Raw genomic sequence first — 144,179 nt, 5'->3', positions numbered from 1 at the left:
ACGTTCGGTTCATTTCGGTTCATGGTCGAACTTCACCTGAAATAGACCGAACGTTCGGTTTATTTCGGTTCGCTATATTTCGCTTGTTACCTTTATGAAAGCGAAGGCGATTTTGGTACAGGTTTGACTTGCATCATTCCTAGGCCTTGTAGAATCTTATTGAAGCTTGCTTCAGGTAAGGCCTTTGTGAATATATCTGCCAGTTGATCAGTCGTTCGTACGAAGTGAATTTCTACGTTACCATCTTCAATGTGATCCTTGATGAAGTGGTACCTCAGTGCTATATGCTTGGTCTTCGAGTGTTGCACTGGGTTGTGAAAAATCCTAATTGCGCTTTCAGAGTCGCAATATAGTGGGATTTTCTTCATGTTTAGTCTGTAATCCCTAAGTTGACTTTGTATCCATACGACTTGAGATGTGCATGATGCTGCAGCAATGTATTCAGCTTCTGCAGTGGATAGCGAAACACAAGTTTGTTTCTTCGATTGCGAACTGACCAATTTACCATCTAGAAATTGACATCCTCCAGTGGTGCTTTTACGATCTAATCCACAGCCACCTAAGTCAGCATCTGAGAATGCTTGAACAAAGAATCCTGAGTTGGCTGGATACCACAAACCGAGAGAGGAGGTTCGCTTCAGATAGCGAAAGATGTTTTTCACGGCTTGTAGATGAGGTTCGCGTGGGTTGGCTTGAAATCGTGGACAGTAACAGACTAAGAACATGTTTTCAGGTCTACTGGCTGTAAGATACATCAGAGACCCAATCATTTGTCGATAGAGCGTCATATCAGCTGCTGGTTTCTCCAATGAGGGTGTAAGCTTAGTTCCAAAGGCCATAGGTACTTTCACTTTGGAGTCTCCCATCATATCAGATTTAGCTAATAGAGTCTTGGTGTATGCCTCCTGATTTATAAAAATGTCTTTGGGTCCCTGTCTAATGTTCAATCCAAGAAAAAAGTTAATTAGACCCATTGAGCTCATCTCAAATTTAGTTTCCATCAACTTCCTGAATTCAGCTGTTAAGCTAGGATTCGTGGAGCCAAAGATGATTTCATCAACATAAATTTGGACTATCATAAGGTGCTTACCTTTTCGCTTACGAAAGAAGGTTGGGTCAACCGAACCTTGTTTGAATTTAGACATTTTTAAGAAATGAGTGAGAGTTTCATACCATGCTCTGGGAGCCTGTTTTAGGCCATATACAACTTTGTCAAGGACATAACAATGATCTAGATATTTCTCATTCACGAAGCCTGGCGGTTACTCAACATATACGGGTTTTTTAAGTTCCCCGTTGAGAAATGCACATTTGACGTCCATCTGATAGACTTCAAAGTTCTTGTGAGGTGCATAAGCAAGAAAAATACGAACAAACTCTAATCTTGCAACTGGAGTGAATGTCTCTTCATAATCGGTTCCCTCTTCCTGACAGTATCCTTTGACCACCAACCTTGCTTTGTTATGAATGACATTCCCCTCCTTATCCATCTTGTTTCTGAATACCCATTTGAGACCGACAACCGAAGCATCCTTTGGAGTTGGAATAAGACGCCATACTTTGTTTCTTTCAAACTCATTTAATTCATCTTGCATGGATTGAACCCAGTCTGGATGATCAAGTGCTGAGTTAACAGTCTTCGGTTCAACTTTGGAAACAAAGGAGTTGAACATGCAAAACTCTACTTTAGAAAAGAGTGCAACCTGTTTCGCTTTGATTTGAGAGCGAGTTAACACTTTTTTTGAAGATTCCCCGATAATTTGACTTTGAGGGTGATCTTTGGTCCATTTGATAAGAGGAGGGTAATTAGGATCATAAGTGGGATCCAATTCGGCATTTATTTCTTCTTCTAACTCAGACATAGCGTCATCATCATTGACGTTGGTGTTCTCCCCCTCGAAGAATGACTCATGTTCAGGACCAGTATTGGTATTCCCTTCTTTAATTGGAATTTCAGTAGAGCTTGTAGAATGAGACGAAGAGTTCTCCCCCTAGAACGATGAACCTTGATCATGATGAGGAGTTGGACCCTCCCCCTGGACATTAGGACGGTCACATGAAGGTCCGCCTGCTTCTGGCCTTTCGGTTTCTTTGGATTGATCATCAGTCATCTTTTGAGCAGCGTCGTCGATAACTTGTTTTAAATTATCAACTTTGTTGTCTTTTTCAGTTGATTCAGAGTCAATCGCTTTTTGAGTCTCATCAAACAGAAGCATGTATTGCTCGAAAAGATTCGAGATAAAGATCGTAACTTGACCATTCTTTGGAAAGATCTCTTGCGTTGCACTTTCCGTTGATTTCATCTTCTTGACATAACTATCGTCAAAGGTGACATAGTATGTTTCTTCAATCTTCTTTGAGCATTTATTGAGAACTCTGTACGCCTTGGAGTTCAAGGAATAGCCTAATAAAATTCCTTCATGAGCCTTAGCATCAAACTTATTTCGATTCTCTCTTGAGTTGAAGATGAAGCACCTTGAACCGAACACATGAAAGAATTTCACATTTGGTTTACGATTGTTCAAAATCTCGTAAGGTGTAATGGAGAATCTCTTGTTCAAATATGATTTGTTTTGAGTATAACATGCAGCTGCGATTGCATCAGCCCAGAAATACAAAGGCAAGGACGCGAAGCATAGCATTTTTCGAGCTGCTTCACACAGAGATCAGTTTCGCCTTTCAACGATACCATTCTGCTGTGGAGTATAAGGGGCTGAGAAATTGTGAGTCGTCCCCTTTTCAGCAAGAAAGTATTCAAAGTCTTTGTTCTTGAATTCTAAGCCATCGTCGCTTCTCACATTACGATCGACCTTCCTTAGTTGTGTCTCTATCTGTTTAATAAAGAGCTTAAGCTTTGGAGTAGCTTCAAACTTTTGTTTTAGGAAGAATACCCATGTAAATATAGAGAAATCGTCCACTATAACCAGAATGTATTTGTTCCCCCCAATGCTTTCAATGGACGATGGACCACACAGGTCAATATGCAGCAGCTCCAATGGTTCTATCACCTTAGTATTGATAATAGAAGGATGACTTTGCCTACTCTGCTTTCCCATTTCACATGCTGCACAAAGATGTTCTTTATCAAATTTTAGAACTGGAAGACCTCGAACATGATCACCCAAAACCAACTTGTTGATATCCTTGAAATTCAGATGAGATAGTCTTCTATGCCATAACCAGCTTTCATCAGAGTGAGCTTTTGTGAGTAAGCAAACTGTTCGTTTACCTCGAATTGGATTGAGGTTCAATGGATACATTTCCCCTTTTCGCTTTGACTTCAGCAGAACGTTGCTAGATTTCTTCTCAACAATCTTTGAGCCTTCATTATCAAACGATACTTTCAATCCAGTGCCAACCACCAGCTGTGATACATTGATAAGATTGTGTTGGAGCCCTTCAACATAAGCCACTTTTCTTATAGAGAACTCACCATTAGTGATCATTCTATAGCCTTTGATAGTACTAAATGAGTTGTTGCCATACTTCACAATACCACCATCCTTGAGAGACCGAAACTCCCTCAGTTCTTCCTTCCTTCCGGTCATGTGACGTGAGCATCCACTATCAATGTACCATTCTTCGTCAAACTGCTCGTCACTAATAACCTGCAAAATATTAAGCAGATTTAGGAACCCAAAGTTTCTTGGGTCCTTGTGAGCCTTTTACTGGACAGGGAATAGTAAGAGAAATATCAACCATGTATGTGTGTTTAACTAAAGTTGTTTCATCTTTTCTTTTAATTGTGAAAACTTTAATTTTGGTTGATTTAGTATGATTGGAATTTGTGGTGTTGACGTCAGCATTCTTTTGACTCTCTTTTGGAAGATTGTTATCTTCAGGAAAGAGTTTTCCTTTTCCCTTTGAATTAATTGAAGGACGAGAATTTGAATGGGAAGTTTTGGATTCAGAAGTGACTTTGGATCCCCTGTCTTTCTGATTGGATTTGTTTGGATGAGGACCGAAACTGCTCTTTCGGTTGCAGTTGGATGGAGAGCCGAGACCGTTCTTTCGATTGACATTACTTCGAGGACCGAAACTTTCCTGTCGGTTCCTTTCGGTCGAGGGATGGAAACCATTCTTTAGGTTCCTTTCAATTGAGGGACCGAACCTCTCCTTTCGGTTCATTTCGATAGAGGGACCGAAACCTTCCTTTCGGTTCCTTTCAGTTGAGGGACCAAACCTTTCCTTTCGGTTCCTTTCGGTAGAGGGACCGAAACCTTCCTTTCGGTTGGTGTTGTGGTGAGGACCGAAACTACTCTTTCGGTTCATTCCCGTCGTGGGACAGAAACTCCCTTTTCAGTTCCTTGATTCCTCTTGCGATTTGTGCTTCCTTTCTATCCATATAAAGTGAGGATTTTGAGATTTCCAAAACAGTTTTCTTTCTGAGAGATTCTTCTTGTATCTCAGATTTCTTTGAGGCTTTCTATCAGCCACCTGTTTTGGATTTCTGTGAATGTTGGCCTTTCTTTTCGAAGTATGAGCACAACATTCACTTTTTGCTGATGATGTTTCACTAGTGGTTTGCATAGGTTCACCCAATGGGGTTTTTGTTCCACTTGTGCTCGGCACATCATATTTTTTAGGTTCATTTAGTGGTTCGGTTATATACCTACCTTTCACTCTCCATGAAGTTTTTTGAGATAGGCCCTTAGTCTCATCAGCGTTGTCTATTGGGGCCGACCAGAAAAACTCATCACATCCGCCAGCATTGTCTTCTTCTACCATAGCTGTTAATTCTGCAGTTTGTTGTAGAGTGACACCTGGAACTGTATAGACTTGATTTGGAGTGGTTTGCACCTTTTGGTACACAACAAATTTAGCTTTGAGAACTTTGGTTTTGTCAGTAGACGAGCGAGCAAACTCAACAGAGCTTTCAGAAATTAATTTTTTGCGTGACTTATGTTCACTTTTGACAAATTCTGAACAGTCCACCAGATCCTCTACAAAGATTTCACTCAGATCATCATCCTCATTAAGTTCAGAAGCATTTTCAACATTAATTTTATTTTCTGAACTTAATTTGGCATTCAAAGAGTCAAATTTCTGTACGGTTTCGGTTCTTAATTTCAGTCTATCATTTTCGTCTAACAGACTTTTGAGCATGTCCTTGTGGTCTTTGGACTTTATGTAGGATTCAATTTTGTCCAGACCTATTTTATATGCTGGAGAAACTTCGTCAGAAGATATAACACTTTCATAGTTGTAGGCTTCAGCATCGATTTCATCCTCCTTTAACTCAAGGAAGGGCAAAATCATGCGATGTATCTTCTTTCCTATTTCATAATCAAGATGCAGCTGAGTGATGTTAAAACAGATTCTTTTAGCAATTAAACAAAACACATTTCGCTGTTTAAGAAGTTTAAGATTGTCTCTTTGCAAATAAATTGAATCATCCTTAGACCTAATTAACTCCTTTTCGTTTTGTTCGATCCACATCCTCCGCTCCTCACTCTTTGATGAAATCCTGATGATTTGATCAGTTAGATTAGAATTTGTGACACGGGTTTGGGTGAGACTACTACTTATGCTCGAGAATTTAGATTTTAAGTTATTTAATTCCTTTTCATAGTTAGTAACAGGTATTTTTAGAGAGACAAGAATATTTTGTACCTTTTTGATCAACTCATCACATTCGTTGATCTGTGCACTGACAGGTTTGGCAGCAAAACATCTGTCCTCTCGCTCCTTCTCGTCTTCTACTCCCCCGTCGGTTGTGTATCCTATCATTTGAGACACACCTTCGGTTACCACAAAGCACCTTCCTGTTACACGTTCTTCTTTTGCCAGCATAACATTCCCATGAGTGGGCTACCTGACTTCATCATCCTCTGAATCTGTGGACCAAACTTCCACACCACCGAATTCATCACAGTTGTCTGTACCCTGCACAATTAAAGCATTCATGGTAGTATTGTTAGCAGCAGACTTTCTTTTCTTGATTTCCTCCAGTCTTCTCAGGAGGCTCGCTTCCTCATCTTCTTCATTTGTCTTTTCTTCTTTCTTTCTCAGCATATAATCTTTTGCAAAATGATTCTCGCCTCCACAGTAATGGCAGTTGAATCCTGAGTCTCCTCCAACTTTCACTTCTTTCTTTGACTCTTCAAACTTTGACCCCATCTTTGGTTCCTCCTTGATCTTTTCGGCCCTGTAACTACCCTGCCAGTTTCGGTTCTTGTTGGCTGGGAATTTCTTCTTAATGAATTTTCTGGGATTGGACACCATCATGGCATATTCTTCACCGGTTAGATCATAATTGGCAAGATCCAATTCCTCTTCTTCTTCAACCAAGCTTTTACCTTTAGAGACGAGAGCTAAAGAACCCAGACTGGAAACCACATTCGTTTCCTTAGACAGTGCACTCTCATGGGATTTCAAAATACCCACTAATTTTGCCAGAGAATATGACTTGAACTGTTCATGAACTTTAACTGTTGATACAACATCCATCCATTCGGGTCTGAGACCATTCATGAAAGTAACTTTTTGCTCGATAACCTTCCTTTCAATCCCATGCTTTATCATCTTACTTAAAAGATGATCGAAGCGATCAAAGGTTTGAACAAGCTTCTCTTCAGGCTTCTGCTTAAAGTCTCCGAATTCAGACAGCAAGAGAGTTTGAATAGAATGTTCCAAATCCTCATCAGTGGAATACAATTCTTTTAATCTGTCCCAGGTCTCTTTAGTCATGGCGCATGAGCTTACCAAACAAAACGTATCTGACTGCAGCGTAAACCTTATCATCCTCAGGGCTTTGATGTTGCATTGAAACTTTTCTTTCTCATCCTGAGGAATATCTTTGATATCGTTAACAAGCTTATTGTACTCTTTCTGCGTTTTGACAATCTTAGAGGTGCTTGAGTGAGCGAATGTGTAGCACCCGGTTCCTGGTACGTAAATCTTATTTGAGTATTTCCCTTCTTTTAGCCTTGGACTCGGCGAGTCATAGGTCCGACTCGCCGAGTGGATGCGGGACCCGGGACATGTTTAAGTTGGCGACTCGGCGAGTCCATATCCTGGACTCGGCGAGTCACAGTTGTTGGATGAAACCCTAAGTTTCAGGGGTTTGCACCCTATTTAAACGACTTAACTACCCCAAGCCAGCCCCCATTCACCCTCAGATCCCTGTATCTCTCTCTAGTCTTGCTTTCTTGTGAGTTTGAAGTGTTTTGTGGTGTATTGAAGTTTCTTTGAAGGAAAAGAAGAGGGAATCAAGAAGAGGAGAAGGAGGCCAAGAATCTCTGTATCATTCCAAGGTTTCCCCTAAGGTATAGCTCGTTTCCCCTCCGTTTTTAAGCTTATAGCTCCATAAAAGTCCTTTTTGAGCCATTTCCAAGATTGTGTATGCTTGAGGGTTAGTAATAAATCGATTGGCCTATGGATCTAGGCAAGATTGAGCTCCAGGAGCTCAGATCTATTAGCTTTATGGCCCCATGTTGCTTGTTCACCCTAGATCTACCCTTTTGAGGCATTTTGAGCCCTAAAATCCATATTGGTGAATATCCACACGTAAAGTTGGAAACTTTACGTGTGATTCGTGTCCTAGAAGTCCAGATCTGTGAATGGCATGGACTGGAATCGAGCAAATCTGTGTATTTAGTGGGTGCATGGCAACGACTCTGCGAGTCGTTCATGTGACTCAGCGAGTCTGTTCGCGATTCTCCGAGTTTGTCCCCTTTTCGTAGTGTCGAGTGAGCAGTGAGTCACGGGGTGTGACTCAGTGAGTCGGAAGCTGAACTCATCTATGGAGGTACTCGGTGAGTCAATGCCCTGACTCGGCGAGTTCAAGGCAATCTCCTTAGATCAAGAACAGACTCGGCGAGTTGTTCATACAACTCGGCGAGTCGCAGCAGCAAGTGTTCTTCGGATGAAGATGAGCTCGACGAGTTGTTCATACAACTCGGCGAGTAGGATGAAGGACTTGAATATCAGTTTAGAAGGAGAACTCGTCGAGTCGTCGCCTAACTCGACGAGTAGAAACGGGATTCAGGACAATTGTTTGGGTAGGGACTCGACGAGTTGGGAAGCCAACTCGGCGAGTCAGGTCAACTGAAAGTTGACTCTGACTTTGACTTAGGGCATGATCAGGGGTAAAATGGCCATTTTACCCAAAGGACAGTTAGCAGTGTTTGATTGAGTATGTTGTGGGAATTGCAGCCGGAGGATTTCCGGAGCAGCAGCAACAGCATTAGACAGTCATTTCCCGATCAGATCAGCAGCTACTTCGAGGTGAGTTACCTACCAGTAGCGGTGGGTCTACGGCCACAATGCCGGCCCACCAGTAGGAGTTGTATGTTAGATGATTGTCTTTGTGATATCATCTAGGTTTGCTACTACCTGATATGTTGTATGCTGGCATGATATGTATATGTGATAGTTGTAGAGTTCGGTTGTTAGGACCGAAGGGTAGGTCGGACACCCCAGATATGTCTGACAGTACGTGATGATATGATTGCATGTTGGCTTGTTATGTTATATGAGATAAAGGTAGTAAGAGGGGACTAGTCCCCGAGGATCGGTTATTAGGACCGATGGGTAGTCAGCACCCCAGAATGGCTTGACATGGGTAGTCAGCACCCCAGAATGGCTTGACACGGGTAGTCAGCACCCCAGAATGGCTTGACACGGGTAGGACGGCGCCCCAGAACGGCCGTACCGGGTAGTCAAGCACCCCAGAATAGCCTGGCAGTATGTATGTTATGTGTTTGTATGGTATGTGGTACGATGGGGGGACTCACTAAGCTTTGTGCTTACGGTTTTCAGTTTTGGTTTCAGGTACCTCCTCAGCTAGGGGAAAGGAGCCGGCGCGGTAGCAGCATGTCACACACATACTCTCCGGTTTCCGCATTTACGAGCTTCACTGGGATTTGTACTCTGATATTTTGGATTGGGTGTATGAATTGGCTTTTAGACATGGTTCACTTTGTGTTATGGTTTGATCAAACAATGTTTTTAGTTATTAATATTTTCTAAAGTAATGTTTTAAAACAAAATTTTTGGTAGTGAAAATTGGGTCGTTACAGAATGGGCCTACAGTAATCGCTTCCCAGATCAGGTATCCGTTATCCTCCGATCCAATCACGTAATCTTCAAAGTGATGCGTCCAAACTTCATAGTATTGTGTATACAAGATTGGTATCCTTGTCGTAGAACTAATGCTGTTGGAGATGTTGATTGGATTGGTTTGTGAATCATCCATGGACATTGTAATGACTTTTGATCGATAACCTGTAAAAGATCAGACTTGTAATATATTGTTAGGGTTAGATCAACAACTAATGAGATACGTCAATATGGAGTGACGACTCAATTAATGTCAATCAATGCGGAATTAAAAACCCTAATAACTTCTTCGACAGAAGAGATGTGTATGAATTACACAGTCTCCTGCTCTGATACCAATTGATAAGAATTAAACTATAGATCGATTAGATCTTTCACAGGTATGATTATGGAAATCAAACAAGTCAAAAATAGTAAGAGAATGAACACATAATGGAATCAAATGTATGCTTATGATTCAAAATAAAGTCACGCCTCAGCAGAGCTCGATGAAGAACTACCGCTGTAGAGGCGAGCTAGGGTTTACAAAACTCAGAGAAAAAAAATAATAAAAAAAGCGATAACATCTAAGACTACATGCATGCAGCTTATATACTAAACCCTAGTACAAAAACATGCACGGTTGGACAGGCCCAATATCGGCAATCAAAACTGGGCTAAGGATCGAGCCCATGACGCAATCTAATAGACCCAACAAAAATTTTAAAAGATGTTTACATTATCATATAATTCAAAACAAACAATGTATATATCAATTTATTATAAGATTTATTATATAAGAACTAACAACAATGTCATTGATGTATTTTAAAAAACATATATTTGTAAAGATTTCAAATATATTGTTGTATTCTGCGCAACGTGTGGGTATTCGGCTAATGTTAAATATAAAACCTACATCGTAATTCCAAATCCACACACAACCTATAAATATATTTCATTGAAATAACATCACATAAAATATATCTATCTAAATTGAATTTATTTTTATTTTCACGGGTAGCGGATATTGAGATGATGCAACTTTAAATAAAATAATATATGATCTATTATTTGATACTCACAAATTCATTACGAAAATAATTTCATACACCCATGTTTGATAATATTTATCATTTATTTAAAATACTTAGAATGTTTTATAATAAATTTGTATAAAGATTATTAATTTAAAGTTACTTACAAGAATATATTTATTTTAATAACATATATTTATCAATATTTTAATTATAACCGCGTAGCGCACAAAATATTTCTTAGTTTTTTATATTAAGGTGACATTGCACCAAATATGACACCATTCCATTTAACCGTATAAATATATTTTTTTCAAATCTTCAAAATAAAAAAAGAATAGAATACAAGCCTTGAATTGGCTGAAATGAGTTTGCACTTAACATCTAGCTATTGAACCTAAAATTGTCGAGTCCGAAGCTCAAACTCGTATAAGATCAACAACATTAGAAATAACATGATTTTGTTGGATCAAAAACTCCGATTTAGCACTATACCAACTTTTTAGGACTAATATCATAAAAGAGATAAGTTTCTAACGTGTAATTGGAAAAAACTCTAACATTTTATTTATTATTGCTATGATCATGATTTTCTCGCTGAATTATCACTCTAGCCCATTTAACGAGTTTTATGGTTAACTTTGTTGTTATTATTATTATTATTATTATTATTATTATTGCAAAATCAGTCCTAAAATTGAGTTTAAAGTTCAAATATTGTCCCTGTAGTTTGCAAAAAATAACACCACATGAGTTTTTACTTTATTTTTTGTTTTTTATACTTTATTTATTTTCGTTATATATATATATATATATATATATATATATATATATATATATATATATATATATATATATACACACACACACTAGCCGTCTACCCGCGCAAAGCGGCGGACGGCGAATAATTTGATCTCTTTAGAGTTAAAACCATTTTGCGTTCACTTCAAGAAATGAATATTAAATGACATCTATTTTTCAAGAGCATTACCATACCATATTAGGGGGGTGTTTGGCTAAGCTTTTTTAAAACAACTTATTAGGTTCCACATCACTATGAGTTAAAAAAGTGTTTGGATTAAAATAACTTATTCCAGTGGGGAACCTCTAATACGTCATTTTTTCATAAGTTACCCTACACTTACTTATTAACTTATAAGCTAATAAACTAATAAGCAATAAGTTTTTTTGCCAAACACCCCCTAAATGGTTATTACTTCCATTTATACATACCCAAACCACTTGTACTGTTTATCGTCCTTTTTTTTTTTTTTCGTTTTCCTTAATTCATTTATTAATTTAATGTCCTACTAAGTAAAATGCTAAAATATATAAATAATAGTTTATAAAAATAAACCTTTAGAATATCAGGTGTTGTGATTCAAAAGTCGATAAATAGGCCTTTGAGAAGGCCAAAATACTCAGGTGTCAACTTGTTCATTGTGATTTTAAACCAAGTTCGGTCACAAATTAAAACATTTTCAACGATGGTATGTAATTCAAGGATTCATATTGATTTAGGTTCTCGAAACCTTAAAATATTGAACAAAATCTATATAGAACCTTATAATAAGGACAATAATCACCGTAATCAGGAAGTCCATGTGATGAAACTTGATATTATAAGGACCAATGATGAAAAAGGTTTCATTTTTAGACCAAACAAGATGAAAAATATACAAACTACCTTAATCATGTCAAATCTTGTATTTAACCGTTCTTTATTGCAAAAGTAAGATGCCAAAATATACAAACTAATGATAATACAATGCTCTAACTGGCCCTCTTGGTTGAGTTCTTTGAACCTGCAAAGCCAACACATTAAAGAAACATAGTAAAAACTTTTTTAGGAACAAACCTGATATAATAAAGCCTTCACCCAATATATTTATAAGATAAAAATACAAAAAGTTAAAAATGATGAAATCAATTACAAGTAAGGATTAAAATAAAAACCTGTTAAGAAAGAGCCATCTGCAGCAGGGATATTTGAATCAACATGTATTTTCTGATGGTTTCAAATTTTGAATTATCCGAAATTCAGGGAAGGAGATAGAATTTGTTGAGAAATATAAGGATTCAAAACACAGGTTAAAATTTAATATTATTTTATTGATGACTACTTGTACTATTAGCTTAATGATTTGAACGTCTTAAAAAAAATATTATTATATTCAATCTATTTTTAGAAATAGTGAGATTTCTTTTATAAGATAGTAAAGATATATATATATATATATATATATATACACACACACACACACACACACACACTTGATTTATCTTTTTTATATGACGGGTTTTGAGGAAAACAAATAATCTTATGTTTGCATGCAACCCTAAAATTGATCTACGTTTTCTCTAATAGAATATATCATGTGAACAATATTATAGAAATCCTAGAACACTAGTATATAATCAAAAATTACATAATTAGAGTTTCAAAACATACCTTCGATTGTTATATAGCAATAACAATCCAAATCCTTAGTGTTGTTGAGACTTTGAGAACAATCGTCATAATTGTCACGCCTTTAATGGGTCACACCCAACACTAGCAATTGAAGAATATTGTGGAGAAGGAGAGAGGAGGAAAAATTTTCGGTTGGTGTTCTTTGGGAAGAAGTGGCCGAAATTTAGGGTTATATCCTTATTTATAGTGCAGATAGGAAACCCTAGATAAGCCCAAGTCCAAGATAATCTTACAACGAGTAATTATCCACTTTCATGATTATCCATTAGAGACTATTATAGAAACCCTAAGGCTCTAGGAAAACCGTCCATAGACTATGGAGGGTTCTAGATTGCGTCTATCAATTATTGACCAACTACAATTTAGTCCCTTCACTTTTAATTAATTATTTTAATCCCAAAATTAATTCTAATTAATTTCTAGTTAAATATTAATTAATTATTACGATTTCTGATTAATATATTATTCTCATAATATATTAATAAATTAATTATTTCAATTTATTAATCAAATTAATAAATCAACCTCTTTCTCCAAAATCATCTTTCCCAGTTGCTAGTTTTCATGGCAACCCAAAAGGATTGTGCTACTGGGAAAGATGATTTGTTGGATTCTCTTCAGACGATTCCCTCTTAACGACAAGATGACCTTCTTCTACTCTATGTATAATTAAATTGTATTTTATGTTGATATGCCTTGATATGTCATGATCTCTTGGTTCCTTCGTTAAGGAAACCGCCCCTTCATTATCACAGAAAATCTCCATTGGCTCCTTGATGGCTGGAACAACTTCAAGGTCTCCGATGAAGTTCTTCAGCCATATAGCCTCATTTGATGCTTCACTTGCTTCTATGTACTCTGATTCACAAGTAGAATTAGCCACTATCTCTTGTTTGGAACTTTTTCAGGTTACCGCTGCTCCATTAAAGGTAAACACCCAATCAGATTGAGAACAAAAGTTATCTCTGTCTGCTTGAAAGTTGGCGTCACTATACCTGATTACTATTAATTTGTCACTACCACCAAGCAAAAGGACCCAGTTCTTAGTTCTTTGCAGATACTTAAGAATATTCTTAACCGCTATCCAATAGGCTCTACCTATATTCCCTTGATAATGACTAACCATGTTTAAAGCGAAAGTCACATTAGGGCAAGTACATGGCATAGCATACATGATAGATCCAACGACGAAAGCATATGGAACTCTACTCATTTATGCTATCTTTACATCGGTACTCGGAATCCGAGTCTTACTTAGTCTAGTATTGCTCTGTATTAGTAATTCTCCTTTCTTGGAATTCTCCATACTAAAATGTTTTAGTACCTTATCCAAATATGTACTTTAACTAAGTCTAGTTAGCCTTTTACTCCTATCTCTCAAAATCTTTATCCCTAGAATATAAGCAGCCTCTCCCAGATCCTTCATTAGTGAAACACTTTCCAAGCCAAGACTTAACTTCTTGTAAAGTTGGAATGTCGTTTCCTATAAGAAGTATGTCATCAACATACAATACCAGGAAGGTCACTATACTCCCACTAGCTTTGACATATACACATTATTCATCCTCACTTCTAGAGACGCCAAACTCTTTGACTTACTCGTCAAAGCAAAGATTCCATCTATGAGAAGCTTGTTTCAATTCATAGATTGACTTCTCAAGCTTACACACTCTATTAGGGTACTTAGCATCCACAAAACCCTCTGGCTGATTCATGTAAACATCTTCAACCAACTTCCCATTAAGGAAAGCGGTTTTGACATCCATATTCCAGATTTCATAGTCATGAAACGCAACTATGGCTAGCATCACCCTAATAGATTTAATCTTAGCTACTTATGAGAAGGTCTCATCATAGTCAACCCATGAGGTTTGAGTAAAGCCCTTCGCAACCAGTCAGGTATTGAAAGTGTGCACCTTTCCATCCATGTCGGTCTTCTTTTTGAAGATCGATTTGCACCCAACTGTCTTACGACCTGGCACATTGTCAACCAAATTCCAAACTTGGTTGCATACATGGAATTGATCTCATTGTCCATTGCCTCTTTCCATTTAGCAGACTCAGAGCCTGCCATTCCTTCATTGTAGTTAGAAGGTTCATCCAAATTTACCAGTACTATCACTGATAAACGTATCACCATCTGTAGTAATATGGAAACCGTAAAATCAGGTGGCATTCTAAGTATACTAGAACGCCTAAGAGGTAATGACTCGCTAATCAGTTCAATTGGAATTTTAGGTTAAGCGCTAGCATTTTTAGAAAGTTCCTTCATCGTTTGACTCTTAAATTTCTTCAAGATCAATAATACTCCCACCGCCCTCTTTGCTTACGAGCTCTCTCTCGCGAAAGACTCCCCTTTGTGCTATGAAGACAACGTTCTCACAAGGTCTGTAGAACAAATATCCAAAAGACTTCTGTAGGTAGCTGATATGTGCATATTTAGTTCATATTAAGTATAGATTTTTATTCATTTATTAGCTAAATTATTGCATTTTATGGACAAAAGGTACTTAAAAGTGTTTGAATTATATTTTCAGTCCAAAAATGAAGCTTGGAAACAGAAGGAAGCAGGAGAAGCGGTTGAGAGATCAAGAATGGAACAAAGAAGAAAACCACCAAAAATAATACCTACTCGGCGAGTAGGGTCGACTACTCGGCGAGTCTGATCGAAGAATCGAGAAGATAATGATTCGGGATCCCAGAGACTTATCACAATACGGGGACTGAGAGATGGACTCGACGAGTCGCCACCTGACTCGACGAGTCGATTCGTATATATAGAGATAACTCTTCAGAATGATAGAGGAGAATTCTGGAACGATTCAGAAGAGTTTAGCTGCGATTGAGAAGGCAGAAAAACCCTAGAAGACGACGAGAGAAGCTAGAATTCAATCCCGAAGAAGAATTGAGGCAAAATTTCATCATTCCACTTATTCTTTTGTTTTATCATTATGGTTAAACAATTTGACTCTGTTTGTTTGCTGTTATTTACTTCAATTATGAGCTAAAACCTTTAGACTTCTGTTTGGGGATACAAAGTTGACAATATGGTTTGATTGATTGGTAGGATTAATTCTAACTTGGTGAATTTTTGTTATTTTAGCTTGCTAAAGAACCTTGTGTGTGAATAATAATTAATTTTCTGTTAATAGGAAGATAATTGATTAGCATGAACATCTATTGATTATTAACCTCATATGCTATGTGATCACTATGCCATATGTCTAGGATTAATGAATATGAAACTAGAATTAATAAGAAAATTGAGTAAATTCATGTGCAAGCGTGTGTGATGACCATCAACAAGAAGTTAATTAAAAGATTAAATTAGTTAACTATTGCAAGTCTAAATTAACCCGAATAATTAATCTAGTAAATCTAATTAAATTAGACAACTGGCCACTGTTTAAGTTAGTTTATTTGCTAAGGATTAGTGTAGTGAATGCGAATCTAATCACTTGAATCGGTAACCAACGAAAGAATTAATCCATTGCACCATTACCTTGAAATCAACCATAGAATCAACTAAGTTGAACTAAACAGAAGTTCCCTTCCATTTATTGAATCTAGTTAGTATTTTGTTTTCTAGTTTCTAAGTAAGTAATAGTTAGTAAGTTTCTAGTCTTTTAAAACTAGATAAAACCCCTACTTATTAATTAACTTAGATAAAATTAGCTTTTAATTTTAATTTGCCATTCCCTGTGATCGATACCTTGCTTATTTAACTATACCACAATTGATAGGTTCACTGCCTTTTGTGTGTTATTTGATAATTAAAAGTAGGTTTAAAACTAAGTGAGTTTGCACACATCAAGTTTTTGGCGCCGTTGCCGGGGAACGGTTCTAAAAATTAACATTAAATTCTAATTTAATCGATCCTTTGTGTGGGATTTATCTCACACAAAGTTATTTAAGAAGCAATTCAGTAAGTAGAATTAGTTTTAATAAAATTCCGTTTTTAGAGTAACTAGAATTTTTTTTTTCTGTTTTTGCCTTGAACTCGCCGAGTGCACTCGTGCCGACTCGGCGAGTACATCGTTGTTTCAGTTCTAATATTTTATTTTATTTTTGTTCCTTTTACGCATTTTTTTGTTTTGTTTACAGTTGTTTCATGACCCGAGGATCTGATACACATCTGGTCCCCCCTCTTGAAGACCCGGAATCCGCACTAAGGAAGAGCAAAGGCAAAGTCGTTGGAGAATCCGCTTCTTCAAAGAACTCGCCACTCAAAAACCTCAAGTCCGTTTTCAGCAAGAAGAGGAGCAGCAATTCCGGAGCATCCAGTGCCTCTTTGACTATTGAAGACCCAATTCAAGAAGATATCGAATACGAGACCGAGGAAGAAGAAGAACCCACATTCGAGCACGACTCCGATTTTGAAGACGATTTGGTCATCACTATGGCTAATATCGATGAAGTCCCCATGGGGGAATGGAAGAAGAGGATGCGCGATGACACCGGCCCGGGACTTGTGCAGCCCGCAATTCCCGCAACCGCCACTTTCGAACTAAAAGGCCATATTCTCGCTCAACTCAAGGAGATTCCTTTTTATGGGAAGGATCACGAAGACGCCTACAAGCACTTGGACGAAGTGAATGATGTGGCCGACTAATTCAATGTACCGAATGTCCCTCGCGAGACCCAGCTTCTTCGCATGCTCCCAGTCACGTTCAAAGGAGCTGCAAAGGATTGGCTAAAGTCACTTCCTCCCGGATCAGTCACCACATGGGCCAAGATGAAAGAGGAGTTCATAGATCACTTTTGTCCACCCTCCAAAATAGCCAAGCTAAAGAAAGCAATTGCCAACTTCGAGCAACAGCCCGGAGAATCTCTATATGAAGCATGGGAAAGGTACAAGAGTTTTCTTAGAAATTGCCCACATCACGACCTTAATAGCCAACAAGAGGTCTCCATTTTCTACGATGGAGTCAATGTCACCACAAGGCAATTACTCGATTCTCAAGGTCCGCTCATGAAGAAGGCACCCCCGGTAATCAAGAAGCTAATTGAAGAATTCTCTAAGCACTCTAGAGAATACCACAATCCAAGAAACGAAGTAAGTCGGGGAGTAGTGAACGTGGCAAATGATAGCATAGCGGCGGTGATAGCTAAGCTTGATAGTCTTGATAGAAGAATGACAAAAATGGATCAAACAATCCATGCTATGAGGGTGGGATGTGAAAATTGTAGAGGGCCCCATCTAACAAAGGATTGTGATTTGGATGAGAATGGAAATAAGAAAGCTCAAGTCTTCTATTCAAGTGGCGATCGATACGATGAAAATTATCGTAAACCTAAGAAGGAATGGCTCCCATACGAAGAGTATAAGAAGGCTAAGGAGGAAAAATACAAGCAGAAGGAGAGGGGACTATATCAAAGAGAAGAACCGGTAGAAAAGAAAGCTAATTTGGAAGAAATGCTCACTAGATTCATAGCCGCGTCCGAAAAGAGACACAATGATCACAAGGCTGCAATACATGAGACCAGAAACATGCTAAGGAATCAGCAGGCATCCATCCTCAACATTGAGAAACAGCTGGGACAGCTTGCACACCAAGTGAACGAAAGAAGACCGGGTCAACTTCCAAGTAATACCGAAACCAATCCAAGAATGGAGAATGTGAGTGCAGTGACCTCCAGCAAGGAAGAAATATTCACAGATACACTGAGAATCTCCAAAAGGAAGACAGAAAGGGCAGAAGAGTCGGCTCCAGCAAAACCCGATCTGACTCGCCGAGTCCCTCTAGTGGACTCGACGAGTCCATGCGTGAATGATAAAACTGTCAGTCCTTTAAAGACATATAATCCTCCTTTGCCATACCCAATTAAAGCCATGCCTGCGGAAAAAGTTGAAGCATATAAAACCTTCATGAAGCATGTTAAAGCCCTACAAGTTAATGTGCCATTTGTGGAAACGATGCTCCAGACACCCAAATACTTCAACTTGCTAAAAGGTCTTTTTGATGCTATGAAAGATTTGGCTGAAGTCGCGGAGATACTATTGGGTGAGCTACCCGAAAAGAAAGGCGATCCGGGGAATATTATAATTTCGTGCCAGTTTGGTAATGAAGTTGTCACCCAAGCATTGACCGACTCGGGTGCAAGCATCAATCTGATGCCTTTCTCTTTCTTTAAAAGGTTGAATTTACCAGAGCCAAGACCGGTAAATATGAAGATCCATTTGGCAGACAAGACAATAATTCATCCACAAGGCGTTTGTGAGGATCTCCTTATTAAAGTTGACAAGTTTATATTTCCGGTAGACTTTGTGGTAGTTGACATGGAAGAAGACCCCAAAATTCCTATCATTTTGGGGAGATCATTTTTAAACACTGCATGTGCCTTAATTGATGTATGTGAGTCTACACTAACATTAAGGGTAGGTGACGAATCCACAATGTTTAGAGTTGTACCAGAAGCCAAGCAAGAAGAGGAAATAAAGGAAGAAATCCCATTTATCCATTTGGAGGATGAGATACTATAGAAAGAGCTTGCACTTTTGCAAAAAGAGGATCCAAGCAAGTTTCTGCTACATTCTGGAGAGGATGGAGATGCTAACAAGGACTTGGAGGAGTTAGAAAAGCTACTGGAAGGAGCCGACTCAGAAAACACCCAAGAAATGATGGAATACGATCAGACTCGCCGAGTCATTTTACTGGACTCGATGAGTCCAGTCGAATTTGATAACAACTTGGGCGATTTAGATCTGTTTGTTGCTAGTCCTCTGTATATTCTGGATTTGGATATTTTTCCTCATTCTTTAGGAGAACAAACAGAAAAAGAAGACATGGATACGGAAGTTCAACACGCCTATATAGCATGTCTTAATGCAATTACACTTGAAGATGGGGTGAGCATAGAAAAAGAAGGGGAGGCAAAAGAAAGGAGTGTGAAAGCTGATCAACCATCCATTACCAAACCTAGAGCACGCACGTTCACAAAATACGAAGTAATTCAGTTTGAAGGAAAAGAAGTGCAAAAGAAGGTGAAAACGAATGGGGTGAAGAAGAAAAAGAGGAGAATGGAAGCCCAAGCAACTGAGAATGATGTTATGAAAAAGAAGAGAGAGGAAGAAAAACGGGCTTACAAAAAGAAGATTCACGCTTACAAAACGAAGTACAAACCACAAAAGACTAGGCGTGCATTCCCAATGCTGGAAGATGACGAGACGTAGACGGGAAGGAGTCCAGCTAACGACTCCTTAAAAAGAAGCGCTTGGCGGGAGGCAACCCGTTGTTTAGAGTTTGCTTTCTTTTACCTTTTTGAGTTTTGTTTGAATTTTTTTCGTTTTTTTTAGAATTTTAATCTTCCAAATCATCAAACATGTCTGCTTGAGAGTGCGTATGGACTAAGTGTGGGGTGAAATAAATTTTCTTTTCTTAATAAATGACAAGAATTTTAAATTTTTTTTGAATTGTTTGCAAGAGACTCGCCGGGTCTGCCCATGACTCGACGAGTACATATAGATTTCAGAAAAAAATGGCATCGCGACCAGACTCGCCGAGTCTGACCCTGACTCGACGAGTCGGTATTATTCACAGAAAAAAAATAATAAAAAGACTTACTTTTACAACTGGTAACTAGGGTTTTAACCCTAAAAGAATCAGTTTTTACACACACTCGCCGTGCGTCTCTCTCTCTCAATTCCCTATCAAGCATTCATCTTCCTCTTCATTGTTCTTCAATTTTTTTTCAAGTTCCATCACAAAAAGGTAACAAATTTCTTCCTCTTTTCTGTTAAAAGCATGATTCTAAGGCTATCTATGATGGAAATTGCATAGAAAAAACCGATTTTGAAAATTATTAAATTTCTAGGGTTTCGATTTTTCATGAATTATGATGTTTTGCATGTTTATTCTTGCCTAAATACCTTATATACATATGTCTAGACAAAACCCTGGAAGAAATTTTGAGATTTCTTGGTCCAATTTAGACCGACCCGCCGACTGACTCGTGCAGTTCTTGCGACTCGCCGAGTCGTACATGGACTCGACGAGTCGAGTCGGGGAACATGTGCATGACGTCTTTTAATTATAATCTATGTTTCTGGGTTTTGTATCTTTGTTTTGTAGAAAGAATGTTCAGCAGGGGGCAAAGTTCTGGGGGACACCAACGGGACTTTCCTTGGTTGAATTTCCCACAAATTGAGTCCGCTTCAACAATGCGGAAGTGGAAGAAGAAGTTAGCCGACATAAGGAAGAAGGAAATATACGTGACCAATAGGATAGATTGGGATTGGTTGCAAAATGTACGCTATGAAGAGGAGTTAGCTCCTTATCTTTTAAAGGAGTTTACCCACGAAGGAGAAACGATGATTTGTGAGGGGTGGAGCCGGGTCTTTCGAATTCAAGAGCCAGGGTATTTGGAGCTATGCCTAGAGTTCTTCTCCACAATATCTTTCACGGGGGGAGTGGATTGTTATCACCCAGCAAGTTTCAGTTTCTGCCTTGGGGTTGAATTTCATCAATGTTCTGTGCTCGACCTTGCCTGTCGATTGGGAATTTATGACCAGCCCTTGGTCTCAATAAATATCTTTCGGGCCTTTTTGGAGCAATCCCACATGGTGTTTCCCGATGGAGTTACGAGCACAGGGTGGTGGAACACGATTGGCAACAAAGTTTATATTCCGAAATCGGCGCAAGAGGGGAACATTCGATCGCCTACACACCGCCTTATTCATCGTCTCATTTCATCCACTATTAACCAAAGGAAGGATGATGACAAGGTTTCTAACCTTGATGTCTTCTATTTATGGAGCATTATCACACCCGACATTTTTTGCAATATTCCAAGGTGTTTGGCTTCATATCTATCGGAGGGTGCGGTCAAGGATCACAAAACTTCTCGAATTAATGGTGGTATGTTTGTCACCCAGCTAGCCAACTCGTTTTGGTTGATGACCCGTGGTGCATGGAACTTTATGACGATGATTCCTACGCCTCCATTCAATCCAATTCTTTTCCGGCGGGCCAGGATTATTGAAGACTATGGTGGTGGTCATTATGCTATCCCACATGATGATCCGGTAGTTGGTCCCGAAGCACCGGGAAGGAGGGTCCGATCGAGGAGGGAGCGGGATGTGGAGGAAGAGCCGCCAGTGATTCCAGTTGATAATGAAGAGGTACCAATAGATTGGTACAATGTGGAGATGAGGTGGCTACAAGATCAAATGGCGCGGGGCATCGATTTTAGCAATCAATCACATATCCGGCTTTTCGATCACTTCAACATACCGCATATCGATGACGGTAACTTTCCTTATATTCCATCGTGGGACGAGGTGATTAGTACAAGAAGGAGTGGTGCGGGAGGAAGTGGAGCAGCACCGAATCATGACGAGGAGGGGGATTAATTTATTTGCGTTTCTATTAGACAATTTTCAATTTCTATTTTTATGTTTTTGTTTTTTATTTGGTTTGTTTGAATGTGTTAAGACTTTTTACTGTTTTGTTTAATGTGTGTTTGCCTTGATTATTTTTCAGATTTGAATTAGGAATGCTTGCATAGGAGAGTTAAAGTTCTAGAGTCAAAAGGGTTATAAGAGTGATAGAGAGTCAAGAAAGGGAAGCATTAGAGTCAAAGTATCGAGTCCGGTCCTTAGGGACATTAGCGAGTAAGTCCAGAAGTGAGGAGAAAGTTTTGAAGATTTATTGGAGGCTGGAACAAATGCAAAATGCCATTTTTTTTCGTCCAACGGGCTACTTGACGAGTGCACTAAACTGACTCGACGAGTCGCCTAGTATTCTCACACATATGAAGATGTTCGCGCTTATACTCGACGAGTCACATATATGACTCGACGAGTCATTCATTTTTAAACAAAGGGGACTGTTGATCTGATGCTGATAAGAGTACCACTTGACCATTTATTCTTTCCATATTGATTCCTGAAGATCTTACACTGTTTTTCTGCGTATTTTGAGCGACCCACATGAGATTTTGACACCCAAGACATGGATGAGATGTTCCCATGTCTAAAGTCAAATGAAGTTGGAGCTAAAATGAAAGTGACCAACCTATCGACTGCTATCCCAGGGGAGTTTGTTCCAATTCCCTTTTTATTCTATTTTTATGTTTTTATCATGCATAATATGCAATGAGGACATTGCATTAATTAAGTGTGGGTTAGGGGGTTGGTTACATATTAGAAAATTTAGAGTCTTAATTTAGATTAATTTTAAAAAAAATTTGCATACCAAAAATATTACTTAGGACTTAATTTAGAAAATTTTGGTAAAAGCAAATTAGGATTCCATGTTAGAATTGTGTTGATAATTGCATGAAAACCCAAATGTTTAGTTGAGCCTAAACACGTTCTAGTGCATTTGTGGCTTCCTTATTCTAGTGAAATCATGGAACAAAAACACGACCTCACTTAGTTTGAAGGATGCAATATGTTTAGCATCGTGTACCAGAAATGTATCCAGGAAAATTATTATCGTTAACCAATAAAGGTTGAGATTGAGCGCCCCTGCTTAAGCATGTAGGGTTTTGAGTGAAAAAAGAGAGGTACATGAAAAAAAAGAGAATTACAAGAAAAGTTGTAAGAATTTTGGAGCAATTAAAGTGAAGATCAAAGATCAAAATTCCAAGAAATCCAAAAAGTTAAAGATACCAAAAATCAATAAAGGTGGTGAATTCAAAGAAATCAAAGATCAAATTATCAAAGGAAGTGAAGAATTCCAAAAGAGCTCCATAGTGGTATCGAAAAGTGTAATTCTAGATTATCTATGCTTGGGTTGCTCAATTAAAAATACCTTGAGGGTAAGAGGTTTTCTGCGGATGGATTCGGAGGGTTGCACAAAATGAGCATAGTTCGGGGTGAGTGGGCGAGTGTTTATGATGATTGTGAGTATTTGGAGTATGGGAGGTCCTTAGGAAAAATTTTAGACACAAATGCATGTGTTGCGGTCTTGGCATAATGACTGGGTTAGATTAGAGTTGTCATATGTGATTCTAATGTTTTAAAATTTAGTTTTGCTTGGGGGCAAGCAAAAGTCAAGTGTGGGGTATTTTGATATGTGCATATTTAGTTCATATTAAGTATAGATTTTTATTCATTTATTAGCTAAATTATTGCATTTTATGGACAAAAGGTACTTAAAAGTGTTTGAATTATATTTTCAGTCCAAAAATGAAGCTCGGAAGCAGAAGGAAGCAGGAGAAGCGGTTGAGAGATCAAGAATGGAACAAAGAAGAAAACCACCAAAAATAATACCTACTCGGCGAGTAGGGTCGACTACTCGGCGAGTCCGATCGAAGAATCGAGAAGATAATGATTCGAGATCCCAGAGACTTATCACAATACGGGGACTGAGAGATGGACTTGACGAGTCGCCACCTGACTCGACGAGTCGATTTGTATATATAGAGATAACTCTTCAGAACGATAGAGGAGAATTCTGGAACGATTCAGAAGAGTTTAGTTGCGATTGAGAAGGCAGAAAACCCTAGAAGACGACGAGAGAAGCTAGAATTCAATCCCGAAGAAGAATTGAGGCAAAATTTCATCATTCCACTTATTCTTTTGTTTTATCATTATGGTTAAACAATTTGACTCTGTTTGTTTGCTGTTATTTACTTCAATTATGAGCTAAAACCTTTAGACTTCTGTTTGGGGATACAAAGTTGACAATATGGTTTGATTGATTGGTAGGTTTAATTCTAACTTGGTGAATTTTTGTTATTTTAGCTTGCTAAAGAACCTTGTGTGTGAATAATAATTAATTTTCTGTTAATAGGAAGATAATTGATTAGCATGAACATCTATTGATTATTAACCTCATATGCTATGTGATCACTATGCCATATGTCTAGGATTAATGAATATGAAACTAGAACTAATAAGAAAATTGAGTAAATTCATGTGCAATCTTGTGTGATGACCATCAACAAGAAGTTAATTAAAAGATTAAATTAGTTAACTATTGCAAGTCTAAATTAACCCGAATAATTAATCTAGTAAATCTAATTAAATTAGACAACTGACCACTGTTTAAGTTAGTTTATTTGCTAATGATTAGTGTAGTGAATGCGAATCTAATCACTTGAATCGGTAACCAACGAAAGAATTAATCCATTGCACCATTACCTTGAAATCAACCATAGAATCAACTAAGTTGAATTAAACAGAAGTTCCCTTCCATTTATTGAATCTAGTTAGTATTTTGTTTTCTAGTTTCTAAGTAAGTAATAGTTAGTAAGTTTCTAGTCTTTTAAAACTAGATAAAATCCCTACTTATTAATAAACTTAGATAAAATTAGCTTTTAATTTTAATTTGCCATTCCCTGTGATCGATACCCTGCTTATTTAACTATACCACAATTGATAGGTTCACTGCCTTTTGTGTGTTATTTGATAATTAAAAGTAGGTTTAAAACTAAGTGAGTTTGCACACATCAGTAGCCGATGAAAATACATCTCTCACTTCGAGGTTCAAGCTTGTCGTGAGTCTCTCATCTAACGAAAGTTTAACAACCTCAAGCCTTGATATATGCTAAAGAGGGAACTTTCCTTGTCTACATCTCGTGAGGTGTTTTGGCAACCTTCTTTATTATGACAAGATTAAGAATATGGGTAGCAGTCTTTAAGGCATACCCCCATAAAGAGATTGAAAGTGAAGCTCGACTCATCATGGAGCGAACCAATTCCAACAAGTTCTAATTATGCCTCTCAGCCACACCATTAAGTTGTGGTGTTCTAGGAGGAGTCAGTTGTGAAACTATTCCACATTCCTTGAGGTAGTCGTGGAACTCGATACTAAGATACTCACCGCCTCTATCGGTTCTAAGCATCTTTATCTTCATGCCTAATTGATTCTCAACTTCTTGTTTAAACTCTTTGAACTTTTCAAAGGTTTTTGACTTGTGGTGGATTAAGTAGATATAGTCATATTTGCTATAATCATCAGTAAAAGTCACATAGAATCAATTTATATCCCTTGTGGTGGATCTAAAGGGACCACACACATTTGTGTGTATAAGATCCAACAATCCTTCACCTCTTTCACCATTACTAAGCACTAAGTTATAAACTCCAACTTGGTAACAAGTGAAGATCTCATATTGCCCATGATCAAGTTCATCCTTCCATGCTCCACATACTCACTTCTTCTTAGCCCCTGCAAATCAGAACAAATGTGAAAACCACATCTTATATAAAGGACCCAAGAATGCAAATATGATGAGTTTTCAAATAAGATAGTGTAAATACCTGTCGAGGTTGGCTTCGACTTGCCATCCTTGATATCCTGCAAGTATTTTGGACAACTTCGTTTCCAATGCCCCTTGTCATTACAGTAAAAGCAAGTGGCCTCCTTTGGATCGGAAACAAGTGGAGCATCGAAACTGGACTTTTCTTTGGGTCCACTACTAGATGACCCATCTGTTGGATTAAGTGTCTAAGCCCATAACTATTTTGGTATGTACTTGAACCGATTATGAGCATAGTCCTTTTGGGTTGCCTTCACTCATGAAACTTGATAGGATGACAAGAGGAGAGAGAGTAGAATTTATTATATGAATAATAAATTGCTACTCGAAAATGGTTTTATTAATATATTACAAGTTTAACGTATTATTTGGAAACCATATTATTTAATTAGTATTGATCAGAAATTAATTTGGTATTAATTTGGTGATCAAAAGAGACTGATTAAATAAAGGGGACTGATATTGCAATTAACTGTTAATTGCTAGTTGGGCTGATGGACTCCATAGAGTGAAGTGGACGGAATTTATGGGGAAGCCCATAAGATTTCGTCCAAGAGATCTAAGGAAGGAATCCATGGGTTGCTTAGGCCTTAAGCAGTAATTAGGGTTTCCTTCAGAAACCCTAGCAGCCCACACAACTATATAAGGAACCCTTTACATTGGATTTTCGGCCCCATGAGTTTTATGAGAAACCCTAGCTGAAATCCTTCCGTCTCCAAGTCATCTTGTTGCATTGAGTGTTTGTGATTCCATTAGAGGTGCAACATTTGAGGCACTAGGCTTTCAGAAGTTAAGATCAAGAAGGATTGCGATTGTTATTGCTACATAACAATCAAGGTAAACTTTCTAACCCTAATCATATATGATTTTCAGATTTGTATGCTAGTCAATTAGGGTATTGCTTTGGTATTCAGTGTTGTATGTTTACTTAGAAAAACCTAGATCAAAGCAATTAGGGTTGCATGAACACCATAGGAATGATGTTATGCTCATAACCCAACAATGGTATCAGATCCTAGGTCATTTTTCTAGTGAATAGATGCAAAAGTGAACCACCAAAGATCTTGAAAATCGAATTTTTTTGGTTTCTGACTGGCAGACTCGCCGAGTCCATGTATGGACTCGACGAGTTCCATAGTGGACTCGACGAGTCCAAGGGTTTGGTGTCGGGAATTTCGATTTTCTAGCCAGATTTTGTTGAGGATAATAGCCAAAACTTGTTTCTCATGCCAAAATCCGATTTTTTAAGTTTGGAATGGCTATCCTCATCAAAATTGATGGATTTGGTTAAATATGGATAATATACGATTATTATTAGTCAAATATTTGACCTAGTAAGATTGAAAAGTTTCAATTTACACCATTTAGTTTTATAGTTTAAATTTGAACTTAAAAGTTTTAGTTTTTGAAATTTAAATAGTTAAACCCTAATGTTTTGAAAGGTTTCAAAACTTGTCCTCAAGTTTTGGAATCTAAAATTTAATTAAAAGGTATTAATTTTAAATATTTAATTCTAAGACCCTAGTATTTTGAAAAGTTCAAATTACACCCTTATGGTTTTATTAAATTAATTAAGTGTTTAATTATAGGAGATAATTAATAAATCCATAATAATATGGTTTAAGTTAATTAAATTAAAAGTTTAATTTACCAATAGATTAAACCACATAGTATTTTAAAAGTGTAAAATACACTCTTATATTATATAGAATTAAAAATTTAATATTATATATGTATAAGTAAAGAGCCAGTCTTACCATTAGTAGGCCTCATTCAAGAAGCTGGTATATAAGGGGTGTTCAAGGAAATTGCCTATAAAATGGTGATTGAATGGGTATCCACTCTTACCCACCACACTCTTAACTAGTGGAGGGTCGTTAGCCGAACGGGTAGGATAGGACACAAGCTTCCATTATAAGTATAATGAAATACAAAGTAACTAAACACTTTTACAAATACCCAAATCTTAGTTACTTTAGGAAAAATGTGGAGTTGGTGCTAATCCATGAAATTGCACATTTCACCTTATTGGTCGTTAGTGGAGTGTGTGTGGTTAACCGACACACTAATATGGGACCAATGAAGGATAGCAATGGGTAGCTCGTAGATTGTCATAGATCAATGGAGCGTGTGTGGTTAACCATGCTCATAATCGGGTCAAGTACATACCAAAATAGTTATGGGCTTAGACACCTAATCCAACACCGTCATGGGACTTTCCCTTCTAGTTCAGCTTGGGAGGACCTTTACTCTTTTTCCCTTGAACAATGGATAGAATAGGGGCATCAACAGAATGGAGGCAACACCTTTTCCCTTCATTCCCGCTTCATCTGTTTGCAGGAGGTTGTGCAATTATGATAAAGTAGTTTCATTGTTGTTCAAATGATAGGTCAATATGAACTGATAATAACAACTTGGCAGAGAGTTCAACACTATGTCGATTGCCAACTCTTCATCAAAATTCACATTCAGTTTGATGAGCCTATCCACATATCGTTGCATTCTTGAAACATGGTTGCTTACAGACTCACCATCCCTCATCTTGCACGCCATAAGGGGTTTTACCTACTCGTACTTTTCTTGATGAGATCACTTATGGTACTTTTCCATAAGGTCCTTGTTCATCTCGTACGGCCAATAATCCTCATAGTGTCTATTCAATTCTAAGGTCATTGTAGCCACCATGATGCAAGCAACTTTTGTTGCATCATTGTAGTGTTTCTCGTAGGCAGCTACTTCTTCAGGAGTGACCTTCGTTTCATCGATCTAATCGAGTGGTTTCTCGAGGACATACTCTTTATCCTCAAAACGAAGTGCCATTTTGATATTGTGCATACAGTCATTGTAGTTGGTGCCATCCAATTGCACCTTTGCACAAATGTTCAATAGAGATAAGTTGTTGTTGTTGTTAGAAGTGGAACTCGAAGCATCGATAGGAGAAGACATTTTAAAGAGTATAAAGTTTTTGTTAAATAATAATAATCCTCAATATAACACCCAAATGAAATATCAAGGCTAGGATCCAACTAAATAATTAACAACTTAGAAAAGGGATGTCGTAATCTAATTGCAAATTATGTAAAGGTAGGTAAATGACAATTTACCAATTTCATCATCAAAAACGAATTTTGAACGAATTAAGTTTTGAATGAAATTCCTAGATCTGTTGAGAATCGTTGAACTTTTTAATGTCATGTTTAATCTCAATTATGATCTTCCATTTGTGACTGGGATACTGAGGATCACAAACAAGATGTGAATAACCATGCAAATTAACTTGATACTCTCGATGCCATTTACCATTTCATTTTAATGTGCCGGTTAGCCATACACGCTCCATTAATCAGTGATAATTTACGAGACATCCATTGATACTCTTTATTAGTCCCAATTAGTGTCCCGGTTAACCACACACACTCCACTAATGACCAATAAAGTGCAATGTGCAATTTCATGGGTTAGCATACAAATTTACATTTTTCCTAAAGTAACTAAGATTGAGAATTTTACAAAAATGTATTTAGTTACTTTATAGATCATTATACTTATTAATGAGGACTAAGTGTCATATCAAACTCGTTCGGATAATAACCCTCCACCAATAAAGGGAGCGGTGGGTAAGAGTGGATACCTAATGACGGTCATTTTATAGGCCGCTTCCTTTAACTCCCCTTATAGATCGGCTTCGTGAATGAGACATATAAGCGATTCGACTGACTTGTCTTATATATATATATATATATATATATATATATATATATATTAGAGTTTTAATGTTACGTATAATATAAGGGTGTATTTTTAAAAACTTTCAAAAATATTAGGTTATATTTTAAAAGTTCAAAAATAATTTTCACTTAATTAAATTAAAAATAAAACCAATCATGAATTCAAGATAAGGATATCAAAATACATTTTAAATCATTCAGTTTTATCCAATTTAAACAATATTTAGCTAATTATCCTAATCAATCCATGAAACAATTGAAAAAAATAAATTTTTTAGGATCTGACAACTCAACATGCCGTGGCGAGCAATCACCACGCCGTGTTGGGTTGATTTCGTAGGCCAACACGTCGTGTAACGCCCCGATTCTCAGGTATTGTTTAAATATAATTTATTGGGTTAAGCTCTACTCGACGAGTTCGTTGACCTACTCGTCGAGTAGCAGCGGGGTGGGATCGCGTGTTAAGTGACCCACTCGACGAGTCCATATTGGGACTCGGCGAGTAAGAGCTGGCAGATGAAACCCTAAATCCTGGGGTTGCACCTCTATTTAAAGGAGCCTCAGCCTACTTTGGCCTCTTTGCAGTCTTTGAGAACCCCTTAAAACCCTAATATGCGTGTGTGTGCCCATTGTGTGTTTGAAGCTTGAAAAGAGGATCTTTGGAGGGGGGAAGGCTTGGAGGAGAAGGTGATTGGAGCAAGTAGAGTGTGGGCATCAACACCTATCTCAGTTATCATCTTCTAGAGGTAACTAAATTGCCTTTTCCTTGTGGATCTCTTCTATTGGTTGAGTTTTAGGGTTTTCGAGGGAATATTAAGTTGGAAATAGGAGCTATGGGCTAGATCTGAGGTTGGAACTTCAGATTTGGACCCTCCTTGGATTCTAGAAGCATAAAATTCAGTTTTGTTCATGATTGAGGTCCCTCTTGAGCATGAAGCCCCATTAAGAGCTTAGTTTTGGCATTTAGAACCTTTGTAGCTATGCATGCACGTAAAGTTTGCAACTTTACATGAAAATCATGTCCTAGAAGCATGGATCTGTGATTTGGAGCCACTGCATGGCTCAAAATAGGTCTGTATGGAAAAAGGACTGAATGGACTCGGCGAGTCGCAAGGTTGACTTGGCGAGTCACATGAAGATGGTCGTGAACTCGACGAGTTGGATGAACAACTCGGCGAGTCCGATGAAGATTACCATAAGACTCGATGAATTGAAGAACAACTCGGCGAGTTGGATGAGTTTTCCCTAGGTTATGTATACGTGTGTATCCGTCGAGTTGCAAGGAGGGAACTCGACGGGTGGCCTTAAAGTTTGGACAAGAGTCAAAGGAACTCGACGAGTCACCATAATGACTCGGCGAGTTGGAATGTGCTTCAAGGAACTCAGCGAGTAGCCGAGGGTACTCGACGAGTTAGGGGTCATCATGGACTATTGACCTTGACTGAGGACTTTGAATTTGACCAGGGATTGACTAGTGGGTTATGGAGTACCTTATAAGGTTAAGGACTCATGAGTATTTTGTACTATGATCATAGGTGGTGGAGCCTGTGTCAAGTGATCCGAGAGTTGGAGTTTATCTTCCGAGTCGACATCTGCAAGGTGAGTTATCCTCACTATATCGATAGGGTCTACGACACCAAGGCCGGCCCTTTTTGTTGTTATTGTTATGGTATGCTACGTGTAGTTATGATCTGTTATATCGGAGTTAGGGTAGACAATATGTTATGCTCTTATGATCCGTTAGGATTGGTATGTTAGTGACCTGCTAGGTCAGTACTCTAGTTACGAGAGAATTCTATGATTGATGATCAGTGAGATAGATATGTTTGATGTTTGTGTATGCCATTATGTGACATCCCCAAAATCACGGCCAGAAAAGACCGGTTTGTTTATGCTTTGTTTAAAAATCAGAGTTACATTTTAAATGAAAGTGTTGCGGAATTTGTCCCAAAACAAATATATGATAAAGATTTATCAAAAGCATTTCCATAGAAATGTATTTCATTAAAAGACTCGGGATGTCATGTTCGTACAGATCAAAAGCATAAACAGTACAATATAAGCCTTACTACAATATTTCATATCTATAGGCCTATATCCGTAATCCCTCGTCCAAAACATCACACCTATGCTCATGCGCCACTACCTGTAATACATAAAACTGAGTGGGTCACGCTTGGGAGCCTGGTGAGCACATAGGGTTTTCAACCCACAATAAATAAGTTTATTAATTTCATCAATCAACAATAACCCGATTACCCATTCCCGTTATCCTCACTTTACGTCCCTAAACACCTATCATAAGGGACCTAGCCTAAGGATCATCATCGGGACGGACACTACTGCTAAGGGGATTCCTCAGCAATAAATGTCCTAAAGGCAACCATGTGGGGGATGGAGTACACCGGTGAACACATCGTTCACAAACACCTACAGGTTGCGAGCCTGCTAGTGTTCCACTGGACTGTCTAGAAGAGTCCGTGGTCGTCATCCATACTCCGCTAGATGACAGAAACAACAACATCAACATCGAGGCCTCTCATCATTTTATCACACATCACCTATTACATCTACCCATGTTTTACCCCAACATTTTCGTAGATATAAAATACATATACAATTTAAATCATTGAAAACATGTATAACAATGTTCATCTGGCATAGATAGCAAGTATTCAGATAATATGCACACATAGCACGTAGTTTATATAAAATACTTCATATCTATGTGTAAGTTGAAAGTAACTATGCACTCACCTGAAAGGTGGTGACTCAGCACTCGGACGGCGCTTCGATACTCTCAAAACGATATTCCTTCGATAAAACCTAGTATCGATACCACTAGGGTTTAGTTTAACGATAACCGCGACAAATTAATTAGTCCGAGTATTATTAAGCGTTAATAATACTCATAATAATAGCCCAAGTACTTATTATAAGTTCCTAATAACGTTACTATATTAAAACATAAGCTAAACTAAAGTTAGGGTAGGTATAGCTCACTTACAGCGGGTTTTCTCGAAAACCGGGCTTCGCTGCAGCAGCGTTCCCGAGCCGAAAGGCTCTTTTCTCGGAACTCCGGGAGCCTTGGGGCTTCCTTCGGGTGCTAGGGGGTTTACCTAGGCTTTAGGGGGCTTAAGGAGGCTTAGAGAGAGAGTGTAGAGAGAGAAAGAATGTTGGAGAGGTGTGAAGAGAAGTGAATGCCCGGCACCTCTATTTATAGGGGTGCTGACTCCGTTTTCGTCCATCTTTTTGCCGTTGAGTTCCTATTAATGAGATCTTCAACTCTCATTTAGGTCGCATAAGCCAAAAACCGCTCGAACTAAAATTCGAGTTTCGGGCCGTGCACTGCTAAGCCGAATCTTAGAAAAATCATAACTTCCTCATACGAAGTCAGATTTGGGCGTTTTTTTTATCGACGCTCTTAGTTTAACATATTCTACAACTTTGTTTAGATTGCTAAGGCTAAATCTTGCTCTATCATAAATTCACTATTTACGCTTCCCGGTGCCGTGCCGGTTTTACCGTAAAACTTCGACGGGTCATAACTTCTTCGTTATAACTCGGATTTCGGCATTCTTTATATGTACGGAAACCTTGAGACATATTCTACAACTTTATGTAGAGATATCGGGATTATCTTATACTTTAATTTTGACGCTTATTTTTATTATTTATTAATTATACATTTATAATTAAATTATAAGCACATAAATACACATAATACTCAAATATTTCATCTTTATTACTTCAAAAAGAGTTACAAGAGTTGACCTAGACTATTACATTGACAAAAATGCTTAGCCCTGAAACCCGGGCGTTACACATTATATGATAGTTATGCGCACATGGTTATTTGCTTGTTGGTTGGCTTGAGGTGGTTCTGCTTTGTGTTGAAGGCCAACATACTCTATGAGCGGTCCAGGGAGACTACAGGCCCACATGGCGGACCAGTCATGCCGAAGGCTCGAGATAGATTCAGATAGACTGTAGGCCCAATAGGGTGGTCCAGTCAGGTCGATGGCCCAGTATGCATGTTGATTGATTGATTGTTACTGATATGGCATTGTCAGTGTGGTATTGGTATTTTGGGGATAGCTCACTAAGCCCTAGGGCTTATAGTTTCAGTTTATTGTTTCAGGTACTTCAGGAGATCATGGCAAGGTGAAGGCGTGACCGTACCGCTCCTCATCCTTATGTTATGATTTTGGGACACTCTGATGGATATTGATTTGAAAACTTTTTTTTTGTAAACGATGCTATTTGATTTTATTTACGATAGAAAAAGTTTAAATCTGGTGTAAACTTTATCGATGTTACAAGTTGGTATCAGAGCCTTGGTTTGAGTGAATTAGAGGAACACTCGTGTGAATCCAATCTCAAATCAAGGAGATTTTTGGAAAGTAAGTTTTAAAAATGGTTTTCAAAATAAAGGATGGAGGATGCAGAGGGTACGATCAGCCGGAGCCTGTAAGTAAACCCCAAAATACCATACAGTTATTTGATATTCTAATATGTTAGAACAACATGCTAGTGATAGGCTAGGGATCTTCAGGAATCACATGATAGATTTGCCTGATTATATGATACCTATTAGCCTAGGGTTTCTTGTATATAGAATTGACATCATAATTGTAGTTGTTTAGTGTATGCATCACGGCTGTGTATAGTCAAGATCTTATAGCCTAAAAATGCCTGATTCGACCTTAGGGTAGGATTGGATATTCGAAAGTCTATCGGGACCAACGTTATGTGCGACTAGCATACACTAGCACTGCAGGGGCTGATGGAAGTTACATGGAGGTGTGAGTTATGCAGAGCTGTGGGAATCAGTTGTGAGATAGGCGATGTCCCCTAGTAGTAAGGGTTGAGCGCACGTTATGTTGAGTATAGTATTAGGGCGTTGTGGTGATACTTGAGACAAATATGGGTAGGTGTGGAAGGTAGTATGGGCTCGTACTACTAGAAGCACAGGACCCATACGCGTAGCATGAAAGTCACAACCCCTAGGATTTATGGATTTTGGTCTCCCGATATTATGTTGTTTATCTGATGTTTTAAGTGTACCTTTCAGTATATGTGACAAGACGTTTTGCTGCTGGGTCCGGATTAGGATCGGGATCTGGATCAGGGTCAGGGTCGGGAGACGGAGGGTCAGAGGTGCCGGTAGCACCTGAGCCCGTGGTTCAGATAGGGACTGAGGAGTTGGATGCAAGGATCCGGGAGATTCTGCACGATGAGGCCGTTGCGGCTTTCCGAGCGCAGCTACCAGAGATGCTTGGGTCGAGCAAGACCGTGATGGTTGAGTATTTTGATGAGCGATATGCAGCTCTGGCAGAGACAACAGCCGCTGCAGCTACTTCGGCTGTAACTGCGGTAGGGGTTGCATGAGGAGCCAACAGGGCTTTCCAGTATCGGGACTTCGATAATACGAAGCCCCCGACATTTGATGGTACACAGGATGGGATCAGAGCTATGCGGTGGATGTCTGACGTGGAGGGCTGTTTCTTCACGTGCTCATGTCCTGCTGACCAAGATGTTACCAAGATGTTCACTAAGAGGTATATGTTTTGCCTGGAGTTTGTGTCAGAGAAGTCTCAGATGACTCGTTATCTGAGTATGCTCAAGACAGATGTATGGCAGTTTGTGGCTACTCAACGTTGTGATACCCTCCTGGATCTACAGGAAGCCACGAGGCGGCGTGAGTTGGAGTTAGAGCTGCAGCTGAAGGAGTAGCGTCAGGCACCGGAACAGTCTCAGCCGACACCTAAGCGGTCTAAGACCGCTGATACATGGTCTGGGGGTCAGCATAGCCGCACTTGTGGAAAGTGTGGCAGGGTTCATTCAGGAGTTTGTAGAGCAGGTGGTGGGTGCCACAAATGTGGCAAGGAGGGTCACTATGCCAGGGACTGCCGTCAGCCCGCCCCTCCCGCAGATATCAGGATTTGTTACCATTGTCATCAGGCTGGTCACGTGAATACCATCTGTCCGCCGCTCGCCGCCAAGTCGGCGCAGGGTCCCACGCCAACTACTGTGAGGATTGGAGATGGTAGGCCAGTCAAGGTTGAGTCTCCGAAGGCTCATGGTCGCGCCTTCTAGCTCACGGCTAAGGAGGCCAAGGCAACACCGGATGTGGTTGCTGGTACGTTTCGATTCTCTGTCTCAATTATTGTAATTGTGTTATGCTTATGGGTTGTATCTGTGATTAGGTACGTTTCTAGTAAATTCCTTGCCTGCTTTGGTTTTATTTGACTCAGGGGCGAGTCGGTCGTTCGTACCTCAGACTTTCAGTAGAGGGTTTAGTGTGCCGATAGATGATCTGGAGTGTCCGTTGCGAGTTTCTATCGCCAACGAATACGGGGTTTTCTGCTTCTTCGGTCTATCGGGGATGCGAGTTGGAGATTTCTGGGGTGTTCTTCTCGATAGATTTGATTCCTATCCCCATGGGGGATATATGCGTGATTGTAGGGATTGATTGGCTTAGCCGTTTTGGCGCCATGATCGACTGTGAGGGGCAACAGGTGGTGGTTCGAACCCCAAGTGGGGGAGAACTGGTAGTATATGGTGAGGGCACCAGGTCGGGATCAGGGTTTTGTTCGGCAGCCAGGGATCGACAGTATATTCAGCACGGGTGTATATAGAGGCTCGTTTAGGCTCATTTAGGCTCGCGGGCCCACTAGTTGAAGCTCGGCTCGAGCTCATTTCATAAACGAGCCTCATATTTGGGCTCGAGCTCAGATCGGGCTCGTTTAATTCGATCTCGAGTCGAGCTTTTAACGATTCGATCCCGAGTAGCTCGGCTCACTTACACCCCTATTTAGGATTGATCTAATGCCAGGTGTGGCCCCTATCGCCAAGGCGTCGTACTGTTTGGCACCGCCTGAGATGCAGGAGCTATCATCTCAGTTGCAGGAGTTGCTGGGTAAGCAGTTTATTCGTCCGAGTAGTTCACCCTGGGGAGCACCGATCCTTTTCGTCATGAAGAAGGACGGTTCGTACAAGATGTGCATTGACTATAGGGAGCTGAACAAGTTAACGGTGAAGAACCGTTATCCGCTCCCGAGGATAGACGATCTTTTCGATTAGCTACAGGGTGCATCTTGGTTTTCCAAGATTGATTTGAGATCAAGATACCACCAGGTCAGGGTGAGGGAGGAAGACGTGGAGAAGACCGCGTTTCGGACTCGTTATGGTCATTACGAGTTCGTGGTGATGCCGTTTGGGCTCACCAACACGCCAGCAGTGTTCATGGATCTGATGAACCGAGTCTGCAGACCGATGCTTGATCGCTCGGTCATTGTGTTCATAGATGATATCTTGGTATATTCCAAGACCCGAGAGCAGCATGAGGAGCATCTCAGGGAGCTGTTGGAGGTTCTGCGGCGAGAACGACTGTATGCCAAGTTCTCAAAGTGTGAGTTTTGGTTGCGGGAGGTCCAGTTCCTCAGACATCTCGTTAACCAGGAGGGGATTTTGGTCGACCCGGCCAAGGTGGAAGCGGTTATGCAGTGGGAGACTTCGAGATCTCCCTCAAACATCAGGAGTTTCTTGGGTTTAGCAGGGTATTATCAGAGATTCATTCATGATTTCTCCAAGATTGTTGTACCCCTCACTCGTCTAACGAGGAAGAGGGTGGATTTTCGGTAGGGCCCTAAGCAGCAGAGGGCGTTTGAGACCCTCCGGCAGTGTTTATGCAAAGCGCCGGTGTTTATGCATGAGACGAGATACCCTACGCACGATCTTGAGTTGGGAGCAGTAGTTTTCGCTCTCAAGATTTGGAGGCATTATCTATACGGATTCTGATGTACTATATATACGGATAACAAGAGTTTGAGGCACATCATGGATCAGCCGAACCTGAATATGAGGCAGTGCAGGTGGCTGGACGTGGTCAAGGACTATGATTGTGAGATCCTTTACCATCCTGGTAAAGCGAATGTGGTTGCGGATGCTTTGAGCCGCAAGTCAGTTGGGTCCTCTACCCCAGCCAGGTGTATGAGGATAGCGGTGGATTCCCCGCTGGTGGGCTTGGTCGGGGATGCCCAGATTGAGGGTATGAGACCAGAGAACTGGAAGTTGGAAAGGATTAAGGGCAAAAGCGCCCGGTTTGTTCAAGATAACCGCAGATTGTTGACCCGTTACGGTCGGGTTTGGGTTCCGATGTCCGGAGGGGTCGGACAGACAGTGATGGAGGAGGCTCATAAGTCTCGTTTTTCTATTCACCCGAGAGCCACCAAGATGTACCGTGATTTGAGTTCGAGTTATTGGTGGCCTGGTATGAAGCGAGATATCGCTTGGTTTGTTGAGAGGTGTTTGACCTGTAGGATGGTCAAGGCTGAGCATCAGAGGCCGCATGACAAGTTGCAACCTCTGGAGATTCCCATGTGGAAATGGGAACGGATCGCAATGGATTTCATCACGAAGTTGCCGAAGACGGCAAAGGGGTTCGATGCTATATGGGTCATCGTGGATCGATTGACCAAGAGTGCCCATTTCGTAGCCATACGGGAGAGTTCATCGGCAGAGAAGTTGGCTGACCTGTACGTCAGAGAGATTGTCTCTCGCCATGGGGTTCCAGTTTCTATCGTTTCCGATTAAGATGTCAGGTTTACTTCCCGTTTTTGGCAGAAATTCCATGAGGAACTGGGTACGTGGTTGTATTTTAGCACGTCATTCCATCCACAGACTGATGGGCAGAGTAAGCAGACCATTCAGACCCTCGAGGATATGTTGAGGGCGTGCGTCATTGATGGGTGTAACGTCCCAAAATTCAAGACTAAAAATTTCTTTTAATAAAACATTACTTAAAGCAAAATCATCCATCCAAAACATAATCAGAGTATTAATTTCCAAAACACATGTTTGTTATCAGAGTAAAACATTCCCAGGCTGTCTAATCTATGGTGTGTGCCATGCGATCACCCCGATCTCTTCCCTCCGCTACCGGAAGTACATGAAACCAAAATTGAAAACCGTAAGAACGAAGCTTAATGAGTTACCCACCCTACCACATACCATGCATAACCACATACTGCACATATTGGGCCACGCCTGCTATCCTGGGCCTTGCCCCCTGCCTCAGGCCTCGCCCGCTACAACGACCCCGCCTAGCTTCGAGCCCCGCTCGGATACAGATCTGTTTCACTTAGGCCTCGCATGTCACTGGGCCTCGCCCGCTAACATATAATAGCACATAAAAATATCACAACACATAAGCTAAACATCTGCTAACGGATCCTGTCCTAAGGCCTCGCCTATCCTGGGCCTCGCCCTTGTCCTGCTACTGATGAGTCATGGAACCCCGTCCATGCTCCTGCTAATAGTGAGATACGGGCCCATTCCACACTCACTCCTTCCCTAACTTGGGCCTCGCCCCTGTTCTGCTGCTAATGAGATGTGGAACACCATCCACACTCTGCTATTGGTGAGGTACGTGTCCTCACCCACACTCACCTCCCTACCAGGCACATACATGTATCACACAGACAACAAGTATAAACTATCATATAAACCATTCCTTGGGCACCCGCCTGCTATCATTAGACCTCGTCCTGAATACCATACTAGCATACTGTGCCTAGGGCTAACCCCCGGGTCTTCTACTCATAACTACATGGGCTGACATTGTGGCCTTAGACCCATTCACACAAAGGGAAACTCACCTGCAGTTGCTAAACTTGCTGATAACCCCTCTAGCTGCTGCCCGGCAACTCTCTGAACTCCTGCTCCACTGGCTCCCCGAGCTACCAATATCAATGCAACACTTAGCCTAACTGTCCCCCGAAAGCCAACTAAGTCAACTCTGGTCAATGTAAAAGTCTTGGTCAAATTCAACCTTCCAGGTCAACCCTACTCACCGAGTCTTCTGACTCGCCGAGTTCATATGCTCAGAGTCCTTCCATTCGTGACTCGACTCACCGAGTCAGTCCATGACTCGCCAAGTCTACCGATTTCAGAGTCCTGACCTGTCCAACTCACCGAGTCTCCACTTGACTCACTGATTCGAGTCTCAAATTGAAGGGTTAGGGGTTTCGTGACTTGACTCGTCGAGTCCAAGAACAGACTCGCCGAGTCCAAGGCAATCTTCAACAGACTCGCCGAGTTGTTCTTCCAACTCTCTGAGTTCCTGCCTAACTTCAACCTGTAAGTCCCTAATTTGCCTGTGTATCAATCAGATCTGTTTGATGGTGCGGAATCCCAATAAAATGGATGATGTCAGATAAAATAGAAGAGAAGGAGAAGAAGAATAATATGAATCTTGTATCTATTGATATGAATTATAGTTCCAGATACAAAAGATTCACACAAAATGCTCTCTGACCGTAAACTCTCTTCTCTCTGGCCATAAACTCCTTAGAGTTTATCAATCTCTACTCCTCACCCTAACACCTCTATTTATACTTGGAATATGGGCCAGCAACAAATGGGCCATAAATGAGTTTACGGCCGTAAGGTGTTTACGGCCGTAAACTCAGCCGTAAACTAGGCCATAAATTCATAAATATTACACAAAAATATAATTGCCTAGAAAAGCAAAGTATAAACCATATTTTGACCTAACAATCTCCCCCTTGGTTTATAGCTTTCTTTTCTTAATGACCCAACAAGCTCCCCCTAAAAAGTAGCTGGCTCTTCTTGTTAATCTTCAATGAGAGCTTGGCTTCGGCTTTAACCTTCGATTTCTTCACAGCATCAGGATGAACATATGAATCTTCAATAATTGACTTCATCTTGAGCGTTTGGGTTTTTCTTCAGAATTTGACATTGACTGCACGTTTGGTGAGGAGGCTTGACGTACTGATTCTTGAAAGATAGTGCTTTCAGCTTGAGAATCTTCAGAGAGAACATCAGAGAGAACAAATCTTCTGGATCACTTCAGCAGGTACAACAATAGCATCAGACTGATTGAGGAGGCTTCAATGCAATCTGTCACATAATCTTCAGTTGCAGCTTCACCTTGTTTCTGGGGTTGAAGGATTGAATGTTGAAAGAATAATCTTCATTTCTTGCTCCTTCGAATGCGAATTCTTCGATGCTCACAGACGAGGCTTTGGCTCAGAAATCTTCAACACAAACTCCATGAGTCTTATCTATACCTGAAATCACTATTCAAGACAAAAAGAAAACTAAAATAAAACTTAGCACACAGATTAAAATAGAAACAAAAATATTTTTGAATTTTTGATTTTTCTGAACAAGAAATAAAACAGAAATAACACTATTTTTGGATTTTTAATTTTTTTTTATTGTTTTTAATTTTTAATTCTCCCCTAATATTTAAATTAGAAGAAACTATGACAAATTTAATAAAAATAAAAATGATATCTAACTTTAAGAGTGATTTGGGATCAAAGTTTTTAGACAACCTTTATCCACTTGTCGGTACCTTCCATATTCACATCTTTGTCTGGTCGATCGTCGGTATTGTTGTCCACTTAAACACGGAAAATTGGGACAAATTTAGGATATACTATTTGTTACAAGACAAGGTGAACTTAAAGACCTAAAATTTATATCTGATCCTAATTTCTTAGATATATCTTAAGGTCCATTCAGCTGACGACGACCAGGGATATTGTTGTCCACCTAAATTGAGCAGCGAGATCTATAGACAATCTGTATGTGTTCAATTTTAAGTGTACTAAAACGTGTTTCCCGCTTCCTGATATGCCCCAGCCATCAAGAACTTCCAGAGTACTCCTTACACCGGGTGAGCAGACAACCATTTAGAGAGAGAAGAGATACAGAATTCTATTGCTAACTACTTTAGATGGGTTGAGAATAAGAAGGTTGCATATGCTGTGTACCAGGTCGAATTAGAAGTCGCGCAAAGGAGACAACATATGGCTAACAGATGAGAAGTATTTCACACATATATTTCACACACATATATATCCTGCAGAGAAATAGAGTTGCATATGTTGTGTACCAGGTCGGATTAGAAGTCACGCAAAGGAGACAACATATGACTAACAGACGGAAAGAAAGAAAATGATATTCTACAGACCTAATTTATCGGAATTTACCAGTCGCCCCATCCAACCGGAATTAAGGACAGAATCCGCACATCGAGGAAAAGTTAAACCACGGTTCCAAGTATGGGTTCAATTAATGTGACGAGTAGATTCCCATATATATCTCCCTGCTCAACCTATCCAAGCGTCGTATTGTCAGGCTGAATGGATCTAACCAGGTCAAGATTTGTCAAGTCTATAAATTTCCTAAGTTCAACTCTGCCTAGTCATGTCCATTTAAAATTTTTCGTGCCTACCGACGCATCAAGTCAGAGCATAGACCCTTCAACTTCGGGTACGTTACGCAGAATCAGGTTGCATGTTATCACATTTTCATATCACTTCCCAAAACATCTCCCTCAAGCACAGACTCATAACCAATATATTTTTTATTTTCTGATTTTCTGATGTTTTTGGATTTTTGAAAATTTTCTAATTTTTGTTTTGTTTTTATATTTCTCCCCCTAAATTTGTGCATAGGAGAGAAACGAAAGTAAATGCGCAAATTTAAACTAACCTAAAACAAAAATTAGACTTTAAAGAGAATCAACTTAAGAAAAACTCAGGAGAATAGAGAAGAAAACGCAAACCGTAATTCACTGATTGAATCTGCATTCAGAAGGTCTGAGAACAGCATGCGTAATCTCAGAACAAATCCGAAAATTCTTCATATCATTAACCACTAACCCCATGTGATCCCTTCTTTTCTTCCTTTCCTGCAACGGACACATACTCTCAAATAATGTTCTGAGTGTTGTACAGTTGAGAGATGTCCCCAATCATATGCCAGGAGCAGCCACTACCAACAAACCGAAGTCTGATGATATGCCTCCATAGCTGCTCCGACACAGAGCGGGATTATTTGGTCTTTGGAACCCAATCCATTTTGAAACTGGGTCGGCCTTTGTCATCCTTGCACGGTACTCTCTCCCATGACATGTCCTGCTTATCACAAACAGAAGACATAGAAATATTAGAATCGTTAGTTGATTTGGGAGATTGAGCCTTCAGAACCCATTTCTTTTTCGATCCAATGGGTGCCTCGGCACTTGATTTGGAACTTGAAGCCGACTGCTGAGATGACTTTGACCTAACCGGTCTTTGTTTCACTGGAGCATCTCTTGGATTGGGCTTCTTGGCCGACATTTCCTTCTTTCCCTTGGGATTCAGATTATTTGCCTTGTGGGTTTGATTCTTGGCCTTGTGCGCGTTCCAGTCACCATTGTCTGAACGTGACCTGGAAGGGTTTCTTTTGAAGTATTTCCCACTTTGCACGTTTTTCCATCCTTGTGCATAGTAGGGAACGTATGCACGATTAGGACAATTTCTGGCAATGTGTCCAGGTGTTCCACAGTGAAAACAAGTCTTTTTCTTCACTGTGAAATTGTTTCTTCCTGCCCCTGGTGGCGTATCCTTGCCTTGTCTCTTGTTGTTCCCACATGCACACTTGCCACAAGAACTCTGTTGCGTTGGAATTGGTGGCCTGTATTTACCAACGCCAGGTTGATCAGAAGCAGTTGAGTTCGAAGCAACAGATTCAGAGTTCAAGGAGATGTTGGATTGTTCAATGGTTTTCTCCTTGTTCTCATCTTCTGTTACTTTTCTTGCACAAGAAGTAGCAACATTAGTATCTTCAATATTAATAACTCCTCCTGACACAAATCCAGCTCGTTTTCCATATTGAAGATGTGCCTCCCTGTCAATTTCTTTCTTTGTCATGGGGATAGATGTGTAGTTATGATTGAAAGGAGGAGGAACACTATCATACCCTAGACCCTTGTTTTGATTCCTTTTAAACTGCATGCTTTGGTCTATCATATTTGCAACCACCTCACTTGAGAAATCATATTTTCTAACATCAAGTTTGGCAGTTTCAAACTTTCCTTTCAAAGATTCAACTTCAGCCACTAGCTTAGCATTTTGTTTAACTACATAATCATAATTTTCACATTTGTTACTGTAGTCTTCCTGAAGTTTCCTAAAGTCCTTGGTTTTTGCTTCTAACTCAGCCTTCAGGGGTTTCTGTCCTTTCCTGAGTTGATATCCTTCATATCTTTGGTCCCCAACTTCTCTTTTAAATATATCAATTTGTTCCCGAAGAAATTTAATCGTATCTTCACATGATTGAGAACATGAAACTTCACATGAATGAGAACATGACACTTCATTGAACGGAAGGTTTACAGAACTCTTTAAAGCGTCAAGCTCTTCAATCACTTCAGCAATACTAAGACGATTGAGCTCTTTTGTCTTCTTGATGACAACTACATTCATATCCCACGATTTTAGAAGTGAATTTAGCAGCTTTTTGTTTATCTCGGACTTAGTCAAGAAGCCCGGCTATATTCATCTCAGTAGTGAGTGTAGTGAATCGCTGCAACTGAGCTTCGAGGGTTTCTCCAGGGATATAATCGAAAATGTTGAAATTTTGTCTTAACATATCCTGACGACTCTCTTTCATGTTTTCAAGTCCCTCGTAGACCTTAAAATCAATTAAAAAAACACAACTAGAAGCTAAAATAAAACTTAAAAGTCAAAAAAAAAAATCAAACTCAAAAGTCAAACATGAAAAAGTCAACCTTGAAAAAGTCAAACAAAAAAAATCAAACTTGAAAGTCAAACCGAAAAGTTAAATTTGAAAATTTTAAAATTAAACGAGAAAGTCAAAGTTTTTAATGTCAAAGGTCAAATTTTCAAAGTCAAAGTCAAAATTTTAAGTTAAAAGTCAAGATAAAAGTCAAAATTTTAAAACTAAAATTTTTGGGTTGAAAAAGGATTTTAAAAATAAATTTTTTGAATTTTTGGGCTGATTTTGTCAAATTGCGAAAATGGGAACCGAGAAAGACAGGTTTTGAACTAAATTTCGAAGGGAAGTAACGTGAGGTAAGTCAGCTCAGTTGGTAAGTCGCTTGGTTCCTCAACTAGAGGTCCCGGGTTCGAAATCCGGCACCCTCAAATCCGTTTCCCCTTTTTTCTAGTGTATGCGAAGCGAAGTTGCTGCAGCGAGTACTAGCACGCGATGCGAGCCGATGCGATGCGAAGCGGGGACCTGTTGCGAGATGCGAGACCGTAAACGCTGCTAAGCCATATACTCTGAGCCGAGGCCGCAAACTCCGAGCCGAAAACCTCGGCCGTGAACTCCTCGGAAACCCTAGCTGCTGGCCGCCACCCCCTCGTAGTTTACGACTAAAAACACCGTTTTTTATCCTTTTTTGCTCTAAAACTCGATCAAAAACCCGTTTTTATGAAAAACGCGAAGAACAAACCCCCCTTATTTTTGCGAGATCTATCCAAAAACGTAAAAATATTTCGAAAATAAGAACAAATAATGCCCCAAATCTGACAAAATTGACTGATACAACTTGGCTCTGATACCAATTGTAAGTCCCTAATTTGCCTGTGTATCAATCAGTGCCGTTTGATGGTGCGGAATCCCTATAAAACGGATGATGTCAGATAAAATAGAAGAGAAGGAGAAGAAGAATAATATGAATCTTGTATCTATGGATATGAATTATAGTTCCAGATACAAAAGATTCACACAAAATGCTCTCTGACCGTAAACTCTCTTCTCTCTGGCCGTAAACTCCTTAGGGTTTATCAATCTCTACTCCTCACCCTAACACCTTTATTTATACTTGGAATATGGGCCAGAAACAAATGGGCCGTAAATGAGTTTACGGCCGTAAGGTGTTTACGGCCGTAAACTCAGCCGTAAACTAGGCCATAAATTCATAAATATTACACAAAAATATAATTGCCCAGAAAAGCAAAGTATAAACCATATTTTGACCTAACACAACCAACTCGCCGAGTCCACCCATGTGACTCGCCGAGTCGCTCCAGATCTTAATCCATACAGTGGCTTTTCGAGCCATGCAAGGGCTCCAAATCATAGATCCATACTTCCAAAGCTCAATCCTCACGTAAAGTAGCAAACTTTACGTATAACTAAGGAGATATAGGCTCACAACACACTAGGGCTAGGTTTTAGGACAAGAGGGCTTCACCAACTACTCAATACCAGATGCTTTATGACATATTGGACCATCCCAACCCTAGATCTGAAGTTGCAACAACATATCTAAGCCCCAAGCCCGAATTGGGTCTCACACAACCATAAAACCCCCAAATCTCATAACTAAAAAATAGATCTAGATGCAAATGAGGGAAGATAGAAGCTTATTACCTCCAAGATGAACACCAACTGCAGTAGATCTCGGATCTACACCTCTCCTTTGAAGCAACCTTCTTGATCTTCAAGTTCCTTTCCAAAGTTTCCTTCCTCCAAAGCTATTTCTCTCAAATGATGGAAGCTCACACGAAATCTAGGGTTTTCAGGTTCTCTATGATGATATGGAGGCTGAGGGAGGGACATAACACCCTTTATATAGGATACAACTCCCGGGATTAGGGTTTTCCTCGTTTAGACCAGACTCGCCGAGTCCCCTTAGCCGACTCGCAGAGTCGGTCACTTACTCCTTGACCCGGATCCCGCTCGGACTCGTCGAGTTCCTCATTGGACTCGACGAGTTGACCCTTTGACTTAGGGTTTTCTTTCCTTCTTGGCATTCCTGATTTTGGGTGTTACAACTCTCCCCCACTTAAACTAAACTTCGTCCTCGAAGTTTGCTATGGCCAACCGCCCTGCGATCTGCTTTCAATACTCTACTTAGTAATCCCACACCAGCTGCCTACCTTCGCTGGCCTTTCACCCGATCATTCCGACTAACATTAATCCTTGTGGATAATAATCTCGGGTCAACCCTGAACCTGAACATTCTGGAACACAACTTCTCAACCGTCAATCCTTCTGGTACTCTCCGTGTACTGCAACTAAACTCGTAGGTGTTCACCCCCTCTTTCCTTGTGCGATTTCCTTGCCTTCCCAAGGCGATGTTCCATAACCAACTATTTCCTTTGTCACTATGAAGATCATATCCTTCACCAAATCTATTACTCCCGCTACCTCCAGTACAGGTCATTATCGCCAGTATCCACTGGGCATTTCTTTCTACTATAATTTGGGTGCCGAGCACCCCACGATCAACTAACTGAATTCCACCATAGACTGCTTACCAGCACTGCTACTTACTGAAAATTTCTGCTATTCCTTATCTGCCTTCCAGATGAACTGAGACCACCTTGGTCCCTACCAATCTATCGATATTGGATTACCGGCTCCCACCGGTCGCTAGCCCCAACACAACTCCTAGTCACTCCCAGCGACTTTCGAAGAAACTTCGACCACCTATAACTGCTCAATCTATTCTGCCATTCAGGCACTACAATCCTGGGATCCTCGATCCCCTATCTTGACACTAAGGTCCCTACCAGGTCCCACCTGTGCTGCTAAAACTCATGGGCCTCGCCCACGGGTCTCACCCGCCTCTATCCTTCTAGTCCCACTTGTCTAACCACTCTCGCTCGGGCCTCGCCCACAGGTCTCACCCAACCATACTACTGAGCAACCCTGCTCTCAGGTCTCACCTATACTGCTACTCTCATACGGGCCTCGCCCAACTCCGCCAATGAAGCTACTATGGAATGCTATGGCTGCCCCGTAGTCTTACAACACTTTCTACCACTAACCGCTAGTGAATGCTACGGTTTCCCCGTAGTCTTACAGCACTTTCTACCACTGACCGCTAGTGAATGCTACGGCTGCCCCGTAGTCTTACAACACTTTCTACCACTGACCGCTAGTGAATGCTACGGTTGCCCTGTAGTCTTACAACACTTTCTACCACTGACCGCTAGTGAATGCTACGACTGCCCCGTAGTCTTACAACACTTTCTACCACTGACCGCTAGTGAATGCTACGGCTGCCCCGTAGTCTTACAACACTTTCCACCACTGACCGCCAGTGAATGCTACGGCTGCCCCGTAGTCTTACAACACTTTCCACCACTGACCGCCAGTGAATGCTACGGCTGCCCTGTAGTCTTACAACACTTTCTACCACTGACCGCTAATACGAAAGCACCCCATGCTATCAGTTCTCAAGATCCTCCTTCCGACTCACTCAAGTCCTACAGGCAATCCTCCAACCTGAATTCCTAACCATGTACTAACCATCACCAATACACACACTAACTGATGGGGGGTTTCTCAAACTCCCAACCTTGAACTCCTCAATCCGTCAAACGTTGTACTACTTTTTTTTTCCTTTCTCAGATATCGCGTACTCATTCTGGATCTGCATGCTCTTACTCTTGTATACTCGGAGGATTCTCCCCCACTTCGATCCTGCTTACACCTCGCTGCTCAATGCTCGAAAAGAAATCCCAATCCTTGCTACCATTCCATAATCAATCTGATGAGGAACCCCAAGCTTACCATAGCTAGGGATCTAACCAGACCATTTCTAAAACTATACGACTCCGAACTAGCGAGACATACCAAGTCCCTCCCAGGCATGATACAGTTACTGCATCCTAAGTAACCTTCTCCAATAGAGCCCATCCCTTAACTACCATTCAAATATCCAAGGTATGCAGATGGCATATAACTCGATCACAATCAAGCCGCACAAAAATCAAATACTCACACCGATAATGAAGCAGAACCATAACAATATAATCATGCACAAGTAAAAGAACTGAAAACAGAAGTCGCATACCTGCAACGTCTGATGCTACTCGTGTCTCCAAGGTAGTCATCTGAAAAGCCCTGCCTCCTACCGCAGGCGCCTCTGCACGGCCCTGACAGCCGTCCGTGATCCTCAAAGTTGCAGGGGCAGATGCCATCACCCGTCCTGCCGGAAGCAAACTGGGGCACTGGGCCTTCTTGTGGCCCTGCTGACTGCAGTGAAAACATATTAGGTCGGATCCCCGAGTGGTGGTAATAGTACAATCCCTGCTAAAATGACCAGTCTGACCGCACTTGAAGCAGCCAGACTCACCACCGCTACCACTCCTGCACGCGCCCCCGTGCGCCCTGCCACACTTCCCGCACCGACTGCGGTCCTGATAATCCCTCGATCTCGAATCCGATCCCCTGGGACTTTTGCCCGAGCCCGTGGCTGCCTGAACCTCATCCGACTTCCTCTTCCGGATCTGCTCCAAATCAATCTCTCTCTCTAGCTCGCGCGATCATATCCTCCAACGTTTTGCAGATGGACCTGCTCACAACCTGCCTGATGTCATCCCTCAACATCTCATGATATCGGGCCTTCTTCATCTCCTCATCTGCGACATATTGCGGTACAAGAAGAGCCCTCTCCCTAAACTTGGCGGTGATCTCCGCACAGTCTCAGTGGTCTGCGTCAAATCCTGAAACTCCCGTGCCAACTACTGCACCTCAATAATTGGTGAAAACTCCGCCCTGAACCTGGCCGATAAATCGCTCCATGTCATCGCGTCCAACGCGACATCATTCCCCAAAGCATGACCGATATCCTCCCACTAATCCCTCGCTCTGTCCTTCAGAAGACAGGAAGCGAGTCTGACCTTGTCCGCCTCAGGACACCGGCTCGTACGGAATGCGTTGGCAACATCAGCCAACCATCTGCTGCTAGCGATGGGGTCCCTAGCCCCATGATAATATGGTGCCCCGCAAGCCCTGAACTCTCGAAATGTCAAGGTACGCGCTCCTATCAAAGCCATCATCTCGGTACGGAAGGCTCACAGCCTCTCATCCAAAATCTACAATATACCCTCCTTGACCGTGCCAAAGATCACAGGAGTTTGATCTAGAATACTGCGTGTAACCTCCACTGATATCAACTCCCTCATTCGCTCCTCAAGCTGCTCGGCTCCTGAACCCGAGCCTGATCCCTCTCCGGCGCCTGATCCGCCCACTGGTCTCTCTCGCAACGTCACCATGCTAAAAATATAATACATCCACTATCAGAATACTTATCACTGCTGCGAGACCAAACACACGCACTACCAGGTTCCTAGTCTTGTCTCAGCCTTTCCCGAATCGAGTACGGATCCTCTGCTTTCAGTAGTACGGGCCCATACTACCTTCCACATCTATCCGTACTTTCCTCAGGAATTGCTTCGACTCCACCAGGTCCCTTTTCCACTACTACTGTTCCCAACACTATCTCATCCTAGGCTTACCCTAGGGAACCTCCGACTCAAATCAAACCAGTCCTCAGCTGCTGAAGGCTTCCTTGTGATGCCAATTAGCCATCACCTGAATACCATCACATGTGACGAGGCTCAGATAATCCTTCGAGTAAAAGACTCATCCCTACAACGGTTGGAATCAAACAAGAGTTGCGTAATAGGGCCAAATCCAGTACTCTGAGATTATTCAACCCTGATCACATGTGACGTGACGTATTCACCTAATGGCTAACTCCCATCACTCAGAATCCCATAATGCACAAAGCAAGCAACATTCAGACAAGGGAAAATCTAACCATAACATACTCAAGCAATCATATCCATGTAGCAAGAATCTGTACTAGCATGCAACACAAACTCATAAACTCAGGCATAACCTAAACAGGCTATCCAACTACGTACTGTCTAATCAGCACTATCATGCAGCTCAAAGCACATATAATAGGCACATAAGGCATCCTCCCTAGATCCTTAGTCCTAATTTAGCATGCTGTTCTACTGACTGATAATCATAACATAAACTTGTATGGGTAATTTGGGGTACTTACTTGAGCTCGGCTGATTGCATGCACCACACCCTTTTTCTCCTTTCAAAATTCTTTTCTTTCTGAGTTCTTTTGCTTTTCTAAAACTGTTTTCTTTCTCAAACTCTTTTTACAAAACTGACTTTTCAATTTGAAAACTTCCATACCAATTCCTCAGTTTGAGTTCAGACACACCCGAGAGTACGTTCGAATCCCTCAAACCAAGGCTCTGATACCAACTTGTAACGTCCCAAAATTCAAGACTAAAAATTTCTTTTAATAAAACATTACTTAAAGCAAAATCATTCATCCAAAACATAATCAAAGTATTAATTTCCAAAACACATGTTTGTTATCAGAGTAAAACATTCCCAGGCTGTCTAATCTATGGTGTGTGCCATGCGATCACCCCGAGAGCTTCCCTCCGCTACCGGAAGTACCTGAAACCAAAACTGAAAACTGTAAGCATGAAGCTTAGTGAGTTCCCCACCCTAACACATACCATGCATAACCACATACTGCACATACTGGGCCACGCCCGCTATAATGGCCCCGCTGCTCCAGGCCCCGCTTGGCTTCGAGCCCCGCTCGGATACAAATCTGTTTCACTTAGGCCTCGCCTGTCACTGGGCCTCGCCCACTAACATATAATAGCACATAAACATATCACAACACATAAGCTAAACATCTGCTAACGGATCCTGTCCTAAGGCCTCGCCTATCCTGGGCCTCGCCCTTGTCCTGCTACTGATGAGTCATGGAACCCCGTCCATGCTCCTGCTAATAGTGAGATACGGGCCCATTCCACACTCACTCCTTCCCTAACTTGGGCCTCGCCCCTGTTCTGCTGCTAATGAGATGTGGAACACCATCCACACTCTGCTATTGGTGAGGTACGTGTCCTCACCCACACTCACCTCCCTACCAGGCACATACATGTATCACACAGACAACAAGTATAAACTATCATATAAACCATTCCTTGGTCACCCGCCTGCTATCATTAGACCTCGTCCTGAATACCATACTAGCATACTGTGCCTAGGGCTAACCCCCGGGTCTTCTACTCATAACTACATGGGCTGACATCGTGGCCTTAGACCCATTCACACAAAGGGAAACTCACCTGCAGTTGCTAAACTTGCTGATAACCCCTCTAGCTGCTGCCCGGCAACTCTCTGAACTCCTGCTCCACTGGCTCCCCGAGCTACCAATATCAATGCAACACTTAGCCTAACTGTCCCCCGAAAGCCAACTAATTCAACTCTGGTCAATGTCAAAGTCCTGGTCAAAGTCAACCTTCCAGGTCAACCCTACTCGCCGAGTCTGCCTTCTGACTCGTCGAGTTCATATGCTCAGAGTCCTTCCATTCGCGACTCGACTCGCCAAGTCACTCCATGACTCGCCGAGTCTACCGATTTCCGAGTCCTGTCCTGTCCAACTCACCGAGTCTCCACTCGACTCACTGATTCGAGTCTCAACTCGAAGGGTTCGGGGTTTCGCGACTTGACTCGCCGAGTCCAAGAACAGACTCGCCAAGTCCAAGGCAATCTTCAATAGACTCGCTGAGTTGTTCTTCCAACTCGCCGAGTTCTTGCCCAACTTCAACCAACTCGCCGAGTCCACCCATGTGACTCGCCGAGTCGCTCCAGATCTTAATCCATACAGTGGCTTTTCGAACCATGCAGGGGCTCCAAATCATAGATCCATACTGCCAAAGCTCAATCCTCACGTAAAGTAGCAAACTTTACGTATAACTAAGGAGATCTAGGCTCAAAACACACTAGGGCTAGGTTTTAGGACAAGAGGGCTTCACCAACTACTCAATATCAGATGCTTTATGACATATTGGACCATCCCAACCCTAGATCTGAAGTTGCAACAACATATCTAAGCCCCAAGCCCGAATTGGGTCTCACACAACCATAAAACCCCCAAATCTCATAACAAAAAAATAGATCTAGATGCAAAGGAGGGAAGATAGTAGCTTATTACCTCCAAGATGAACACCAACTGAAGTAGATCTCGGATCTACACCTCTCCTTTGAAGCAACCTTCTTGATCTTCAAGTTCCTTTCCAAAGTTTCCTTCCTCCAAAGCTATTTCTCTCAAATGATGGAAGCTCACACGAAATCTAGGGTTTACAGGTTCTCTAGGATGATATGGAGGCTGCGGGAGGGACATAACACCCTTTATATAGGATACAACTCTCGGGATTAGGGTTTTCTTCATTCAGACCAGACTCGCCGAGTCCCCTTAGCTGACTCGCCGAGTCGGTCACTTACTCCTTGACCCGGATCCCGCTCGGACTCGCCGAGTTCCTCACTTGACTCGACGAGTTGACCCTTTGACTTAGGGTTTTCTTTCCTTCTAGGCCTTCCTGATTTTAGGTGTTACAGTGGGAGTTGGGATTCCCACCTACCGCTTGCAGAGTTTGTCTACAACAACTATCATTCCAGTATTGGCACCCCGCCTTTTGAGCTGTTGTATGGGCGGAAGTGTAGGACCCCAGTCTGCTGGGGCGAGGTTGGGCACAGGGTTATGGGTCGAACAGAGGTAGTTCTGCAAACTACCAAGAAGATACAGCAGATTGGACAGCGACTGCAGACCACTTAGAGTCGGCATAAAAGTTATGCCGATCGACGCCGATCTGAGCTGGAATTTTAGGTGGGCGACATGGTTCTCCTGAAGGTCTCACCCTGGAAGGATGTGATCCGCATTAGGAAGAGGGGAAAATTGGGTTCCCGTTATATTGGGCCGTTCAGGATTGTTGCCAGGGTTGGCAGGGTGGCTTATAGGCTAGAGCTTCCGGAGGAGCTCAGCCGGATCCACAGCACATTTCATGTTTCGCAATTGCGAAAAATGCATTATGGACCAGGAGGCAGTGGTATCGTTGGATGACATTCAGGTCGATGAGCACCTGAACTATGTGGAGAGGCCTGTGGCGATTTTGGAAAGGAAGAAGAAGATTCTACGGAACAAGGAAATACCTTTAGTAAAGGTACAGTGGGAACATCGGAGGGGATCCTAGTGGACATGGGAGCTGGAGGCGGAGATGCGCGATCATTACCCAACATTGTTTATCCCAACGAACTTCGGGCGCGAAGTCTAGTTCAAGTGAGGGAGCGTTGTAATGCCCCAATTCTCAGGTATTGTTTAAATATGATTTATTGGGTTAAGCTCTACTCGACGAGTTGGTTGACCTACTCGTCGAGTAGCAGTGGGGTGGGATCGCGTGTTAAGTGACCTACTCGACGAGTCCATATTGGGACTCGGCGAGTAAGAGCTGGCAGATGAAACCCTAAATCCTAGGGTTGCACCTCTATTTAAAGGAGCCTCAGCCTACTTTGGCCTCTTTGCAGTCTTTGAGAACCCCTTAAAACCCTAATACGCGTGTGTGTGTGCCCATTGTGTGTTTGAAGCTTGAAAAGAGGATCTTTGGAGGGGGGAGGCTTGGAGGAGAAGGAGATTGGAGCAAGTAGAGTGTGAGCATCAACACCTATCTCAGTTATCATCTTCTAGAGGTAACTAAATCGCCTTTTCCTTGTGGATCTCTTCTATTGGTTGAGTTTTAGGGTTTTTGAGGGAATATTAAGTTGGAAAGAGGAGCTATGGGCTAGATCTGAGGTTGGAACTTCAGATCTAGACCCTCCTTGGATTCTAGAAGCATAAAATTCAGTTTTGTTCATGATTGAGGTCCCTCTTGAGCATGAAGCCCCATTAAGAGCTTAGTTTTGGCATTTAGAACCTTTGTATCTATGCATGCACGTAAAGTTTTCAACTTTACGTGAAAATCATGTCCTAGAAGCATGGATCTGTGATTTGGAGCCGCTGCATGGCTCCAAATAGGTCTGTATGGAAAAAGGACTGAATGGACTCGGCGAGTCGCAAGGTTGACTCGGCGAGTCACATGAATATGGTCGTGAACTCGACGAGTTTGATGAACAACTCGGCAAGTCCGATGAAGATTACCATAAGACTCGGCGAATTGAAGAACAACTCGGCGAGTCAGATGAGTTTTCCCTAGGTTATGTATACGTGTGTATTCATCGAGTTGCAAGGAGGGAACTCGACAGGTGGCCTTAAAGTTTGGACAAGAATCAAAGGAACTCGACGAGTCACCCCGATGCCTCGGCGAGTTGGAATGTGCTTCAAGGAACTCAGCGAGTAGCCGAGGGTACTCGACGAGTTAGGGGTCAACATGGACTGTTGACCTTGACTGAGGACTTTGACTTAGACCAGGGGTTGACTAGTGGGTTATGGAGTACGTTATAAGGTTAAGGACTCATGAGTATTTTGTACTATGATCATAGGTGGTGGAGCCTGTGTCAAGTGATCCGAGAGTTGGAGTTTATCTTCCGAGTCGACATCTGCAAGGTGAGTTATCCTCACTATATCGATAGGGTCTACGGCACCAAGGCCGGCCCTTTTTGTTGTTATTGTTATGGTATGCTACGTGTGGTTATGATCTGTTAGATCGGAGTCAGGGTAAACAGTATGTTATGCTCTTATGATCCGTCAGGATTGGTATGTTAGTGACCTGCTAGGTCGGTACTCTAGTTACGAGAGAATTCTATGATTTTCCTAATGTTATGCGCACATGGTTATTTGCTTGTTAGTTGGGTTGAGATGGTCCTGCTTTGTGCTGAAGGCCAACATACCCTATGAGCGGTCCAGGGAGACTGCAGGCCCACGTGGCGGACCAGTCATGCCGAAGGCTCAGGATAGATTCAGATAGACTGTAGGCCCAATAGGGCGGTCCAGTCAGGCCGATGGCCCAGTATGCATGTTGATTGATTGATTGTTACTAATATGGCATTGTCAGTATGGTATTGGTATTTTGGGGATAACTCACTAAGCCCTCGGGCTTACAGTTTCAGTTTATTGTTTCAGGTACTTCAGGAGATCATGGCAAGGCGAAGGCGTGACCGTACCGCTCCCCATCCTTATGTTATGATTTTGGGACACTCTGATGGATATTGATTTGAGAACTTTTTTTGTAAACGATGCTATTTGATTTTATTTACGATCGAAAAAGTTTAAATTTGGTGTAAAATTTATGGATGTTACACGCCGTGATGGAAGAACTCCACGATGTGTTTGATAAACAGAATGATGATTATGTTTTCTCCTCCTTGTTTAAGTTCACATTAATATCAATTCAATAGAAAACTAAACTAGTCTCTGATATCACTGATGCATTTTGAGCATAACAAACAATCCTATGTGTGCATGCAACCCTAACATTGATCTACGTTTTCTCTAATTGAACATATCATGTGAACAATAATGTATAACCCTAGAACACTAGTATATAATAAAAATTTACATAATTAGGGTTACAAAACATACATTCAATTGTTATATAGCAATAACAATCCAAATCCTTAGTGTTGTTGTGACTTTGAGAACAAGCATCACAATTGTCACGCATCTAATGACTCACACCCAACACTAGCAATCGAAGAAGTTTGTGGAGAAGAAGAGAGGAGGCAAATTTTCGGTTGGAGTTCACTAGGAAGAAGTGGCCGAAAATATTAGGGTTATATCCTTATTTATAGTGCAGATAGGAAACCCTAGATAAGCCCAAGTCCAAGATAATCTTAAACCGGGTAATTATCCACTTTCCTGATTATCCATTAGAGACTATTCTAGAAACCCTAAGGCTTTAGGAAAATCGTCCATAGCCCATGGAGGGTTCTAGATTGCCTATTGCTCAACTATTGAACAATTACAATTCAGTCCCTACACTTTTAATTAATTCTTTTAATCCCAAAATTAATTCTAATTAAATATTAATTAAATATTAGTATTTCTAATTAATATCTTATTCTCATAATATATTAATAAATCACTTATTTCAATTTATTAATCAAATTAATAAATCAACCTCTTTCTCCAAAATCATCCTTCGCAGTTGCTAGTCTTAAGGGCAACCCCAAAAGTCTGTTTTATTATTAAATCAAGTATATACCAATTATACTTATGGGTTGAGACACCTAACTTAACATTATATACTTTTTTTGTTATATATATATATATATATATATATATATATATATATATGCTTAGGTTATTGTATTCTAACTAATTATTGTATGGATGTAGAAATGATTGTGGACCAATCATTTTAGTTATTTTAAGAAATACATTTATCCCTATTATTAACTTAAAAAACTAGAAAAATACCATTTAATTAATAAAAGGGTAAAAAGGTACATTTCCATTACTTTCAAATTAGGAAACACAAATTTTAAAAAGGAAATTTTCAGATTTTAAGAGATTTTTTATTATCTTAATTTTGAATTATGATTTTTTTAATTAATTCAATTTTAATTCTGTCAGAATGTAATTGTGTTAGAATGATGTTCTATGATATTGTTTTGTTAGACTGTTTTCTATTAGAGTATTAATAAAGAATAATAAAATTCTTGAACCTGAAATTGAATGATAACAACATTCTAATATATTCATATACATCCGAACTTAAATACAATTTCATAAATATTCTTACATACTGATATATTTTAATATAATTGTACATATTCTAATAGAATGTCCTCACAATGAATAAAATTCTTAAGAATAACATTCTAAAATATAAAATTATTGAACAAATATACTTAATATTCTTCAATGGTCCAAATAATCACACTTAATCTTCTTCGGTGTAACTTGTTATTGAACTCAATTTCAAGTCTTTCTATTATTGATCAATCATTGATACCTTCTTCAAGCCATTCTGAAAGAATAGTTCATTTCCAAATGAAAAAGAAACCACTAAAGTCCTTTGTACAGATCTGAATACTTATGAATTGCACCAAAACTAATAACTAAGAATTGTAGATAATGCACAAATTACAGAGGAAATATCGAGATTCAATTACGATAGAATCGGAATTGGAGATTCTATTCCGACATAAATGAAAATCAAGATTCAATTATGGCAGAATTACCATCACCGTTATTATATATGAATGTAAAATGGAAATTTAGAACATGCATTTGAATAAAAAAATCAGCATGTGGATTGAGATTTACCACCTTCTCGGGGTTCAATGAGTTACATATAGGTGAGTAACTCATGACTTTGTCCATTTCTTCTTTCTTTTGACTAGTGGTGTTGATAAATAAGAAAACACAAAAAAAAAATCATGTTGGGCAAAAATTAATTCGATGTTTGCTACAAATGTTCACTGGAAGTGCTCTTTTAAGAAATAGCATACGTAATCATCATTTTCAAATTAAAAATGTATTTAATTCCATAATCCAATGAACGGATTAAAGCACCAATTGTCTATATTACCTTCAAGGGCACTTCATGCCCTTGAGTATAACAATGTTTGAGAATAACTTTCATGAAATCAGATTTTATCAGAATGACTGCTGCGAGAAAAACAAGCTAAAGTCCCCATGACCAACAAAAATAATAAGAGACATTCTATGATAAAAAAAAAAAAAGAATAATGATGTATTTCGTGAAAAACATCTATTATATTAAAATAAAAAATTATCAAATACATTCTTAAAAAGATAGCATAAATCATGTCATTCTACAACACCTTATAAATAACTATTGTTCTAAAATATTAGCATAAATCATAAGTTTCAGCACATTATGTAAGATTGATGTTTAACTATATTTGTTAAAAAAAATGTATCAAAATTATTGTTTAACGATGCTACTGCCAAAGTTAAAAAAATAGAAACATCAAACTTAAAAGTTGGAAACTAATGATTGTGGTAGGCCACGAGGAATGCTTCCAAATAACACAAACCAACATTTTAATAATCAATAAAAATAAAAAACATGATGAAAATGTTTCTAAAAAAATTGCAATAATAATTATTTTTCCATTTTCCAGGCCTCAACAAAAGTAATTGTTCATGAAGTAATGTCAAGGACAAAAGCAATATTAAGCTTTGATGTCCCTCATCATAAATCCGGGAAGGTTAATATTTTTTGTTTTGAAATTTTTTAGTGATATAAATATATAATTATATATTTCTACAAAATAAACTAACATAATTTGTTTCTACTTGTACCCTCAGCTTGATGTGTAGTACCTTAATCTACTAGTTACCATTGATTTCAATATCGACCTGAACCCTTCTCCGGTTCTAAATCTGGCGGCGACAATGACGGTAAAGTTGGATTCGACACCGTCTCTGCTTCTTTCACCAAGTACACCGTCAGAATCAGCTTCAACAAACCCGACCTTTCTGATCGACAATTGTGGTAGGGCTACAGAGGTGAGTGGTGGAGGACCGACAATGAAGGGTCAAATGATGTTAGTGGCCGGTGATGGAGATGATGGTGGCGATGGTTGGCAGCCAAGAGGACGCTCTTTGGATTGAATTAGAGGCGAAGAATCGAGATTGGAGCAAATAGGGTTTTTAAATTGGACACACATATGATTTAAGGAAAGTAAATCCAACATTTTAGGGTAATTAAATATTTATTAATTATCAAAATTATTTAATGGTTAAAATTACCATTTAACACTTTGTGACATCCCCAAAATCACGGCTAGAAAAGACCGATTTGTTTATGCTTTGTTTTTTAAAATCAGAGTAATCGTTTAAAGAAAACTGTTGCGGAATTTGTTTCCAAAAACAAAAATATGATAACCATTTATCCAAACATTTCTCAAAGAGAATGTATTTTCATTAAATAATAAAACCTTGGGATGTCATGTTCGATACAGACCAAAAGCATAAACAATATAAAATAGACCTTACAATAGTTATTTATAACTACTGATCTATAATCCAAAATCTCTCGTCAAGTCCGTCAACTTATACCCTTGTGCCATTACCTGTAATGAAAAGAAAACTGAGTGGGTCAGGCTTGGGAGCCTGGTGAACATATAGGGTTTTCAACCCACAATAATATAATTATTATATTTAATCAGCAAACAATCAACCCAATTACCCATCCCCATTATCTTCTTAAGGTTTTACCCTAAGAACCAACTATCCTTCATTCCTTTATTCCTAAGGAATTGACACAAAATCCATTGCTGCCAAAGTTTATTTATCAAGTACTAAATCCATAGTTATCAGGTGCTAACTCCATAGTCACCAAGGTTCACTTAACAAGCGCTAACTCCATAGTCGCCAAGGCTTACTCAGTAAGCGCTAACTCCATAGTCGCCAAGGTTTACTCAACAAGCGCTAACTCCATAGTCGCCAAGGTTCATCAAATAGGCACGAGGTCACATCGTCGCCAAGGTTTATACAATAGGCGCTAACTCCATAGTCACCAACTATCCCATCTACCCAAGTTCTACCCAACATTTTCGTAGATATAAATACTTACACAGTTTAAATCATTTAACACTTGTATAAAACATCAACTCCACGCCCATCTCAAATAGACAAATAATGCATAAACACATAGCATGTATTTCATAGCAAATACTTCATATTTATGTGTTAGAAGAAAGTAACTACACCCTCACACATATAAACAACAATATACTTAATACACTCAAACCATACTTGTATTATTATCGTGTTTATGAAAAGGTAGTATACACTCACTTGATCAGAAGATGATCAGACAGCACTACGGCTTGCAGAAGTAGTATATCTCCGCAGATCTGGAAGATCTTCACAAAAATTGAACTTCTCGCGGGCAGAGCTTCGGCTCGGGAATCACGCTCTTCGGGATTCTCGGGGCTTCGGATCTTGCTTCGGGACTCGGGATTGATACCGGGGCTTCGGGACACTTCGGGCACGCAAAACGATGCAAAACGGTAGAGAGAAGAGAGAAAAAGAGCAAATAAGCCGTCTGCCCTCGCATCCTATTTATAGGAGGCTGGAGCCTCGGAGTACGCGGGGCGTACTCATCCGAAATCGTCATGGCGTTCGTCATCCGAAGAACTCGAGTGCGAAGGTCGTCATGCTTCGCTGTACGCGAGGCGTACAGCAGTACACTGGGCGTACTTCGGATGAGTCCGATGACTCGTCTTCGGATAATACCGGGAGTTAATAATTAAATTTAATTATTAATTATTTAATAAACTTTGAAAATTCATATCTTCTTCATACGAACTCCGTTTTCGACGTTCTTTATATCCACGCGTAGGTGAGACTACGCTCTACGACTTCCGTTTAGACTCCGTCGGCTAATTTTGACTTTTATTTTTATTATTTATTTTTAATAGACCGGGACAGAAATTTTCGTTATAAATTCATAACTTCTTCGTTTGACGTCCGTTCTTGCCTAACTTTTCGTCGTTTCGCTAATAACAACGAGATCTTCGATTATCGTTTAGATCGCTAAGGCTAAATATCACTCTAACGTAAATTCACTTTTTACGTCATTCAGCGTTGTGTTGGTTCTGTCGCGAAACTTCAACAAGTCATAACTTCTTCGTTATAACTCGGATTTTGGCGTTCTTTATATGCACGGAAACCTTGTAACATATACTACCACTTAGTTAGGATTATTCATCCTAAATAATATTCTATCAAAAAGTCATTTTTGACGCTTATTGTGTCTGAATTGACTAGCCCTAATCTACGGGCGTTACAATTATCTCCCCCTTAGGATGATTACGTCCCGGAATCATCAACGAAATAGGATTCGTATACTGACTCCATAAGTTATCTCTCCATCCTAAGTAATAACCTTGATGCTCAATCCTGCATCTGCTCTTCGTACTACGTTGGACTTTCGATCGACATCTTTAACTTACAAAATAAATCCTTATTGTGGACTCCTTCTTCTTCTAAGGATAAATACATTCATTTATCTATTGTAACTAATCGATGGGTCGTGTCCCGATGACCTCTCATCGTGGTCGGACTCAATTTAATATGACCACTAGGGTCGGAATAACCATCATCCTACTAGCCATTACCGAAACAAGGGTAATGACAAACTTGAATAAAACGAAATCAATTAGTAGCTTCTTGGTAACCTTGTGACTTTCCCTGATCCAAGCGTGAGTCCTGTGCTTCCGGTAGTATAGATCTCTACTACCATTCACACCTACTCATACTCATCCCAAGCATTGTCTCGTAGTTAACCAAGTCACCATACATAAATCATATAATCATTCAACACATCAGATAACAAAACCAGGGTTTATATTAATTCTTGAAACTATTACACAAAAGTTCAAGTTCACCCTATACTATGCCTCTAACAGGCTATGCTTCCCGATACAGACTTTATATATTAATATGAAGTCTTCATCTTTTAATCCTCCCATCCTTTTCTGCTTCGTTGAGGAACATGTTGAATGCCCTTGGCTGTGGAGGTGTGTTTTTCTTTGGGCATTCTTTAGAAATATGCCCTTCTTCGTTACATCTATAGCACACCTTCTTGATGGGTGCGCACTTGTTGGCGTAGTGCCCTGTCTTCCCACATTTGTAGCAAGTCATATCCTCGCTACATTTCCCGAAGTGTTTCTTCTTACACTTCTCACACCACTTAGCTTCATCTCTTCCCCCAGATTTCGAGAATTTACTTTCTTTGTCGATTATTGAAGATCCTTCACGCTTCCTTTTCTCTCCAACTTCAGCTTTTTCCAGACCCTTTTCTTTTATTTGGGTCTCAACATTCTTGGCTGCCCAGATGGCGGCTTTCAGAGTGGTTGCTTGCTTGAATATCGGACCAAAGTCCGCTGGTAATCCATTGGCAAACTTGTTGACCTTGGAAAGTTCAGTTGGAATTAGGTATGGAATAAGCTTCATCTTCTCCGTAAAGCTCGTAGCGTATTCAGTGACGCTCAATTTTCCTTTCTTCAGATTCTGGAACTCATTGTTGATTTCCAGAAGATCTTGCTCAGAGCAGTATTGCATTTTCAGTTGCACCACGAACTCTTCCCAAGACATCTTGCTAGCTTCCTCCTTGGGCATCGAACCAACCAGTAACTTCCACCAGCTCAGTACTCCAGATTTTAACAGAGGGATTGCAAGAGCGGTCTTCTATCTGTTGCTACACTTGCAACTTTCAAACATTGTCTCCATCTCGGAGATCTAGTCCATGACTTGCACCGGTGTCGGGCTCCCAGAAAGACATGGTGGTTTGGATGCCATGAAATCCTTGTACTTGCATCCACGTCCATCATTGCCTCCATCATGATTGTTTCGACGAACTATTGGTGGGTTGGCTTGACCAATGGTCCCACTATAGTTTCCTCCTTCAGACTGCCCTCCATTTACTTCGGGCTCTTCAACTTGAATTGACAATTCTTTGCGATTCTGCCTTATCAGACGTCTGGTTTCTTCCATCTGATTATTCAACATTGCCTGGATCATCACTTGAACTCCGGCCATTGTCATTGGTTCAGGCGCTGCTGCTACAACAGGTATTTGCTCAATCACTGGTATTTGATTCCTGTTGTCATCAGCATTTCCAACTCCACTCCTCGTTCTCACCATTTTTGATCTATACACCGAATGAGGTGAAATCAGATCCTTATTCACGATAGATATTCAAATCATCCTTATCACTCCGAAACGTTTACATGCTAGTTCTAATATCGTAGACACACACTTAGAATCCTAAACACATAAGGTTTCCAGATCTGGTCAGCAACAGACCATAGATCCAAACAAACAATTTCATATATGGCAAACATATAGCATTTAGCACATAAAAGCATTGGAGGCATCTTTCCTAAAATATACTAGTGCTCGTGCCTAAAATATGGTAGACACTCATCTCACAATTATCGCTTAGCATTCTAAGTTTAAGTCTAGAAATCCTACAAATTCCTAGTTCGCTTAAACTAATGCTCTGATACCAACTGTGACATCCCCAAAATCACGGCTAGAAAAGACCGATTTGTTTATGCTTTGTTTTTTAAAATCAGAGTAATCGTTTAAAGAAAACTGTTGCGGAATTTGTTCCCAAAAACAAAAATATGATAACCATTTATCCAAACATTTCTCAAAGAGAATGTATTTTCATTAAATAATAAAACCTTGGGATGTCATGTTCGATACAGACCAAAAGCATAAACAATATAAAATAGACCTTACAATAGTTATTTATAACTACTGATCTATAATCCAAAATCTCTCGTCAAGTCCGCCAACTTATACCCTTGTGCCATTACCTGTAATGAAAAGAAAACTGAGTGGGTCAGGCTTGGGAGCCTGGTGAGCATATAGGGTTTTCAACCCACAATAATATAATTATTATATTTAATCAGCAAACAATCAACCCAATTACCCATCCCCATTATCTTCTTAAGGTTTTACCCTAAGAACCAACTATCCTTCATTCCTTTATTCCTAAGGAATTGGCACAAAATCCATTGTTGCCAAAGTTTATTTATCAAGTACTAAATCCATAGTTATCAGGTGCTAACTCCATAGTCACCAAGGTTCACTTAACAAGCGCTAACTCCATAGTCGCCAAGGCTTACTCAACAAGCGCTAACTCCATAGTCCCCAAGGTTTACTCAACAAGCGCTAACTCCATAGTCGCCAAGGTTCATCAAATAGGCACGAGGTCACATCGTCGCCAAGGTTTATACAATAGGCGCTAACTCCATAGTCACCAACTATCCCATCTACCCAAGTTCTACCCAACATTTTCGTAGATATAAATACTTACACAGTTTAAATCATTTAACACTTGTATAAAACATCAACTCCACGCCCATCTCAAATAGACAAATAATGCATAAACACATAGCATGTATTTCATAGCAAATACTTCATATTTATGTGTTAGAAGAAAGTAACTACACCCTCACACATATAAACAACAATATAATTAATACACTCAAACCATACTTGTATTATTATCGTGTTTATGAAAAGGTAGTATACACTCACTTGATCAGAAGATGATCAGACAGCACTACGGCTTGCAGAAGTAGTATATCTCCGCAGATCTAGAAGATCTTCACAAAAATTGAACTTCTCGCGGGCAGAGCTTCGGCTCGGGAATCACGCTCTTCGGGATTCTCGGGGCTTCGGATCTTGCTTCGGGACTCGGGATTGATACCGGGGCTTCGGGACACTTCGGGCACGCAAAACGATGCAAAACGGTAGAGAGAAGAGAGAAAAAGAGCAAATAAGCCGTCTGCCCTCGCAGCCTATTTATAGGAGGCTGGAGCCTCGGAGTACGCGGGGTGTACTCGTCCGAAATCGTCATGGCGTTCGTCATCCGAAGAACTCGAGTGCGAAGGTCGTCATGCTTCGCTGTACGCGGGGCGTACTTCGGATGAGTCCGATGACTCGTCTTCGGATAATATCGGGAGTTAATAATTAAATTTAATTATTAATTATTTAATAAACTTTGAAAATTCATATCTTCTTCATACGAACTCCGTTTTCGACGTTATTTATATCCACGCGTAGGTGAGACTACGCTCTACGACTTTCGTTTAGACTCCGTCGGCTAATTTTGACTTTTATTTTTATTATTTATTTTTAATAGACCGGGACAGAAATTTTCGTTATAAATTCATAACTTCTTCGTTTGACGTCCGTTCTTGCCTAACTTTTCGTCGTTTCGCTACTAACAACGAGATCTTCGATTCTCGTTTAGATCGCTAAGGCTAAATATCACTCTAACGTAAATTCACTTTTTACGTCATTCAGCGTTGTGTCGGTTCTGTCGCGAAACTTCAACAAGTCATAACTTCTTCGTTATAACTCGGATTTTGGCGTTCTTTATATGCACGAAAACCTTGTAACATATACTACCACTTAGTTAGGATTATTCATCCTAAATAATCTTCTATCAAAAAGTCATTTTTGACGCTTATTGTCTCTAAATTGACTAGCCCTGATCTACGGGCGTTACAATTGGAAAGTGGGTTAGATCTGATCCCACATCGGCTGGGAAGGAGAACTAAGCATTCCTTATAAGGGGTGTGGATACCTTCCCTATCACAACGCGTTTTAAAGCCATGAGGGCAGCAGATCCCATAAGAACTCTGCAGTTAAGCGTGCTCGGGCGGGAGTAGTACTAGGATGGGTGACCCCCTGGGAAGTCCTCGTGCCGAGTGGCCCAAAGCGGACAATATTGTGATATGTGCCAGAGGGGGACGTTACACACTTATTTAGGTTTTTAAAATGATTGGCTCACAATCATTCCTACATCCACACAAGAAATACTTAGAATCTCTCTCTCTCTCTCTCTCTCTATATATATATATATATATATATATATATATATATATATATATATATATATATCCCTATACTAATAAAAGAGTAGTGTTTTTGTCATATGTCACAATATTAGACCTCTTAATTAATGTGTTGCCACTTGTCAAACTATTAGTTCTCCATTTTAAATTTATTAGACATCCTCATTAATGTGATGCTATTTGTCAATGTATTTATTCTCTATTTTAAATTTTAAATTTTATATTATTGTTTCATTAATTCACAAATAAAAAATATCTAATATATATTAAAAATCAATTTTACATATTTATTTGAATCAACGATTATAATTTCATATAACTAATAAAAATATCTTTTAAATTAATAATTTATTTAAAATAAGTGATTAATAATTTTGAGTTTCTACTATAAAAATTTGATTAATTTTATAACCGTGATTCCCACGGGTTATAAACTAGTACATATATATATATATATATATATATATATATATATATATATATATATATGTGTGTGTGTGTGTGTAGACACACACACTTTATTTATTTTCGTTTTTTATTTACTGTAATATATTCATATATTTTACACATTTTGTATTTTTTTTTTGTATTTGTTTTCGTATTATATTTAAATTTTTCTTTTCGTATTTTTAACTTTTTCTTGATTATTTTCAAAAAAAAAATACAAAATGTATTAGTTTATTAGAGTATATTACATTTTTGGTAATTTATAGTTTTTGTAGTTTTTCATTTTTATTCAAGTAAATAAAAAATTGTATTTATAATTGTAATTTCGGTCCAACTATTTTTTATTTTTTTAATTCTTTAATGCTCTTTATTTATGTTACGAAAAAAATTAAAATTAAAAAAGAACAAACAACTTGTTTATTGATGATTAGTGTTTCAGTGTGTGATATAACTTGCAAATTAAATCATATTTGTATACGTGATATTAGTAGTTTAACTTCAAAATAATATTTTTCAATTTGATTATAGACTAAAAGAAAGAAAAAAAAGTAATAATAGTGGGTCTCTATAAAAAAAACTTATTATAATATTTTAAATCGAATTCATGTTCATTTATTTGAATCAAAATAAATAAATAAATTTAGAAAAACCATAAAGAACTAAAGTTCAAAAAAACAAAAAATAAAAGGTAAAAAAAATTAAAAAAAAATCAAATTGTTGAAAAATAAAGTTAAAAAATGAAAATAAATAAAGTATATATCTAAAAAACTGAAAATAAAAAAAGTATATATATATATAAAAAACGAAAATAAATAAAGTATATAAAAAATGAAAAATAAAATTAAAAATCCATATGATTATTTTTTTGCAAACTATAGGAATCAAATTTGAAATTTAAACTTAATTTTAGGATTGATTTTATAAAAAAAATAACAAAATTAACTATAAAACTCCTTAAATGAGCTAAAATGATAATTCTACAAGAAAATTATAGCTATAACTAGGCGAATGCCCGCGCGTTGCGCAGAAACATCTATATAACTGAAATCTTTACAAATATATGTTTTTTTAAATACAACAATAATGTTGTTGTTAAATTTGATATAATAATTCGTATACTAAGTTGATATAGTATATTGATAAGTTTGAATTATATGATAATATATACATCTATTAAAACTGCATAATCTCAATCTTTTGAATGACCTCTACCTGCAAGTTACACATGAGTAAAATTAAATATAATATATGGTTTAATATTATTTATAGTTGTTGTTATTGTTAATTCATTTTTATAATTTATTTGCTTAACGTTTTAATTTCTATCAGTGTAATTTTTTAAAACATCAAACATTTTTTTTTATTTCAAAGGTAACAATATAATCATTTATATACAATTATTTTTAACTATTGTTATTGTAAGTTATTTTAAGCTACTTATTTCAAAACTTTTAACGATTATAAAGATATCTTTAGGAAATATAATAGTGAATTGATATTACAATTTAGCTTTTTGCATTTAGCACTACAATTTTGTTGGATTAGTTTTTAAGTCCATAACTATTTTGGTATGTACTTGACCCGATGGTGCATGGTCCTTTTGGGTTGCCTTCACCAAAGCAACTTGATAGGATGAATTATGGAGAAAGAGGATTAATTATGATTTATTAATATATTATGAGAATGATATATTAAAGGAGAAATCATATTGTTTAATTAATATTAGTCAATAATTAATTAGGAATTAATTTTGTGGCTAAAAGACATTAATTGAACTTAAGGGACTAGAACTGTCAATTGTATGATAAGTTGAATATTGAGCTAATGGACTCCATATTAGAGGGGTGGACGAATTCTATGGGGAAACCCATTAGAAATCGTCCTAGGCCTTTAAGGAAGGAGTCCATGGGTTGCTTAGGGCTTAAGCATCCAAATTAGGGTTTCCTTGTTAGATAACCCTAATAGCCTCACTATTTAAAGATCCATAGAGCACCAAAAACGTGAGGGACTTGTTCCTTAGGGTTTCCACACGTTTTGGGCAGCCTCCTCTCTCCTTATTCTTCATCCTCTTGCTCTTGGTGTTTGTGAACCATTAGAGGAGTGACATTTGTGACTCTAAGCTTGCTAAAGTCATTACATGGAGGATTTGAGATTGTTATTGCTACATAACAATCAAGGTAAGATCTAAACCCCATTCATAAGTTAATTTGATTAATTGTATGCTAGATCTAGGGTTTAAAGTCTTGGATGAATTGCATGTACAATAGAGAAACCTAGATCCAAGCATTAGGGTTTGTATGAGCACATAGGATGTTCTTATGGCTAAAACCCATCAGTGGTATCAGAGCCTAGATTGGTTTCTATTGTATTGATGCCTTGGTTATTTGTTCAAGCTTCAAAAATCGATTTTGTGGTCCCCTGTCTGATGAACTCGGCGAGTAGCTCCAACTCGGCGAGTCCATAGAGGAACTCGGCGAGTTCGAGCGTCAGAAGGAGGCAGTTTCGGGATTTCTTGATGTTTTGCTTGAGGATACTTGCCTTAATTGTTTTAGATCTTTAATATTCGAATTTTATCCTATATTTGAGAATATCATTGATTAAACAAAAGATAATTACCAATTGATTAGATAATAACTTCCTTATATGATTAAAGATTGATTATTTGTATTAATTTGGTAACTTATCTTGCAAGAAATTGAAATTAGGTCAAATATAGATAATGACAAAATTAATTGTTTAATTTCTATTATTTGTTATTTGATCCTTGTGTTGTGAAAAAGTTTCATTTGTGCCCATGTAAGTTTTATAGTTTAAATTTGAACTTAAAAGTTTTGTTTTGAAATTTAAATAGTTAAAACCCTAATGTTTTGAAATGTTTCAAAAACGTGCCCTCAAATTTTGGAATTTAAAAGTTGATTAAAAGTTTAATTTAGAAATGTTAAATTCTAAAACCCTAGTATTGTTTTGAAAAGTTCATATCACACCCTTATGGTTTTATTAATTAATTAAAGTGTATAATTAAGAAAGATTTAATAAATCCATAAAAGTTTTGGTTTACAATTTAATTAAATTAAAAGTATAATTATTAAATTTGACCACCTAGTATTTTAAAAGTGTAAAATACACCATATACTATATATAACATTAAAACTCTAACATTGTATATATGTATGAGTAAAAGTCAGTCTTACCATTAGTAGGCCTCATTCACGAAGCTGGTCTATAAGGGGTGTTTAAGGAAATTGCCTATAAAATGGCGATTGAATAGGTATCCACTCTTACCCACCGCACTCTTGACTAGTGGAGGGTCGTTAGCCGAACGGGTAGGATAGGACAGAAACCTTCCATTATAAGTATGATGAAGTACAAAAGTAACTAAATGCTTTTACAAAATTCTCAATCTTAGTTACTTTAGGCAAAAGTTAATTGATGCAATTCCATGAAATTACACTTTGTGCCCTTGCGAAGACGTTAGTGGAGCGTGTGTGGTTAACCGGCACACTAAATGGTTCTAAGCAAAGGTAGAAAAGGGTGACTCAATGTTTGTCATAGTTCGGTGGATCGTGTGTGGTTAACCGGCACATCGAATAGGTGACTGTAACATGTGGTGGCACCATGTAAGTTTGCATGGTTATTCACACCCGCTTTGTGATCCTCAGTATCCCAGTCACAAACTAGAGGGGCATATCGAGATTTAAACATGCCATTGAAAAGTTCAATAAATCTCAAAAGATCTAGGAGTTTTCAAAGCATTTAAAACTTAATCAATTTTTCGTTTTTCGTGGTGGAAAATTAGTGAATCGTCATTCACTTACCTTCAAATATTCTGCAATTAGATTATGGCATCCCTTTTCTACGTTGTAGCGTATTGTGTTGGGTCCTAGCCTTAATATCTCATTTTGGTGACTTATTAAGGACTCAATTAATCAACTAACTTAAATTTGTTTTCTCCCATTTTGTAGATGTCAAAGTATGACAACTATGGTATTCCCAAATCTCGTGGAACAAGCTTTCCACATGAAGATGATATTCCACGATTTGATCGAGGAACAAGAGATCATGCTTCATTTCCTCCACCTCCTCCAATTATTCTCTCTAACCCACAAGTTCGAAGGCTTGAAAAGTTCAAGCTCACTCAAGCCCTTTTGGCAAGTAAACATGAAGAAGGAAAGTCAGTGTGTGCACACGTCCTAGAGATGAAGTCACACATTGATAGGTTAAGAATGTTGGGATCCGTTGTCTGTGAGGAGCTAGTTGTTGACTGGGTTCTTCAGTCACTTCCTGACTCATATAGTGAGTTCGTAAGAGAGTACTATATGATGAACCACGACGTAACCCTCATTGATCTCACCTATATGCTTATTGCTGCTGAATCAGCAATGGTTTGGTGCAAAGGAAAAGCAAAGTTGATTGGTGAATCTACCTTCCAGACCTCTATGGATATAGGCAATGGCAACGAAAGGCATGTCATGATCGAAAAGTTTGATCATAAGAGAAAGGCAATGTCTGAAGTAGTTTCATGTGTTGTTCCAAAAGAGTCAATTTGCTTTTATTGCCAAGAGAAGGGGCATTGGAGACGAAGTTGCCCTATTTACCTAAGAGATCTAAGAGATGGGAGAGTCAAAACGTATGTCTCTGCTTCAGGTAAAATCCATTAACCAACTCTTTTAAGTTCCTATTCTAGATTCTTAATACATGATGTGATAAGATTACATTTCGATGTCTTGTAGAATCAAAGAGAAAGAGAGGAAGCTTAAGGGAAAAAGTGAGCGGAATCTAATCGTGAAGAAATGGATTTTGATCGCATTGCTTGAAGATTGGATTCTTGAGCTACTACTTAGAGTTAGAAAAGATTGCTAAGAAATATGTATTAACATAGTTTTTCAATGAATTGCATTGCAAGGATAAATTTTTCCGCAATAAAATAAATTTTATTCATTTATCCTTGCAATGGCTTGTATGAAAAATTATGTTTGAAAGTTTCTATTATTAGCAATAATGGATTAGATTCTTAATTATGCTATTTGTGGAAATGTCAAGAATTTACCAAATAAGGAAAGTTTATCATCGCTCAAGTTTCAATTGGATAGAAACTTGGAATCATACAACAATTATTGCATGATGAATGAGAAGTTTCATATTTGGAAATTAGACTAATTCGTTGACAAAGTATCAAGTGAAAGACTAGGAGATCGAGTACATAAAGTTGTATGTTGATCAAGTCCACCATAAAAGTAACAAAGATATTCGTCATGATTTACTAAAGGTTTAGTAAATATGATTATACTTATAAGATTAAGTGTAATTCTGAATTGATTGAAAGAGTTTAAATCAATAGCAGAACGAATAAGAAGAATCAAGTAGGCAGAAAGATAAAAGTTTCTCTATTCTAAGAAGAAGGGAGAGTAGCTTTTATTATGTTTTATGATAGGTATTAATGATTAAGAACCATATATCAATTGACCCTCTAAGTGTGTCTTAGTACAATTGTATGTCTGAGAAGAAGAATCAAGAATTGAAGAAATGGTTAAATCAAGAAGTCAATCATACTTCGTTCCAAAACAAGTCTTAAAGTTAAGATTGTGACATTGAGTGACAAGTATTAGGAAGGTTTATAACATCATCAAATGTGGAAAGTTGTGATGTCTTGGATAAGACAAAGACCAACTAGGACCAATTTTATGAAGTGTTTCGTCTTGATAAAAGCTACACTAACTCTTGAATATTTGTTTGTCAAGAAATGTTTATTGACAAGAGAATCTTATATGTCAAGGAGTCAGTGGGAGTCTTAATGGTCTTGAAAGGTTTCAAGAACAAATCAAAATAAACCTTATCGATCATCACTAGCACACGACTTGAGGTTTACGACCTATCGTGTTGACACTATCTTGTTTCTGTGTCGTTCCAATTGAGTTAATTATGCATATGAGTTCTATGAGTTCTCATTTGAATGCATAAAAGGCAAGGACCTTGATTAATGAAAAGTACATTAATAGGAAATGGTGAGCTGCTTAACTACTTGGAAGACATGGTGAGCACCCGTGTTACCATAAGGCAAGAAGTCAAGATTAAGAAAGTTCAGTCCATATGAGTTTGGATTTGTCGTAAACATTGGTTTTGACAAATTCGCATGGATAGGAACACATACACCACTAAAATCTAAGTGTCATAAGATTTCCTCCTTTATGAAAATTACTATGAGGAAATGCTTTCACTAAGAGAGATTTTAAGAAGATAATGATTGTGAAAATTGCATTCTTGAATTCAATTATGGTTACGGTATCCCTTTCCATGATTCGAATTGTGAGATTTGGCAATTAATCTGAATTGTTTAGACACACATATGAGCTATCTAAAGGCAAAGGTGTATAAGTTTAAGAAGCTTAGATATAGGATTATCATGTCAAAGCTAGTGGGAGCATAAATGTTATGTTTATATAATAATAATCATCATGATAGTGGGAGCATAAATGTTGTGCTTGTATGATTATTAAGGCAAGTATTGCAAGTTAGCAATATTAATTATAGAAAACAAGAGTTACACTTTGCAAAGTCGTAAGCGTTAAATAGTTGTTTTTCTATAATTAAGGGAGAGAATATTATGCTTCATTTCAAATCTAAAGGCTTAGGTTGTGGAATGTTAATAAATATAGTCAAGGATACATAGTGTGTTCTCAAATTTCGATTATGATTATGGCATAGTTCGAATTGTGAGAACGTGACACATAAAATTTTATGGCAGACGATTGATAAAGTATCAGATCTTTATGTAAGACATTATGCATCGTGTCCTATACGCTTCAGGTAAAGGATCGATTGCAAATGCTATAATATTTGATCATTCTAAAATTTTCCAAATGTCTAGCGCATTTAGAGGGAAAAAGGACAAGAATAGGTTCTGACTAAGATAATTAAACAACTATCAAAGGACGATCCAAAGCTCGCTGAGGATTGGACGCTTGTGAGTAGTTGGAAGTATGATATTGAATGGACCATATCGACATTATTATGAATAGATAAGATTCTATTAAGAATAAGTTGTCATATGACAAATATGGAAATGTTTCCATATTGGGAGTTTGATATTGAGAGTCTATGTCTAGATTAGAAAATTTTATACAAAAGGATTGTAACACCGAAAATTTAAATTAATTTTTTTAAAATTTATAAAAAACATTTCTCATTAATTTTCATAAAAACCTCAGATTTGAATCTCAATTCACATTACACAAAATCCCAAGATCAATGTAAATATATCAAAGTCCCCTGCGTGTGTACAGATCAAGCCGGCGCCTTCCCACGGTCATCGCTAGTACTTGAAACAACAACACTAACACTGTAAGCACGAAGCTTAGTGAGTTCCCCAAAATACCACATAAACACATATTAGCCACTCGAGGCTATCACTCTATGGGTCCGTGCACCCAACTCTGTGAACCCTCAGGTTCTAACTCTAGGAACCTTCCGGTTCCAACTCTGTAATCATGCACAGCATAAATCACATAGAAATAATGCAGTACAACACATAACATACACATAACATACATACACTAACACATAACTCTGATTACCTACTCAAGGTAAAGTATAGTGAGAAGACTCACCTCGCGGATCTCGATGACTCACAAATCCTGAATCCCTCGTGCCCGATCCTCCGAGCTATAATCCTCCTATAACATCATATGTCTCTAATTAACACTTTTTATCTCTAAGGTTGACTATCCCTAAGAAGTCAACACAGGTCAACTCTGGTCAACGGTCAACTTTGACCGGACTCGGCGAGTGCACGAGGGCAACTCGGCGAGTCTAGACGTTTTCACCAACTCTCTAGGATTCCCTTCTTACACGTCGAGTACTCCCCCTGACTCGACGAGTTCCACCTGGAAGAATCGCGGGGCCACCCCGACTCAACTCGCCGAGTCTCAAGAACGACTCGGCGAGTCCCAGCTCGACTCAGACCACTTGACAACCCTCTCTAACTCGCCCTGACTCACTGGGTCAATCCATGACTCGACTGGACCACTCATTGGTCGGTCCAAGGCAATCTTCAAGCTACTCGCCGAGTCTGCTCATCGGACTCGGCGAGTCCATGCCATGCAATCATTCAAACTTGCTTCTAAGGTCAGATCTATTCCAACAATTCATAGATCTGGCCTTCCTAGAATGATTCACCACGTAAAGCTCCAGACTTTGTGCATAAACAACCTCTATATGACCATATATGAAGAATCATCAACAAATCTCACTACTCAAGGTCATAACCTCCATTATTCTATATAAAGCTTGATGAATGAGGCTCTCTGGACCTCTATGGATCCAGATCCGAAGTCTCATCACTAGCAAGGGGCTATTTGGCCGTCCAATCAACTCAACAAGGTCACAAGAAACCCTAAAATCAAATATACTTCACAAAACAGGAGATGAGCCGAAATCATACCTTTAGATTGAAGGGCTAAGCTTCAAATCCACCGAATAGCAGTCCCCTTTGCCTCCTCTTGGCTAGAGCCTCCCTCTTCTTTGCTAAACAACACACAAATGTCAAGAAATGCTTCCTTTCTCTCTCAAATCGCTAAAGCACTCAAGGATTTCTCTCTATAGACTGTTGGGTGCAAATGACGGCCATAAGGCCCTTTAAATAGGTCCCAAACCCAAGAAATTAGGGTTTCATTAAACAACGTGGACTCGCCGAGTCCATATCCTGGACTCGCCGAGTCCAGACGAATCCCGCGTCCAGAATCGCGACCCTACTCGGCGAGTCTGAGCTCCAACTCGCCGAGTCCCCTCTCAAAACACCAAAAATACAAAACAATAAAATACCTGGAAATCCGGGCTGTTACAACTCTGTTCAAAGGAATGTACTTTGAGTGAGAGACATCATGTCTATGGAATTGTATTGTAACAATCTCAAATAGAGAACTTTGTAATTTCATTGGCAATAGTCATTGTGACTTTTGTGCTATGACGTTATGAAAGGATCATTGCATAAAATGTTAGAATCTACCATATTCTATAAGTGGCAAGAATTTGAGATTCTTTCACTTGTGAAAGGGTTGGGAGTTGTGAAATGAGTATGATTGGAAATGTGTTCATTTGATATATTTCACAAAGTAAGAACCGTAGGTAAACATTGTGTGCATGCTAAGAGCATGGGACAAGTGTAGTAATAATTAAAGTAAGAAGTTGATTACTCGAAACAACAAATAATGAGTAATCGATATGGTGATAAATAAAAGGTGTTTTATTTATACTCAAAGGTTTGAGGCCATATGGAATTAGTATTATTCTTGTGTTTCACTTTGCATGTTTTGACTTCCTGAATAATTTAATTGGTTCAGAACAGTCAAATTATTCGAACGGGCCACAGTCGTTCATATGATGGAAATAGATATGAATGAAGATTGTCGTGAATTGGTGTGTGGATTGTCTAAAGAGCATTAGACATAAGCAAATGTTTGTTGCAACGTTCATGAGTGCTTATGAATATGATTTGAGCATTGGATTAAACCCACGCTCACTTGGATCACTTCGTGGATTTTATCACGAGTGATTGGTGAGACGATAACATCTTATATTCTTGAAACCGAGATGTGTAAGTTGTATCTTGCGAGTCGGTTGCACATTGATAATATGTAAACGCACCAGTAACTTGGTGTTATAAAACATATTGTTGTGTGTGATTCGGTAAGTGAGTGCAAGCGAGCATTGAGTCAAAGTTTATCCGTTCCTTTTATCCTAAATAGGATAAAAGCGATATCTTTGGGCCCCTCGATGATTTAGTGATGGCACCTAAGTGCTTGGCCAAGCCAGGACTAATTTGATGTGATCAGTTGTAGTCTGTTGTTAGTCGTCATAAATCGGAAGTCGGGAAATAGTATAGAGAGAATGATTAAGTTCATGTCTCATATCTATACGATATCTAGAATGGAGGAATATATGATCCCTTATCTAAAGGACACGCGTATCTGATAAGATCAGAGTTGACAACGGCTTTGGAAAGCTACGATTGCAGATCAGGATCTGAAGTCATACGCAGAATAATTATTAGACTTATCCAAGTGGGAGACTGTTGGATTAGTGTCTAAGTCCATAACTATTTTGGTATGTACTTGACCCGATGGTGCATGGTCCTTTTGGGTTACTTTCACCAAAGCAACTTGATAGGATGAATTATGGAGAGAGAGAGGATTAATTATGATTTATTAATATATTATGAGAAATATATATTAAAGGAGAAATCATATTGTTTAATTAATATTAGTCAATAATTAATTAGGAATTAATTTTGTGGCTAAAAGACATTAATTAAACTTAAGGGACTAGAACTGTCAATTGTATGATAAGTTGAATATTGAGCTAATGGACTCCATATTAGAGGGGTGGACGAATTCTATGGGGAAACCCATTAGAAATTGTCCTAGGCCTTTAAGGAAGGAGTCCATGGGTTGCTTAGGGCTTAAGCATCCAAATTAGGGTTTCCTTGTTAGATAACCCTAATAGCCTCACTATTTAAAGATCCCTAGAGCACCAAAAACGTGAGGGACTTGTTCCTTAGGGTTTCCACACGTTTTGGGCAGCCTCCTCTCTCCTTATTCTTCATCCTCTTGCTCTTGGTGTTTGTGAACCATTAGAGGAGTGACATTTGTGACTCTAAGCTTTCTAAAGTCATTACAAGGAGGATTTGAGATTGTTATTGCTACATAACAATCAAGGTAAGATCTAAACCTCATTCATAAGTTAATTTGATTAATTGTATGCTAGATCTAGGGTTTAAAGTCTTGGATGAATTGCATGTACAATAGAGAAACCTAGATCAAAACATTAGGGTTTGTATGAGCACATATGATGTTCTTATGGCTAAAACCCATCAAATTTATCACTTTTCAGTATTCACAAAATATTCTTTGGGTTTTTTTAAGTGGAACTGAAGTTTATATTGAAGTTGATCCTGTAATATTATATTAAAATTAACAATTTAAGTATTTTTGTCCATACAGTTCAAAAGTTGTAGTTTTAAACTGATAATGGTTTACATACAACAACATATTAAATCTAATAAATTAAGTATAATATGTGAAAAAGTTAAAGACATAACTTTATAAGTAGAAGTAAAAATATTATTTTAATATTGAAATTTAGTTTATTTTTTTATTACACTTTAGGTTTGATACTTATTTATCCTTATTAACCAATTTATAATAATTATTAGAAAGACACTATAATTTATCACTTTTAACTATTTACAAAATATTCATTGGGTTGTTTAAGTTAAACTAAATTTTATATTTAAGTTGCATCTGTAAGTATATTTATATTAATAATTTAAGTATTTTATACTAATTGATCAAAAGTTGTAGCTTTAAAATGATAATGGTTTACATACAACATATTAGACCTAATAAATTAAGTATAATATGTTAAAAGTTAAACACAAACTTTATAAGTAGAAGAAAATATATATTTTTTAATATTGAAATTTAGTTTATATATGATTAGAATTTAGGTTTGATATTTATTAACTTTATTAACCAACTTATAATAATTATTAGAAAGAAATTGAAAAGTCATTGGAGTTTCAAATGAATATGGTGAAAGGAAAAAATACATGAGAGTTTCAAATGAATGTGGTTCAAGAAAAAATGCAAGCTTTATAAGTATATAATGATAATGATAATGATATAATGATAATGATAATGATAATGATAATGATCCCTATGTTAATAAATAAATAAGTTTATTCTTATATTGACAAGTGTCACAATATTAAAATTTCCACTCTAATTACATTAAATTAATAATTGATTATTCATTTCAAATTTCACACTCTAATTACATTAAATTAATAACACTAGAATAAAAAATAAAATAAAATTAAGATATATTATAAAGTGATATTATTTCTTGTATTTATTTAAATCAACGGTAATAACTTTATATAATTAAAAATATATATCTTAATTAATAATTTATTTAAAATATTTTATTTGAAATAATTGATTAACAATTTTAAGTTTTTACTAATTAATTTTATAATCGTGGTTCTCACGAGTTATAAACTAATAATGATAATAAAACATTAACTCTTTTTTCCAATTACAAGACTTTCATTTTTTACAACAAAATTATAAATTTCTCTGGACTAAGTTACTAAGATCCGCATGGTAAATGACGATGTTACTCTTTGGATTCTTTTTTTGGGAAAAGAGGGCAACGCCTCCAGTAAATGCATTAAAAAGAAAAAATAGAACAAATATAGTACAAGCTAGAATGGATAAACCCACTAGCATAGAGTTAGTCCAGTTATTGGACCCCAAACCGCTTCATTAGCAAGAAAATTACATAGAAAAATACTTATACTCATAAAGCCCAGAAGCCATAAGACTAGATAGTCGAAAATACACCACGACCCGTAAACGAAATTAAGTATCGTGGTCATTCTCATTGATTGGCGGCCAATTTCTAGGCCTTGGGATTTTCCATCTTTTGTACACATCTTCCATAGGGGCAGACCATTTGAGGGGAACTCCACATAACCGAGTTTTCAAAGAGTTGAGAACTTCAGTCACAAGTTTAGCTTGGGAACTGTGGTTCCATTGTGATGGCGAGAGTTCTTTTCTTTCCAAATGAAATAGATCGTGGCAGCCAGAGCAAGTTTCTCAATGTCTCTTTGTATGTGATTACTTTAAAGGCGAGGTATTTGATACTCGATTATTTGTTTCAACCTGAGATCCGACAATTGGATATTATACATATCACACACTTTAGTCCAAACCTCGTGCAAATAATGACACTCAAAGAATAAATGGGTCGTCGAGTCGGGCACCATCTTGCAAAACAAACACTTGAGGTTCGCCGAGTTTTGCCATATATGCATTCGATTCTGAGTCATCAACCTATCATGAATGGCTAGCCAAAGAATGAAAGCATGGCTTGATATATTGAGCTTAAACCAAACCACTTTATACCAAGAAACAACCGGGCTCGCTATCCTAATATCCTTCCCCACTTGAGTAGGAGAGAACTCAACCCTCCTTCCTTCCAAGTCCCGTCAATAAACCCCATCATCTTTGTTAATTTGAAGACTAGGGAGACCCGGAAGTTGGATATTAGGAAACCGAAACTCCCCATCCTCAAGACCACCCCGAGCTATGATTACTGCAAAAATATGCACGGTGAGGTCGTTGGACAGCCCATATATATTCCTCTCACCTTCGGTTATGATATTAATCAATGGGCCACCTGCATGCCAATTGTCATACCATAAATTTTTTCTAGTTCCATCCCCGGGTATTCTCCATAAATGCTAGTTCCATCCCCGGGTATTCTCCATAAATGTTTCCATATTTTGCCAATTGTCAAATATACCCTTTTGGATTCTAGTTCATTCGTTAGCCGCTATTTTTCTTTTTTGACTGTATTTCCGGTTAGGAAGCTGCTAGTCTGCTACTACGTGCTGCATAGCTATGGCGTCCACAACCACCACCGATCCCGAACACCAGCACCATACGTTCTCATCCATCGGCAAGGTCTCTTACATGAAATTATTTTCGTAAACTTGTTTTTGATCCACATGTAAGGTTTTCTTTTTCTATATGACGGTGGAATTTGTGAGAGATTTTATACTTTTATAGGCGGGGAAGTCATCCGGTGAAATTGAGGGCCTTGATGTGCGTCTACTCAACGGTCAACGTCACTCGGAGAGGTACTCGGTAGCTGCTGCTGTTCTTCCGTAAGTTTCTTCTGTACAAACCGCCCAATTTGATGTTGTTCGTATTTTGATCCATGTATCTATATGACGTTTTCGATTTTGAAGTTTATGCTGCTGTTACAGATGCTATTGTGATTTTGAACTTTTCCTGTGGTATAAGTTTAGTGATTCGACAGAACAAGGGTCTATATTTTGTAGGCCATGGCTAATTAATTGTTTAGGTCATGATGTTGTTTTCAACCGAATAACAAGATCTCCAGATTGTGTTGACTTCATTACATTTTTTAATTGATGTTAAGATTTGAGAAAACACTCAGGATCCCAGGAATTTCTCCCCGAAAACAACTATACACAATTGCAAAATTTTAGGCGCTAGTTACTATTCCTAGGTTCTAAAGAACACATCCAACATCCACATTTAAGGCAGATGTGTTAAATTCCGATTAATTGCTACATCTGTAGCATGCTGGATAAATTTTGACAGATATAATGAACTTTGTAACAAACAATACCAATAGGTGAACATGGGTGTTAAATTGTTGCACTGTTGTATTGATTCTGAATCTGAACATACAGATTCAATATTGAAAGAATATTAATTCTCCTCTTTTTGTTATGTGTAGAGGAAAAGTATCATGGTTATAATTTTTTGTAACTAACACATGGAGGGTGTGCTGTACTGCCTTTATGTCTTGCAGTTGGACAACTAATGTGTCATTTATTTGAGTGACTATTTTTCTGTGATAGAAAATTCCAGAGTTATCTACATCATCAATCTTTCATTTTCATTATAGTAGTGATAAATTTCTCATAGTGATGAATGACTCAATAATCTCAGATTTTTTTTCCCTGCTCTTGGAGGCCTGTTATATGGCTTTGACATCGGTGCCACCTCTTCTGCTACAATCAACATCAAGGTATCTTTTTAGTTTTTAGTGAATATTTATAAAAGTGATTTCATTTCCTACCTCTATCATCTATCTCTTCTGTTTCTTCATTGTCTCATTGTGTATTGTATTTGTAAAATGCTGCAGTCACCTACATCCAGTGGTGTCTCATGGTATGACTTGTCCTCTGTGCAAATTGGTCTCATTGTAAGTTTATAAATTCCTTACTCCTTAATGCCATGCATTTTTCTTTCACATTACAGACAACTAACCTTTCTTCTTGCTTTGGGCCATCACAGACCAGTGGTTCACTGTATGGAGCTTTGCTTGGTTCCATATTGGCTTTTAATGTTGCTGACTTTCTAGGTTAGCAATGATTCTAATTTGAAGACGTGAAGTTTCAAATTCATAAGCATTACCATTACTTGTCTTGATAATAAGTACTGAGTTTGTATTTATTTAAGGAAGGAGGAGGGAGCTGATGGTGTCAGCTGCATCATATATTATTGGTGCTCTGATAACAACACTCGCACCTAATTTTGTAATTATGGTGATTGGGCGTATTGTATATGGTATAGGCATTGGATTGGTAAGATACATTTATACTTTTTATGAGGATTCCTTGTATGTTAACATGAAGCAAAATGGTGTAGAATGTATATAATTCCAGCTGTTTTCCTATATAGGCAATGCATGCTGCTCCAATGTACATTGCTGAGACAGCTGTAAGTCAAATAAGAGGTCGATTAATATCCCTGAAAGAATTTTTCATTGTGACAGGAATGGTTGTAAGTAGTTCATCTTTCTCTGGGATCTTTCATAATAAAATATCACTTTTGTTTATCATTCCATTCCATCAAACCATATATGTTCATCTTATTGCAGTTAGGTTATGTGGTTGGAAGCCTGTTGGTTGATGTGAAAAGTGGTTGGCGATATATGTATGCAACTGCTACTCCTTTTGGAGTAGTTATGATTATTGGAATGTGGTGGCTACCTGCTTCACCAAGATGGATTCTCCTACGTGCAATACAAGGAAAAGGAGATATGCGGGACCTACGTGAATACGCGATATATTGCTTACGTAGGCTTAGAGGTGAAGAAGCCATGGATGACTCAGCATCTGAAGAAGTTGAAGAGATTCTTGTTGAATTATCTTATATCAGTGAGGAAAATGAAGCTACATTTGGGGAGATGTTTCAGGGGAAATGCTTGAAAGCCCTGATTATTGGTGCAGGTTTAGTCTTGTTCCAGCAGGTAAGTTTACATTGAAGGGCATTGGCTTCTTTTTTCAAAGCTTAGATGTGTGACATGTGTCACTCTTGTATGACAGATTACAGGTCAACCTAGCGTATTGTACTATGCTGCATCGATTTTCCAGGTATATAAATTGTTGAATTTGGTGTTATAAAAGAAGATAGAATTTGGAAACCTTTGATTTTTTATCCTTTCAAATTTTAAAAAATGTTTTTTTTTTCCTGAATTGTTATGATTGTATAGACTGCAGGGTTTGCTGCTGCTTCGGATGCAACAAGGGCTTCCATTCTACTTGGTTTGTTAAAGGTGGACTCTCTCTCAAGTAAATAGTACATATTTGAAATTTCAAAGATATTTCATCGGTATTTGGTTTGTGGAATGGAATTTGTCACACTTTTGGTTGGCAGGAATCCCATAATAAAACTTAAATAACTTTAAATTTCTGCGTATAATAAATTTTAAATTTTTTATTTACTTCAATATACATATAATAATAAGGGTATTTCTGTGTTTTATCTTAAAAAAAGGAAGGATGGAATTGGATTCCTTCCATCCACCCCTAGGAAATGGAATCTGAAGGAAGTATAATTTGTCACTTGTTTGGTTGGCAGCAAATAGATGAAATTCATAATAAGAATTAAATTATTTTAAATTTTCCCTCGTACTTGTTTTGTTTTCTTTGTTTTTTATCTTTATTTACTTTTATATATAATAAGGGCGTTTTGGTGTCTTTAAGGGGAAAAAAAATAGAAAGAAGAATGTCATTCAATTCCTTCCATGATTCCATCCTCCCCTACGAAATGGAATCTCAATGAATTGTAATTTGTGACGTGTTTAGTTGGCAGGAAATGGAATGGAATTCATAAATAATCATTTTTTTTAGTTTTATCCACTTCAATGTATATAAACAGAGTATTTTGTTGTTTTAATAAAAAAAAGGAAGAAGAGAATTGAATTATGAATGGTGAGAGTATCAAACATGAAGGAATCCGACGGAATTCATTTCCACCCATTTGGCAACCAAACACACAATGGAATGGAATCTCGAATTCCAATTCCGCCATAAGATTCTTAACTGATAATTTCTTCTCCTTACCTTTTGCAGTTAATCATGACTGGTGTGGCTGTTATGGTTGTTGACAAACTAGGAAGGAGACCCTTGCTTCTTGGCGGAGTTTCTGGCATTGTAATTTCTCATTATAATTTTACACATTAAGATTTTATTTCAAATTACACAAGTTGTAATTAAAATTAATTAATTAATTATATATATATATATATATATATATATATATATATATATATATATATATATATATATATCATGTTATGTTATGTTATGTTGCAGGTAGTCTCATTATTTCTGTTGGGATCATTCTACACTTACCTTGGTAACATACCCACAGTGGCTGTTGTTGCATTGCTTCTATATGTTGGATGTTATCAGGTATATAAATAAATAAATTAGTATCTGTTTAATGTTCACTGCATTTCTATATAAATTTATAAAAATATTAATTTGCAGATATCTTTTGGTCCCATTGGTTGGTTAATGATATCCGAGATCTTCCCGTTACGCCTACGTGGACGTGGATTAAGTATAGCAGTCCTCGTGAATTTTGGCGCCAATGCAATTGTCACATTTGCATTTTCTCCATTAGAGGTAAAAAAAAGTTTTTTTTTTTTTTTTAAATGATTATATTTTTCCTATTTTTTAATGTGTTTGTTATAACTATTTTTTAGACGTTGCTTGGGGCTGGAATACTGTTCTTCATATTTGGAGGGATAGCAGTGTTGTCTCTGGTTTTCATTTTCTTCATTGTACCAGAAACAAAAGGGCTGACTTTGGAGGAGATTGAGGCTAAACTGCTATAATATTGTGAATTTCCGGTTGGTATAAAGTGTGCATAACTTTGTATCATAATAAGAATAAGATCATAAGATGTAACTTCTGAGACTTGCATTTCGACAATCTTTCTCATGTATCGATCTTTGTTGTGGTCTTAACATGTATCACAGTAACACGGCTGGTGTATTCAATATTCCTTGGAGTAAAATTTATCGCTCGTAATAATTAAAATCTCATAATCATATTTAATTATAGAGTAAACTGTAAAAATTGTCTATGTGGTATGTTGTATTTTGTTTTTATTTGGGTCCCAAAAAGAATCTTATTATAAAAAAAAAAGTTCTTATGACATTGTTTCATTGCAAAAGATGTCCTTACAAATGTTTATAAGTAAAAAAAAAAAAAAAAAAAAAAAAAAACTAAAGGTCAAGGACAACTATTTTGGTTGTTTCGGATCAACTTCAACACTGACACTAAAAATTACATTATATTTATGTAAAGTTTACACTAAACCTCTCTTTGACATACTAAAACCTTTCTAAACTCTAAAAATTACATTATATTTATGTAAAGTTTACCCTAAAACTCTCTTTGAAATACTAAAACCTTTCTAAGCTCGGAATACATATTACAATTTTACACTAAAAATGTATTTTAATATTATAAACTCTAATACATTAAATTAACTAGTTCTAAAAAATAGAAAACTAGTTAAAAATGTATTATTTTAAACATAAATGTTTTTGTATTATATAATAATGTTTCGTCGAATATAGAGATTGATATTCGGTTTTATTATTTTTGTGTTAAGTTTAATGGTTGGACGGAATAAAACATCATTTTTGTTTATCCATTTGGAGTTGGTCTCTAAAACCTTTTCTTGTCTACTCTAATAAGAGCATTCATTTTGCCACATCTCATTTTATGGTTATTTTAAATAACTTTTTTTTCCATGTCATTTTATGATTTTTTTTATTTTATTAAATTAAATTCTATATAATATTTAAATGTAATATTTATAATAAATGTATATAAATTTCATTAATACAACTTTTTCTTCTAATTTTAAAATCCTATATTAAAGCCCAATTATTTTCTTTGTTTATTTATTTAAATTATCTGTTTAAATTTAAAAGAATAATAATTTCAAAATTTTAATAATTTTATCACTTTTCTTATAAACTCAAACTCTTAAATGTTTAAACCTTGATATATATATATTTTTTAATAAATATGTGTAATAAACGAGTCTCACAACTAATTAGACTAAAATAAATGAGTGAATGATAATTAGGCATAAAGAGATGACCAAATCAACAAATATCAACTCCACTAGGTTCTAACTAGCTTTAAGAAATAGTGTTTTACTAGTAAGTAGGGAAAAGAAGAGAGAGATAGAGAGAGAGAGAGAGAGAGAGAGAGAAATGAGAGAGATTGTGAGCAAATGTAGTCTCACTCACCGATGGTCACAAAGTTATAAGGCAAGGGTTTAAGTTGGAAATCCTTCCCACTCCGGATAGCCATACTAGCCTTATGGGAATATAGCATTGACTAGACTCATCTCGAGATTTTACTACTTTGACACTTTTATACCAAGGGGTTGGCTAAAAAGACACCCCAAATTGCAATATGGACACCCTAATTAATTTTTTTTAATATTTTTATTGGCTGAAATTGTATTGTTTTCCGGAAAAGCTGATTATAGGCAGTTAGGTTGTGTTTGGCGCGCCACAGCTAGCTTATTTTTCGAGCTTTTTTATGTTGTCGTGTTTGGTAAGCCAAAAGTAGTTGATAAGCTAGCTTTTTGAAAAACTACTTAGACTAGCTTTTTAGGAGCTTTTTTAAAATTTTCCAAATACACCCCTTAATTAATTATAGAAACATATATTCTTACATGTCATTTTATGTAATTTTATATATTTCATTTTGTTTTTCAGCTAGTTTTATCAAACGTTATTTTTTATCAACTAGCTTTTCAGTTATCAGCTAGCTTTTTTATTTAACAGCTAGCTTTTCAGCCATAAGCTAGTTTTTCAGCTAACGGCTAGCTTTTCAGCTAGTCCGCCAAACATAGCCTTAATTATTGGTTGACTTTTTAAAAAGTTGTCAATAGGGTCCAAGGGATGTGTTATTAGCAACACCTTATACCAAATCTTGGTGTTTGGCAATTAGTGTCACTTCAATAACATTGAGGGTCTATGGGAGAGCCTTCATAAGATTAAGGGCGAATTGACAGCTATCTATAAGTCCAAAAGTTTGCAAATACTTAAAAAAAAAAAAAGAAGTGTGGGCAGAGAAAGACCACAAGCAAAACCGAAGAAGGAAGATATGGCATTCGCCGTGAATTTGGCCCCGTTGCCCCTCCGATCACCGGAGATCACCATTGGTAGCAGTGGCTTCTCAAATTCCCTCATATCTTTCAACAGAAAGAGACCAACGTTGTCCTTTGCCGTCAGCAATTCTACCGAAGAACCACCAACAACCACGCCTGAAATCGAGCTCGAGTTCTTGGGGGTAACTCAAATTCATTGGCATTTATTTTACTTTTTAATTCATCAATCATATTTTTGTGCTGCAATTTATGAATAAATTAGTTTTTATGATGTCGTTGGTGATGAAATGAAGCCAAAGCCTGGTGACGATGGGAAGTATCCGGTGGACAGAGCGGCGGCAGCGAGCGGAGAGAAGCTCCTAAGAACAATAATGGCGGATAACAAAATCGAACTCTACGGCACGTATGTATGTTACTTTACACCATACCAATTCGCATCCTCACACACAAAACACACAGAGAAACTTGCATTTATGACTTGTGCCATGATAATCGAGCATTCGAGTTTGAATTTGTTTTTGGAAAGGGAAAGGTAATGAACTGCGGTGGTGGCGGAAGCTGTGGCACTTGCATCGTGGAGGTAAATCTTGTACCAAATTTCAATAATCGGTTTTCCTTTGTTTCTTCTTATAATAATACATTTACAGGTTGTAGAAGGAAAGGAGCTTTTAAATGAGAGAACAAATACAGAACTCAAATACTTGAAAAAGGTTTCGTTTCTCAATTCTCCATGTTTATTAGCATCGATGACGAACCTGCTGCATACCTGAATAAATGTGTTGGTAATTTATTTATGCAGAAACCGGAATCATGGAGGTTAGCTTGCCAGACCATAGTCGGAAACAAAGAAAACTCCGGCAAGGTATGCATTGAGAAATTATTTTCATCTTATTGGACATGGAAGCTGGAGATCTTGTAACTAGGGTTTCTGTAACATTTGCAGGTGCGGATCCAGAGGTTGCCTCAATGGAAGAAATAATATCAACAAGAATCCTTAGACTTGATCGTTTTACAAGTCTCATAAACTTGGTGTTGCGTTTGCAATATATTCTCCATAAACAACATTTACATAAATACTTATGTGGTGCGATATTGTTGTAGACATTTCTTGAGCAAATCATTTTGTTTTGGAGGATTTATTGTGTCGAGATTTTAATTGACACTTCCCCCACGAATGCACTTAGAGTTTGCATTGTGCTTTCTAATACAACTCATTTTAACCAAGTTGAAATATCTCGGGATACAAAAGCGGAAAGCGTCATATGAAGGTTCGGCGATATTGAAGAATCGTTTTCTGCTATGGTATCATGAGAAACAAACACTCATATCGGATGAATTTGTTTTAAAAACACCATGTTAAACACAAGCCTAAACAACAATTTTCTATTTCGTTCTTTCGTGCAATTTTCGTGTTATATTTTCATTACAATCTTAAAACAAAATTCGTTTGTACGACGCCAACAATTGAAAGAAAAAAAATCTTTATGTTTTGTCTTACGGTTCTTACAAACAGGACATTTTTTTTCCTTTACAATTTAAGATCTGTTTTCAAAAATCATTTTCTAAAATAGTTTCTGATTTTTTGTTTGGTATCAATAAAAAATAAAACGTTTATTGTTTCTACTTCTGTATTCAAAAACAATTTTCTAAAATAGATTTATGAATAATTTTTTTGGAAAAGACATTCCTCAACAATTTGGTTCTCAATAATCTTGTTTGGTTTTTACTAAACCGTTTAATATTTGGATTCTACAAAACTGTTGGTTTCTCTTTGTAGTATGATTATTGAAAGTTCTCAAGTCTCAACCAAAGCCTACTGGTACTCTTAGTTCCCAAGGAGTTCCAATCATGACCATGTCGGTCAATCATCCAAAGAAGCCGAAAAAGTTTTTCGGGCTGCACTTTAAAAAGTGGCAGTAGAAGATGTTTTTCTACCTAACTACCTTAAATATCTCCAAGGATACCCGAACTAGAAGTGGATGTTTAGGCTTTGAGTGTTATTGAGGCGTGTATAAGAACATAATCCATTCTCCTTCGGGCATCCTTGGAACCTCTCCAATCAAGAATCTTGCAAGATTCAAGGTAGTTAGGTAGAAGAACATCTTCTGTTGCCACCTTTTAAAGTGCAGCCTGAGAAAATTTTATGACTTCTCCGCATGATTGAATGACATGGTTATCGTTGGAGTACCTTGGGAATTAGGAGTACCAGTAGGTTTTGGTTGAGTGCTTTCAACAGTCATGCTATAAAGAGAAACCTACAATTTAGTAGAACCCAAATATTAAACAGTTTACTAAAAACCAAACAAGATTATTGAGAACTAAACTGTTGAGGGCTGTCTTTTCTAAAAAATGATTCTAAAATCTGTTTTAGAAAATGATTTTTAAAAACAAAAGCAAAAAACAATAAACGTTTTGTTAATTGATACCAAACAGAAAATCAGAAATCATCTTAGTAAACAATTTCTAAAACAAAATCTAAAACCGTGAAGGGAAACAAATTGTATTCATTTTAGTAAGAACCATAATCATAAAACAGAAAGGAATTTCTTTTCTTTTTCAATTGTCTATTTCATACAAACAAATATTTAAGATTGTTAGGAAAATATAACACGAAAATTACACGAAAGAACAAAATAGAAAATTGTTGTTGAGGCCTTCAACACAATGTCTCAAAATTTTGATTTACACCTAATTATATCATTATTTTTGATTTTTCACAAGAACATGGTAAACACAATTTAATTTCAAGCTTTATGTATTGCAAATATCATTTAAGCAATGTTCTGATACAGTGTTGTAAAACTCGCCGAGTTGGCCGATTACTCCTCCGAGTACTCGCTACTCCCCCCTTGCCGATGCGAGTTACATAATCCTGAATACTCCCTGATCGGCCCCTTACGAGCTGAGTAGTGTTGTGAAATTCGGTTAACTCGGTGATTAATATGTATAATATACTTAATGATTTATTATTTAACACACACACATGTGATTATTACTACATATATATCTTAAATTTTCAGTAATTATTCACGAAGTGAGACCATTATGTGTTTTTCATTTTTTGTGTATTCACATGTATCCAATTTTGTTATATATTTCAATCAACTTATGATTTTATCTTATGATTTTGACATATATAATTTCCCTAAAAATATTTCTACACAAATTTCCAAATCCGAGTACTCCTCGAGTACTCGCTACTCGGTAGTCGGCCGAACGGGTACCGAGTAACGAGTTCTACAACCTTGCTCTGATACCACTCATAAGTTTTCTATATACTTCATAGATTATGGCATGGCATCATAAACAAATAACTTTAATTGAAGGCAAACAATCACCTAAAAGAGTAAATTGCATGAATGGTCCCTATGGTTTGGGGTAATTTACGCGCTTGGTCCTTAACTTATTTTTTAACTTGGAAGGTCCATAATGTTTGTTTTTGTTACATACTTGGTCCTACTGTTTGTTTTTGTTACAGGCTTGGTCTCTGTCTTACCTAAAAAGATTATTATTTAAGTAGGGAAAATACTGGGGTATGTAACGTAAGATGATGAGGGTAGGGTTGGGATGTATTTATTTAAATAAATTAAAAAATCAAGGGTAAAATAGTCTTTTTAGGTAATACATGGACCAAGCGCGTAACAAAAACAAACAGTAATGGCCTTCCGAGTTAAAAAAATAAGTTAGGGACCAAATATGTAAATTATCCTAAACCATAGGGACCATTCGTGTAATTTACTCCAACTAAAACCTACAAGGATCTTAACCTAAATAATATGAACAACTAAAAGAGGGATACAAATTTCTAACCTTTAGCAAAACCAATTTGCTTGAAGAAGCTTTGATATTGATCGAATTCCAACAAGCCAAGGAAGATAGCAACCAAAGTAGATTGCATTTATTGGTTCATACCCAACAATACCAAATTATTGAATGTAACAAATTAACCCTTAGAACAACATATATTGACTAAGTATTAATCGAGAGATAAGAGAAACTCTAAAATAGTAGAGTCGGACAAATTCTAGGAGTGCAGATGGGGTATTTATAGTTTTTTGTTGCTTGAAAGGAAAGCAGATTAGAATAATTAAATAATCCAATATAATCCAAAATTCAATTCCTTTCCATATCCATAGCATTGGAAGAAAATTCAAGGGCTTATCCCTTAGGAATTTCGTCCGCCTCCATTTGGATTGTTGAGGGCACCCCCAAAAGGACCCTACTATTAATGGATAATCTTACCAGTTAGTTATAACATTAGACACTATTCCAACACCAATCTAGTTGTATTAACTTGAATTTTAATTCGTTTATGAACAACAAACTGTTAGGATTAGTGTTTGACAAAAACTAGGGTTATGTGATAGAATCGTAAACTTAAATGTGTAATAAAACATTTGTGAACAATTTATGCTAATAATTGACTTTCATGACCATTGAAGTTAATTCCTATATCAAATCTCTCATAATACGAACGTAATTATAATTGTTTAGATAGTTAATTGCATGACCATTGTATTAATTGACTTTATAATTATATAATTTAGTTAATCAGATCAAGATAACAAATGTTAATTAATATTCATTGCACTCAATTGGAATCCACCATATCTGAAGGCGAAATCAAAATCTATGTGAAAACATCTTTATCTTTTATGTCTCCAAATCTATTCTCTAGCTTTGTTAGTTTAGTTGAATTGAATAAAAAATCCTCATTTATATTCTTGTTTATAATTTAATTAGCATTTGAATTTATCTGGATTTTATTTCCATTCTCCATGTGATCGACACTTGGTCTTACCAAAACTGTATTCCTACATGGTCAGGTTCACTTCCTGTAATGTGTATTAGTTTAGTTGCGATAGATTAGAATTTTATTAATTTTAAAACCTTATATATATATATATATATATATATATATATATATATATATATATATATACACACACACACACACATACATACACAAACACACTCATTGACAACAAATGTGTCAACTCATTAGGTCGATGGGAATATCCAAAACACAATATGTGTGTTATCAACTTAAAAAAAGAGGAATGAAAACAAAGACCCGAGCATGCCAAAAGAAGAGTAATATTAGGTCGTGGTGGGAAAAAAAGACGGTGTAATGAAAGAAACTCTAAAGCAAATGAAGTCGTTTGAAAATGAGGTAAATATCACTCATCTCCTTTGCACTTCTAGATTAATAATCAGAGAGAGAGACAGAGAGAGACAGAGAGAGACAGAGAGGTCGTGGTCACCTTTTATAAGGTTGAGGTAAACATCAATTCACTTGATGATAATAAACAAGTTTACTTTGTATGAAAATTTCCTTAAGGAACTTTTCATATTGAAGAAGTTAAAATATAATGAGACCTTAAATGTGGGCGGAAATACTTCGACAGTTTTACAAAAAGATTTCCCCAAAGTTCAAGGATCTAGGTGTTTTTACAGTCAGGGTCGGCCCAAAGGCCGGGCGAGATGGGCCACTGCCCAGGGCATCAACATGGAGCGGACATAATATTTAGTCCACCTGTTATAGGTATAGCATTAACAAGTATAGAATAGTTTGAGCCCAAATATTAATACATATCATGTGGGATTGGACATTGGCGCACAAAAAATGTTCGTGAGAAGTGGTAAAGGCGGCCAAATCAAATCTCAGCGTCCAAGAGCAGAAGACGAGGATACGATAGTGTTCAGATTTCACGCAATCTGATTTCTTGAATATCTCAATTTCATTACAACGATTATTAAAATCCATTTATTCTTCATTGATTTCAATAGTAAATCAAAATCCTTAAAAAGTTCAAGATAATATCAATATACCAAGAGCCGAGGTAATCTATTGGTATTGTTGAATTTTGACCTAATATTTATATTTATGGGGTGTTTGGCTTAGCTTTTCATAGCCAAAAGTCCTTTTTGAAAAGAAAAAAAAGCAAAAGATGTTTGGTAAACTAGTTTTAAAAAGCTATTTTTTGAGTTTTTATACAAGGAAAATCAATTTTTTGGAGATGTTAGGAAATCCTGACTTTTTGTAACTTTTCCAAAAATGACTTTTGGGCTTTAAGAAGCTAAGCCAAACACCCCCTTAGGATTGATTAATTTATTGATAATTATGGTTTCTGGGAGTACATGTTTGATATGACTCAGTTGTTGCAAAAAATACTAACGGGGGTGTTATATGGCACCTACAAGAAAGATGGATGCTCGTTTTTGAGGCATGGCTCGTGTTTCTATTTTATTCTTTTCCCTTTACTTCTTCTATTTCTATATTGATCTATAAGTTTTGTTTTGCTTTTACATCTCCTATTCTGTTTTATAGAGGCGCAAACAATTTTGGGCTGAAATTGATATTAAATTTAGGTGTTTGTCTTTGTATCATCTTACATTCATACTTTTTGGTAAAAACGGCTAGACCTGTGTGGTTTTTATTGTATGATTTAAGCACCAAATGATGCATTCCAAGTGTTTGATATAATTACTAAGAAGGATCGTGTGGTGAGAGTTGATGATTCTTATATGATTTCTAATGGATGATTTTGTGGTGACATTAGGATAATCTTTATTTACTCTAAGGGTCTGCTAGATCTAGAACTTTCAGCTGGGTAAACTATCAATGTTGCACAAGAATTTACAAGTTCAAGATTATCTGTCTGACTTTCATTGCCATTCCATGGCACAATTTGATAGGTTAGCCAATTCAAAATATTATTAGTGGTTTATATTGCATGGTATGGGTTCTTTAAAACAATGTTTCTTATCAACCTATGTTCTTCTTTCCAGGTTAAAATTTAATGTCGGAAACCAAGAACAAAACTTAGTTGCTCATTTGTGATATTTTCATGTTTTATTTAACATTGGGAGTTTTCAATACATATAAAAGAGTTGAAGGACAAAAAGCATAAGCCTGGGATGAAAGTTATGATGATGCATTACGTGGATCAAATGGGTCAGCTGCCTTGTGCTAAAATCAGCAAGTGAATATATCCAATGAATATTCATTGGTCTTTTGATACACTAGGAAGAAAATAATTGAATTCTCTCACTTGTCCCCGGAAATGTTGAAATTTATAAAACGTTGAATTCGAATTAATTGAATTCCATCCCTTTGACATCTAAATACACCATAGCATGGAATCTCATATTTCAATCCCAATAGATTCTATCGGAATCAGGGATTACCTATTGTCTTAGGAGATTTTTGTTTGTATTATATATATATATATATATATATATATATATATATATATATGTATGTATATCTGTGTGTGTGGGGGGGGGGGGGGTTGGTCTATGGTATGATAAAAGCATAGGGGCATTATTTTCCTATCTCGCCTTAGGTATCGAAAACCTATGGACCGGCCCTGTTTACAGCTCCTTAAAAATTAGGGAATCTTAATGTCCATAGATCCATTATAGACCTCAATTCCTATATCAATGTCCCACCATATTTCATTTTTAAAACACCCAATATCGGACCATTGAAGAGAACTTGTGTAATCATCTAGTTGGATGATTGTTGCATAGTACACCCAATATCCCAATATATGTACTAGACGACGTGTTGGTTCAAGTGAATGGATAAGTATTTCCAACCGATTTCTATGTGTTAGTTATTGGAAATGATGATGCCCCGAATTCAAGTTTGAATCGTTTAGGGAGATTTTTCTTGAAAACTAGAAAAACAAAAATTGATGTCTATAATTTACACTCTCTATGGATTTTATGAAGAATTAATTAATTTTGACATGTATGATGTTATAAGTTACCTGAGCGATGTTTCCTCTTAAAATTTTTTTCTATATGGTTAGCCTCTAACCAATAATGTTTTGAACTATCTAACCCCATTTGCTAGCCTTAGGGTTAAACAAGAATCTTGATAATGATGCAACAAGAAAATTTACTAAAAAGTTCAAGTTGGAAGAAGAGTTGGCCTCCCTATACATTTTTATGTGATCCAACATCCGGAATAACATGATCATTTAAATTAAAAAAAAATAATAATAAATAAATAAAATAAAAAATAACATTAGGCGATGTCTTTATAAAGGGCATCATCATCGAAGCTTGAATGGGCATTTGCCAAGACTTCAATTGTCATGGCTCCTGTTTATGCTTTCAATCTTAACTTTATAATCTAATTTTACAAATTAAAAAAGAAATTTACATTACATTGAAAAAATTGAACGACATGCATGTCGTACAAAATAATTACCATATAACCCAAAATATCACAAACATATATCCAATATTAGATATCTCAAAAAACAAGAACAAAGTGATGTGCTGATACAGTGAAATACACGTCACTTATTATGATCATTTTAGAAAATAAATCTTATAAAACTCTATTTTATTTCTTCGTAGACAAGTAAACACGTGATTTCAATTTATATCTATATTTATATGGGTGAGAAAAGTTTCATGGACCTCTAGAAGATAGCCTAGCTGTTAGATATTTAAAGTGGAATGTCCATATATACCTCTTTTAATAAATCCGTTATTTGTTAGGAATTTATCCACCATACTGAGTCAATTATACCAGTCGATTATCATAAGAATATTATTTTTAAAAGATGTTAGTTTAATCATCACGAATAACAAGTGTAGGCTACAAGTTTATAACGAGGTTCTTTAATATGAAACTAATAACAATTACATGGGAAAACGGTGATATTAATTCCTCACGAATATGTTGTTTTTTTGGTGATACGCAAAGTTTCGTATACACAACCAGAGTTAGGTTCAAATATTTTCACTATCTATTGAGTGCATGTATGACTGATTCTGGACCAATCATTTTAGTTATTTTAAGAAAGTAATTAATGTAGATTAAATGTTGAAGATGTAATTAATATTCATTATATCTTCAACATGTAATATACATTAATTACTTTCTTAAAATAACTAAAATGATTGGTACAGAACAAGTCAAACATGCACACAATAGATAGTGAAAACAAAATAACCTAACCCTACACAACCATTCGAAAATTTGAAAAATCAAAGGAAGAATTTTAGACATCTAAAAATCATCCATGCTAGCCACTTGTCGACAACTTCAAGTAGCCATGATTTGAGTTTTGTGAATCAGACTACATTCACCATTTTTCGGTCACTTGGTTATCAGTACTTGAAGTGACGGTTTTTACCGAAATAGATACTTGAAGTAACGCCCAAATAGCTATTCTTTTAATGGATTTTGTTTACGTACAAAAATTTAGTCATGTTAGGGCTTGTTTTATTCGCTTCTTCTCTCTAGCTATTTCTTTGAAGACAAATGACTTTGTTTTTTCATTTTGGTCATTTGTAAGTAATTTGTAACCTCTATTTGATTGTTGATTAATAATACAACTTGTATGTGTCTTGAAAGTTTATTTATTAATTTAAATATGATGTTAGATCCAAAACCTAGATTAAAATGTCTAATAAACTTTCAAAAAAAGTTCAAATATTACTTTTAAAATAGTTAAAAAGGTTTAATGTTTAAAATATAAAATCTTAATAAAAAAAAATTCTTTTCAGAAATAATTGAAAATTATAATATAAGTGGGTTTAAAATTAATTAATTAATTAATTAATTAATAATAATAGTTAAAAATAATATATATATATATATATATATATATATATATATATATATATATGTTTAGGTTCTATAGAAAATAAAAAACCCTACAAAAAACACTAAAAATCATAAAAATTCATAAAAAAAATACTTAGAGATTACAAAACTTTTTTTTGAAATTTTTTACAAAAAAATCGCATGTTTTAAATAAATTCGATGATTTTTTTTTTTTGATTTTTTCAGCGAATTTATTAAAAAACCTGCGATTTTTTTATAAAAAAATTCAATTTTTTTTTTGTAATCTCTAAGTATTTTTTTTTTATGTATTTTTATGATTTTTAGGGTTTTTTTGTTTTACAAATAACCCTATATATATATATATATATATATATATATATATATATATATATATATATATATATATATATATATAGAGAGAGAGAGAGAGAGAGAGAAAAAATTAAATAGCATCCTACTTTTTGTTGCTACTATCCTCCTATTTATTTTAGATGGCGACAAGTGTTATTAAATTTAATTTAAACTTGATTTAGAATTTAAATTTATATATTTGTCATCATCTTAAATAGGTGAGAATAAAAGTAGGAACAAAATATAGAAGGATATATTTAATTTCTCATATATATATATATATATATATATATATATATATATATATATATATATATACTAGTTTATAACCCGTGGGAACCACGGTTACTAAACTAATTAAACTTTTATAGTAAAATTCAAAGTTATTAATAAATTATTTTAAATAAATTATTAATTAAGAGATTTTTTTAGTTATATAAAATTATAATAATTGATTTAAATAAATATGTGAAATTATATCACTTTATAATTTGTATTGATTGTATTCTAATTTTTATTTTTAATGCTATTAATTTAATGTAGATAGAGTGAGAAATTTAAAATTTAAAATAAATAATCAATAGTTTGACAATTGACAAATATTAATTAGGAGGCATAATAGGTAACACATGACAAAAGAAAATATATGCATTAATTAAGAGGTTTAATAACATGACACATGTCAAAAGGAGAATAAAAAACTATTCTTTTATTAGAATAACGATATATATATATATATATATATATATATATATATATATATATATATATATATATATATATATATATATATATAGGTTCAGGTTCATTTGAGACCATTCTAATTTTGTGAGACCGTGAGACCAAATCTAAAAATAATTTTAAAATCCAAAATAAATGGAAAAATCCAAAAATTCTTTTTTTAAATGTTATTTTCGGAACTTGAATTAACTAAAAAAAATATAAAAAAATATAAAAAAATAAAATAAAATATAAAAAAATAAAATAAAATAAAATAAAAATCCGTTTTTTTTTTGAAAAATACGTGAAATATTCTAAATAGAATATTTCACTGACATATTCTAAAAAATAATTTTAAAATGCAAAATAAATGGAAAAATCTAAAAATTATTTTTTTAAATATTATTTTCGGAACTTGAATTAACTAAAAAAAATAAAAAAAAAATTAAAAAAAATAAAAAAAAAATTCTATTTTTTTTGAAAAATACGTGAAATATTCTAAATAGAATATTACACTGTACATATTCTAAAAATAATTTTAAAATGCAAAATAAATGGAAAAATCAAAAAATTCTTTTTTTAAATATTATTTTCGGAACATGAATTAACTAAAAAAAAATAAAAATAAAATAAAAATAAATAAATAAATGCGTCTCACGGTCTCACAAAATATAAGTGGTCTCAAATGAACCTAACCCTATATATATATATATATATATATATATATATATATATATATATATATATATATATATATATATATATATATATATATATTACGAAACGATGGTTGATATTTTAATTAATGACCTAACTAAGTAATTATAAACTAAATAATAGTAATAACTTTAAAAATCATATAACAATATATAATTTATTTCTTCCATCAATTCTAACCATATATAATTTACTTCTTCCCTCTTGGGCACCAAAAGTGAACACGAATACTGTGTTTGTGATTTTTTCTTTGTTCTTGGCTAGACAATTAGAGAGAGAAGTAATCCGTAGAGGCTTTAGCCCTTTTCGTTGATATATAATAATTTAATATTGATTAACTTTTAAATAACTATCCTCCTTAATAAATAAAGGGTTTTTTTTGCCACATGTTATTTTTTCATGAGTTTTTGACACTTATCATTTTGTGATATTTTGAAATAAATATTATTCATCTGTCAATTTTTGGTTTGTTTCAATTTTTAAAATTAAAATCATATATTTATATATGTAAAGTATTAAATAATATATATATATATATATATATATATATATATATATATATATTAAATTGTAATAATACATATTTTCTTTTTTTGATTTAAAATTGTACATTAAAAAATAATTTATTTTTACATTTTAATGTTTAATCTTTTTTTAAATCAACTTGTGTATTACACGGGTCTCACACCTAGTTAGCTAATATACGGTAAGTACACGAAATATCATTGTGGAATTTCATTAGACACTTTGTTGGGTGTTTGGGATTGCTTTTAAAACAACTTTTATTATTTAACTTTTTTAAAAAGTTAAAAAATAGCTAAAAAGATGTTTGGATAATAAAAAAGATCTTTTAAAATAACTTTTTGTGTAGGAGAAAAAATTAGTGTTTTAAAAGTCACAAAATTCTATCTTTTTGTGACTTTTGTGACTTTTGTGACTTTTTAACATGAAAATATGACTTTTACCCTTAAAGCAAATACAAACATATTTTAAAGACTATCTTTTGGAAAAAGTCACTAGTCAAAAAGTCTTTTTACAAAAATGACTTTTAACATCAAAAAGTAATCTCCGACACCCCCTTAGTTGATGGTTCCGTAAGGTTGCACTTGAAAATAAAAAACCAAATATGTGTAATTTAAGTTGTATAGTTGTAAAAGCTCTTAGCAACGAATCACGACTTTATCGAACAATTGCTCAATGTTAATCTACTTTTTTTTTATAGTTAACAAATAGTCCACTTGGGCGTCGCTTGTTAGTTTCAACATCGGGAGTCAAGAAGGAAAGGAAGGGAGATGGTTTTGAAGAAACTTTGATGCTCCCAGCTTCACTGACTACCCAAACCTCAACTCTATGAACTTTTGAAGAAACTTGATCAAGTTTAATGGCAGTTTGAAACCATCTGGCTTTCTATTCAGGTCATTGAGCTGTCTCACAATCAGATTTCATAAGGGAAACCACATGTTTTACAGTAGATAATAGTAATTGTGGTTGGAAACCTCACTCGGAACTAAATGTGTTTAATAGCTGTTTGAAACCTCACTCGGCGTAAGGTGGTCGATGAGATACCATCCTTTTCTATTCATTTGATGCTTGCTTGTTAGAAGCTCCAATAGAAGTACATCGAAGTTGTAGTCTTGTAGATTTTCTAAGGAGATAAATAGGGATGAGAGCATCCACAATGTATTGAACTCTATAGAATTTAATGGATTACCACATCATTTTTCTACATTCCATACAACTCCATTAATTTATTCCTATAATGCATTAAACTCTAAAGAATTCAATAGAAAGTTCCAAAAGCTAATTTATAGTATGTATTTAAGATTAAATTTCTTTTCCCATTGAAGAGTCAATGGTCATTGAACTCTAAATCCATTGAATGTCAATATGACATCTTAGTATCTTACTATGGTAGAGTTTCATTAATTGAATGACAACTATACTTGTTACATCATTCAACAATCCAATTGAACTCAGCATTGTGGATGCTCTGAAGATGACAAATGAAGGTTATGGGCGGTTTAAAGAGGGGAAAGGTTTAATTGGGGGTGGGGGTCGATTTTATGTTTTAATCAAAATTAAAATTAGTTAAAAGTATAGTATATAAAATAAAATCTAAAATTAATTAAAAGGGTAAAAATCCATCTCCAATGGCTTAAACTCACGAAGAATTGTATGGATTGCCATGTAGGAAAGAGAATATACATATTCAATTTAATTCTTAAAAAATTTATAAATTTGCATTATAATTCTATTGCACGGCTCAATGGCCATTTAACTCCACACACTTTCTTCACTATATTATGTTCACATTTAATCTATCAAACCATCATACAACTCTTACTGTGGATGACCTAACCATGCAATAAACTGAAACCACGACATTGTTCAAGTTAAAGACTGATCTTTTGAATTTTTATAAAGTACAAGTACTATTTATGTATTTTTTTCATATATAAATATGTAAGTAAATGGCAATTATATGCATGTAATTCTTTCTCGTACTCCTACCTTGTTTCTTTCACGTTCAACGTCGAGACGTCCACAGAGTAAATCATGAAAGAACTCCTTGGCATACTTCGTGTTTTCGAAGACGGCCGATACGAGAGAATTGAAGTTCACACTATTGTTCCCGCCGGCATCGATCCTTCCACCGGCGTGAATTCTAAAGACGCCGTGTATTCACGGGAAACCAACAAATCCGCTAGACTTTACCTTCCAAAAACCGCAACCCCAAACCATAAACTCCCGCTTTTAATCTTCTATCACGGCGGAGGATTCGTTGATGAATCTCCTTTCGACACGACTTACAATGACTTCCTGAACCTCGTCGTCGCAGATTCCAACGTCATCGCGGTCTCCGTCGACTACAGACTCGCGCCAGAGTTTCCTGTCCCGATCGCCCACGAAGACTCCTGGGAAGCGATCAAGTGGGTGGCGCAGCATGCTAATGGGAAGGGCCCGGAGCCATGGTTGAACGAATACGCAGATCTTCAAAACATCTTCCTCGCCGGCGACAGTGCTGGAGGTAACCTAACCCACAACATGGCGGTTCGTGTCGGGTTGGATACCCCTGCCGGTTTACGGTTCCGGGGTGCTATCTTGCTCCACCCGTATTTCTGGGGCACAGAACGGGTAGGTACCGAAGCCGACTGGATGTCACCCGGATTAATTGACAGTGTGAATGAATTATTGGCTCTGGCTTACCCAGGAAGATCCGGGATGGATGACCCGCTGATCAACCCAGCTATGGATCCAAGAATAGCGGGTATTCTTTGCTCCAAGATACTGCTTTGTGTCAGTGGAAATGATTTTATGAGGGATAGAACTAGAAACTATAAAACGCTGATTGAAAATTGTGGGTGGAAAGGAAATGTAGAAGTGGTGGAGGACAACGAGGAGAGCCATGTTTTTTTCTTGAAGAAGCCTACCTCTAAAAATGCTGTTACTTTGCGCAATAGAATCTCTGCATTTATCAACAGCGCTTGAAGAAGTATATATGTCAGGGTGATCTTAAAAATAAAATAAAATAAAATAAAGAAACTGATCACACATGCAAATACACACGTATGTATGATTGTATGCTGTATGATGCAGTTCTTAGCAATACCCTCTCTTTAACTATAAACAGTACACGTTCCTTAATTTATTAAATAAACTAGTATTTTCTTATTCATATCTATCAAATAAAAAAATTGTGTTTTATTACTTTTGTTATTTTTAATTTAATGTATTGTTGTTGTTGTTATATTATTTTTGACATTATTTTGCTATTATTATTACTTAACTTATTATTATCAATGTCAATTATTATTAACTATATTATTATATTTTTTTTGAACGGCGAACAACCCCTCTAATCTACTTCTAATTCTATAGTTTTATCTTGTTGACACTCACTAAATCCTATTTGAGAAGAGACACCTTTCATATAACTTTTTGTCCTCTTGATTGTTGAACATTCACTCAATCCTATTTGAGAAGAGCCACATTTCATATAACTCTTGATACTGTTAAACTAACGGTAACCAGGGGCGGACGCAAGATTTCACAGTAGGGTTTGTATGAGAAAGTCAGAGGTTGCACGGTAGTAGAAAAAATAAAAATTTCGAAAATTTTCCACTGCAGCCGGAAAAGTCAGCGGCTGCCGGTACCACCATGGACCCTCCTAGGTCCGCCCCTGCGGGTCATTTGGTTGTTAACTATATTATTATTATTATTATTATTATTATTATTATTATTTCCTTATAATCTTGTTTCAATTAATTGAAGTCTGGATTCCATTAATACTTTATTTCAAAATATAAATTATAGAAAGAGGAGTAACATTTATTAAGTTGTAAAGTCCAAAATTCTCATTTCATGTTTTCATTTTTGTAAGCATTTTCGTTTGTTTTAATCAATGTTAAGTAGAACTAGTTTTATTAATTAGGGTTATTAATTTGTCGGAGGTTTTCAACAAAAACAGTCTTCTTTGTCTTATGTTAGTGCTGTCGACCATTCTATATCCTCCTTATCTAATTCGCATGGGAATAGTAGTTTTATAGGGTGGTTGGTATGCATGAGCCATGAGGAATGGAGAGAACGAGGTTGACCAGTGATGGCTCGGGATGAGCTCGATGTGAAAGAAATATGGTCTCTAAGGACGTGATGGATTTATAAATGAGGGAGGGAGAGTACTCTCCACCCTAAAGAAACCAAATACACAAACTAACCAAAATTTCGTAATTTTATAAAGAAACCAAAATGAGAAATAGAAACTAACTGCACAAACAAAATAGTAGGAGGTAAAATATTTAATTTTATTTAAAGGGATATTCACAAAATATAATTTTTTCTAATTCCGATACACAATTTAGCTAAGAATTCATCAAATGATCTTCAACTTTGCATATGAAATTCGAGATGTATTCATAAACGCTTGGAATGAAATGACCTTAATTATCAAACATGCTTAATCCTTCTTGAAAAATGTAAAGGCGGTTAAAGAGGGAAAAAAGAAATGGACAAAGGAAAATAAAGAGATTGAGCTTGAAGAAGTCAATGAATTGAAGAAAAATGTGGAACACTTAGATCTTATGGTTGGATCACTTTCTTATCCACTCCCGAACATGAAAATTGCAAATCTTGGAAGAAATGGACAATAATGGAGCCTAACCAAAACTTAGACTCGAGGCAAAAAAGCCAAGCTAATGTGGGAGGTGGAAGACGAGAATGGGTAAAAAAATGATCCATTTTCCATGGCATTATAAATGGAAATGAAAAAATAATCAAATTAATGGGTTGTTTACAAATAGTGTGTGGAATACAGAGTTTCATCATTGATATTTTTGCTATGAATTTTAAAAACGATGTTTCATGCAGGCCAACATTAATCATCAACCACTTCAAAAAAATAATAATAAAAAAAACGGTGAAGTAGATTGTAATCTTTAAAAAAAAATGAAGTTTACTCATGTCGAAATAAAACAAGCAATTTGGAGTTGTATGAACAAAAAAGCACTATATTCTGATGGGTTTACTTCTAAGTTCATCAAAGAATTTTGAGACATTATTTTTACAATGACCATTAAAATTTCAATTCCACGAGTAGCATTTCGAGGGGATGCAACTTATCTTTTGTTTCACTTATACGTAAAATCCGTCTCCCCTTCTCATTTACGCATTTTAGACACATTAGTTTAATGAGGTACTTCACTAATGGTAAAAGTAATTTCTTTACATCCAACTAAAAAAAATATATTTTACGATGATATCATAATGATTATATGAGAAGACAAAAATATTAATATTTATTCGTGGTCTAGGTGGCAACGAACACCACAACCATAAACACCATCCCGGGTGTTTGTTGTGGCTCGTAGTGGTCATTGTCGATTGTAGTATACATAACGATTCACCATAGCCAATCACAATTGTTTTGATGTTTGACCAAACATTTAAGTAATTAACTGCTACTTTTTGTAATTTTGTTTTTAAATAATTTTTTACCTATATAAATACCATTACATAACACCATATTTTTTATACATATTTTCTTTTCTTTTATTCACATTCACATATTTGTATTGTTTTAAAATTTTAAAATCATAACTCCTAAACGGCTGAATTTGTTAGAATAGGAAGAAGAAAAGTTAACACAAATATGGATGTCGGTGTCAAAGAAGGAGATAGCCAAATCTCTATTTTTTTCCTGGAAAAGTTTGAAGTGTTTACTATGATTTAATGGATTGTGCAGGTCGAAATCCCGATGAAAATGTTTGAAATGGCGCGATTTGAAGGTAAATGTTGTGAATTCAATGGAATTTACAACATTGTAAACAATCTACACAAAACGATATTGATGTTGTTAACGTGGTCATGGATCAATATGAAAACACGACATACAAACTTTTTCCACATCTTAATATTTGGCTATAGTTGAAAGAATCCTCAAAATAGAAAGACTAGTCTAAAACATAAGCTAGGATTAGAAGTAGTTTATTATGTTTGATTTTTTTTTTTTTATGTTTTCTTGTATTTTATTTAAAATTGTGTGTTTTTTTAATTAATCTAATTTTTTTTGTTTTGTTAAATGAAAAATAGTTTAAAAAAGTTCTATGTTTTTATTGTATTTTTTGTTTATTTTTAATTAAAAAAATGATGTAGAATGATAATTTAGTGGTAGGTATCCAATGAGTTTAGTAGGTGGATGTGGTGAACAGGTGACTCTCATCATAATAATGGTTAGAGCATCCACAATGATAAGTTCAATGAGAGAGTTGAATGAAGTGATAAATCTATTTATTATTTAATGCATTAAACGTTACTATAATGAGATCTCACGTTGATATTCAATGAATTTTGAGTTCAATGATTATTGAACTCTTAAATGGAAAAAAAAAAGTTTTTAATTTTTAAATATACACAATAAAGTAGCCTTTGTAATTTTCTATTAAACTTTTTATAGTTTAATACATTATAAAAAAACTGAATAGTTGTATAAAATGTAAAAAAATGATGTGACAACTCATTAAACTCTATGAAGTTTAATATATTGTGAATGTCCTTTATTGTAGTATATCTGATGGCCTAACAAGTAATATAAATATTACACACAAAATTTTCAATATAAACTTTCCTTTTAAAATATACCATCAAATAAACGAGAATTCATTCATGATATTTTTGGTTATAACTTTTGGAAAAAATATATTGTGATAACACGTGACCACTTAATACTATCACTTTAATAAAAAAAATCTTAAACAATATATATATATATATATATATATATATATATATATATATATATATATACTAGCCGTTTACCCGCGCAAAGCGGCGGGCGACAAATAGTTTGTTTCGACAATTAATTTCTTTTCGATGAAGATTGATTATTTTCAATTCAATCATTAGTTTGTTTTAGGAAACATGTCATATTAAAAATAAAAAAAATTAATGAAATGACCAAATTATAGGGTGTTGAGAATTTATTTGGATGAAAAAAGATCTGGTCAAAATCTTGGAAGAGAAGATTTATAGGAGTTTGATTAAATTTTAATATTATTTTATTAGTGATTAGTTGTACAATTAGCTTAATGATTTGGACGTCTTAAAAAAATATTATTATTTTATTCAATCTATTTTTAGAACTAGTGGGATTTGTTTTATAAGATAGTATATATATATATATATATATATATATATATATATATATATATATATATATATATGGTTTAAGAAACATATCTTTTTTGAACGTCAAACATTTGCCAAAATATTTTATAAGATTCGCAATTTTAGTCCCTCGTTAATTGGAGTTGGTTTCTTAATGACAGTTTAGTTTTATCATTGATCTGCTCCTACCTCCCCTGCTTCCAATTAAATGTACCTACATGTTCCATCGCCTTAAATAAAGAAAGATTTCTTCCTGCTTATTCTTTTATTCTCCCACCAAATTAATGGACTGTCACCGCATCTTCTTCGCCTATCCGTCTTCCTCTTCTACTCTGCATCTCCTTCCCCATTACACAACATTCCCGTCTAAAATTATGTCATTGTCATCGTCTTCAGCTTCGTCCATCGCTATAGTCGCCACCGTTGGAGAAGAAGACCGACATATGATCTAACCAACAAGCCCCAAAAGCACAGTTCACACTTCAGGTCTTCAATTTTGATTCGTGTGTTTGGTAGTGGGAATGATTTCCATCAGCACCCCCGACCAGGTGAGTTTTTCTTTAATTTTTTTATGTTCAGCTCTCGATTATCACTTTAAACCTCAACACAATTTTGGGATGCATTTGTTAACTCATCTAAAGCACAGTTCCTAGAGCAGGCTCGAATAAAAAATGGAAACTCTACCACGTACTTCCTTACCTTTTCTTTACCTTTAATAAACTTTCTTTTCTATCACTTACTTTTTTTTGCATCCAAAAACCGAATTATGATGATTTGTGTTGCGCAACCTGACCATTTAACATGTGCTAACTGCAGATATAGTAACATCAATTTTTTATCAACGATGTTGAGTTACACTGTCACAACTAGCATTTTTGGGCTAGGAAATTCTGTCTATGTATGTTCAACTCTTGATGTATCTTGTAACTTTAAGATTGAAGTTATACATGTTATTCATTTCAAAAACAACTATTCAAATCAAAACTCACTCGTGAATCCCTAAACCTAGTTCAATGCACTATGTTCACTCTACTTTGGGTTGTAACCCTAATTTCCTAGTTCAAACATCTTTTTGGGCTAGGAATAATTTATTGGGCCCAATGGGCCAATAAACCCACAACTTTATTATTTTGGGTTAAGATACCTCATTTGGGCCCTAATTGGACCCGCATTCACTAAGTAATTGATTTTTGGGCCACAAAACTCTTCATGGGCCTTAATGGGCTGTAAACTTTTTCTTGAACCTCAATGGGCTGAAAACCCATATCCTTGCCCTTTTTGGGCTGTAAACACATATGTGGGTCCATATGGATCAAAAATCCCTAATGGGCCAATGCAAGAACAAGCCCAAGATCCATATTCTCTCATTTCCTTTTCATTCTTGGCTATATACATATGTATGTAAAAAAATAAAAAATTGTTTGAATTAAAAACCTTGACACCTCATTATTATTCATTGGAAATCAATGCAAATGACCTCACATGTTTCTAAGATTAAGCACTCTAATCCCTCATGTAATAACCAACTAATTCTCTCTCTCTCTCTCTCTCTCTCTCTCTCTCTCTTTTCTCTTCTTATCCTCGGCCGAAGCCACCTCCCCACCATCATTCTTCATTTCAAACTCAAGATTCTCTCATCCTTTCCTCTCTAGCACAAGAAATTCCTCCCTCCATTCTTCTAAATTGCCGTGTGTGCTTGTGTGTGTGTTCAAGAACACTTCATCAAAGGTCATCATTCTTGGTAACCTACTTTTTAATCAAGGTGTTCAACTTTATTTTATGTGAAGTCCTTCACTCATAAGCACTCCATTTTGTGATCCATGCTTCTTAGAACTCCATAAGTTCGAAGATCTTCTCAAAGGAGCTTGTTAGGCCGAAATCTCCTTCAATCTTCTCACCAAAACCGATCCATCAACCAAAGTGAGTTCATACCCCCTTGTTTTTAGTTTTTACTATGTTTTAGGGGAGGATACAAGTTGCTTTGTGTTAGATCTATGTATTTATGCATGTATATGTGTGTTTTCATGTTATATGTTGTGAATATGTTATGAAAACATGCTAGATCTTCACTAAACTCGAAATATCTACTAAACTTGGTGATGTTAGTAAACTAAACCATCTTATGTGACTTACTATGAAGTGGAAACGTGTAACGCCGTGAATTTCAAAACAATTTTTCACATAATTTAAAAACATATTCATTTAATTTTCATAAAACATCAGTATTTGAAACTCCAATCAATGTCATACAATAAATCCCAAGATCACATATCATAAAAATCTCATGTGTGTGTACTGATCAAGCCGGCGCCTTTCCATGGTCATCACTAGTACCTGAAACAATAAACACCAACACTGTAAGCACAAAGCTTAGTGAGTTCCCCAAAATACCACACATAACACATATTAGCCACTCGAGGCTATAACTCTGTGGGTCCGTAGACCCTACTCTGTGAACCCACTGGTTCTAACTCTGGGAACCTTCCGGTTCCAACTCTATAAACATGCACAACATAAATCACATAGAAATAATGCAGTACAACACATAACATACATATAGCATACAAATACTCTATCACATAACTCTGATTACCTACTCAAGGTAAAGTATAGTGAGAAGACTCACATCGTATATCTCGATAACTCGCGAATCCCGGAAATCACTCGTGCTCGATCCTCCGAGCTATAATCCTCCTATAACATCATATATCTCTAATTAACACTTTTACCACTAAGGTTGACTACCCCTATCAAGTCAACACTGGTCAACTCTGGTCAACGGTCAACTTTGACCGGACTCGGCGAGTGCACTAGAGCAACTCAGCGAGTCTATACGTGTTCACTGACTCCCTAGGATCCTCTCCTGACACGTCGAGTACACCCATAACTCGACGAGTTCCACCTGGCATGAATCGCGGGGCCATCATGACTCAACTCGCTGAGTCTCAAGAACAACTCGGCGAGTTCCAGCTCGACTCAGTCCATCTGTCAACCCTCTCCAGCTCTCCCTGACTCACTGAGTCAACCCTTAACTCGGCAAGACCACTCGCTGAGTGGTTAAGGACAATCTTCATGCTACTCGCCGAGTCTGTTCTTCGGAATCGGCGAGTCCATGCCATGCATCAACTCAATCCCGCTCCTAAGGTCAGATCCGCTCCAACAACTCATAGATCTAGCCCTCCCAAGCACATTCATTACGTAAAGTCACAATCTTGGCTACCATGCAACGCCTACAAGGCTTCTTTTGGTGAAATGACATCTAAAATGGCAACCTAAGCCCCCAACTCAAAAGGAAAGGCATAAAGCAGAGCATTTGGGACTCTCTGGACCTACTAACGTCCAGATCTAGGTACCATTTCCCCATGGGACCTCTCACACTCCAAATACAAGGCAAACAAGGCATGAAGAAACCCTAGATTTGACCATATCAAGAAAAACACGAGAATAAGCTCTGAATGTTACCTCAAATAGCTTCCTCTGCTGAAATGGAAGTAGATCCAAGCTCCCCAACTCTCCTAGCTTGGCCTTCCTCTTCCTTTCTTGCAAATACACACAAAAATGGTGAATAATGGCCTCTTATCTCACTCACAAGGACTCTCAGCTGCTCTGGTGCTCTCAAGGTCGAAGGTAGCCGCAATGAAGGGGTATAAGGTCCTTTAAATAGGGCTCAAGTCCGGGAAATTAGGGTTTCATTAAACAGCGTGGACTCGCCGAGTCCGGACGCAAACCCGCGTCCAAATCCGCGATCATACTCGGCGAGTCTAGGCTCCAACTCGCCGAGTCTCCTCACAGTCTACCAAAAATATAAAAATGAACAATACCTGGGAATCCGGGCTGTTACAATTCTCCCCCACTAGAACTAGACTTCGCCCTCAAAGTCTCGCTCTGCAAATAACTCTGGATGCTACTCACGCATCTCACGCTCCGGTTCCCAAGTCATCTCGGACCCCTTCCGATGCTGCCACTGAACCAAAACCAGGGGTACCTCCTTGTTCCTCAGAACCTTGATTTTCTGATCTCTGATTGCCACTGGTCTCTTAGCATAATTCAGGCTCGCATCCACCTGAATATCCTCTAATGGAACCATTGCCGACTCATCGGCTATACACTTCCTCAGCTGCGACACATGAAAAGTGTCGTGAATTTGCCCCAACTCTGCTGGCAAATCCAAACGACAGGCTACCCGGCCTACCCTCGCGATCACTCGGAATGGACCAATATATCTGGGCCCCAACTTGCCCTTCTTCCTGAATCAAATCACTCCTTTCCAAGGAGAGACCTTCAGGAGTACAAGGTCGCCGACCTGAAACTCAAGCTCGGACCGGCGTCTGTCTGCATAACTCTTCTGATGACTCTGAGCGGTCAACAACCTCTGTCTAACCTGCTGGATCTGCTCTGTCGTCTGAAGCACGATCTCTGTACTGCCCATCACCCGTTGTCCAACCTCTGCCCAGCAAATGGGGGTCCGACACCTCCTCCCATACAACAGCTCAAAGGGTGGCATACCAATGCTCGAATGATGGTTGTTGTTGTAGGAAAACTCTGCCAAAGGCAAGTACGCATCCCAACTACCCCCGAAATCCAACACACATGCCTGGAGCATGTCCTCAAGCGTCTGAATCGTCCGCTCACTCTGACCGTCTCTCTGGGGATGATATGCGGTACTAAAATGCAGTCTAGTACCCAACTCCTCATGAAACTTCTTCCAGAATCTGGAAGTGAAACTCACATCACGGTCGGAAACAATCGAGATCGGCACCCCATGCCGAGATACCACTTCCCTCACATACACCTCTGCCAATTTCTCTGATGAAGAACTCTCGCTGATAGCAAGGAAGTGAGCGCTCTTCGTCAACCTATCCACAATCACCCAAATTGCATCAACTCCTCTGGCAGTCCTTGGCAATTTGGTGATGAAATCCATGGTGATCTGTTCCCACTTCCATTCGGGAACCTCCAATGGCTGCAACTTACCATGTGGCCTCTGGTGCTCGGCCTTAACCCTACGGCAGGTCAAGCACCTCTCTACAAACCACGCAACATCCCTCTTCATACAGGGCCACCAATACTCCTTTCTCAGATCCAAATACATCTTAGTGGCCCCAGGATGGATCAAAAATTTCGACCGATGAGCCTCTTCCATCAAAACGGTACGCGTTCCTCCCACAAACGGCACCCAGATACGCCCCTGAAATGTCATAAGCCCCCGACCATCGGTAACGAACTCTGAAACCAAACCAACAACCCGCTCTTTCTTCTGCATCACAAGTTGCACAGCCTCGGCCTGTGCCCCACGAATGGCGTCCAACACTGGAGCGATCACGGTCAATCTGAAACATACATCCCGCAGCGGGGTGCTTTCCGCCCTGCGGCTCAGTGCATCGGCTACAACATTAGCCTTGCCTGGGTGGTACAGGATCTCACAATCATAATCCTTGACCACATCCAACCACCTTCTCTGTCGCAAATTTAGGTTGGGCTGATCCATCAAATATTTCAAACTCTTAGGGTCCGTGTGTATCGTACACCGAACCCCATACAGATAGTGATGCCAAATCTTGAGGGCGAACACCACTGCCCCCAACTCTAGATCATGGGTGGGATATATCATCTCATGAGGCTTCAGCTGCCTCGATGCATATGCTATCACATGCCCTCTCTGCATCAGCACTGCCCCCAATCCCAAAATCGATGCATCACAGTATACCACAAAGTCCTCCATCCCTTCCGGGAGGGCTAACACCGGTGCTTCGCATAACCTTTGGTGAAGTGTCTCAAAGGAGGTCTGCTGCTCGGGGCCCTATGAAAAAGCAACTCCCTTTCGGGTCAACCTGGTGAGTGGCACTGCGATTTTAGAGAAATCCTTGATAAATCTCCGATAATACCCTTCCAACCCTAGGAAACTCCTGATCTCGGAGGGTGACCTCGGCACCTCCCAACTCATCACCGCCTCAACTTTGGCCGGGTCGACCAATATCCCTTCCTGGTTAACGAGATGTCCTAAGAACTGGACCTCCCGCAACCAGAAATCACACTTGGAGAACTTGGCATAAAGCCTCTCCGATCTCAGAACTCCGAGAACCTCTCTCAAATGCTCCTCATGCTGATCTCTAGATCTCGAATATACCAAAATGTCGTTGATAAATACAATCACCGACCGATCCAACATCGACCTACACACTCGGTTCATGAGATCCATGAACACTGTCGGGGCATTGGTGAGCCCGAAAGGCATCACCACAAACTCATAATGCCCATAACGCATCCTGAACGCTGTCTTCTGGACGTCCTCATCCCGCACTCTCACCTGATGATATCCAGACTTCAAATCGATCTTGGAGAACCAAGATGCTCCCTGCAACTGATCGAATAAATCGCCGATCCTCGGCAACGGGTAACGGTTCTTGACCGTCAGCTTGTTCAACTCCCGGTAATCAATGCACATCCGGTGTGAACCATCCTTCTTCTTGACGAACAGGATAGGCGCTCCCCACGGCGAGCTGCTCGGCCGAATAAACCCCTTCCCCAGCAGCTCCTGAAGCTGCGAGGATAACTCTTGCATCTCTGGAGGTGCAAGGCGATAAGGCACCTTAGCGATAGGCGCGGCCCCCGGAACCAAATCGATACTGAACTCCACTTGCCTCACAGGAGGCACACCCGGCAACTCCTCGGGAAATACATCCGGGAACTCACGCACTACCAGAACCTCCTCAACTGACCTCGGTCTCTCGGAATCCACCCGTGTATCCATCACATACGCCACAAAACCCTTACAGCCCTGCTGTAGACACTGCCTCGCCCCAGCGGCCGAACAAAACGCTGATCCCGAACGTGTACCCTCGTCGTACACTGCAAGAACTCCCCCACTAGGGTCTCGTATGGTCACCAGCTGTCGCTCGCAGTCGATAACCGCACCGAATCTGCTCAACCAGTCCATGCCCACAATGACACAGACATCACCCATCGCAATGGGGACCAGATCAATCGGGAACTCAACATCGAAAATCTCGACTACGCACCCTCGGAGAACCTCCGTGGCATATATCACCCTCTCGTCAGCTATGGAAACTCTCAGAGGCCGACTCAACGCCTCACGACTAACACTGATATGCTGACTAAAAGCCAAGGATACAAAAGACCGACTTGCACCCGAGTCAAATAACACCAAGGCAGGTACAGAATTCACAAGAAAAGTACCTACGCATAATATAATATAAGCATAATATTTCAACATCAAAATAAATACACGAAAGAATACATACCAGCCACTACATCAGGCGCTGCACGGACCTCCTCCGCGGTCAGCTGAAAAGCTCTCCCTCGTGCTCTCGGCGCCTCGGCCTTCACTGGCCGACTCTCGGTAGCTCTGATGGCGGCAGGGGCAGATCCCTGAGGTGCTCCCTGAGATGACCCTCACAATTGCGGACACTCTGCCTTCCGGTGTCCGGTCTGGTTGCAGTGAAAGCACACCGCAAACCCCTTGGGGCAGTCCTTGGCCATGTGCCCCTCCTTGCCACACTTGTAGCAAGATCCCGCTCTACAGACTCCATCGTGACCCTTGCCACACTTCCCACAAGTGCGGCCCTTCTGGTTCCCTGGTTTAGGATCAGCGGGCTTGGCCCGCTTGGCTGCCGGCTACGACTGTGTCGGTCGCCGATCCCTCCCCTGAGACTCCGCCTCCTCCCTGGCCTGAGTCTCTAGCTCAATCTCCCTCTTCCGGGCATTTGCCTGAAGCTCGGCAAATGTCCGGTACAAGGAGTTCGCCACGAACTCCCGAATGTCTCGCCTCAAGATACTCAAATATCGTCTTATACGTGCCTGCTCCGTGGACACGTGCTCAGGGCATAACATCGCCCTCTCATGGAACATCCTGGTAATCACCGTAACAGACTCAGTACCCTGCTTGAGGGTCAAAAACTCCTGGGCCAAACGCTCCCTCTCCACCTGGGGAACGTACTCATCTCGGAACATGGCAGTGAACCTCTCCCAGGTCACTGCCTCAAGCTCAGCAGGCGTAAAGTGCGCCGTCACAAACTTCCACCAGTCCTTCGCTCCCAAGTGAAGCTGGTTCAGCGCGAACCGAACCTTCAAATGCTCAGGAGTTGAGCAAGTGAAGAAACACCCCTCTATATCAGAAATCTATCTCATAGCCGCCACCGGGTCCTGGGTCCCATCAAACTCTGGTGGTTTTATGTTGCTGAACTCTCGGAACAGCAACGCATCACCACCTTGCGGCCTCGCGACAGCAATATTTGTGGTAGCCGCTGCAACAACAGCCTCAGAAAGAGCGGCATAACGCTCGTCGAAGGTCTCAATCAACGTGGTGTTAATAGACCCGAACATCTCCGGTATCTCTGCCCTGATGGCCGCAGCCACCTCCTCATGGATGATCCAGCGGATCTCCTCATCACTGGTCTCACTGCTCTCAGGCATCAGACGTGTCCTCACCATGATCTACCTCTGAAATACAACATATGATAAATTAGAATCCATTCGACCATACTCACACTTGAAAACTCTTCCCTCCTTGATCCTTGGTATTCCAAAGATTCCTACTTGGGCTGTACATCGCTCTGGTGCTTCCAGTAGTACGGGCCCATTACTATTGTCCGCACCGTATCAGAATACACCCCAAGTCCTCCTCTTCAGATCCCAATTCCAAGTAATCTATCATGCACAATCCACTCTTTAACAAATCTCTCATAAGCCCCTCGCTGCTACCTACTCACTCTCAAGCATCTCATAGCAACTCACCTCTCCCTAGGCTAAGGCATCACAAATCATGCCACTCTAGTCCTAATAGGAGTACCTAGCCTACTCTAGCAAGAGAATACATCATATCAATATCAATGTCACATAACATGAGGGTATTTTGGGAAATCACCGTTCGGGCGCGGACTGATCGTACACACAACTCTGCTCTGTGTTTTTTCAAAAATCTTTTACTCTTTTTGAAAATACTTCTCAAATCCTCAGTTTGAGTTCAAATACGCCCGAAGGTGTACTTGAATCCCTCAAACCAAGGCTCTGATACCAACTTGTAACGCCGTGAATTTCAAAACAATTTTTCGCATAATTTAAAAACATATTCATTTAATTTTCATAAAACATCAGTATTTGAAACTCCAACCAATGTCATACAATAAATCCCAAGATCACATATCATAAAATCCCATGTGTGTGTACTGATCAAGCCGGCGCCTTCCCACGGTCATCACTAGTACCTGAAACAATAAACACCAACACTGTAAGCACAAAGCTTAGTGAGTTCCCCAAAATACCACACATAACACATATTATCCACTCGAGGCTATAACTCTGTGGATCCGTATACCCTACTCTGTGAACCCACTGGTTCTAACTCTGGGAACCTTCCGGTTCCAACTCTATAAACATGCACAACATAAATCACATAGAAATAATGCAGTACAACACATAACATACATATAGCATACAAATACTCTATCACATAACTCTGATTACCTACTCAAGGTAAAGTATAGTGAGAAGACTCACCTCGTATATCTCGATAACTCGCGAATCCCGGAAATCACTCGTGCTCGATCCTCCGAGCTATAATCCTCCTATAACATCATATATCTCTAATTAACACTTTTACCACTAAGGTTGACTACCCCTATCAAGTCAACACTGGTCAACTCTGGTCAACGGTCAACGGTCAACTTTGACCGGACTCGGCGAGTGCACTAGAGCAACTCGGCGAGTCTATACGTGTTCACTGACTCCCTAGGATCCTCTCCTGACACGTCGAGTACACCCATAACTCGACGAGTTCCACCTGGCATGAATCGCGGGGCCTCCACGACTCAACTCGCCGAGTCTCAAGAACAACTCGACGAGTTCCAGCTCGACTCAGTCCATCTGTCAACCCTCTCCAGCTCTCCCTGACTCACTGAGTCAACCCTTAACTCGGCAAGACCACTCGCTGAGTGGTTAAGGACAATCTTCATGCTACTCGTCGAGTCTGTTCTTCGGAATCGGCGAGTCCATGCCAGGCATCAACTCAATCACGCTCCTAAGGTCAGATCCGCTCCAACAACTCATAGATCTATCCCTCCCAAGCACATTCATTATGTAAAGTCACAATCTTGGCTACCATGCAACGCCTACAAGGCTTCTTTTGGTGAAATGACATCTAAAATGGCAACCTAAGCCCCCAACTCAAAAGGAAAGGCATAAAGCAGAGCATTTGGGACTCTCTGGACCTACTAACGTACAGATCTAGGTACCATTTCCCCATGGGACCTCTCACACTCCAAATACAAGGCAAACAAGGCATGAAGAAACCCTAGATTTGACCATATCAAGAAAAACACGAGAATAAGCTCTGAATGTTACCTCAAATAGCTTCCTCTGCTGAAATGGAAGTAGATCCAAGCTCCCCCACTCTCCTAGCTTGGCCTTCCTCTTCCTTTCTTGCAAATACACACAAAAATGGTGAATATGATGGGTTTTGGTCATAAGACATCCTATGTGCTCATACAAACCCTAATGCTTGGATCTAGGTTTCTCTATTGTACATGCTTTGAATCCAAGACTATAAACCCTAATTCTAGCATATGGAAATCGATATTAACATATGAATGGGTTTAAAATATTACCTTGATTGTTATGTAGCAATAACAATCCCAATTCCTCCTTGAATTGACTTTGGAAGGCTTAGAGTCACAAGTGTCACTCCTCTAATGGCTTACAAACACCAAGGGCAAATGGAGAAGGTATAAAGAGAGAGGAGAGAGGTAGGAATTCGTCCTTAGATGCTCTAGGGATCAAGTGCACGAAATCCTAAGGCCTTGGGGGTCTTTATATAGGGTTGGGATTAGGGTTTCAGTCCTTATCCTTATCTAGTTACTTGCCCATCAAGCAACCATAGGATAAACCTTGAAAACCCCTATCTCTTGGACCTTGGACGATTTTAAGGATATCCTTATCCTTGAATTCGTCCATCCTTTAACAAGGATAACCATTGCCCTATTTTGTAACTATCACATAATTACAATTCAACCCCTCTAGTTTAATTAATTACATTTGATCACAAAATTAATTCTTAATTAATTATTGACCAATATTAATTAAACAAATATGATTTCTCCTTTAATATATTATTCTTATAACATATTAATAAATCATAATAACCTTTCTCTCTCTTTATTTATTTCTCCAATCAAGTTGCTTTGGTGAAGGCAACCCAAAAGGACCATGCACCATCGGGTCAAGTACATACCAAAATAGTTATGGACTTAGACACTAATCCAACAGTCTCCCACTTGGATAAGTCTAAAAACTATTATGCGTATGACTTCAGATCCTGATCTGCAATCGCAGCTTTCCAAAGTCGCTGTCAACTCTGATCATATCAAATACGCGTGTCCTTAGATAAGGGATCATATATTCCTCCATTCTAGATATCGTATGAGATATGATTTCAAATCATTCTCTTTGTACTATATCTTGATTCCCGATTTATGACGACTGACTAATTGAACAAATCAAATTAGCCCTAGCCCGGCCGAGCATTTACGTTTGTCGCCACTAAATCATCAAGGGGCCCAAAAGATATCGCTTTTATCCTACCTTGGATAAAAGGAACGGATAAACTTTGATACAATGCTTGCTTGCACTCACTAACCAAATCACACACAACAATATGTTTTATAACACCAAGTTACTAGTGCGTTTACATATTATCAATGTGCAACCGATTCGCAAGATACAACTCACATATCTCGGTTTCAAGAATATAAGATGTTATCGTCTCACCAATCACTCGTGATACAATCCATGGAGTGATCCAAGTGAGCGTGGGTTTAATCCAATGCTCAAATCATATTCGTAAGCACTCATGAACGTTGCAACAAACATTTGCTTATGTCTAATACTTTTCTAGACAATCCACACACCAATTCACGACAGTCTTCATTCATATCTACTTCCAACATATGAACGACTGTGGCCCGTTCGAATAAGTTAACTGTTCTTAACCAATTTAAATTATTCAGGAAGTCAAAACATGCAAATGTGAAACACAAGAATAATGCTAATCCCATATGGCCTCAACCCTTTGAGCATAAATTAAACACCTTTTATTTATCACCATATTGATTACTCATTATTTGTTGTTTCGGGTAATCAACTTCTTACTTGAATTATTACACTTATCCCATGCTCCTAGCATGCACACAATGTTTACCTATGGTTCTTACCTTTTGAAATAGATCACATTGAGCACATTTCCAATCATTCTCATTTCACAACTCCAAATCCCTTTTCCATAAGTGAAAGAATATTAAATTCTTGCTACTTATAGAATATGCTAGATTCTAACATTCTATGCAAATATCCTTTCGTAATGTCACTGCACCAAAGTTACAAAGACTATTGCCAATGATATTACAAAGTCCTCTATCGGAGATTGTTACAAGACAATTCCTTAGATATTATGTTTCTCACTCAAAGTACATTCCTTCGAACATCCTTTTGCATAAAGGTTTCTAATCTAGTCATATATTTTTCAATATTCAATTCCCAATATGGACACGCTTCCATATTTTCCATATGACAACTCATTCTTAATAGAATCTTATCTATTCGTAATGATGTCGATATGGTCCCTCCAATATGGAAACATTTCCATATTTTCCAATACTATACTTCCAACTACTCACAAGCAACCAATCCTCGTCGAACTTTGGATTGTCCTTTGATAGTTGTTTAATTATTTTAGTCAAAACCAATTCTAGTCCCTTTTCCCTCTAAATGCGCTCTACATTTGGAAAATTTTAGAATGGTCTAACATTAAAGCATTTGCAATCGATCCTATACCCGAAGCGTATGGGACACGACGCATAATGTTTTATTTGCCATGTTCTCAAAATTCGAATTGTGAAGAGGAATGTCGTAATCATAATCGAAATTTTAAGAACACACTATGTACCCTTGACTAAATTTATTAACATTTCTCAACCTAAACCTTTAGATTTGAAATGAAGCATAATATTCTCTCCCTTAATTATAGCAAAACAACTTTATAACCCTTATTTCTTTGCAAGGTATAACTCTTGTTTTCTATAATTAATATTGCCAACTTGCAATACGTGCCTTAATAATCATATGATCATAACATTTATGCTCCCATTATCATGATGATTATTATAAAACATAACACTTATGCTCCCACTAGCTTCGTGTGACAATAGTCAAATTCGGGTCAAGTCTAAGTCGGACAAGGTCAACGAGTCAAACCGGTCAACTCAATTAAACCTTGTATAATAGGGTTGTGGTATGTAATTTCTGCATAACTCACTATCTTAATGAGAAAACATCACTTGGAAAGTTCGTGTGTTTAAATTTCTTTAACCTTAGTGCTAAACAATGAACAAGAACAATAAAAAAAATGTTGCATACTCATAGGGAGTGTGTAAGATCCTAAAACATGGCATAACGGGGTCTAAGGACCTTGCATTGCGAAGCCGGACACTCACATTCATCACACACGAAAACGCTCTCAATCGTTTTCACTCTATCTCTTCTTATCAAAAATCTCTCCCAAATCTCTCTAAGTATGTGAAATCTCTCCCAAATCCCTCTTTGTATGAGAAATCTCTCCAAGAATGTCAAATCTCTCCCAAATCTCTCTAAGTATGTGAAATCTCTCCCAAATCTCTCTCTGAATGAGAAGTCTCTCCAAGAATGTCAAATCTCTCCCAAATCTCTCTAAGTATGTGAAATCTCTCCCAAATCCCTCTTTGTATGAGAAATCTCTCCAAGAATGTCAAATCTCTCCCAAATCTCTCTAAGTATGTGAAATCTCTCCCAAATCTCTCTCTGAATGAGAAATCTCTCCAAGAATGTCAAATCTCTCCCAAAACTCTCTAAGAATGTGAAATCTCTTCCAAATATCTCTTTGTATGCGAAATCTCCCCAAGTATGTCAAATCTCTCCCAAATCTCTCTGAGTATGTGGAATCTCTCTCAAATCTCTCTCGAAATCTCTCCCAACTTTCTATAATCACTCGGGGCATCCCGACCCTCGAAGTTGGCGAAAACAGCCCAAAAACGGAAGTCTACGCGAAAAACGGACCTTAGGAACCGAAACCCCTCTTAGGAACCGAACCCTCCTGATGAAGAAGGCTGCTGATCCGAACCGAAGGTACTGTTCACTAACCGAACTGAAGATACTGTTCACTACTGTTCACTACAGTCCGTTCGGTTCTGCCATTCTCGCCTCTTATCTCCGAACCGAAGCTTCCCTGCTGACCCTTCGGACCGAGCCTTCGGACCAAGCCTTCTGACCGAACCCTCGCCTTCGCCCTTCGCCTCTCGCGCCTTTCGTTCCGACTCAGCATCAGCATGGACCAAGCCTCGGCCTAGGGACCGAACCTCGGCCTAGGACCGAGAGGTCTCGCTGGGAAGCACTTTTCTCCCGGTTTTCAACCAAATTTGCGTTTTAGGTCCATTTTTAATTGTTTTAGCGCGGGGTTTTCACCCAAAACTTTATTTTAAATTATAAGATCCCTAAATTAATGATTTAATCATATTTTAAGGATAAAACCTTATCCAAAAGAGAGTAGGTAAAGTACAAAGGTAGAGTGTTGACTTTACCTTATTTTATGACACAAGCAACCCCATACCCACTCCATGATTAACCCACACCCCTCTCCACCATACCTTGTCACTCCCTTGTACTTTTTACCCCTCTCACAAGCCATCCCCATGTTCTAGGGCTGGCCACTCAACCTCTCTCCTCATTTTTCTTCAATCACTCTCATTCCACCAAAGATTCAACTCCAACTTTTTCTCTCCAACTTTTCTCTCTAATTCAAGATCTCAAGGCTGATCATCAAGTGTTCTTCCACTCTTGGTAAGTGTAATCCATCCTCCTTGTGATTTTTACACTTCATTCTACTCAAATCATTGATAGCTTATACAAACTCCATAACTATGATGCTAGATTCTCAAAAATCTTCAAGGCATCTCCAAGTGTTCTTGAGTTAAACACCTCCATTCTTCAACAATCATCTACTGAAAACACTTAAGGTGAGTTCATACCCCCATATTTTCATGTTTTCTCAAGTTTTTAGGGGGGGAATACAAGTTAAAACACCAAGAACATAACTACACTTTTCTAACAGCCTTCATCAGAAAAGTTCAACTCCATTCACGGACTGTTTGGACCACTTAAACATTTTAGTTTTCAAAACTGTTTTAGGTGTAAGTAGTTCCAGTTCTTAGCTTTAAAATGACTACTTGCACATCTCCATTCGATTTTTCTACAATTTATGGTGATTTTTACAAAACTGCCTATCAATTCAAACACCAATCCGGACCAGTCTGTGATTATGGACTTTTTCACACAAGTTGGAGGTCATTAAAAATCATGATAAAAATTATGAGTAAACTAGACACATTTTGGGAACTCTCAGAATTTACGGATTTAGTTTTCAGCTTTGTATGATTTTTCTATGAATTTTCAAAAACAGTGTAGAAAGGTTGAAAATTTGTTAACAGCTTATAACTTTCATAACACTTTGTATTATGTCGAGCAAAGTGTATAACGATAAGTTCCAAATATTGATTGTGTTTCCATGTTAGTTTATCATCATAAACTGAAATATAGTCATTCATAATAAGATTATTCGTTTGTTTAGAGCACGTATATTAAGCTATAATGAGCATAGTTTATGGATTCATAGCATTAAAGCATTCATAAAAGAATTCTTATACATTACAAACGTTTTGGATAAACTATAATAGGTATAGTTTATGTATCATTTACTTCTCAAACTTATTTACCAAAGGTTTTCCGTTTAGTTCACGTAAATCTGTTAATGAATAAATTTGTGAGTCATTCCCTTCGGGTTACTTCCAAAGTAACAAATTCAAAAAGTCCTGTAAATTGTAACCAGAGTCTCTTGTAGGGAGAACGTGATAGTTGTGTATAGATCTATATTGGGTTTGACAAACCCACACCAGAGCTGCTTGCAACAGCTAGACCGACAGGTCTGTGGTGACAAGTGTCATTTAACGGCGACGCCTGAAGAACGTCGCATTACGAGGCCGTCTATGTCAAGTATGGTTATAATAGCTCACATGTGGTATTAACAATCATAAGATTTACGGGTTCTAACTTTAAATTAACGAGTTATGTCTATTTAGCTCACTGAAATTACCTTAAGTATGGAAAAATACTTATACGCCTTCATATCAAAAAGGGTTTTATGTCGATTTAAAATCACTTTTTACATCAATAATTACATACTTTATTGTATACTTTCGGTCCTGGTATTTAGGACTACATAACTTTGTAAGAAAATATCGGATTTTCTGGAACAACTATACAAATACATGTCAAGCTTTTCATAATTATATACAAAAACTTATGAACTCACCAACCATTGTGTTGACACTTTTCAAACTACTTGTATTCTCAGGAAATCGCTAAACAGGTAACAAAGTACTTTTGAGGATGGGACGTTGAGGCGTCAAACTTATCATATTTTGTCAACATATTGTAATTGATTTTGAAACATGTAATTCATACAATGATGTAACTTTTTAATTATATATATGTTGGTTGTGTTTACTTTCATCACTATTGCCATTGTTGTTATGATACTACACATGAAGTCCTCCACCCCCGGACGTTTCCGCCATCCTTGGTTTGGGGGTGTGACACTTCGACATGTATTCATAAACATCTTAACTTTCAGAAAAACAATACTTATTGAATTTCTTAAGTTCATGTTTCTAATACTTAGTGCTTTGATAATCTTTTATCAAGGCTTCTTGAACTTATACACCTTTGCCTTCGATAGTTCATATGTGTGTCTAAACAATTAAGACTAATTGCCAAACCTCACAATTCAAATTATGGAAAGGGATACCGTAACCATAATCGAATTCGAGAATGCAATTTTACAATCACTATCTTCTTAAAATCTTTCTTAGTGAAAGCATTTCCTCACAATCATTTTCATGAAGGAGGAAATCTTATGACACTTAGATTTAAACGGTGTATGTGTTCCTATCCATGTGAATTTGTTAAAACCAAAGTTTACTACAAATTCAAACTCATATGGACCGAACTTTCTTAATCATGATTTCTTGCCTTATGGTAGCACAGCTGCCTACCATGTCTTCCAAGTAGTTAAGCAGATCACCTTTTCTTATCAATGTACTTTCCATTGATCAAGGTCCTTGCCTTTTATGCATTCAAATGAGAACTCATAGGACTCACATGCATAATTAACTCGATTGGATTGGCACAGAAACAAAATAATGTCATCACGATAGGTTGTAAACCTCAACTCGTGTGCTAGTGATGATCGATAAGGGTTATTTGATTTGTTCTTGAAACCTTTCAAGACCATTAAGACTCCCACTGACTCCTTGACATATAAGATTCTCTTGTCAATAACCATTTCTTGACAAACAAATATTCAAGAGTTAGTGTAGCTTTTATCAAAACACTTCATAAATTGATCCTAGTTGGTCTTTGTCTTATCCAAGACATCACAACTTTCCACATTTGATGAATGTTATAAACCTTTAATACTTTTCACTCATTGTCACAATCTTAACTTTGAGGTTTGTTATTGGAATAAAGTATGATTGACTTCTTGATTTAACCATTTCTTCAATTCTTGATTCCTCTTCTTAAACATACAATTGTACTAAGACTCACTTAGAGGATCAATTGAGATATGGTTCTTAATCATTAAGACTTATCATAAAGCATAAAAGCTACTCTCCCTTCTTCTTAGAATGGAGAAACTTTTATCTTTCTGCCTACTTGATTCTTCTTATTCGTTTGCTATTGATTTAAACCTTTTTAATCAATTCCGAATTACACTTAATCTTATAAGTATAATCATATTTACTAAACCTTTAGTAAATCATGACGAATATCTTGTTACTCTTATGGTGGACTTTGATCAACACACACCTTTGTGTACTCGATCTCCTAGTCCTTCACTTGACACTTTGTCAATGAATTAGTCTAATTTCCAAACACGAAATTTCTCATTCATCGTGCCTCCACGTTGCATGATTCCAAGTTTCTGTCCAATTGAAACTTGGGCGATGAGAAACCCTCCCTATTTGGTAAATTCTCGACTTTTCCATAAACACCATAAATAAGAATCATATCCATTTGTTGTAGAAATATGCAAACACCAATTTTCATAACGATTTCATTGCAAGGAAATAAACAAATAAATAAATAAGTCAAACAAAAATTTATTTTATTTATAAAAGCAGCGGAAAACATTTGTCCTTACAATGCAAAATCCATTGAAAACTATGTATTTCAAAAGAAGAAATTTCTAACAATTCTATCATAACTCTCTATGCTCAAAATCTAATCTTCAAGTCCATGCGATCAAGATCCATTCCTTGAGATTAGATTCATCTTGCTCTTTCACCAAGCTTCCTTTCTTTTCACCGATCCTTTAAAACATTCAAATGCAATCTTATCACATTATCTATTAAGAATCAATGAATGGGAAGTTAATGGAGTTAGATAGTGGATCTTACCTGAAGCGCAACCATACTTTTTGACTCTCCCATCTTCTGGACTCTTCAGGCTCTTTGGGCAGACTTGTATCCAACGCCCTTTCTTTTGGCAGCAAACGCAGGTCGGCTCTCCTAGAACGTCCTCGGAAGCATGGTTGGTTGACTTTCCCAACAAATACGCTCCATTACTTCGCCAAATCATTTCTGATTCAGCAGCAATGATCATGTAAGTTAGGTCAATGAGGTTGTCATCATGATCCATCATATAATACTTTCTTTTGAACTCATTATATGATTCAGGAAGTGACTGCAAAACCCAATTCACAGCCAACTCATCTGGGAATGACGCACCCAACATTTTCAACCTATCAATGTGTGATTTCATTCCTAGAACGTGGGCACACATGGGTTTACCATCTTCATGTTTCATTTCCAATATGGCTTTAGTGATATTGAACCTTTCAATTCTTCGATCTTGTGGGTTAGGGAGAACAATAGGAGGAGGAGGAGGAAGTGAAGCATGATTTCTCGTTCCTCGATTGAATCGTGGAATATCATCTTCATGTGGAATGCTTGTTCCACGGGATTTGGGAAGACCATATATAGTTGTCGAACTTTGACATCTACAAAACGGGAGAAAAACAAATTCAAGTTAGTTGATTGATTGAGTCCTTAGTAAATCACCCAAATGAGATACTAAGGCTAGGACCCAACACAATATTCTACAACTCGGGAGAGGGATGCCGTAACCCTAATTGAAGAATATTTGAAGGTAAGTGAATGACGATTCACTAACTTCCACCACGAAAAACGAAAAAGAAATTTAAGTTTTAAATCTATGAAAACTCCTAGATCCTTTGAGATTCATTGAACTTTCAATGGCATGTTTAAATCTCGATATGCCCCTCTTGTTTGTGACTGGGATGCCGACGATCACAAAGCGGGTGTGAATAACCATGCAAACTACATGGTGCCCTCTCATGTTACAGTCACCTATTCGATGTGTCGGTGAACCACACACGCTCCACCGAACTATGACAAACATTGAGTCACCCTTTGCTACCTTTGCTTAGAACTATTTAGTGTGCCGGTAAACCATACACGCTCCACTAACGTCATCGCAAGGGCACAAAGTGTAATTTCATGGAATTGCATCAATTCACTTTTGCCTAAGTAACTATGATTGGGAATTTTATGAAAACATTTAGTTACTTTTATACTTCATTATACTTATAATAGAAGGTTTTTTCCTATCCTACCCGTTCGGCTAACGACCCTCCACTGGTCAAGAGTGCGGTGGGTAAGAGTGGATACCCATTCAATCGCCATTTTATAGGCAATTTCCTTAAACACCCCTTATAGACCAACTTCGTGAATGAGGCCTACTAACGGTAAGACTGACTTTTACTCATACATATATATATATAATGTTAGACTTTTAATGTTATATATAGTATAGGGTGTATTTTATAACTTTTAAAATACTATGTGGTTAATTTTAACAATTACACTTTTAATTCAATTAAATGGTTAACCTAAACTTTTATGCTTTTATTAAATCTCTTTTAATTATATACCTTAATTAATTAATAAAACCATAAGGGAGTGATTTGAACCTTTTCAAAACTATACTAGGGTTTTAGAATTTAACATTCCTAATTAAACTTTTAATGAACTTTTAAATTCCAAAACTTGAGGGCAAGTTTTAAAACATTTCAACACATTAGGGTTTAGAATTTAAATATACATCAAAATTAAACTATTAATTAAAATTTAAATTCCAAAACTTGAGGGCAAGTTTTGAAACCTTTTTCAAAACATTAGGGTTTCAACTATTTAAATTTCAAAACAACAAAACTTTTGGATTCAAATTTAAACTATAAAACCTAAGGGGAAAATATGAAACTTTTCATAACAACAAGGATCAAATAACAAATAATCTAAATTAACAATTAATTACATAATTATCCATATTTGATTTATTTAATGATTTCTTGCAAAACAATTTATCAATTTAATTTAAACAATTATCACATAAGGAAACAATTATCTTATTAATTGATAAATATCTTCAATTAGATCAAAAATATAGTCAAATATATCATATAATCGGATTAATATTGATCTAACATGATTAGGTAACCATCCATAAGCAAAAACAGCAAGAAATCCCGAATATACCTCTGTCTGACGCACCGACTCGCCGAGTCACCCTTTGGAACTCGCTGAGTAGGGGCAACTCGCCGAGTCCATCAAGCATAACACCAAAAATCAAAATTTTCAAACATATCAAGCATCAATACAATAGAAACCAGCCAAGGCTCTGATACCACTGATGGGTTTTGGTCATAAGACATCCTATGTGCTCATACAAACCCTAATACTTGGATCTAGGTTTCTCTATTATACATGCTTTGAATCCAAGACTATAAACCCTAATTCTAGCATATGGAAATCGATATTAACATATGAATGGGTTTAAGATATTACCTTGATTGTTATGTAGCAATAACAATCCCAATTCCTCCTTGAATTGACTTTGGAAGGCTTAGAGTCACAAGTGTCACTCCTCTAATGGCTTACAAACACCAAGAGCAAATGGAGAAGGTATAAAGAGAGAGGAGAGAGGTAGGAATTCGTCCTTAGATGCTCTAGGGATCAAGTGCACGAAATCATAAGGCCTTGGGGGTCTTTATATAGGGTTGGGATTAGGGTTTCAGTCCTTATCCTTATCTAGTTACTTGCCCATCAAGCAACCATAGGATAAACCTTGAAAACCCCTATCTCTTGGACCTTGGACGATTTTAAGGATATCCTTATCCTTGATTTCGTCCATCCTTTAACAAGGATAATCATTGCCCTATTTTGCAACTATCACATAATTACAATTCAGCCCCTCTAGTTTAATTAATTACATTTGATCACAAAATTAGTTCTTAATTAATTATTAACCAAAATTAATTAAACAAATATGATTTCTCCTTTAATATATTATTCTTATAACATATTAATAAATCATAATAACCTCTTTCTCTTTATTTATTTCTCCAATCAAGTTGCTTTGGTGAAGGCAACCCAAAAGGACCATGCACCATCGGGTCAAGTACATACCAAAATAGTTATGGACTTAAACACTAATCCAACAGAATAATGGCCTCTTATCTCACTCACAAGGACTCTCAGCTGCTCTGGTGCTCTCAAGGTCGAAGGTAGCCGCAATGAAGGGGTATAAGGTCCTTTAAATAGGGCTCAAGGCCGGGAAATTAGGGTTCCATTAAACAGCATGGACTCGCCGAGTCCGGACGCGAACCCGCGTCTAAATCTACGATCATACTCGGCGAGTCTAGGCTCCAACTCGCCGAGTCTCCTCACAATCTACCAAAAGTATAAAAATGAATAATACTTGGGAATCCGGGCTGTTACAAAACGATTAAGCATGTTACGGATGTTTGAAAACTAAATAAAACCGTATAAAGGGCCATATTTGACAAAATAAACAAAAAGTGAGGTTCTTATGTTAACTCACAGTTTTGAGAGGACCAAAAGAGTCATTTTTAAATAAAAATGGGTCTTTATGATATTGATGATTTTAAAAGGGCCAAAAGTGTTAATTTTCACAAATGGGATTCTATTTGGGCCTTCACGGTTTTTAATGGGCTAAATATGTCAATTTTCACAAAAATGGGTCTTATTTAGCAACTCACGATTTCATGGGCCTAAAAAGGTAATTATTGACTTTTTATGGATTAAATTGTCATTTTAAAATAAACATGGGCCAAAAATGTAAATTTTCAGTTAAACGGGCTGAAAATGTCATTTCTATTAAATTTAGGCCAAAAACGTTATTCTATCAAAATTGGGTTGAAAATGTCCTTTTATACAAAATAAGCCCTTAAAAGTAAACTTTCGGTCTTAATGGGCCTAAAGTCTCATTTTTACCAAAAATGTGTCTTAATTGTAAAATTTTCGGCTTAATGGGCCAAGAATGTCATTTTTACAAAAAGTGGACCTTTTATGTCATTTTGGTAAATAATGGAGCTAAAACAAGCAATATAATAACAAACGGACTAATTATGTCGTTCTCATTTTTATTGGGCCTTGTTTTCCGATTTTCATGTTATTGGGCCTTTGTGGTCCATTTACATGCTTATTGGGCCTGATACATTCGTTACATGGTTATTGGGCCTTAGTGACCCATTTACATGCTTGATAGGTCATATATACTCCTTACATGTTTATTGGGTCTTGTTAACCCATCTACATGCTCGACGGACCTTGTATACTCATTTCATGTTCATTGGGCCTTGTAACCTAAATACATACACGGAAACATGATTTAAAACATTAAATAGCGTGTTACAATATTCGCGTAAACATAGTTAAGGTTCTTGTGAGACGTTCTTTCATTCGTACCTACCTAGTGTATAACCTTCAGTCCTGTAGTTATAATCAGAGTCTCCTGGAGGGAGAGCAAGAGTTTGTGTATAGATCTATACGGGGTTGACATCCCCGCACCTGAGTTGTTCGCTACAGCTAGACTAGGTCAGTCTAAGGTGACAAATGTCTTACTTTAAACAAGCGACGCCTGAAATACATCATGGCAGGCAGATCAGTCATATCAAGCATGGTTATAACGACTCATATAGAAATTAACTCCACTGTAAAATTTACGGAATACATATACATTTCTGCAGTTACAATACTATACAAACACCATTTTACGGTCTTAGGGTTTTAAGACTACAACATTTTTACAAGCAGAAAATATCGGATTTTCTGAGAAACTTACATTATACATTACCTTCTACTTACAACAGAAAATATAGGATGTTCCTTGAATACTCTCTTTACATACTTTCAAAACAGAACACACAAATGCTTTAATACAAGATTTGATACAAAGCTTTCAAACAATTTTCAACATAAAATATTGGATTTTATGGTGTTTACAAAGTGATACAAACTTATCATACAAATATGCTTATGAACTCACCAACATTAAATATGTTGACCGTTTTCAAAATAACTTGTATTCTTATAAAATTGTTAAGCATGTTGGTCTTCAAGAACTCATGGATTTTGTTGTAATTTTTGTTATCATCATACACTTATTATTTTGGGAATGTAATTTTTAATCCAACACTCTAATGTAAACAATTTCGGTTGTATTATTGTATGTGTGATGATGATATTGTCTTGATTCAATTATATGCACTGTGACGATATTACAAGATGAAATCACCCAAACCCCCAGACGTTTCCGTCGTTCCAGTTCGAGGGTGTGACATACACTTTGACAATTCTTTGCGTAGTGTATATATATATATATATATATATATATACATACTAAAAGAAACTTATTTTTTTATTTTTGGCAGTGCCAATGGATATACACAAATGGATAGACTATCAGAAACATATAAGCATAGATAAAGATCTGAAAACTTGGTTTAGCTAATCTAAAAAACTTAAAACTAAAGGGAAAATCTTGGTTTAGGTAGGTTTAGAATTAAAGAAGGGTTTATGACTTAAAAATGAAAAACTATGCCCCATGTACATAATTGTTCACTGTCATTTTAATTGTGCATAATAGATCATTAAAGTGAATATTTTTGTATTAAAAACTACTATTAGCAGGTATTGCGGGTGATAATGGTTTTTTATACAAAATTATTTACATTAAAATCTATTTTGTATAGTGGCGTGTTTTTATCTAGGGTGGTATCTTGGTGGACCCGACCAAGATTGAGGCGGTGATGCGTTGGAAAGCTCCGAAGAACACATCTGAGATCTGGAGTTTCTTGGGGCTTGTAGGGTAGTATTGGAGGTTTATTCAAGACTTCTCTAATATTACAGTGCCTTTGATCCGTCTGACCAAGAAAAAATGTGACCTTTCGGTGGGGCCCAGATCAACAGTTGGCTTTCGAGACTCTGAGGCAGAGGTTATGTGAAGCCCCAATTCTTGTGTTACCCGAGGGATTGGATGATTTCGTGGTTTATTGTGACGCTTCTATTTTGGGTCTAGGATTTGTCCTTATGCAGAGAGGTCATGTGATTACATACGCCTCGAGGCAGTTGAAGCCTCATGAGGCAAATTACCCCACACATGATTTGGAATTGGGGGCGGTGGCGTTTGCCCTCAAGATCTAGAGGCATTACTTGTATAGGGTCTGATGCACTATCTACACCGATCATAAGAGTTTGAAATATTTGATGGATCAGCCGAACTTGAATATGCGACAACAGAGGTGGTTAGATGTGGTAAAAGATTACGACTGCAAGATTTTTTATCACCCCGGGAAGGCCAATATGGTAGCCGATGTTTTGAACCGTAAAATGGTGTACTCACCGCTCCGGGATATTCGTTTGAGGATGACTGTTATTTCACCTTTGTTGGATTTAAACAACGAGGCTCAGGTAGAAGGATTGAAAAACAAAATATAGAAGACTGAGCGGATTAGAAGGCATATTTTGTTGTTCATTAGAGACAATTATGGATTATTGACTCAGTGAGATAGGGTTTGGGTTTCGACATCTAGTGGGGTGAGGCAGGCAATTTTGGAGGAAGCACATAAGTCCAAGTTTTCTATCCATTCGGGGGCCACTAAGATATACCGAGATTTAAGGTTGAGCTATTGGTGGCCTTGTATGAAGAAGGAGGTTGCTTGGTTTGTTGAGTGGTGTTTGACTTGTAGGAAGGTCAAAGTCGAACATCAGAGACCTCATGGCAAGGTGCAACCGTTATCCATCCACATATGGAAATGAGAGGATATCACTATGATTTTTATCACGAAATTGCCCAGGACGGCGTGGGGTGTTGATTCTATTTGGGTTATTGTGGACAGGTTGACCAAGAGTGCACACTTTGTAGTGGTGTTGATTATGATGGCATGTGCAGAATTAGAAAGATCTAGTGATTCATCATACAAATTCAAGAACACAAGGAGTAAATAAATCTTTGTAAGCTCTTATTAGATCTAGAAAGATTATACAAATGAGTTTGTATACAAATTTTCTCTCTAGTCTAATACTCCAAAATGGACTCTTACATAATGAGAGTCACTCACTTCCTATTTATAGGAAAGACTCAACCCATTTACACATACAAAGAGGAAAGCCTAAAACATTACATCCAAGCATGACTTTGCATCCTAACATTCTCCCCCTCAAAGTTAGGATTGGATGTCCGGCTTTAATATCCAACGAGCTAGCGCGATTAAGACCAAACTCCCCCTCGAAGTAACACCGGTCTTCAAATCCGCAAATGAATATTCGACAAACCCGAGAAGCTTCGAATACCCATCATTCTCCCCCTTTTTATAATAAAAAAAATTATAAAACCTACTAAGGATGAGAAGCGCCCGAGGAATAGTCTTCACAATACTCCCCCTTGATGTGTACCAAAAATGAATCACCAAAAATCTTGCACGGAAAAACAATCACGAAAAAGCCACAAAAAAATTTCAATTTATGAAAATTTTTGACTTTTTGGGTGAAAGATGCAAGATTTTTCAAAATTCGGGTAGAAATTGTCACTTTCTGAAACTTGCAGGGACCCGTTGCGCCCAAAACAGCCAAATATGGAAAACTCTCCCCCTTTTTCAAATCTGGGTAGAAAGCGTCAATTTGCACAAACTGTAGGGACCAGAAATGAACATTCTTCAATTTTCAGCAAACAATAGTCCTTTTTCGAATTTGGGTGCAAACTGCCAAAAATTCGAAGTTTCAGGGACCATCTTCGAAATTCTGCTCTTTGTTCACAATTCATACGAAGATTCCGCAAATATTCGAAGCTCCAAAAAAATTTTCGAAATCGGGTGAAAAGTGTCAAATTCGAAAATTGTGTTAATGTTCGAAGTGCCAAAAATTCGAAGCTTCAGTGGCTGTTTTCGAAACTTTGTCATTTGCTCAATTCTTTCGAATACGAAGACTGATTAATGAACAGTAAAAGTCTTCGTATGAATTTCCAAAATACCCCCTTCGAAAATTCAGTCATTTTCTTTCAATTCACAAACATACGAAGAGTCTCACTTTCTCTCTCCTCTTCGTAACTTCACACCCTTCGAAAAATACACCCAAAAATATAACCCTTCGCTTTAAGACCCTTCGTTCTTGTTTTTTTTTTTTTTTTTTATTTACAGGTCTTCGTTCCAGGAACCCTTCGTTTTTCCCAATTATACTCAAAACACACGAATGCGAAGCATACGAAGACTCTGAATGTACAGTAATCTCTTAATCGTCCCTCTGAATCAGACTGTCTACAATTGAATCCCGATGCAAACAACATCAAAATCAAATTATCCAATTGTTCGATTTTTCGTCAGCTGTTCCCAATCAATCATCGACAATACCAATATCAATAATCGATCCATTGACCATCAATCCAGACCTTCGAAGCTACATCATCAACTGTGACTCACCAACCCTTCGAAAATCGACTTCAAAATCGATCGTATGCCCCAATTCCAAAATCACAGATCTCATTTTACAAGACTTCTCTTCCCAAATCGATTCTTAACCCTTCGAATCTAAAATCAACCTTCGATTTCCAGATCATTTGTTCTCACAGCCTTTATCCTTCGAAATCAAAATCATATTCATACGGTTCTTCACTCTTCGTACATTCAACCATATCATCAATTTCTAAATCTTCGTTCATAGACTACCCTGTAAACCGTTCATCATTACAGTTCTTCATTCCAGTTCACCAAACCATCGATTCCCAAATCTTCGAAGAAATCGATCGTTAACCCTTCGAATCTGAAATCAAAAACAAACACAGACTTCGTTCAAATGCTAAACACCCCTTTGATTCATTCCAATTCCTATTCGTTCCTAAACCAAATATGGTCGTCATCAATCATCGACCTCAATTAAAAATCGAATCCTCAAAAACTCGTTCCCATTTCATTTCTAACGAACATGGACTTTAGTTTTGACATTGGACACTTGATTTCAATTTTTCAAAACGATTACAGGTAACTTAGTTGAAATCGACTTCAACTGCAATCAACGCTAATCGATTTTGACTTATCACTCCAACATCTCAAATCGATTTCTTGACTTCAAGCAATATCATTCAATTTCGCAATCAGTTCTTCAACTCAAGCCATTAAATTGATTTGAAGACAAGAACAACAGCAGATCAACTCAATCACATCATATACTCAATTTTGACTTTAATAGAAACTTGATTGACTTTCAATCGAATCGATTATTGACATCTTGATCATAATCGAATTCTATGAATGAAAACAATATCTAGAATCGATTCACAAGAACTGAGAAACAAGAAATTCTAATCGATTTGAAGAAATATGAACTGATGGTACATGTACATAAAGCATGTGTACAAGTCAGAATACGAACATCAATTTACGATTGAATGATTTTTAAAGATCTGTGGGCTTATTCCATTGTAAACTCGGATATGAATATAGATTGGGCTTGAAAACAATTAACAAAAAGATTGAAGATAGGCTGGGCTTCGAAATCAAGATGAACAGTAAATGTATTTGGACATTGGACTCGGTTATACACACAAATGAATCAATGAACAGTACATGATACAATTAATTTGACTGGATCATTGAATAAACGAACTGGACTGATTTTTGAATATGTTTTGGGCTTGATGTTCGGATCATTTGAACAGTAACAGATGCTTCGAAATTAAAACAAATTTGTGAATATGATTTTGATTTTAAGTTGATCTAAACAAAAAATAATTGGATCAACAAAGGGATTGAAACGGATTAGATCCAATGAGGCAAATCGATCAAAAATTGAAAAACGCAAAATACGAATCGAAATCATGGACGTTTTGGAATCCATTTGAGAATTTGAGATACCTTTTTGGCGAATCGAGTTCCGTTTTCAACAAACGAATCAACTTTGGAAGATCTTGGTTCTTTTGTCGGAATGAGAAAATCTCCAAATTGAACATTGTACCACCCACCATGCGAGATGTACAACTCGTTCTTCGTGTTCTTCAACGATCCAAGAACATCTTCAAAAGAACCACCAACACATTTGAGTTTTGACTTCAAATTCAATGCAACATTTGGAGATTGTTGCTTTGGAACCCAAATTTGTTTCACGGATTTTGGCTTCACAAAATATGACGATTTTTGTGAGTAAACCCGCTTGTTCTTCCGATTCATCTTCTTCTTCTTTTTCTTTCTCATCTTTTTGCATCTTGAAAACTTGACTTCATGAACAAACCCACTTTCAACAACATGAATATTTTGAGTTTGAATCAAATCTTTTGGAGTTTGATATTTGTGAATTTCTTAAATCACCAGCTTCCGATAAGGAATCATTCCTTCAAACGAATCACAAGAACACAAAATATCATCTGTTTTGTAACACCGTAAATTTTCAAACAAATTTTTCATTTCAAAATATAGTAGTTTCATTCAAAACAAGGCATAAACATTTCAAGTGTCATGTCAAAATACAAATCATCTAAATCTCACGATCACAAAACATCCTTCAGTGTATACAGATCACGTCGGCGCCTTCCCACGGTCCTCGCTAGTACCTGAAACACATACATAACAACTGTAAGCATAAATGCTTAGTGAGTTCCCCAATATACAACTTACGCACATACGCCTTTCCAGGCCCTGACCTTCCGGTCCATGTGTCTCAGGGGACTTCCGTCCCTGCTGGGTAAACCTTCCGGTCCTACCCACGCCGACCTTCCGGTCCATAACACAACGCCTTCCGGCCCATAACATAATCGCCTTCCGGCCCATAACATAATGCCTTCCGGCCCATAATATAATCGCCTTCCGGCCCACAACATACATAGCACGTATAACAAATAACTTACCACATATAGCACATATATATCACATATCATATCTGACCTTCCGGTCACACAGTCAAACCCTTCCGGGTACAGTATAGTGAGAAGACTCACCTCGTGAATATCGAAAGCTGGCAAATCCTGAAATCACTCGTGCTCGATCCGCCGAGCTACAATCTCCCTATAACATCATATATCTCTTATTAACACTTTTATCTTCTAAGTTTGACTATCCCTAAGAAGTCAGACATAGGTCAACTCTGGTCAACGGTCAACGGTCAATGGTCAACTTGACCGGACTCGGCGAGTGCTAGGGCGACTCGGTGAGTCTAGACGTCCTCACCAATTCTCTAAGATTCCCTTTCTACTCGTCGAGTATCCTCCTTGACTCGACGAGTTCCTCCTGGAAGAATCGCGGGGCCACCCCGACTCAACTCGCCGAGTCTGAAGAACAACTCGACGAGTCCCAGTTAATCTTCAAGCTACTCGCCGAGTCTGTTCATCGGACTCGACGAGTCCATGCCATGCAACCGCTCAAACTGCTTTCTAAGGTCAGAACTGCTCCGACCCTTCATAGGTCTGGCCTTCCTAGACTGATTCATCATGTAATGTCCTCATTTCGGTGCTCATAATACACCCCATGACTCATAATTTACATTTTGACCTAAGGCATAAGGATTCCAATCCAAAACCTCCATTGATTCCCGAAATGCTCAGGCATGGGACATTCTGGACCTCCAAAGGTCCCAATACAGGGTTCCAATCGTTTGGGGGACTAAGGTAACATTCAATCTAGCCACAAAAGGGTTCCATAAACCCTAAATCCATATACACATCAACATAAGAGAATGCACTCGAAATATTACCTGAATAACGTGCTTTCTGTGTCCCCAAATCCTCAGAACGTGGCTTCTCTTGTTGTTCCCTTAACCAAGCCTCTTCTTCCTTGCAAAACAACACTTCCAAAATCAACAATGGTCTTCACCCTTGCTCCAGATGCTCACAATCGAAATAGGGTTTCTCTTAGAAGGCTAGGGTGAACAATGACGGCCATAAGGTCCCTCATATACGTCCCAAACCTGAACGGTTAGGGTTTTCGCTAAACAGCGCAGACTCGCCGAGTCCATATCCGGACTCGTCGAGTCCAGTCGCGAACCCGCGACCAGATCCGCGATCCTACTCGGCGAGTCTAGGCTCCAACTCGCCGAGTCCCCTCTTAAAACACCCAAAAACATAATTATAACAATACCTGAAATTCCGGGCTGTTACAACTCTCCCCCACTAGGACTAGACTTCGCCCTCGAAGTCTCACTCTGAAAATAGCTCCGGATGTTGCTCCCGCATCTCACGCTCCGGCTCCCAAGTCATTTCCGATCCCTTTCGGTGTTGCCACTGAACCAACACCAGAGGTACCTCCTTGTTCCTCAAAACCTTGATCTTCCGATCCCTGATGGCCACTGGTCTCTCGGCATAATTCAGGCTCGCATCCACCTGAATATCCTCTAATGGAACCACTGCCGACTCATCGGCTATACACTTCCTCAGTTGCAACACATGAAAAGTGTCGTGGATATGCCCCAACTCTGCTGGCAACTCCAAACGATAGGCTACCCGACCTATCCTTGCAATCACACGAAATGGCCCAATATACCGGGGTCCCAACTTGCCCCTCTTCCTGAATCGAATCACTCCTTTCCAAGGAGAGACCTTCAGGAGAACGAAGTCGCCGACTTGAAACTCAAGCTCGGATCGGCGTCTGTCTGCATAACTCTTCTATCGGCTCTGGGCGGTCAATAACCTCTGTCTAACCTGTTGAATCTGCTCTGTCGTCTGAAGCACGATCTCTGTACTGCCCATCACTCTCTGCCCCACCTCTCCCCAGCAAATGGGGGTTCGACACCTCCTACCATACAACAGCTCAAAGGGTGGCATACCAATGCTCGAATGATGGCTGTTGTTGTAGGAAAACTCTGCCAAGGGTAAATACGCATCCCAGCTACCCCCGAAATCTAACACACACGCTCGAAGCATGTCCTCCAGCGTCTGAATCGTTCGCTCACTCTGGCCGTCTGTCTGGGGATGGTATGCGGTACTAAAACGCAATTTAGTACCCAGCTCCTCATGGAATTTCTTCCAGAATCTGGAAGTGAAGCGCACATCACGGTCTGAAACAATCGAGATCGGCACCCCATGCCGAGATACCACTTCTCTCACATATATCTCCGCCAACTTCTCCGCTGAAGAACTCTCACTGATGGCAAGGAAGTGTGCACTCTTCGTCAACCTATCCACAATCACCCAAATGGCATCGACTCCTCTGGCAGTCCACGACAATTTGGTGATGAAATCCATAGTGATCTGTTCCCACTTCCACTCGGGAACCTCCAATGGCTGCAACTTGCCATGCGGTCTCTGGTGCTCGGCCTTAACCCTACGGCAGGTCAAGCACCTCTCAACGAACCATGCGACGTCCCTCTTCATACAGGGCCACCAATACTCTTTCCTCAAATCCAAATACATCTTCGTAGCCCCGGGATGGATCGAGAATTTCGATCGATGAGCCTCTTCCATCAAAGTAATACGTGTACCACCCACGAACGGTACCCAGATCCGACCCTGAAACGTCATAAGCCCTCGTCCATCCGCAACGAACTCTGAAACCAAACCAACGACCCGCTCTTTCTTCTGCATCTCTGGTCGCACAGCCTCGGCCTGTGCCCCACGAATAGCATCCAATACTGGAGCTATCACAGTCAACCTCAAACATACATCTCACAGTGGAGTGCTCTCCGCCCTGCGGCTCAATGCATCGGCTACCACATTAGCCTTGCCTGGGTGGTACAGGATCTCACAATCATAATCCTTGACCACATCCAACCACCTCCTCTGACGCATATTTAGGTTGGGCTGATCCATCAAATACTTCAAGCTCTTATGGTCCGTGTATATCGTACATCGAACCCCATACAAGTAGTGACGCCAAATCTTGAGAGCGAACACTACTGCCCCCAACTCTAAATCATGTGTGGGATATCTCGCCTCATGAGGTTTCAGCTGCCTCGACGCATAAGCTATCACATGACCCCTCTGCATCAACACTGCACCCAACCCCGAGATTGATGCATCGCAATATACCACAAAATCCTCCATTCCTTCCGGGAGGGCTAATACCGGGGCTTCGCACAACCTTTGGCGAAGTGTCTCAAAGGAGGTCTGCTGCTCGGGTCCCCATGAGAATGCAACACCCTTCCGGGTCAATCTGGTGAGCGGCACTGCGATCTTAGAGAAATCCTTAATAAATCTTCGATAATACCCTGCCAACCCAAGGAAGCTCCTGATCTCAGAGGGTGACTTCGGCACCTCCCAACTCATCACCGCCTCCACCTTGGCCGGATCGACCAATATCTCTTCCTGATTAACAACATGTCCTAGGAATTGGACCTCCCGCAACCAGAAGTCACATTTGGAGAACTTTGCATAAAGCTTCTCCAACCTCAATACCTCAAGGACCTCTCTCAAATGCTCCTCATGCTGCTCTCTAGATCTCGAATACACTAGAATATTGTCGATAAATACAATCACTGACCGATCCAACATCGGCCTGCATACCCTGTTCATGAGATCCATGAACACAGCCGGGGCATTGGTGAGCCCGAAAGGCATCACCACAAACTCATAATGCCCATATCGCATCCTAAACGCTGTCTTCTGGACGTCCTCATCCCGCACTCTCACCTGATGGTACCCTGACCTCAGATCGATCTTGGAAAACCAAGATGCTCCCTGCAACTGATCGAATAAATCATCGATCCTCGGTAATGGGTAACGGTTATTGACCGTCAACTTGTTCAACTCCCGGTAATCAATGCACATCCGGTGTGAACCATCCTTCTTCTTGACGAACAGAATAGGCGCTCCCCACGGCGAGCTGCTCGGCCGAATGAATCCCTTCCCCAGCAACTCCTGAAGCTGCGAGGACAACTCTTGCATCTCGGGAGGTGCAAGACGATAAGGCACCTGAGCAATGGGCGCGGCCCCCGGAACCAGATCGATACCAAACTCTACTTGCCTCACAGGAGGTACTCCCGTTAGTTCCTCGGGGAAAACATCTGGAAACTCACGCACCACTGGGACCTCCTCAACTGATCTCGGTCTCTCGGAAACCTCCCGCGTATCCATCACATACGCCACAAAACCCTTACAGCCCTGCTGTAGACACTGCCTCGCCCTAGCGGCCGAACAAAAAGCTGATCCCGAACGGGTACCCTCGCCGTACACCGAAAGAACTCCCCCACTAGGGTCTCGTATAGTCACCAACTGACGCTCACAGTCGATGACGGCGCCGAATCGGCTCAACCAATCCATGCCCACAATGACACAGACATCACCCATCGCAATAGGAATCAGGTCAATCGGAAACTCAACCCTGAAAATCTCTAGCACGCATCCCCGGAGAACCTCCGTGGCACAAATCACTCTCTCGTCAGCTATAGAAACTCTCAGAGGCCGACTCAATGACTCACGACTAATGCTGATATGCTGACTAAAAGCTAAAGATACAAAGGACCTACTCGCACCCGAGTCAAATAACACTAAAGCAGGCACAGAGTTCACAAGAAAAGTACCTACGCATATCATAACATAAGCATAACATCTCGACATCAAAATAAATACATGAAATACAACATACCTGCCACAACATCGGGCGCAGCGCGGACCTCCTCCGCGGTCAGCTGAAAGGCTCTCCCACGAGCCCTCGGGGCCTCGGCCTTCACTGGTCGAGTCGCAGTAGCTCTGGCAGTAGGTGCAGATCCCTGAAGAAGCTGAGGGCACTCGGCCTTCCGATGGCCTGTCTGGTTGCAATGAAAGCAAACCGTAAACCCCTTGGGGCACTCCCTAGCAATGTGCCCCTCCTTGCCACACTTGTAGCAAGCACCAGATCGACACGCCCCATCATGACCCTTGCCGCACTTTCCGCAAGTGCGGCCCTTCGAACCTCCCGTCCTCGAATCGGCGGACTTGGTCCGCTTGGCTGCCGGCTGAGACTGAGCCGGCCGCCGGTCCACCCGCTGAGACTCGGCCTCCTCCCTGGCCTGGGTCTTCAACTCAATCTCGCGCTTCCTGGCATTCGCCTGAAGCTCAGCAAAGGTATGATAGGTGGAGTTTGACACAAACTCCCGGATATCCCTCCTCAAAACACCCAAGTACCGGCTCATCCGAGCCTGCTCTGTGGACACCAGCTCGGGGCAGAACATCGCCCTCTCATGAAACTTCCGCGTGATCACCGCAACCGAATCAGTACCCTGCTTGAGGGTCAAGAACTCCTGAACCAATCGTTCCCTCTCCACCGGGGGAACGTACTCGTCTCTGAACATAGAGGTAAACCCCTCCCATGTTACTGCTGAAATCTCTGCCAATGTGAAGTTCGCCGTCACGAACTTCCACCAATCCTTCGCTCCCAGACGGAGCTGGTTCAAGGCGAACCGTACCCTCAGATGCTCCGGACATGAACAAGTGTAGAAGCACCCCTCAATATCAACTATCCACCTCATCGCAGCAATCGGATCCTGCGTCCCATCAAACTCAGGTGGCTTCGTGTTGCTGAACTCCCGAAACAGCAACGAGTCACCCCCCTGTGGCCTGGCAGCGGCCACAGCTGCGGTAGCTGCAGCGGCTGCAGCCTCAGTCAATGCGGCGTACCGCTCCTCAAAAGTTTCCATCAAGGTGGTCTTAATAGACCCAAACATCTTCGGAATCTCAGCCCGGATCGCTGCAGCCACCTCCTCATGAATCATCTGATGAATCTCCTCGTCACTCACACCGCTCGAACTCGCTCCGTGGCGTGGTCTAACCATGATGTCTCTGAAATACAACATAAAACTATCAGAGACTCCATCGAGTATAATCGCACTCGATAACGCAACCCTACTCAGTCTCCGATATCCAGGGATTCTTACTTGGGTCTCCCACTGACCCGGTGTCTTCGGTAGTACGGGCCCAATACTACCGACCACACCGTATCAGCATTCATCCCAAATCTTCCTCCCCAAACCCCGGATAGTGAGTACTCTACTTTTGATATGCACTATCTACCTGCACGCTATCAAGCATCTCATATCGGCAAACTCCCTAGACTAAGGCATCACAAATCAGGCCACTCTAGTCCTATCATGAATACTTAGTCTTCTAGCATGCATAACATTTCATATCATAACTTATCTCATAACATAACATTGTAAGGTATTTTGGGGATCTTTACCGTTCGGGCGCTGACTGATCGTACATACTGCTTCTTTCTTGTTTACCACAAAATCATTTATAAAAGTTTATGCCTTTATTTTTAAAAGTTTTCCTCAAATCCTCGGTTTGAGTTCAGTTACGCCCGAAGGTGCACCCGAATCCCTCAAACCAAGGCTCTGATACCAATTTGTAACACCGTAAATTTTCAAACAAAATTTTCATTTCAAAATATAGTAGTTTCATTCAAAACAAGGCATAAACATTTCAAGTGTCATGTCAAAATACAAATCATCTAAATCTCAAGATCACAAAACATCCTTCAGTGTATACAGATCACGCCGGCGCCTTCCCACGGTCCTCGCTAGTACCTGAAACACATACATAACAACTGTAAGCATAAATGCTTAGTGAGTTCCCCAATATACAACTTACGCACATACGCCTTTCCAGGCCCTGACCTTCCGGTCCATGTGTCTCAGGGGACTTCCGTCCCTGCTGGGTAAACCTTCCGGTCCTACCCACGCCGACCTTCCGGTCCATAACACAACGCCTTCCGGCCCATAACATAATCGCCTTCCGGCCCATAACATAATGCCTTCCGGCCCATAATATAATCGCCTTCCGGCCCACAACATACATAGCACGTATAACAAATAACTTACCACATATAGCACATATATATCACATATCATATCTGACCTTCCGGTCACACAGTCAAACCCTTCCGGGTACAGTATAGTGAGAAGACTCACCTCGTGAATATCGAAAGCTGGCAAATCCTGAAATCACTCGTGCTCGATCCGCCGAGCTACAATCTCCCTATAACATCATATATCTCTTATTAACACTTTTATCTTCTAAGTTTGACTATCCCTAAGAAGTCAGACATAGGTCAACTCTGGTCAACGGTCAACGGTCAATGGTCAACTTGACCGGACTCGGCGAGTGCTAGGGCGACTCGGTGAGTCTAGACGTCCTCACCAATTCTCTAAGATTCCCTTTCTACTCGTCGAGTATCCTCCTTGACTCGACGAGTTCCTCCTGGAAGAATCGCGGGGCCACCCCGACTCAACTCGCCGAGTCTGAAGAACAACTCGACGAGTCCCAGTTAATCTTCAAGCTACTCGCCGAGTCTGTTCATCGGACTCGACGAGTCCATGCCATGCAACCGCTCAAACTGCTTTCTAAGGTCAGAACTGCTCCGACCCTTCATAGGTCTGGCCTTCCTAGACTGATTCATCATGTAATGTCCTCATTTCGGTGCTCATAATACACCCCATGACTCATAATTTACATTTTGACCTAAGGCATAAGGATTCCAATCCAAAACCTCCATTGATTCCCGAAATGCTCAGGCATGGGACATTCTGGACCTCCAAAGGTCCCAATACAGGGTTCCAATCGTTTGGGGGACTAAGGTAACATTCAATCTAGCCACAAAAGGGTTCCATAAACCCTAAATCCATATACACATCAACATAAGAGAATGCACTCGAAATATTACCTGAATAACGTGCTTTCTGTGTCCCCAAATCCTCAGAACGTGGCTTCTCTTGTTGTTCCCTTAACCAAGCCTCTTCTTCCTTGCAAAACAACACTTCCAAAATCAACAATGGTCTTCACCCTTGCTCCAGATGCTCACAATCGAAATAGGGTTTCTCTTAGAAGGCTAGGGTGAACAATGACGGCCATAAGGTCCCTCATATACGTCCCAAACCTGAACGGTTAGGGTTTTCGCTAAACAGCGCAGACTCGCCGAGTCCATATCCGGACTCGTCGAGTCCAGTCGCGAACCCGCGACCAGATCCGCGATCCTACTCGGCGAGTCTAGGCTCCAACTCGCCGAGTCCCCTCTTAAAACACCCAAAAACATAATTATAACAATACCTGAAATTCTGGGCTGTTACATGTTTGAACTCCAATTGAGCAAAAAACTTTTTCATCTTGAGAATCAACTTGAACTCCTTTTTCTTGAACATCAAGAACATCAAATTGAACTCCTTTTTCTTGAACATCATCATCATCAAGAACACCATCCCGAGCTTCACGACAATTTGCATAATATTCAAGTTTATTGCTTCCATATTTGCATTCGGCACGAGAAATTCCTTTTATGACTTATCCATCTCTTCTATTTCTTCGTCTCTTTTGATATGTTGTAATCAAACGATCAAACAAATGTTTGGTTCGAAAAATTGGACAACTAATTAATTCTCCAACTTCATTCTTTTCTCCATTTACAACAATATCACATTCACTTATCAATCCAACAGTTAAGCTATAAAGAAGATATTCAAATGAGCATTCACTTTGAAAATCATTCCTACGTATCATCCATTTCTCCATGATTACAAGAACTTGAAATTTTCTAGAGAGAGAAAGTGATTTTGAATGAGTTTTTTTAGAGAGATAAAGTGATACAAACAAGTATTTTAGAGAGAGAAAGTCGAATTATGGATCAAATCAAAGAAAAATTCGACTTCTAGAACACAAAAACACTCTCTAAACACGAAGATCAATGAACAATAAGAATCACCAAATCAAAATAGCCATCAAGGATCAATTCTTGATAAGAATCAAGAACACCCGCTCTGATACCAATTGTTGTGGTGTTGATTATGATGGCATGTGCGGAATTAGAAAGATCTAGTGATTCATCATACAAATTCAAGAACACAAGGAGTAAATAAATCTTTGTAAGCTCTTATTAGATCTAGAAAGATTATACAAATGAGTTTGTATACAAATTCTCTCTCTAGTCTAATACTCCAAAATGGACTCTTACATAATGGGAGTCACTCACTTCCTATTTATAGGAAAGACTCAACTCATTTACACATACAAAGAGGAAAGCCTAAAACATTACATCTAAGCATGACTTTGCACCCTAACACACTTTATTCCGATTGCCGAGAGATATCCGTTAAGAAGTTAGTGTATATTTATATTCGGGAGGTGGTAGTCGGGCACGGGTATCTGTGGTCTCTGACCGCGATGTTCGTTTCACCTCCAAATTTTGGAGGAAATTCCATGAGAAGTTAGGCATTCAATTGCATTTCAGTACATCGTATCACCCCAGACCGACGGTCAGAGCGAGCGAACGATCCAGACACTCGAGGATATGCTTAGGGCTTGTGTGCTGGATTTTGGATGGAGTTGGAATGCTTACTTTCCACTAGCAGAGTTCTCCTACAACAACAGTTATCATGCTAGTATTTGATCAAAAAGACAAATGTCTTAAAAAAACCATTTTAAAAGGGGCAAAAAATAAGTTATATGAGACATTTGTGCTGCTAAATATACATGGTTAAATATAAGATATAGTTTTTATCAAACAATAAGGTATCAATACACTAATAATCAATTAATTTTTCATTAAATCGTTCAGTTTTTTCAATTATATTTCAGTCGTTTTTTTTTTTAAATTTTAATTGGTGGTGACTAATACGTTTTTTCAGTTATATTTCAGTAAATCGTACCCGACCCGACCCCTCACAAGTGTTATTTGATTTTTTTTATCGGCTTCATTTTATTTGAAAACCACGTAATATTTTGTTTCAGATTCGCCACTGCTCTTCCAATAGGTTAAAATTTCAAGTCTTATTTAGATGTAGTTTAGATTAGATTAATGAACATGTGCCGTAGTCATTAAAAAAACTTATTTGGAAAAAGATGTAAATTAGACAATAGTGGAGGGATTATCTTTGTAATTCACCCATTTCGGAAATTTGGAAGTTTAAACTGTACCCCTATCCCGCTCTCACGCCCCCACCCTCTCCCCTTCATATATATAGACATTACATCCACTCACTACCACTCAGACTGTCTATGGCT

General features: G+C 38.1%; 3 protein-coding genes, 1 non-coding gene and 2 pseudogenes across 5 annotated transcripts in view; 5 read left to right on the top strand and 1 right to left on the bottom strand.

Annotated features, from left to right (window-relative positions):
* Positions 1 to 17,335: 17,335 nt before the first annotated feature.
* On the bottom strand, positions 17,336 to 17,442 carry LOC145060837 (small nucleolar RNA R71). Its single transcript, XR_013687019.1, has one exon. It is a non-coding gene; the product is annotated as a small nucleolar RNA R71 (small nucleolar RNA).
* A 47,538-nt stretch (positions 17,443 to 64,980) lies between these two features.
* On the top strand, positions 64,981 to 65,098 carry LOC145060683 (5S ribosomal RNA; annotated as a pseudogene).
* Positions 65,099 to 78,993: 13,895 nt separating this feature from the next.
* On the top strand, positions 78,994 to 83,634 carry LOC145057915 (D-xylose-proton symporter-like 2). The gene is made up of 14 exons (XM_079005826.1): positions 78,994 to 79,210; positions 79,316 to 79,413; positions 80,231 to 80,309; positions 80,427 to 80,486; positions 80,579 to 80,645; positions 80,744 to 80,868; positions 80,966 to 81,067; positions 81,165 to 81,536; positions 81,613 to 81,660; positions 81,780 to 81,842; positions 82,642 to 82,722; positions 82,885 to 82,983; positions 83,062 to 83,199; positions 83,280 to 83,634. Exons 1-14 carry the CDS (start codon positions 79,148 to 79,150, stop codon positions 83,409 to 83,411), a joined length of 1,527 nt encoding a protein of 508 aa, XP_078861952.1. The 5' UTR covers positions 78,994 to 79,147; the 3' UTR covers positions 83,412 to 83,634.
* A 2,018-nt stretch (positions 83,635 to 85,652) lies between these two features.
* Positions 85,653 to 86,852, top strand: LOC145059040 (2Fe-2S ferredoxin-like superfamily protein). The gene is made up of 6 exons (XM_079006901.1): positions 85,653 to 85,899; positions 86,011 to 86,124; positions 86,244 to 86,297; positions 86,365 to 86,427; positions 86,517 to 86,579; positions 86,661 to 86,852. Exons 1-6 carry the CDS (start codon positions 85,714 to 85,716, stop codon positions 86,694 to 86,696), a joined length of 516 nt encoding a protein of 171 aa, XP_078863027.1. The 5' UTR covers positions 85,653 to 85,713; the 3' UTR covers positions 86,697 to 86,852.
* A 12,727-nt stretch (positions 86,853 to 99,579) lies between these two features.
* On the top strand, positions 99,580 to 100,808 carry LOC145058424 (putative carboxylesterase 5 pseudogene; annotated as a pseudogene).
* A 43,330-nt stretch (positions 100,809 to 144,138) lies between these two features.
* Positions 144,139 to 144,179, top strand: part of LOC145058430 (cyclin-A2-1-like) — a 3,960-nt gene continuing 3,919 nt past the window's right edge. The window contains exon 1 of one of the 2 annotated variants that reach the window (XM_079006335.1): positions 144,139 to 144,179. This exon is cut by the window's right edge and continues 94 nt beyond it. The gene's annotated coding sequence lies outside the window, so the exon portion shown is untranslated. The other variant, XM_079006336.1, reaches the window with a different exon arrangement.

Source organism: Lactuca serriola, chromosome 6 (genome assembly GCF_051521515.1).
Source record: "Lactuca serriola cultivar US96UC23 chromosome 6, Lser_US96UC23_V15, whole genome shotgun sequence".
Classification (NCBI taxonomy): domain Eukaryota; kingdom Viridiplantae; phylum Streptophyta; class Magnoliopsida; order Asterales; family Asteraceae; genus Lactuca; species Lactuca serriola.
Note: the sequence above shows the minus strand (reverse complement) of the source record. Positions and strands in the feature narration are given on the sequence as shown.

What these genes read in the sequence shown, in the direction of transcription:
- LOC145057915 (XM_079005826.1), top strand. Translation starts at nt 79,148, where the DNA reads ATGGCGTCCACAACCACCACCGATCCCGAACACCAGCACCATACGTTC. An exon ending in TAATGTTGCTGACTTTCTAG is followed by an intron (nt 80,646 to 80,743) that starts GTTAGCAATGAT and finishes TATTTATTTAAG; the next exon opens with GAAGGAGGAGGGAGCTGATG. An exon ending in TTCTACTTGGTTTGTTAAAG is followed by an intron (nt 81,843 to 82,641) that starts GTGGACTCTCTC and finishes TACCTTTTGCAG; the next exon opens with TTAATCATGACTGGTGTGGC.
- LOC145059040 (XM_079006901.1), top strand. Translation starts at nt 85,714, where the DNA reads ATGGCATTCGCCGTGAATTTGGCCCCGTTGCCCCTCCGATCACCGGAG. An exon ending in GTGGCACTTGCATCGTGGAG is followed by an intron (nt 86,298 to 86,364) that starts GTAAATCTTGTA and finishes ATACATTTACAG; the next exon opens with GTTGTAGAAGGAAAGGAGCT. An exon ending in AACTCAAATACTTGAAAAAG is followed by an intron (nt 86,428 to 86,516) that starts GTTTCGTTTCTC and finishes TTATTTATGCAG; the next exon opens with AAACCGGAATCATGGAGGTT.